This window comes from Mustela nivalis (assembly GCF_964662115.1).
Source record: "Mustela nivalis genome assembly, chromosome: 7".
In the NCBI taxonomy this organism is placed as follows: domain Eukaryota; kingdom Metazoa; phylum Chordata; class Mammalia; order Carnivora; family Mustelidae; genus Mustela; species Mustela nivalis.
Window position 1 is genome coordinate 53,420,423 of NC_139026.1, and position 144,179 is coordinate 53,564,601.

General features: G+C 36.1%; 2 protein-coding genes across 3 annotated transcripts; both read right to left on the minus strand.

The window, feature by feature from the left end:
* Positions 1 to 4,611: 4,611 nt before the first annotated feature.
* Positions 4,612 to 82,369, minus strand: LOC309870230 (NKG2-A/NKG2-B type II integral membrane protein-like; the record flags this gene model as incomplete). The annotated part of the gene is made up of 12 exons (XM_082742424.1): positions 4,612 to 5,083; positions 5,327 to 5,430; positions 24,575 to 24,726; positions 25,763 to 25,816; positions 26,308 to 26,385; positions 26,790 to 27,013; positions 65,811 to 65,917; positions 73,912 to 74,063; positions 75,007 to 75,060; positions 75,544 to 75,621; positions 78,688 to 78,780; positions 82,351 to 82,369. The coding sequence occupies 12 exons, from the start codon at positions 82,367 to 82,369 to the stop codon at positions 4,963 to 4,965; spliced, it is 1,236 nt and encodes a 411-aa protein (XP_082598550.1). The 3' UTR covers positions 4,612 to 4,962.
* Positions 82,370 to 121,721: 39,352 nt separating this feature from the next.
* Positions 121,722 to 135,534, minus strand: LOC309868482 (NKG2-A/NKG2-B type II integral membrane protein-like). Of its 2 annotated transcripts, XM_082738402.1 has the most exons (6): positions 134,935 to 135,534; positions 134,230 to 134,307; positions 133,712 to 133,765; positions 132,798 to 132,949; positions 123,252 to 123,358; positions 121,722 to 121,894 (listed from the first exon to the last, which is right to left on the minus strand). In XM_082738402.1, exons 1-6 carry the CDS (start codon positions 135,119 to 135,121, stop codon positions 121,777 to 121,779), a joined length of 696 nt encoding a protein of 231 aa, XP_082594528.1. In that variant the 5' UTR covers positions 135,122 to 135,534; the 3' UTR covers positions 121,722 to 121,776. The 2 variants fall into 2 exon arrangements, with proteins under 2 accessions (XP_082594528.1, XP_082594529.1); XM_082738403.1 differs by lacking the exon at positions 123,252 to 123,358.
* Positions 135,535 to 144,179: the final 8,645 nt, after the last annotated feature.

Sequence of the window (144,179 nt, forward strand, 5' to 3'; positions counted from 1 at the left end):
TCCATTTATTTCCTAATATTTTTCTTTCACAAACTTCTCTATCTCATGAAATAATAATGAAAAAAATAATCTTATAGCTATTATGGTAGATTAGGTTGTTCAATAAAACTATATTTCTACCATCTGATCACTTTCAAAAGAGTACACCTTGAAGAAATTCAATGACAGATTCAGCCATGTGACTTGTTTTCACAATATAATGTGAGTGGGAATGTGATAACTTATGAGTTCAGAGTCCAGGCATTAAGGAGCACATTTCTCCCAACTGCTAATCTCTACTATAAAATGCTATACCAGGTATCCTGATCTTCAAAGAAAAAAATATATCAAAAAGATCTGAGCTGAATTTGGAGTCTGGAGTCAAGCCCATGCCAAGCCTCGATCAACTAAAACCCACCAAAGCACAAACTGTTGATGAGAAATAAATGCTTATTTTTCAGAGAGTGTACAGTCTTGGGCTGTTTATAACACAACTTTACCAATTAGGTACAGCTCCCATTTACATATTGTATGAATTTGATTTTAAATATTCATATAATTGTTCTATCAGAGTATAAGAAATCAGTACAGAGAATATAAAGAATAAGTTCAGGGACACCTGTGTGACAGTCAGTTAAGCTTCTGCCTTCAGCTCAGGTCATGATCCCATCATCTCGAAATCCAGCCCCATATCAAGCTCTCAGCTCAGTGTGAAGACTGCTTCTTCTGTTCTCTCTAGTTGCTGCTCCCCCTGCTTGTTTTCTCTTTCTCTCTCTCTTCCAAATCAAATAATCTTTTAAAAAGAAAGTGTATTATTAGTTTTTGAGTGTTGAGTTTGAGAAGTTCTTTATAGATCTTGGATATTAGCCCTTTATTTGTAATGTCATTTGCAAATATTTTCTTCCATTCTGTGGGCTGCCTCTTAGTTTTGTTCATTGTTTCCTTTGTTGTGCATAAGCTTTTTATCTTGATGGAGTCCCAAAAGCTCATTTTTGCTTTTGTTTTACTTGCCTTTGGAGACATGTCTTGAAAGAAGTTACTGTGGCTATATCAAAGGGTAACTTCCTATTTTCTTCTCTAGGATTTTGATGGATTCCTGCCTCACATTGAGGTCTTTCATCCATTTTGAGTTTATCTTTTGTATGGTATAAAGGTACAGTCCAGTTTCATTCTTCTGTATAGAGCTGACTAATTTTCCCAGCACCATTTACTGAAGAGATTATCATTTTTCCATTGGATATTTTTTCCTGATTTGTCAAAAGTTATTTGACCATAGTATTGAAGGTCCATTTTTGGAGTTTCTATTCTATTCTGTTGGTCTATGTGTCTGTTTTGTGCCAATACCATGCTCTATTGGTGATGCCATCTTGGTGATCACAGCTTTGTAATATAGCTTGAAGTTAGGCAGGTGATGTCTCCATCACCTTTGTTTTTGAATTTCATCCTTCCCTTGGGAACTCAGGGTCTTTTCTGGTTCCATATAAATTTTAGGATGTTTTGTTCCAGCTTTTTAAAAAAACTGACAATGGTAGTTTAACAGGATGGCATTGAAAGCATCAGTAGTTCTGGGGAGGATAGACATTTTAACAATGTTTATTCTTCCAATCCATGAGCATGGAATATCTTTCCATCTTTTTGTGTCTTCCTCAATTTCTTTCATAATTGTTCTGTAGTTTCTAGAGTATAGGTCCTTAACCTCTTTAGTTAGGTTCATTCCCAGGTACCTTATTGTTTGTGTTGCTATTGTGACTGGAATTGATTCTTTATTTTCTCTTTCTATAGTTTCTGAATAAGAAAGCTACTGACTGTTGTGCATTGATTTTGTATGTTGCCACATTGCTAAATTGCAGTATGGGTTCTAGTAATTTGGGAGTGGAATCTTTTGGGTTTTCCATAAAGTATGATGTCTTCTGTGAGGAGGGAGAGTTTGACTTCTTCTTCGCCAATTTGGAGACTTTTATTTCCTTTTGTTTTCTGAATGTTGTTGCTAGGACTTCTAGTATGATGTTGAACAATAGTGGTGAAAGTGGGCATCCGGTCAAAAAATGAGAAGTCATGAACAGACACTTCTCAAAAAAGGCATACAAATGGCTAACAGACACATGAAAAAATATCCAACATTACTACCCATTAGGGAAATGCAAATCAAACCCACACTGAGATAACCACCTTATACCAGTTAGAATGGCAAAAATTAACAAAATAGGAAACAACAAAAGTTGGTGAGGATGAGAAGAAACAGAAACCGTCTTACACTATTGGTGAGAATGCAAGTTGGTACAACACTGGAAGACAGTATGGAAGTTCCTCAAGATGTTAAGAATAGAGCTACACTATGACCCATCAATTACACTACTGAGTATTTACCTCAAAGATACAGACATAGTGAAATGAAGGGGCATGTGCACCCCAATTTTCATAGCAGCAATGTCAACAATAGCCAAACTGTGGAAGGAGCTGAGATGTCCTTCAACAGATTAATGGATAAAGAAGATGTAATATATATACACAATGGAATATTATTCAGCCATCAGAAATTATGGATACCCACCTTTTGCATCTATCTACATGGATGGAACTGGAGGGGATTATGTTAAGTAAAGTGAGCCAAACAGAGAAGGACAATTATAGTTTCACTCATATGTGGAACATAAGCAATAGTATGGAGGCCTATAGGGGAAGGGAGGGAAATCCAAAGGAGGAGAAATCAGAGAGGGAGATGAACCATGAGAGACTATGGACCCTAAGAAAAAATCTGGAAGTTTCAGAGGGGAGGAAGGTGGGGGAAGGGATAACAGAGAGATGGGTATTGAGGAGGGCACATGCTGTCATGAGCACTGGGTGTTATACTTAACTAATGAATCACTGAAAACTGAATCAAGGACAAATTATGTACTATACACTGGCTAATTGAACATAATTGAGAAAAAGGGGGGAATCAATGACAACCAACTAATGAATCATTGAACACTACATCAAAAATTAATGATGTACTCACTATATGATACTTAATAAAAAAAATGACAAAAAAAAGAAAAAAAATCATCAAAACAGGGAAGTCTGAAAAACTGCCATAGAAAGAAAAGCCTAGGGAGACATGACAACTCAATGTAGTAATGTGGTATCCTGAATGGAATTCTGGTTCAGAGAAAGGACATAGGTAAAAACTACAGAAATCTAAATAAACTCTGGACTTTAGCAATTAAAAAAGAATATGTGTAAAAAGAATATGTCTATATTCAAAGAGATAAATATTTATAAAATATGGATTTATTTTGCAAGTAATAACTGTGTTCAATCTCTCTCCCTCTTGTAATTGAACTGAGGTAGAAATGTCTGAATCATTATCAAATTCCTAAGGTTTGTCATGAATTCTGGCAAGAACTAGCTATTTGACTCACACAGAATCTTTATACTTTTATTCTTGTTTTTGTCAACATTTAACATTTTATTTTTGCATCAAAGTATTTTCTAGCTTGGGTAAAGGCGACAGAAGTGGGGACTTGGGGAATTTAATAAAGCAGGATGTCTTTTAAAATATCTGAAATCCAGGTAAGGAAAATAACACACAAGAAAAAGTAGTGAAGGACATTGGTTATTAATGATTGAGAAGAAACCAATCTCTACCATAAATAAACCTAATTTGGTAGTGCTCCACTAAAAAAGATTCATAAAATACCCGTTCATTCCATTCTGTAAGGATGTGGGACAGATATGAATGGCTCTTATATAATAACCCTGTGGTTGTTGCCTGATAACCCTGAGTGCCTTTTAACAATTTAGTACTCTTGGCTTCAAATCTACCCATCCCTCTGTGCCCTATTCTCAGATAATGGAGCAGGATCCTATAAACTTCTCTCCCTTGTTAGCTCATATGAGGTTGAGTTTTGCTGGTAAAAGACAATTGAGAGACCTTGTAAGAGAAACGGCTCTTCTTCCTGGCTTCATGGTATTTCCAGGGTGTTTGGCCACTATGGCTTGGTTGTCAGCTGCATTCACGGGGAGGTCCTGTGTATTCACCCTCCAGCAAGTACTTGTGGCCAGTCCCAGTCAAAGCTTCCTGCCCTGTGCTCCATCCCTCCTAACAAAGGTTCTTCCTGACTGCCAGTCACAGCCTGAGATCCAGCCTCACCAATTTCAGCCTGTGGACTGTGGAGCTGCTCTGTCCCAGGTCAACACAGTGAGCATCTCTGCCATAAATGTGTGTATCCATCTTGTCTTCAATGATATCTAAATTCCATCTTCAGAGTAGACCTGGTATCACAGTGATCTCTCCTTGGGGTACTCTCCTTCAACATTAAGAAATTCTTTATGATTTCCTTTATCTTAGTAGCCTTTCTTCTTAATAGGCTTTCCCTTACAAATAGGTAATAGTTGTTTGCATCCATCTTTCCCTGATTCAATTCTGACTGATTACATTGCCACTCTTGTTGTTTAGCTCTCATTTGCAGTCCCTATAAGGGTGAGGACAAACCAATTTATTTGGAAATAGGAGTAAAATTCACTTTATTGGGAGCTTTACAATAATATTATGATTTGTAATATATATATATATATTTGTATATATATATATAATTTATTTTAGTGAATTGCAAAATCTTAAGAAATGTGTAATATGTACCTGAGTATATATATTTTTTTGCTTTAATATAAATAAATCTTGAAAAACAGTCCAACAACACCAAGGGTGAAACCTCATGTACAAAGTAAATTTTGTATGATTATAACACATCGATGGATATTCATTTTTGGTCACAAAAGAACCATTCTAGTGAGGGATGTTGATAATGGGGGAGAGGCAGGTGTGTGGACAGGGGCAATAGAAGAAAACTCTGTAACTCCCTCTTAATTTTGTTGTGAACATAAAACTTCTCTAAAAATATATCTGAAAAATATTCTGAGACAATAATTGCATGGCTTTTGGAGAAATGAGAAACATGTTCTTTATATATGGTAGCATAGCGTTATACCAAAATTAGGTAACTAAAATGCCTGGTACTTACAAATGTATGTTTTAATTTCTAAACAAGATGTAAAAAAAACTTTCTCCAGTCCAAAATTGAAATATGGACAAGCCCGGTCACTCTCTGATGATACTGCCAACCTGAAATATGAGAATTATACCTCATTAATCTTACCAATATATACCTTATATACCATAATATTTTGATGAATTAACAATTTATTTCAATTAATAGTTGTATACCTCAATCAGAATATTTCCCATATAATTTACTATGAAAACACTTCAACAATTGTGTTTATATAATTGTTCACATATTGCTGTTTTTCATTGTAAGATTAATTCTTTTAAGGTACAAAATACAAAAGTTCTTAAGAAACTTACGCTTTGGAAGAGAAGGTTGAGTGTTTTGGCCACACAGATGGATTATTATTGCTTTTCTGGGAGACTCCAAGCCATGAAGAAGAAATGAAGAGGCCTAACAAATGCTGTGAGAAAACAAATTTTATTAGACGTCAAATAGAAGCTCTTATATTCATTTGAATTCTGTAGTAACAAAGTTAATTCTTGCCTTATAGAATCTTTCAAATTTTAATGTTACACAGTAGACATGTTACAAAACTACCTTATATGTAGGAGTAAGAGAAAATAACAAAATTACAAAGATAACAATTTCAGGGTTCTGAAAATTGATAAAAGCTCAATAATTCATGAAATATTTACAGTGGAAAAAAACCCCTAGATATTCAAGTAAGAAGCATTTTATTTGTTGCTTAGGATTGTTATTGTCTGGGATTGCTTTGTGGCTCCCCACCTGCCCACCTCAGCTCAATGATCAAGACAAGTGGTAGTTTTTACAGTTTGGAGAAGCTGCAGAAAGCAGTGGTGTTGGTGCCACAGGAGACTTGATGAGCAGTGGGGAAGAGAGTGAGAGAGCCCATTGACTTTTCAGCTCAATGTGATTATTCTGCTTGGTAATGAATGAGAAAAATGTATACTTTTACATTCTTTTCTGCTTGGTAATGAATGAGAAAAATGTATACTTTTACTAGTCTGAGGTTGTGGTTTTGTGTCAAGAACTGTGACCCCCCCCCATAAATATAATTTTGTGTCAATCACTGTGCTCCCCCCCCCCCGTAAATATAATAGGAAGGTATGATGAAGTGTGACTGAAGAGATAACATGAGCTCTCTACACACTCCTGACTGATGGAAAATATGTGCTTGGGGAGAGGAGACCAAAAATTAAAAAGATCCTAGTAGAAAGTAAATGTGAAGAAGATTTAAGAACTGCTATAAAGTTATGAGGACTCTCCACACATGTGTGCGTGTGTGTGCACACACACATTCACATTCACACACACACACACACACACACACACACACACATCACCTGAGAGAGGGTGGAAGTCCTAGTGACTTGTGGCATTTGAACACAGTCTTTAAAAAAAAAAAATAGTGGTTGACATCTAAGCTAAAAAATCACAAGGATCATACCCAGGAAGATAGGTTAAAAAATAAAAATAAACAAGAGGATTATGGAAATACTAAACAAAAATATCAGGAGACCAACTTTAGATAAGTTGGTTTATGCAAGTTGGTTTATGCAAACTTGTAAGTTTATGCAACTTACAAGAAAATAATAAATCTAAGAAAAATGAAATTGAATGTTCACTAAGCTACATTATCAAAAATGTCTTTCAAAAAATTAAAAAATGGGGCAGCTGGGTGGCTTATTCAGTTAAGCAACTCTTTTTTTTTTTTTAAGTTAACATTTCTTTTTTTTTTATTTCTTTTCAGCGTAACCGTATTCATTGTTTTTGCACCACACCCAGTGCTCCATGCAATCCTCCGTGCCCTCTCTAATACCCACCACCTGGTTCCCCCAACCTCCCACCCTCTGCCCCTTCAAACCCCTCAGATTGTTTTTCAGAGTCCATAGTCTCTCATGGTTCACCTCCCCTTCCAATTTTCCTCAACTCCCTTCTCCTCTCCATCTCCCCTTGTCTTCCATGCTATTTGTTATGCTCCACAAATAAGTGAAACCATAGGATAACTGACTCTCTCTGCTTGACTTATTTCAGTCAGCAGTGAGACCCTTCCAGTCTCATCCATGTTGCTACAAAAGTTGGGTATTCATCCTTTCTGATGGAGTCATAATACTCCATAGTGTATATGGACCACATCTTCCTTATCTATTCGTCCATTGAAGAGCATTTTGGTTCTTTCCACAGTTTGGCGACCGTGGCCATTGCTGCTATAAACATTGGGGTACAGATGGCCCTTCTTTTCACTCCATCTGTATCTTTGGGGTAAATACCCAGGAGTGCAATGGCAGGGTCATAGGGAAGCTCTATTTTTAATTTCTTGAGGAGTCTCCGCACTGTTCTCCAAAGAGGCTGCACCAACTTGCATTGCCACCAACAGTGGAAGAGGGTTCTCCTTTCTCCACATCCTCTCCAACACATGGGGTTTCCTGTCTTGCTAATTTCGGCCATTCTAACTGGTGTAAGGTGATATCTCAATTTGAATCTCCCTGATGGCTAGTGATAATGTTCATCATCACTAGCGATTAAGCAACTAACTCTTGATTTTGGCTCAGGTCGTGATCTCAGGGTCCTGGGATCAATCCCCACATCAAGTTCCACGCTTAGCATGGAGTGTGCTGGGGTTTTTCTCTGTCCCTCTCCCTCTGCTCCTCCCCCTATTTGCACTCTCTTTATCTCTCTTGCTCTGTCTCTAAAATAAGATAAATATATCTTTAAAAAGAATTAATACATACAAAGTCCATGAAAATATCTTCCATGCTAAGAGAAAGCATATGCCAACAGAAATTTCTACTGGGATAAGATGTTACATTTATTAGAAAAAAAGTATTTTAGGGGTGCCTGGGTGGCTCAGTTGGTTAACCATTGCCTTCAGCTCAGGTCAGTATCCCAGAGTCCTGTGATTGAGTTCCATATCAGGCTTCCCCTGCTCTACAGGGAGCCTGCTTCTCCTTCTCCTTCTGCCTGCCACTCCCCCTGCTTGTGTTCTCTCTCTTTCTCTCTGTCAAATAAAAAAAATCTTGAAAAAATTATTTTAAAGTGATATTTACAAATATATGTAAATTATAAAGAAACAGTGTTCAAATAATTAAGTGAATATATGATGGCAGCAATATAAGAGTAAAAAGTATCAACAGAATAATAAAAATATATGAATAAACCCCAGAAAATTCTGAGTTTATGAATACATATTTGAAATGAAAAGTTCACTTATTAGCTTTACAGAATATGTGATATGCAGAAGAAAAAGTTGGTGAAATTGAGAAAGGTATAACAGAATTTATAGAATTCATCCTATAGAATGAGAGAAAAAAATTAATAGAGTTCATAGATCTTCAAAAGAGCTTCAGGAAATCCAGCATAGATCTGAGTACAAACTGAGAACCACAGAGACAGAAAAAAAGCAGAACAACAATATTAAGTCAAAATGAACAAAAAACTTATTAAATACCACTTTAAAAATATTTATGGAAACCACAGGCTAGAAAACTAATAGGATGATTACATACAAATCCACATCTCAAGATGTCATAATGATACCACCAAAAATCATTTTCAAACACAAAGTAATGCTCTTGAGGGAACAGGGTGGATTATGAGGTGACTTAAGTCAGTCTGAACATCAGTGAATGGGTGATAATATCCTCCACCTCTAGCAGCCTTAGACCACATCATCTACCACAGAATCCATATCTGCCCTCTGCCACTTCCAGCCGGTGATGGGAGAAGAATTAGGCACAAACAAGTCAGCTGCAAGAGACTGGGAGCAGGGGACAACAGTCGAAAAGGACTGCTGCCAGTCTCTTGCAGCTGACTTGTTTGTGCCTAATTTTTCTCTCGTCGCCGTCTGGAAGCGGCAAGTGGCGCCTGAACAGGGACCAGACCAGACCCGATCTGATCAGAAATAAAACAGGAGAAGAAGCCCCAACGTGAGTTTTGCATGGCCGTGCCTTTTTCCCGCTGGTGGGTTGTGGGCCATTATCGCAGGGTATGGGTAATCTAGAGAGCAGAAATGGTTATCGCCTTTATGTTTATTTATTGAGAAGGCTCCAGAAAGTGGGAGGAGCAAAAGTCAGCGAGGGCCAACTTATGGAGCTTTTAAAGGTAATTAAAGAACATTGCTCCTGGTTCCCTGTATTAGGGACTTTAGATTTACAAACATGGGAAAAAGTAGGTCAAAATTAAAACCTTTGTATACTAAAGGAAAGCAAATTCCAGTTACTATATGGCCTACTTGGACCCTCATTAGCTCCGTTTTGGAGCCTTTACAAACCCCTGATTCAGAGAGCGATAATGAATGTTCAGGAGAAAGTGAAAAAGAGGAACGTGAACATGCCATCCAGGAGGAGAAAGAAACTATTAAGGCCACCAGAAAGGAATATAGAAAGGAGGAAACTCCTCCTCCTCCTCCAATAACAGAACAAAAGGTGCCCATGGCACTGTCGCCATCGGCTCTGCTGTTCTATAAGAAGGCACCATTTAATGAAAAAGATGAAAAGTACATGCTATCGGCTGTTCAGAAAGGCCTCCTTGAAGCACAGTGAGCAGGAGACCTAGATGTCTTACATTTTAATTTCCCAGTTATTATTACAGAACATGTTGTTCCAGGACATGATCCTAACAACCCTAATGGTATATGTCCTAACAACCCTAATGGTATCTATGAGGCCAAGCATGAGCAATTTCCCTTCAAATTATTGAAGAAACTAAAACAGGCAGTACAAAACTATGGGGCTAATTTTTCATTTACAACGGGAATCATTCAAGGCATCGCAGAAGGCAATCGACTTATTCGACGGATTGGTCATTGCTAGCAAGAACAGTTCTATCTCCAAGTGAGTTCTTGCAGTTCAAAACATAGTGGCAAGATCAAGCAGAAATAGCAGCTGCCCATAATAGAGCTTATAACATTCCTATTTCCATAGAACAGATCATGGGTCTTGGACCATGGGCCCAGGTTCAAGAGACCAGTTATTAATGAATGATCAAGCTGTTGAGCAGCTCTGGCATTGCTGTTTGAGAGCATGGGAAAGAATAGAATCTCAGGAAGATAAATGCTCTTCTTTTCAAAAAGTGGTACAGGGTCCAAGAGAGCCCTATACTGATTTTATTGCAAGATTACAGAGGCTGTCAGAAGACAGATAAATAATCTTGAGGCTGAGGATACCATTATGCAACTGTTGGCTTATGAGAATGCTAATTCTGATTGTAAGAAGTTGCTAGCACCCTTTAAAGGCAAGGGAACATTGACAGATTATAATAAGCTATGCCAAGGAGTAGGAACAGAAACCTATAAAGCTGATTTGTTAGCTCAAGAAATGGCTGCTCTGACCACAGGAAAATTTAAAGGACAGTGTTTCAACTGTGGGCAAGCAGGGCATACTAAAGCTCAATGTAGGCAAAGAGGAAAATTCCCTCTGCAAAATGTAAAATAAAACACCTGGTCTCTGTATGTAATGTAAAAAGGGAAACCATTGGGCGAGTCAGTGTCGTTCTAGAGTTGGCAAGGATGGATACCCCTTTCAGGGAAACTTATTTCAGTGCAAGCCCTCAGCCCCGAAAAACAAGGGGGCCAATTCTCCCATAACACCCAGCTTTCAGACAAATGTATCATTTTAAATTTATTACATGCCCCACCTGGTAGTGCTGGATTAGATCTCCCCATCCCCAGAGATGATCTTTTAATGCCTACCAAGCTTCCCGTTAAAATTCTAATTAACATTTATGGCCCTCTATCAAAGGGGACCACTGGGTTACTTTTGGGAAGATAAAGCCTTACTTTAAAGTGAGTGCTAGTTCATACTGGTGTTATTGATTCAGATTATACTGGTGAAATTTCAGTGATGTTAACTACTGTGGCGCCATACCGTTTTCAAAAAGGAGACTGCATTGCTCAGTTGTTGCTTTTACCCTATCTCCGGGGTCAATCTAAAAATAAATAAAGAAACTCCGATGGGTTTGGGTGTACTGGAAAGGGAGGAGCATATTTGACTGAGAAAATGTATCAAGAAGACCGATTTGTCATCTTAAAATACAAGGAAAGAAATTTTCAGGTCTAATTGATACTGGGGCTGATGTGTCTATCATAAGCTCATTACACTGGCCTAAGAAATGGCCTTGTAATTCCTCTTCTGTTACTATTACAGGATTAGGACAGACTGGCAATGTGCATCAAAGCGCCAGTATTCTTTTCTGTGAAGGCCCCGAGGGTCAAAAGGGTTATCTACAGCCATATATTGTAGACTTACCCATTAACATTTGGGGGCGAGACTTACTAAGTCAATGGGAAGCCTCTCTGGTTTTACCTTCCCCTAAGCAGGATTCCCAGATTTTTTACTGAGGGCCACTGCTCCTGAACCCATTAAGTTAAATTGGAAGGATGACAAACCGGTTTGGGTGGAGCAGTGGCCCTTACCACAAGAGAAATTATTTATTTTGCAAGCCTTCGTGGAGGAACAGATAGAAAAAGGACATATTGAAGGATCTCATAGTCCTTGGAATTCGTCAGTTTTTGTTATTAGGAAAAAAATCAGGGAAATGAAGACTTTTAACAGACCTATGTGCAGTTAATTCTACTATCTAACCCATGGGGTCTCTCCAACCTGGATTGCCTTCGACTAATCTAGTCCCACATGAATGATCAATAGTAATCATAGATTTACAGGGTTGCTTTTATACTATACCACTTGCTAAGGAAGACTATTCCCAGTGTAAATTTAAAAGAACCAGCCAAACGATATCAGTGGAAAGTTCTTCCACAAGGAATGCTGAATAGCCCCACTATCTGTCAGGAGTATGACAAAACTTATACAGACAGTTAGAGATCAATTTCCACAAGTTTATCTTATCCATTGTATGGATGATATATTATGTGCAGCCTCTGATAACATGCAATTGCAGGATGCATTTAGAATGCTTCAAATGCAATTTGAGAAATACAAACTAATTATAGCTCCAGAAAAAATACAAGTTACCACACCTTTCTCGTATTTGGGGTTCATTATGGACAGGACGTCATTTAAACCCCAAAAAGTTCAAATCCGTAGAGATAAAATTACAACCTTGAATGATTTGCAAAAGTTATTGGGAAACATTAATTGGATAAGACCTAAAATTGGAATTTCCACATATGCTTTACAGCATCTTTTTGCCTCTTTAAAGGGGGATCCTAATTTAAACAGCCCCAGGACCCTATCAAAAGAGGCTTTAAAAGAATTATGGTTTGTTGAAAGCCAGATTCATTCAATGCAAACGGACAGAGTTCAACCTGGAATACTGATAAATCTTCTCATTTTTCATACCCCACATACACCCACTGGATTAATTATCCAGGAAAAATTAATTGTAGAATGGATCTTTCTCCCAAATAATACTGTTAAAACACTCATTATCTATATAGACCATATTGGCAGTATTATTCAATTAGGAAGGAAAAGAACTCGGCAAATACAGGGTTATGATCCACAGGTTATTGTTCTGCCTTTATATAAGGCACAAATTGAAATTGCATTCCAAAATAATTTAAACTGGCAAATTGTTCTTAGTGGCTTTACTGGAGACATTTCTTCTCATTATCCCTCTTTACCTATTGTTTCCTTTTTAGAATTACTTCTAAAATCCAATAACAGATGCCCCTACTTACTCTTCTGATGGCTCTGTTAAAGGTAAAGCTTGTTATTATGGTCCTACTTCGAAAGTCATATCTACTACTGGTCTTTCAGCGCAAAAATCAGAATTAATGGTGGTTATTGCATTGTTTCAAGATATTTCTTCTGCATTTAATCCGCCATCTGATCTGTTATATACAGTGTATGTTTTGCAGCTATTGAAACTGCTACTATTTCTACTTCTGATGTCTCCCTCCATTCATTATTTTATCATTTGCAATCCCTTATTCACCAGTGCTCTGCTCCTTTTTATGCTACTCATATCTGAAGTCACACTGGCCTTCCAGGGCCATTAGCTAGAGGTAATGAAATAGCTGATTCTCTCATTTGCTCAGCTTTTCAGGAAGCCTCCAATTTTCACTGTCTTATGCATGTTAATCAAAAAGGACTTCGGCATAAATTCCCTATTATTAAGGAGCAAGAAATTCTATTGTCCCCTCCTGCCCTTCTTGTGCTGCCATCAATCTGCCTACACAGCCAGCAGGTATCAACCCACGAGGCATAACAGCCAATGAGATATGTCAGATGGATGTTACTCACATCCCTTCATTTGGGAAACAATCTTTTGTTCGTGTCACTATAGACACATACTCCGCTTCATATGGGCTACAGCTCAAACAGGAGAAACTGCTGCACATGTTATCAGACATCTCCACTCTGCTTTTGCAGTCATGGGAATGCTTAAAGCCATAAAAACTGATAATGCACCTGCTTATGTTTCCTATAAGTTACAGTCCTTCTTTAAACTATGAAATATTAAACATTCCACTGGCATCCCATATAATCCTCAAGGTCAAGGAACTGTCAAACGGGCTAATCAAATATTAAAATTACAGCTTCACTCTAACTCCCCATGTCCTCCATGCTGTTATGCTGAAAATAAAAAATAAATTAAAAAAAAAATTACAGCTTCATAAACATAAGAAAATACATGGTTCTCCTCAAGCGGTATTAGCGCAACTTTTATTTACTCTTAATTTTTTGAATCGTGATGATAAAAACACTGCAGCAATAGAAAGACATAAAAATATATGTTTATAAAAAATAAAAAATTTAAAAAAAAGAAAGACATTTTAGTAAACTAAAACAAGATAAAATTTATCCTCCAATCTGGTGGAAAAATATTACTTCTAATCAATGGCTCCCTAGTAACTTAGTTACCTGGGGAAAGGGATATGCATGTGTATTACCCAATGAGGCTGTCGAGCCCATGTGGGTGCCCTCTCGTTTTATAAAGGTTCGTCATGAACAAGAAGTTCAAATTCAAACCGGTCTCACCTATCATCAACTTCGAGAGTCTCACCTTAAAGAACACTCAGGTCACGTTACCTGGGACAGACAGAGCAAAGATTCCAACTTGGGGCCAGATAAAGAAACTGACCAAGAAAGCAGAGGAAGTTCTGGAGAGTGAGCAACATCCTCTCACCCCTAACAACATGGTGGTAACTATTATGGCTCTCATCACGGTAGCCATAAGTCATCCTGGATGTTATGCACTTTACTTATTGGGCTTATATATCCAATCCTCTTCTGCTCCATCCAGTAGAGTGGGGAGAAGATACAATACCAATTTATTTGAATGCTTCAAAATGGGTACCTGGAATTTTGGATCCTAGATTGCCTCTATTGCCCTTAGAGGAGGGAACAAATATTAATCTTACTTTTGGATATCAGAATAGGCCAATATGTATTGGCAATCATTCCAGTTGTCTTGTCCCTGCACACTATTTCAGACAGGAGGGGGTAACCTCGGCCAAAGAAACACAAAGCCGCAGGTCCTACATCCTCTATGGAACCAAACTTCAAAATACACCCAGACACATAGTTCATGTATATTCCTTTTGATAAGGGTGCCAACCAAGTCCATTCAATAGGGAAAGGATGGAATCTTTCATAAATGATGCTGGGAAATTTACTATCCACATGCAAAAGAATGAAGGTGGAGGTTACCATTTACACTATGCACAAAAATTGACTCAAAATGGACTGAAGACTTAATCCTAAGATGTAAAACTATGACATTTCTTAAAGAGATCATGGAGAAAAGTAAACATCATATTAGGCAATGATTTCTTGGGTATATCACCAAAATCATAGACTGCAAAGGAAAAGCTCACTGTAGGCAAATGTAGAACATCAAAACATTTTTGTGCATCAAAGGGCATGACCAAAGCAATGAAAAGACATAATGGGGAAAAATGTTTGCAAATCATACATCAGACAGGGGTTCACATCCAAAATATATAAGGAATCCTACAGGTTAGTAACAAAAACAAAACCAAATAACCCAATTAAAAAATGGGTAAAAGAATTAAATAAGCATTTTGTCCATGAAAATAAAAAGTGAAAAGGCTTATGAAAAGATGCTCAGTATCCCTAATGATCAGATAAATGCAAATAAAAACCACAATGAGATATTTCTTCATACTCCGTAGGATGGAATCTATCAAAGAAAAAGTGTCAGTGAGAAGGTGGAAAAAGAGGACCCTTGTACACTGTTGGAAGTACAAACTGGTCAGCCATTATGAAGAAGAGTATGGAACTTCTTGAAGAAATTAAAATAGGATTACCATATGAATCAGCAATCCCACATGTAGGAAAATATCTAAAAGAATTGGAAGCAAGATCTCAAAAGAGCTCTCTGGGCACCCATGCTCACTGCTGCATTATTCATAAAAGCCAAGTGGTAGAAGCAGGCCACGTGCCCACTGAGGGAGGCAGAAATCAAGAAAACATAGGACACACATAACATAATAATATTCAACCTTAAAAAGGAAGGAAATCCTATCACATGGGTGAAACTGCAGGCTGTTATGCTCAGTGAAATAAGCCAGTCTCCCTCTCTCTCTCTCTTCCTCTCTCTCTCTCTCTCTCACACACACACACACACACACACACACACACACACACACACAATACATGATTCCACTTATATGAAGTATCTAAAGTAGTCAAGCTGAGAGAAACAGAAAGAAGAATGGTGGTTGAGGGTAAAGTACAGAAGGGAAATTATTGTTTAATGAGTAGAGAGTTCCAGTTTGAGAAGGCGAAAGTTCTAGGGATCTCTTGGGCAACAATGTGAATATACTTATCACTCCTAAACTGTGTGCTTAAAGTTGGTGAAAATGTGTGGTATATTTAAATGTAATGTAAGATGTGAGAGAGTGTATGGTTCCCACCATATGACAGCATGGAAAAAAACAAAACTCTGGAGACATTGAAAATCGGTTAATGGTGTTTTGTGGGGAAGGGAGGATGGATAGGTGGAGCACAGAGGATTTAAAGCAACAAAACTATTCTGTATAACTTCACAATGGTTGGTACTTGTCAGTACATATTTCTTCAAACTCATAAACTGCACAATATCAAGAAGATACCTCAAAGTACACTATGGCCTTTGCATGACAATGAGGTGTCAATATATTTTTATTAACTGTATTAAAAGAACCACTCCACTGAGGGATACTGAAAATGAGGAAGTCTACCCACTGTGGGTGTACAGACTCAAAGACAGTAGGAGAATACAAGAAATCTCTGTGCTTTGTCTCTGATTTCCTGTGAACCTAAAACTGCACTAAGAAAACAGCATATTTCTTAACATGAATAACGTGGTAAATTTTACATTATGTGGGTTTTTTTTTTTTTTTGCTACAACTTAAAAAATAAAATAAAAGGCAAATATGCAAAAAGGGTGATCTTGACAACAGGCGGAGAAAACTAATTCTTATATTTAGGAAAATAACACTATGATTAACAGGTGAATTCTCACCCTTAACAACGAGGAATAAGAGACAAGGCAGGTCAAATCAAGAGCTGAAATAGGAAAAGAAGAAGAAACAAAACAACTTCTCTCCCACACAAAACCCCCAAATAAACACACAAAAAGAAAAAGACTTTCAGATATGTATTGTAAATTCAGCAAAACCATCTTTCAAAAAAGAGGGTGCACAGAGGCACCTTGAGTGTGGGTCTCATGATTTTTGGCTCGAATTATGATATCAGGGTCCTGGTATTGAGTTCCATGATAAGCTCCTTGCTCAGTGGGAACTCTGCTTGAGGATTTTTCTCCCTCTCGCTCTGCCCTCCCACATTAACACTCGCTCCCTCTCCTTCTCTCTCAAATAAATAAACAAATCTCTAAAAAGGAATAGAGGGTGCATAAAGACCCCAGGACACAAAACTTAAGAAAATTTCTACTTAGTAGACCTGCTATCCAAAAATATTCTTCAAGTTAAATGCAAATGATGGCAGATGGTAATGCATATACATGAGAAGGAATAGATCAGCAGAAATAGTATGTTGGTAAATTTTAAAATATGTTTATGTATTTCAACTCTTAATTGCCTTAAAGGATAAGATTATTTAAAGCCATCATTATAACAATATATAGTTGGATGTATATCATATACCTTTTTATTTTTAGCATTTGTTAATTTTTTTTTGTGTAAAGTCACCTTAAATGCTTCATTTCAAATCATTAACAAAAAATCATGAACAGAGTGTAGGAAAACACATGCAAGATGGGTGTTCAGAAACCAGTACTAGCTGGCTTCAGTACAACATGGTTGGAAGTACATGTTTTCCAATCTTTCTGAAAGTAGAGTGTTCAATGAAACATTTCCAAATGTTGTAAATATTGTCTATGTTGAAATGGTGTAAATAGAAGAAGCAATTGCCATTATTATACATGGAAAATTTGTTCAGCATTCCCTGATCCAAAAAATAACTTCTCAGGTTTTTCTTATACTTTAAGACACATTTTGCTAATGCATGCATAAAATAAATTGAAATGAAGCATAGATGCTGAAAAACACCATTCAAAGTTATGCTTGATACTGAGATGCTGAGTATCGTTTCTTAGGAAGGAACCTGATGGGGTCCCTCTCACTACTTGGGGTGTGTGCTGCCTCTGTAACAGCAAACCCAGCACTGAACACAATTTTCATTTTTTGCCTTTTTCCCTAAAAACAAAAATCCCCTTCAGATTTCTGTTGCTCGGGAAAAACTGCCACTAACATAGGTCTTTCATAAAAGCAAAGTGACATTACACAAATTTTTGATAAGTTGAGGTATACCTGTAATAATTAGGGTCAGGAAATGGGTTATGTTACTGTTCATTTAATATATCTTATCAGAATTTAGTCAGAATTCATTTGAAGTAGATGGCGACCAGTTAATAACATGTGTGTAAAGAGTCCCATCAGTAAGATGGAGAACTAGAATGTCCCAATGTTTATCTGTCTCACAACAAACAATAAGAATAATTACTAAACAGCTTCAAACTAAATACAACTCAGGAAAATCTCTAAACCAAAAACCAGCAAGAAACCTGATAGAGTTCAAAAGTCCAGGATGACGCCATAGAGAGTAAAGCAAGAATTTTGACTGTATCACCGAACCCTTTAGCTGAGAGTGATTGAGCCCTGCAGGAATCCCCTCAGAGGAAGTCACCACATGGAGAGAAAGAGAGCGGGAGACTCCAGGAAGTTTCACCTTTAGGGACGTCTGTGGCTTTTGCATCAAAAGTGCCCACCAATGCTGATCCTGATTGATGGAACACCCCAGAGGGCCCTACACTGCATCTACCCCAGAGGCTGGAGCTGTTGCTACTGCGAGACCTGCCTTCAGGGACCCTAGTTGTTACTCTTGGGTTTGGGCAGATGCTGCTGCTGCGCTGAGTCCCATCCACTGGGTCCATGTCAAGCGTCTGGGTCTTCACTGTAAAGGTGCTCCTGCTGCTCTGAACCACACCCCTATCCCAGGCTTGGACTCTGAACTGCCATTGCTAATACCAGGTTGCTGCTACTTGGACATTTTCCTTCACCTAGTTTAAGGCAGTTTAAGTGACCCATCATTGCTAGTGCAAGCTCCGACTGTCTTGACCCCATCTTTTAGGTGCCCATAGCAGGGCTCTGAGTCCTTATTACTGATACCATACTGCCGCATCCCAAGACACTCAGTTCTCATTTCACAACCTAAACTACCATCCCAGCTCCATCCCAGCTCCCTCAGTCCTGACACATGGCTATGACTGGCCAGCACTCGGTCAAGGTGTAATCTAACATAATCATTGTGATCATACTGCAATACACAGTGTATCAAATGAACACAATGTATGTCTAAAATACATAGAATGCATTATGTAAGCTATATCTCAATAAAACCAGACATAAGCTATATTTGTGATACCTACACCAACTACCAAAGAAATAGCTTAAGAATATAGCTAAGACATTAATAGAAGAATTAAAATGGAACACTAAAATAATATATATTTAATTCAAAAGATATCACATAATGTGGAAGAAACCAAGAGATTAATACATAATAAATAACAAATGTCAGACTTAAGTCCAACTAACCCAATATTCACATTAATGTAAATTAAATAAATATTCTAATAAAAATATAGAAGTTGTCATCCCAAACAAAAAAGGAAGATCCATCTATATGCTTTCTGTAACAGACACACTTTATAATCAAAGGCACTAATAGGTGTAAGAAAAGATTAGAAAAATATACCCCTGACAAACAGTAACTGTGTATGTGAGCAAAGAGGGCTATCTTAATACCTAAGTAGCTGTTAAAATAAGAAATATTATTAGAAATTAAAAGAAAGATTTCAACATGTTAAGGCTCTCAATATAAGAGGAAGATATCCTTCATCAAGATGGGATTGGGAGGGAGACAAACCATAAGTGACTCTTAATCTCACAAAACAAACTGAGGGTTGCTGGGGGGAGGGGGTTTGGGAGAAGGGGGTGAGATTACGGACATTGGGGAGGGTATGTGCTTTGGTGAGTGCTGTGAAGTGTGTAAACCTGGTGATTCACAGACCTGTACCCCTGGGGATAAAAATATATGTTTATAAAAAATAAAAAATTAAAAAAAAAAGAGGAAGATAAAGCAATGATAAACATAGATTATTCACCTGACAACAGAATCCAAGCCTCAAACACATGAAATAGAAAGTGACAGATTTGGAAGGATAAATAATTCAATGAGCATAGTTGAAGATTTAAAAGCTCTTCTGTCAGTAGTGAGAGAACAGCTAGTCAGAAAATCAGGAACCCTATGGAAGTCTGTTCTGTAAGAACCGGTTTTACATAACTGACATATATAAAAAGGGGTCTAGGTCATAAACAGGGATGGAAATTTTCAAAGTATAGTGTCTGAAGACAAAGGAACATTAGAAGCAACAACAGAAGGAAATATGGGCTATTTTCAAATGTGGAAAAAGATACATTTCTGAAAAATCTCCAGTTCAAGGGTGAAATCTTTGAAAATACCCTTTACTGGATGATACTAACCTAAGAATACATTAAAACCTTATGTAGGATTGAATGTAGTGTTTAGAGACAATTTGTAGCTTTGTCATTTACACTCAAAAGGAAAAAATGTTATAAAATGCCTGGTCTGAAGAGTTCCCTTTCAAGAAAATATAAAGAAAAGAACCAATTAGAACTACAGAGGAAGAAATAATAACATACATTTAGCTGAAAGATGATTGTGAGGTATGTATAGTAGAATAACTCAGGGAAGCCTCGAATGGATCAATACCCAAATATCCAAGGGCATCAGCAATAGGATGGATAAATACTTTGTAGTAGAATCAGGCAATAGATCAGAAATGAGTTTGGACAATTTGGAAACTTCATGCAACTCTATGGATGAATTGCACAAGTTTAGCTTCTCCTGAAAATATCAAAAATAAACTCTGCATACTATATGGTTCCATTTATATAAGTGTCTTTTTTTAAATACAGGTAAGAACTTGAAAGGGACAATTTGCAGTGCTGCTAAAATTAATTTACACATTGCTGGTGATGGTGACACTTGAAAATGCAGCCATCAGGTGGCAAGTGTCCCATGGGCATCCATCTGTAAGTACATTATATCACAATAAAATTACCACAAGAGAATATTATGAAAACGTGCACAACTATTTAAAACGGGATTTTCATAAAATTGAAAAAATCCTAGAAATACAACTTGTGAAGACTGAAACAAAAAGAAATAAAAATATCGAGTGTCTTATAACTTCTAATACATTTTTATCTGTCATTCTGAAAGCTTTCCACACTCAGTGACAGAATATTGAGATGTTTATGAATGAAGAAAATGTAAGGCAATTAAAAACCAAAGACCCCTTGTAGGGTAGAAAAAGAAGCTAGTAGAATATGTGATATGTGCATTTTTTTTGGACTCCTATGGTTTTTTTTAATTTATTTTTTATTTTCAGCATAACAGTATTCATTATTTTTGATGGGAATATTTAAAAAATGAAATTATCTGTCAGTGGCAATAATAAATATATTCAGACAATATATAAAAATAATGGATTATGACATAAGTAGATTTATTAAAGCAATACCATCCTGGATTTACATTTACAATTCCATCAGCTTAGTCTGTCATATTAGCAGAGTAAACAAGGTCAAATAATGTGACATCTGTGGTGCAGAAGGCTACAGATAAAACTAATGTTCATTCTTAATTTTAAAATATCTTTACAAAGATAGAAATAAATATGAAATGATGCAATGATCCAGAATATATATGATAACTCTGAAAAAGAACTATTATAAACCCACTGTTTAAAAAAGAGGTTGTTTTTAAAGTGTGATATTGACATAAAAATACATAATGATATTAATAAAATAGATTATAAAGTGCAAAACTATACCCACATACAAATGGAATGCAGGTTTCAACAACATTGCAGTCATTCAGTGGAGAAAGTAAGTTTTTTCAGCATATGTTGTGAAAACAATGGAGTATCAATATTACTAATAAATATATACTTTATACTATGTACAAAAGTATTAAAAATTGATCATCCTTAAGTGTAAATGATAAAATTTCAAGAAGATGGATGAGAAAAAAGTGCCTGACCTAAAACTGGACAGACATTTCTCAGAACACCAAAAACATGATCCATGAAAGAATAAATTGATGAAGCGTGGCTCATCAGGATAATTTCTACTTTTTGAAGAGAAAAGAAAGACAAGTCATAGACTTGGAGGAAATATTTGTATATCATACATTTAGTAAAAAGCCTTGCTGTCAAGATATAAAAAGAATTCTCAAAATACAGTAACAGAAACTAAAAATATAATAAGCAAAATATTTCAAGAAATGACTTCATCAAAAAATGTGTATGGGTGGCAAATGAGTACAGTGAAAGAAGTCCAACAATATTAGTCTTAGGAAAATTCATATTAAAACATCTGTAGATCAGATGTCCTCTTCCTTCTACTGAATATTGCTAAAACCCCTGGACTTTACATACAGGACAACATACGAAGATTCAGAAAGATGATGAGAAAGCAGATAGACCTGCACACTTCAGACCCAAGGAATGACATGGCAATGAGCTCCCTAGAATTTCTCTTTCTTTTAGATGTCCCAGTCTGGTGCCAGAGAGGCTGACAACTCACAGACCCAAGGGGTACAGGCAACAGCCCTCAAAATGTTTTTTTCTCCCTAGCAAAATAATGGAAGAAATGCATGCTAGAAAGACAGAAAAGTTTTAGACTAGTGCATTATCTCAATCAAATGCTTCAACTGTCCAGGAAAAATACTGCTCAGGAATGCAGGTGAATTATAGCATTCTCTGAAAAAGGAAAACTAAGAAAATGTGTCACCACCAGACTCACTCTGAATGAATTGCTAAAGGGAAATATCTAAACAGAAATTAAACAATGAAAGAAGAAATCTTGGATCATCAGGAAGAAAGGGACAATAAATTAAAGAATAGAACTACCATTAGGGCTAATGGACTTTCCTTCACCTCCTGTGATGGCTAAATTGTTTGATATTTGAAGCAAAATCATCGATTGAAGCAAAATTATAACATCCATGATTCTCAGCATAAGTAGAGAAATATTTAAGACAATTGTAGTATAAATGGGACACAGTAAAGTACATAACAGAAAGTAAGGCTTTACATTTTACTGAGAGTGTTGTGGGTTGTGTAGACTGTGTAGACTGATATATGGGTATACAATTACCCATATAAACATATCTAATACCTATACTACTTATATAAAGTATGTTAGAGCATATATGGATGTATATTTATAACTTTATATGGATGTATAATTAAAACTTTTATAAATTTAAATTTTTAAGTTTTAAGTTTTAAAGATTTTTAAGTTTTAAGATAAAGTTTTAAAGTTTTTATCCACTTGGATCTTCTTAATTAGGTCATGACATAGAAAAGTATAACCTTCACTTTTATCTCATAGCATCGTAAATACATCACTAAAAATAAATTCCAATTGGATCATAAACCTTAAATACAGTTTAAAAAATAAAGAAATAAAGAAAAAGGTAAATCCAGGAAAGTCATGTAGGAAATTATATTCACGAACTTTGACTAACTTCTGAAATCAGTCCAAAGTACTCACTAACACCCAAATGATAAATTGGGTGATGGTAACATTATTTTTTTTTAAATTTAAATTTAATTGGCCAAGGTATAGTACATCATTAGTTTTTTTATTAAAATTCTGATCATAAAAAAACTTCAGTAAGAGTAAAAATGCAAGTCACAGTTATTTTCATCTCATAAACTCAAACAAGTGCTCATATCTAAAAGCATGATGAAAACTAATAAGGGAAAAGAAACACCATTTGGGAGAAATGGGCAAGGAATACACACAGGGATATAATGCTGTATTTCTACATTATTATTTTATTATGACAAAACATTTCTATTCCCTAATTATATTATATACTAAGTCATTATGTATAATAAATTATAAATATAATATATGGAAAAAATAGAAAAGGCTTTTCATAAAATAATTATTCATAGTGCTTTCATACTAAAGAGGAACTAAAATTCTGAGACTAGCTTTTAGAAGGTCCTATTCATATTAGACAGCAGTGAGCATTCATAAACTCTAGACAAATGCAATGGTATAGATGGATTACAAAATCATGTGAGAGTGAAAGGAGACACCCATAAAAATACATACTCCATTATCCCATTGATGTAAGGTCTGAAAATAAACAAAGTTATTTCACATTATTAAAATGGGGAGGGCTGAGGCACCTGGGTGGCTCAGTGGGTTAAGCCTTTGCCCTCAGCTCAGGTCATGATCTCAGGGTCCTGGGATCGAGCCCGGCATCGGGAATCTCTGCTCAGCAGGAAGCCTGCTTTTCTTTCTCTCTCTCTCTGCCTGCCTCTCTGTCTACTTGTGATCTCTCTGTTTGTCAAATAAATAAATAAAAATCTTTTTTAAAATGGGTAGGGCTGATAGAGGCTCTAAACTTCTAATTCATGCTCTGATTTATAATTGCATGGTTCTAACTACTTTGTGAACAAGTTGCACAATCATATGTTTAATTTCCTTGACATGTGATAAAATTAAACAATAAAGTTATTTCAGGAAAAAGAGCATTTATAGAAGCAGGGTTTTCTTTTTTTTTTTAATTTTTTATTTTTTATAAACATATATTTTTATCCCCAGGGGTACAGGTCTGTGAATCACCAGGTTTACACACTTCACAGCACTCACCAAAGCACATACCCTCCCCAATGTCCATAATCCCACCCCCTTCTCCCAAACCCCCTCCCCCCAGCAACCCTCAGTTTGTTTTGTGAGATTAAGAGTCACTTATGGTTTGTCTCCCTCCCAATCCCATCTTGTTTCATTTATTCTTCTCCTACCCACTTAAGCCTCCATGTTGCATCACCAGAAGCAGGGTTTTCTATGAAAAGCAAGAACTGGTAATTGTCAAGTGTACAATAAAAATTTAAAAATATAAATAAAATATCACAGAGTTAAACTATGGAATAGTAACAGACTTTAAATAAGCTAGAAATACATACACGAAGATGGATGAACTCTAAAATATAATATTAATTGATAAGCTTTTAATAAAATTTGGAAACATCTGAAATCTTACCAATTCTTCTTCATCCTCTATGGAGAACAGGGTAGAGTTCTCCAAAGCGCAGGCCGACAAACTCTCACTCCATGATTTTCTTTCGGTGCTAATGTAATAGCAATTGTTGGAATATGTCATCCACTCTTTTGGACAATGACCACAGTAATATGCTGGACAAAAATTATAAGATATTCTCCAAAAAGGTTCAAATATTAAAAAATGCAAATTGACAACTGACATATGTATACACATGTGTATATAACATATCCATGATCCCTCACAAGCCGGCAAAAATAAAACAAAATACACACGTGATACACTCAGAAGAGTGAGGCTTTTGCCCTAATATATGTGCTCATATAGAGCAAATACACACACACACACACACACACACACACACACACACAAAATCTCTAAATGTCTTTTGAGTACTGAATAAAACAACTGTTTTGGAATTGTAGAATGGTTTATCTTTTATCATGCTATAGCAGGAGGAAATTTAAGATAATCAATGACTATGGGTATGATGATTTTGTAATTTTTTAAAGGTTTTATTTATTTATTTTATATATTTTAGTTTTTTAAAAGATTTTATTTATTTGTCAGAGAGAGAGCAAACAGAAGCGGGGCAGTGGCATGAGGAGGAAGAGGCAGGTTCCCCATGAAGCAGGAAGCCTGATGCTGAACTGGATCCCAGGACCCTGAGATATGACCTGAGCAGATGTTAAGGCTGATACTTAACCAGCTGAGCCACCCAGGCATTCCATGGGTATGGTGATTTTAAATAGTATTTCATCATACTGTTTCATAAGTAATAGAAGTAATAATAATAAGTAATAATAAGTAACAATAAGTAATACTTTCCTATAATTATTATTTCTGAGAGTTTATTACATGATTTTCTAATTTGTTTTCCTCAAAAGAATCAATTATCAGGGGTGCCTGAGTGGCTCCGTGGGTTAAGCTCTGTCTTTGGCTCAGGTCATGATATCAGGGTCCTGGGATTAAGCCCACATCAGGCTCTTTGCTCAGCAGGGAGCCTGCCTCCCCCTCTCTGCCTGCCTCTCTGCCTACTTGTGATCTCTGTCTGTCAAATAAATAAATAAAATCTTTAAAAAAAAAAAGAATCAATTACCATCTTTTCCTAACCTAAGATAGAGATAAAATAGAAATTATACTAATAACAGAATTTTGAAAATTTTGTACCTTTCTGGATCCTAGTTTCCAGGGATGTTTTGTTCTGTTTCGGTCCTTCAGTAACTAGAAAAATTAAAGCAATACTCATACAAACTTAATATTAAACTAAATAAAACATAATGATTTGAGTTTCTTGGTTTGAAAGTTGGTATATTGTTTAGAATTAGAAAATTCTATAATAAAATTGATTTTACCAGTAAGTGGTTAATGAAGTAATGAACATGTTGGGGGAAAAAACTCAAAAGCTTAAAGAACCAAAGCTCACCACTTTTTACAGCATTTTGTTCAAACAATCTCAAGAAGTAATTTGTATGTCTCTATAAGTTGCCTCCTATAACTTGCTTTTGAGGTATGAAGTCTGAATATATGTATAATACTCCCTACAATTATTCTATTATTTCTACGTTTGGCAAATTCAGAGTAACCATTCCACACTGAAAGCACACATGCATTAAAATGAGATAAGACAATACCATAGTACTGTGCAATATTTCGAGGTACTGATGATCATTAAAGTGAAAAATTCTCTTTTAGACATTCCAACACTTACTTACCGGGAGTAACCGCTTTTGTGACCATAGTGGACATTAAGATAAGGCAAATGATCCCCAGGACCCCAGCAATGAGCTTCCCTGGATATAAAGGTAAACAGTTGGAAGAGAAATGAAAATAATGAGAAAGGATGGGCAGAAATAATCTTTTAGGAACTGTACATACAAGAGAACCAACAAGATGCGCAGAGAATCATATAAAAACTTTCACTCCAAACCCATTATAATCTTCTCAGAATGTAACATTTCAGTGGCAGTAAATTTATTACCTCAGGAGATGTTGGTAAAGATTACAAATTACAACAAAACTAGAACAAAGTTAGTCTTCAGATATCAATTACAACACTATATTGCAACTTCAAGCTCTGATCTTCAGAAATGAAAAATAGGTGTCATTCCCCACTCATTCTCTGCACTTCTACTGCCCAACTGCACATCATAGTACATATACTACAGTTATACTGTGTGTGTATTACATGTTTTACCTTTGCAATGGGAGTTCTCGCTGTTCCTTTGAGGATTCTGAGAAGCATTTTGAAGATTTGAAGCGTCTTGAAGAGTTAATTCTGCATATGTTATTTCCTGCTCAGTTTCTGAAATAGGACTTTTAGTGCCCTTAGCTTTCACTTGCTGTCTTTTTGAACCCTTAACCTGACTGAGTTCTGCATAGGTAACTCCTTGGTTATTCATCTCTGCAGCTGTGTGGTGTCAGGCACAGGGCTGAATGGGACTGTACTAAAGGACTTGATGAACAGTGTATGTGATGAAAAGATTGCTGAGATAGTCACAGTGGGTGGAGTGTGTGGTGACTGGTAGTACTCATTTGCTGTTGAACAATGTAAAATCTGGTACTAATTTCCTTAGAGCATTTCATGATATAATAAGTTATTTTTACAATGATATTCTATGCTTGACACAATAGTATTAGTTGGAAAAGTGTAAAGCAATAAATTAGTGAAGAGGAAAAGAATTCAGGAATAATATTGTCCTTATTAGTTTAAGGTCAGAATCCCCTAAAACATTTCAACATTATTAGAATAACTGGTTTAAAATTAAAATGCCAAATTAGAAAAAAAAAAGTGCTGCATCAATTTTGGGGGGCAATTTTTATATCAGGTGTTGGTTAAAAATTGGTATTCTGAGATTGGGAATACAAGTTTAGTACATATAGGAATTTCCTGGAGTAAATTACTTTTATTTCAACAATTACATTTCTTTACCTAAAAGGTAATGCAGCCCCATCAAGTGAACTCTTATTTTGAATAATTATGGAGTTCTGAGAAATCATTAAATTTTAAAAGAAAGATTTTATATGTCACATGACACATTAAACTTTTCCAAAACCTGAACCATATTGAAAACAAAACAAAACAAAAAAAACCCATATACATATTTAAAGATTATATTTATTTACTTGAGAGATAGAGAGTGTTTGTGTGAACATAGAAGAGAGGGAGAAGCAGACTCCTTGCAGAGCAGAAAGCCTGACACTGGACTCGCTCCCAGGACCCTGAGATCATGACCTGAGCCAAAGGCAGATGGTTAATCAGTTGACTGAGTCACACAGGTGCCCCCAAACCCGTATTTTTAAAAAGCACTTATTAACCCAGAAGTTGACAGTTGATTTAATGGCAAAGAGTGAAAGCTTAGAATGATAAATAAGAGTGTAGATTGTAGGGCACTTGGGTGGCTCAGTGGGTTAAGTCTCTGCCTTTGGCTGAAGTCATGACCTCAGGGTCCTGGGATCAAGCCCCACGTGGGGGGTGTGTCTCTGCTCAGCAGGGAGCCTTCTTCCCTCTTCTTTCTCTGCCTGCCTCTCTGCCTACTTGTGATCTCTGTCAAATAAGTAAATAAACAAACAAACAAATAAATAAATAATAAATCCTTTAAAAAATTAGTGTAGGTCATTTAAAGAAGAACACTGGTGGCACAAACTTCTAGAAATGTCTACGAATGTCAAAGGCAGTGAGGGTAGCTTTAGTTGTATAACTAATTCCACTATTTGAAATCAATGTAATTTCATAATTCAGTAATTTCAATGTAATTTCATAATTTCAATGTAATTTCATAATTCAGTCAATGAGCTCTGCAGTTAGTAAAAGCTGGAATTACTCCTGGCTCTCAGTCTTACAAAGTATGAGTTTTAAGAAGTTACTTCCTGTCTAGTTATTTAGTTTTTACTAATCTAAAATGGTAATTAAAATACGTAAAACATAGTGCAGATAAAACACTTAGTATTTCATCTGGCTCTTCTAAGCTCTCAAAAATATATCAGTTATTTTCATTATTTTTAACACAATGGCCACTTTATCATTACTGACTCATATCCTTTAGAGCATGTAACATTAGACAGGAGTGTCTTTCAATATCAAATAACTTTTTTTGCCAAGCTTTGACTTGAACATTTGTACCTAAGCTTAAATTAGCATTTTTACAGAAGGTACTTCATCTTCCTTTTTATGAAAAACCAAATTGTCTTAATTTATCAAAGCAAATGTTTGACCATTTGACCATTATGATTTGATTGATTCATTTTAAGAATTTATTTTTAAAGCCCAAGGTAAATATCAAATAATATAGTAACTATACCTATAATTGATCACAAATCCAGACTATTCCTTCTCATCATGCCTATAGGATTTCACTTAAAATTATATTGATTTACAAACACAATTTATGCCTGTGGATATATACTTAATTACTTCTCTACAGGCAAGAATTTGGATATTTTAAGTTCTCCAGTATATTTCAAATTAATTTTTGTTTGTCACCCCGAAATGTTGGAATAAAGGTACCGATGTTCTCTGTGATTTGTGTATTAGTTGTGCCTCAGGTGCCTCCCGTCCAGCATTTGTATCTCCCACTAAGTGAGGGGGGTAGGAGAGAGACAGCAGAGGAGTGACACATACCTTCTGCTGGCCAGAAAGTCAGGCATCTTCCAGTGGGAGACCAGGTTACTCTTGTAAACAGACAGAATCTGTGTGGTCTTCACAGACTGCCGGCCCTGTGAGAGAGCTCAGAGTGAGGCAATAATGGAAAAAGGTAGATTTCTCATCAATGTGTCACTTAAAATTTGAACAGGAAATCCTTACACTTGGGCTATTTTGAAGACACTTTATCTCATCACACACCTCCAGAATGTCTGAGACTTTCAGCTTATAGTGTGTCATTTAGTCTGTCCCTTGGCAAGTGCCTCTGAGAAATGCTTATGTTCCACAAGATATTGGGGTCAGAGACTTAACCATTAGGCTGTTAACTTCCTTCCATCTCAATCACAAATACTTGAGAACTTGGGCTTGTAAAAAATGTTTTAGATGTTTAAATTTTACTGTTAGGGTTTCTACATTTTTTTAAAAATATTTTATTTATTTATTTGACAGACAGAGATCACAAGTAGGAAGCGAGGCAGACAGAGAGAGAGAGGAAGGGAAGCAGGCTCCCCGCTGAGCAGGGAGCCTGATGTGGGGCTCCTGAGATCATGACCTGGGCTGGAAGGCAGAGGCTTAACCCACTGAGCCACCCAGGCGCCCCAGCATGACATCATGCTTGTCTTTCTTGCACCTTTGCTATGTCATATCTATTACACTGAAAATATTTTAAAATAATCATCCCTTTAACAGGTATTTAATGCTTTTGACACTAATTCTTAAGACTCACTACATTTTCATCCTTATTGTAACTGCCACAAGGACATAACTTCCAAACTTCCCTTCTCAATATTTCTACCTTCATTTTTAACATTCCTGAATTTTTATTTTTATTATTTTTAAATAAGTTATTTAGGTTTCTCCTGAAACAATTATGCTTGTGGGAGATAAAACATTAAAATTAAAAAAAAAACAGCATCCCAGAGATTTGAATATTAAATAATTATTCATATTATTCATTGATTCATCCCCCAATGATAACTATTTTAATGAGAATAGTTGTATTTTGATAAGAATAATGATTGTAAATGAAAAAACTATAGGTCTTACTATATAGCAGGAAAATGAAAGCAATACTTAAAAATTTCACTTAATTCAAAAAATTAAGATGGACAGAGAAGGTACTTTTATTATTTTTTTTTAAAGATTTTATTTATTTATTTGACAGAGAGAGATCACAAGTAGATGGAGAGGCAGGTAGAGAGAGAGAGAGAGGGAAGCAGGCTCCCTGCTGAGCAGAGAGCCCTATGCGGGACTCTATCCCAGGACCCTGAGATCATGACCTGAGCCGAAGGCAGCGGCTTAACCCGCTGAGCCACCCAGGCGCCCCGAGAAGGTACTTTTAAAACACAATTAAACATCATGTGCACATCACATAATTTTTTTGAACTTTTTTTTAAATTTCTTTTCAGCATAACAGAATTCATTGTTTTGGCACCACACCCAGTGCTCCATGCAATATGTGCCCTCCTTAATACCCACCACTGGGCTTCCCCAAACATCACATAATTTTTAAAGATATTTGCAAATATGTTTCTATTGCTCTGTAGTTCTTTTGTTTTGGTTTAGTTTTGCAAAGTAGTTGAGAATATTTTCTGCTTTTTAAAATATTTTTTTTTATTTAAAGATTTTATTTATTTATTTGACAGACAGAGATCACAATTAGGCAGAGAGGCAGGCAGAGAGAGAGAGGAAGGGAAACAGGCTCCCTGCTGAGCAGAGAGCCCGACACAGGGCTCAATCCCAGGACCCTGAGATCATGACCTGAGCCGAAGGCAGAGGCTTAACCCACTGAGCCACCCAGGCGCCCCTACTTTTTACTTTTTTAATTTATTTCTAATAATGTGTAGTTTACATACAATATCATATTACCTCCAGGTGTAGATACAGTGATTCAACGTTTATATACTTTTATGATCATTATAAAACTCATTACCATCTATCACCATATAAAATTAATACAGTGTTATTGACTGTAGTCCTTGTGCTATAATTTGTAGCCCTGTGACTTCTTTTGTAACTGAAATTTTGTATTTCTTACTTCCTTTTACCTATTTCAGCCATCCCTCCATGCACCTGCCCTATGGCAATCACAATTTTGCTCTCTCTTTATATGATTCTGTTTCACTTTTTTTGTTTGTTTTAGATTGCATATTGTTAGTCAAAACATATGGTATTAACTTCCTTTATCTGACTAACTTCATTTGGCATAAAATCCTCTAGTTCTATCAATTTTGTAAAAAATGACACACATTTGTTTTTATTGCTGAGTAATATTCCATTGTGTATATGTACTGTTTCTATTTACTCATTCGACCATAGATGGATACCTGGGTTGCTTCCATATCCTGGCTATTATAAGTAATGCTGAATAAACATAGGGGGCACCCATCTCAGCAAGTTAATGTTTTCATTGTCTTTTGATCCCCTGAAATGGATATTCTGGATCTATGGTATTTCTATTTTGAATTTTCTGAGGCATCTCTATACTGTTATTCATCATGATGGCACCAATTAAAAGTCCCACCAGAAGTATATAAGGTTCTCTTTTCTGCACATCCTCACCAGTATTTGTTATTGCTTATATTTTTAACTCTGAGAGCATTTTGCCGCTCACTGTGGTTTTGATTTTCTTTTTCCTGGCAAGTATAATGTTGAGCATCTTTTCAGGTGTTGGTTGGTCTGTATATTTTCTTTCAAAGAAATCTGTTTAGGTCCTCAGCCCATTTTTTAATGTTTGCATTTTTTTTGAGATGTAGGAATTCCTTATATATTTGGATATTAAGCTCTTGTCAGATATATTATTTACAAATACCATCTCCCATTATTTACGGCCTTTTTGTTTTGTTGATGGTTTCCTTGGCTGAGCAAAAGCCTTGTAGTTTTGTTTTGTTTTTTGTTTTTTGTTTTTATTTTTTTATTTTTTATAAACATATATTTTTATCCCCAGGGGTACAGGTCTGTGAATCACCAGGTTTACACACTTCACAGCACTCACCAAAGCACATACCCTCCTCAATGTCCATAGTCCCACCCCCTTCTCCCAACCCCCTTCCCCCCAGCAACCCTCAGTTTGTTTTGTGAGATTAAGAGTCACTTATGGTTTGTCTCCCTCCCAATCCCATCTTGTTTCATTTATTCTTCTCCTACCCACTTAAGCCCCCATGTTGCATCACCACTTCCTCATATCAGGGAGATCATATGATAGTTGTCTTTCTCTGCTTGACTTATTTTGCTAAGCATGATACGCTCTAGTTCCATCCATGTTGTCGCAAATGGCAAGATTTCATTTCTTTTGATGGCTGCATAGTATTCCATTGTGTATATATACCACCTCTTCTTGATCCATTCATCTAGGTTCTTTCCATAGTTTGGCTATTGTGGACATTGCTGCTATAAACATTCGGGTACACGTGCCCCTTTGGATCACTACGTTTGTATCTTTAGGGTAAATACCCAGTAGTGCAATTGCTGGGTCATAGGGCAGTTCTATTTTCAACATTTTGAGGAACCTCCATGCTGTTTTCCAGAGTGGCTGCACCAGCTTGCATTCCCACCAACAGTGGAGGAGGGTTCCCCTGCTAGAACTTGTACAGGAGTTCAGTAAAGTGTCAGGATATAAAATCAATGCACAGAAACCAGTTGCATTTCTCTACACCAACAACAAGACAGAAGAAAGAGAAATTAAGGAGTCAATCCCATTTACAATTGCACCCAAAACCATAAGATACCTAGGAATAAACCTAACCAAAGAGGTACAGAATCTATACTCAGAAAACTATAAAGTACTCCTGAAAGAAATTGAGGAAGACACAAAGAAATGGAAAAATGTTCCATGCTCCTGGATTGGAAGAATAAATATTGTTTTTTTTTTTTTAAAGCCGTATAGTTTGATGTACCTTTTATTTCTCATTTTGTTGCCCTTCCTATGGAATCAGACTCAAAAGAATAAAGTTAAGGCCTATCTCCAGAGTTTATTGCCTGTGCTTTCCTTAGGAGTTTTGTGGCTTCTGGTTTTACACCTACATCTTTAATTCATTTTAGTTTTATTTTTGCTTATGGTGTAAAAAGGAAGTCCAGTTTTATTCTTTAGCACATAGTTTTCCAGTTTTTTAAACACCATTTACTGAAGACTCTTTGTTCCCCATTCTCTATTCGTGCCTTCTTTGTCATATATAGTAGATCATATAAACAGGTTTATTTCTGAGCTTTGTATTCCATTCCTTTGATCTCTGTTTCTATTGTTGTGCCATACTGCTTTGATTGCTAAAGCTTTGTAGTATAGTTTGAAGTGTATGTGCATGTTACTTCCAGTCTTGTTCTAAAAGTTCCACACAAACTGTTAAGATAATTTATTCTTGTTCTGTGAAAAATGCTATTGGGTTTTCATAGGGATTACATTGAATCTTTATGTTTTTTATTTTGCAAAATATAGATATTTTCACAATATTAATTCTTCTACTCCATAAGCAAAGTATATATTCCCATCTATTTATTTGTGTCATATTCAAATTTCTTTATCAGTGAATTTTATTTTTCAGACTATAGGACTTTTACCTCCTTGGTTAAATTTATTCTTATGGAGTTTATTCTTATAAATAGAATTATAAAGGGGATTGTTTTCTTAAGTTCTATTTCTCCCAGCTTTTTACTAGTGTATAGAAATGCAACATATTACTGCATATTAATTTTATCCTGCCTTTTAACTAATTTCAGTATCAGTTGTAATAGTTTTCTGGTGGAGTCTTTAGGTTAATTATCTAGAGAATCATGTCATATGAAAATAGTGACAATTTCACAATTTCATTATCAATTTGGATGTATTTAATTTCTTTTTCTTTGCAGATTACAGTCTTTTCAGGACCTCCACTACTTTTTAAATAAAAGTGGTACAAGTGATCTTAAAAGAAAACCCTTTGATTCTTCTCCTACCCACTGGAGAAGAATCAATGAAACAAGATGGGATTGGGAGGGAGACAAACCATAAGTGACTCTTAATCTCACAAAACAAACTGAGGGTTGCTGGGGGGAGGGGGTTTGGGAGAAGGGGGTGGGATTATGGACATTGGGGAGGGTATGTGCTTTGGTGAGTGCTGTGAAGTGTGTAAACCTGGTGATTCACAGACCTGTACCCCTGGGGATAAAAATATCTGTCTTTTCACATTGAGAATGATGTTAGTTGTGGAGTTGTAATATATGACCTTTATTATATGGAGGTATGTTCCCTCTCTACACACTTTTGGGAGTTTTTATCATAAATGGTTGTTGAATTTTGTCAGTCTTTTTCTGCATCTATTGAGATTGCCATATGATTTTGATCTTTCAGTTAGTTAATGTGGTGTGTCAAGTTGCTTGATTTGCAGATATTGAACCATCCTTTCATACATGGAATAAATCCCTCTTGAACATGGTGTATGATCCTTTCATTGTGTTGTGGACTTCAGTTTGCTAAAACTTTAGTGAAGATTTTTGCATGTTCATCAGGAATTTTCGCTTATAATATTCTGTGTGTGTGTGTGTGTGTGTGTGTGTGTGTGTGTTGCATGCTTGTTTTGTTTTGATATCATGGTGATACTGTCCACACAGAATGAAGTTGGAAGCTTTCCTTTGTCTTCATTTTGGGAAAAATCTGAGAAGAAGAGGTATTATCTCTTATTTAAAAGTTTGTTAGAGGGGCTCCTGGGTGGCTCTGTGGGTTAAATCCTCTGCCTTCAACTCAGGTCATGATCCCAGGGTCTTGGGATTGAGCCCCGCATCAGGCTCTCTGCTCAGCAGGAAACCTGCTTCCTACTCTCTCTCTGCCTGCCTCTCTGCTTACTTGTAACCTCTGTCTGTCAAATAAATAAATAAAATCTTTAATAAAAAAGTAATAAAAGTTTGTTAGATTCATTCTTTGTGTAACACCCAGTGCTCCATGGAATCCATGTATTAAGTCCTCCTTAATATCCATCCTCAGGCTCGCCCATATCAAAAACTAAGGATGTACTATATGGTGACTAATATAACACAATAAAAAAAATGATGAAAAAATAAAATATGATAATAATTTGTTAGAATTCATCTGTGAAGCCAACTGGTCTTGGATACGTGTTTGTTGAGAGTGTTTTGACTATTGATTCAATTCTTTTACTATTAGTCTGTTTAGATTGTCTGTTTAGGCCTGATTTAATCTTGAAAATTTGTAGATTTGTAAGAATTGGTCCATTTCTTCTAGATTTCAGTTTGTTGGCATATGATTGGTCAGAGTAAGTCTATTACACTCTTCTGTATTTTTGAGGTGTTTGTTGTAACTTCTCTTCATTTCTGAATGTATTTTTTGGGTTGCCACTCTTTTTCCTGATAATTCTGCTTAAAGTCTTATCATTTTTTTTTTAATTTAAAGATTTTACTTATTTATTTATTTATTTATTTATTTCACAGACAGAGATCACAAGTAGGCACAGAGTCAGGCAAGAGAGGAGGGAGCAGGCTTCCTGCTAAGCAGAGAGCCCGACACGGGGCTAGATCCCAGCATCCTGAGATCCCGACCTGAGCCGAAGGCAGAGGCTTTAACCCACTGAGCCACCTAGGTCCCCCAAGTCTTATCAATTTTATATATTTTTTCAAGGAAACCATTCTTCATTTCATTGATTTTTTTCTATTTTTTTTACTCTCAATTTCATTTATTTCCACTCACATAGATTTTGAAGCATTGTGATTTTCATTTTTCTCCAGGGAGCTTTAATTTTCTTCTTCTTTTTTTTATTTAAATATAATTACCAACATATACTGCATCATTATTTTCAGATATAGATTTCAGTTATTCATTAGTCACTTATAACTTAGAACCCAGTTCTCATCACATCACATGCCCTCCTTAATCTCCATCACCCAGCTTCATCATCTCCCTACTACCTCATCTCCAGCAGCCCTCTGTTTGTTTCCTATAGTTAAGAGTATCTCATGGTTTGTCTCCCTCTCTGATTTCTTCCCATTCAGTTTTCCTTCCCTTCTCCCATGATCCTCTGTGATGTTTCTTATATTCGATAGATGAGTGAAACCATATAATGATTGGCTCTCTCTTATTGACTTATTTCATTCAGCAAGATGCTGTCTATTGCAATACACATCAATATAAATGTTAAGTATTCATCCTTTTTGATGGATGAGTAATATCCCATTGTATTTATATGCTGTATCTTCTTTATCCATTTATCTGTCGATGGATATCTAGGCCCTTTCCAAAGTTCTGCTACTCTGGACATTGCTGCTGTTTATGAATATTGGGGTGCAGGTGCCCCTTGGGATCTCTACATTTATATCTTTGGGAGAACCACCAGTACTGCAATTGCTGGGTTGTAGGATAGTTCTACTTTTAACTTCTTGAAGCACCTCTATACTGTTTTTCCCATTTGGTTGTGGTGAATGTACTGTTGGATCCTATTGGCTAGTATCTTGGTGAAAATTTTTGCATACATGTTCATTATGGATACTGGTCTGTAATTTCCCATTTTGGCTGGGACTTTGTCTGGTTTGGGGATCAAGGTAATGCTGACCACATAGAATGAGTTTGAAATTTTTCCTTCCATTTTTATTTTTTGAACAGCCTCAGAAGAACAAGTATTAATTCTTCTTTAAATGTTTTATAGAATAGGAAGATGCCACAATTCCATATACTGTCATACTTTATGGAAATTAAAAATGTTAGACAATTAAAAAATAAATACAAATTTAAAACATCAAAGCAAAAAATTAGGTGAAATTAAATCCAAATGAGGAAGATGAAAGAAAACAATGAATAGTAAAAAATCATGACAAAGAACAAAAGTGCAGTGGAGAGGATCAAAAAAGAGATTCTCTTTGAAAAGACAAAATGGACAAGACTGCCAAAAAACTAAAGACAGAAATCATTTATATCCAGATTAAATTTGAGAATACAGTATTGTTTTAAATAAAAACAATGTTAAAAGGCAGTAAATACATATTATTAATAGATTTTTAAATCCATAGGTAATAGAAAATTCCCAGAAAATGAAAATTACCAAAGTAAAGTATAATAAAAAGCAACCTGGGCAAATCTACCATGTGTTAAAGAATTCGGCTTGATTATATAAACTTTCTTACAAAATCATTCTACTCAGAAGTCAGATGGCATCAGTAGTGAATAACAACACTTCAAAAATATTGATCACATCCCCCAACCATTATGATACAGTTGTTTGTATTACAATCTAGAAACTTTGTAAACACTGGAAGACCCTGTTGCAAACTTTGCTGTGAATAGACATGCATACTTAAAGCAATTATAAAAGGTTGTCTTATATCTTTTTTCTTTTAAAGGTTTATTTATTTATTTATTTGACAGACAGAGATCACAAGTAGGCAGAAAGGAAGGCAGGTGGTGTGGGGAAGAAGGCTCCTTGCTGAGCAGAGAGCTGGATGCGGGGCTCGATCCCAAGACCCTGAGATCATGGCCTGAGCTGAAGGCAGAGGCTTTAACCCACTGAGCCACTCAGGCACCACTTGTCTTATATCTTTATACAGATATTTATAATATTTCATGCCCTTATTACCTTCCCAAATACTCAGTTTTCCATGTGGTACTATTACCCTTAGCCTGAAGAGTTCCCTTCCTGTAGCACCTCTTCCAATGCAGGCTTGCTGTTGGTGGATGAGTACTTAGTTGAGCATGACTTAATTTACATTTATTTTGGAAGGCTACTAGTGACAGCATTCTGCGTTGGCAGGTTCCTTCTCCTGAGATGAATATTCTATTATCTTCTGAATTTCATTGTTTGTAGTTAATTTTTGGGCATATGAATTGTTGTTATTCTCTCACTGCTTCAAGATTTTCTTTTTATCTTTTTCAGAAGCATAACTATAGTATGCCCACTTGTGACTTAGTTTTTATTTATCTTATTTGGGTTTTGCTGGGCTTCCTGAATTTAACACATTTTGCAAAAAATTTGAAATACATAGTTTTTTTTAAAAATTTTATTTATTTTTTAAATTTCTTTTCAGTGTTCCAGAATTCATTGTTTATGCACCACACCCAGTGCTCCATGCAATACATGCCCTCCTTAATAGCCACCACCAGGCTCACCCAACCTCCCACCCCCTGCCCCTCCAAAACTCTTAGATTGTTTTTCAGAATCCACAGTCTCTCATAGTTCATCTTCCCCTCCAACTTCCCCCAAATCTCTTCTCCTCTCCATCTCCCCATGTTATTTGTTATGCTCTACAAATAAGTGAAACCATAAGATAATTGACTCTCTCTGCTTGACTTATTTCACTCAGCATAATCTTTTCTTGTCCCTTCCATGTTGATACAAAAGTTGGGTATCCATCCTTTCTGATGGAAGCATAATACTCCATAGTGTATATGGACCACATCTTTCCTATCCATTTGTCCACTGAAGGGCATCTTGGTTCTTTCCACAGTTTGGCGACTGTGGCCATTGATGCTATGAACACGGGGATACAGATGGCCCTTCTTTTCACTACATCTGTATCTTTGGGGTAAGTAGTGCAATTGCAGGGTCATAGGGAAGCTCTATTTTTAATTTCTTGAGGAATTTCCACACTGTTCTCTAAAGTGGCTGCACCAACTTGCATTCCCACCAACAGTGTAAGAGGGTTCCCCTTTCTCCACATCCTCTCCAACACACGTTGTTTCCTGTCTTGTTAATTTTGGCTATTCTAATTGGTTTAAGGTGGTATCTTAATGTGGTTTTGATTTGAATCTCCCTGATGGCTAGTGATGATGAACATTTTTTCCTGTGTCTGATAGCTATTTGTATGTTGTCATTGGAGCAGTGTCTGTTCATGTCTTCTGCCCATTTTTTGACATGATTATCTGTTTTGTGTGTGTTGAGTTTGAGAAGTTCTTTATAGATCCTGGATATCAGCCGTTTGTCTGTATTGTCATTTGTGAATATCTTCTCTCATTCCATGGGTTGCCTCTTGGTTTTGTTGACTGTTTCCTTTGCTGTGCAGAAGTGTTTCAAAAAAAATTGAATAAGATGGAAAACTTCCAGACCCTTTTTATGAAGCCAGCATTACCCTGATACCCAAACCAGGGAGAGGCCCCACCAAAAAGGAGAATTTCAGACCAATATCCCTGATGAATACGGATGCCAAGATTCTCAAAAAGATCCTAGCTAATAGGATCCAACAGTACATTAAAAAGATTATCCACCATGACCAGGTGGTATTTATCCCTGGGTTGCAATGGTCATTCAACACTGATAAATCACTCAATGTGATAGAACAAATCAATAAGAGAAAAGAGAAGAGCCACATCATCCTCTCAGTTGATGCAGAACAAGCATTTGACAAAATCCAGCATCTGTTCCTGATTAAAATGCTTCAAAATATAGAGAAAGAGGGACCATTCCTCAACTTCATAGATCTATCTATGAAAAACTCACAGGGAATTTCATCCTCAATGGGAAAAAGCTGACAGCCTTCCCTTTGAGATCAGGAACACAATAAGGATTCTCACTCTCACCACTCCTGTTCAACTTAGTATTAGAAGTCCTAGCAACAACAATCAGACAACAAAGAGAAATAAAAGGTATTCAAATTGGCAATGGAGAAGTCAAACTCTCTCTCTTCACAGATGATGTGATACTTTTTATGGAAAACCCAAAAGATTCCACCCGCAAACTACTAGAACTCATACAGCAATTAAGTAATGTGGCAGGATACAAAATCAATGTACAGAAATCAGTTGCTTACTTATACACTAACAATAAAAATACAGAAAGGGAAATTAGAGAATCGATTCCATTTACTATAGCACCAAGAACCATAAGATACCTGGAAATAAACCTAACCAAAGAGGTAAAGGATCTGTACTCAAGGAACTACACAACACTCATGAAAGAAGTTGAAGAAAACATAAAAAGATGGAAGAGCATTCTATGCTCATAGATTGGAAGAATAAACATTGCTAAAATGTCTATACTGCCTAGAGCAATCTACACTTTCAATGCCATTCTGATAAAAATTCCACTGGTATTTTTCAAAGAGCTGGATCAAACAATCCAAAAATTTTTATGGAATCAGAAGAGACCCCAAATTGCTGAGGAAATGTTGAAAAAGAAAAACAGATCTGGGGGCATCACATTGCCCAATTTCAAGCTTTACCACAAAGCTGTGATCACCCAATACAGCTTGGTACTGGCACAAAAACAGACACATAGATCAGTGGAACAGAGTAGAGAGCCCAGATATGGATGAACCCTCAACCCTATTATCAAGTAATCTTTGACACAGCAGGAAAAAAACGTAGAGTGGAAAAAAGACAGTCTCTTCAATCAATGGTGCTGGGAAAATTGGACAGCTATGTGTAGAAGAATGAAACTCAACCATTCTCTTACATCATACACAAAGATAAACTTGAAATGGATAAAAGACCTCAACATGAGGCAGGAGTCCATCACAATCCTAGAGAAGAACATAGGCAATAACCTCTCTGACATCGGCCACAGCAACTTCTTTCAAGACATGTCTCCAAAGGCAAAGGAAACAAAAGTGAAAATGGATTTTTGAAGTACATAGTTTTCACCATCATTTCTTCAAATATTTTCCTGCTAAATATTTCCCTCTCCTTGTAAGATCCTAATTACACGTGTCAAACTTTTGATGTTATCACATTGATCTGCTTTAAAAATATTTTTGCTCCTCATCTCAGATTGGATTGTTACTCTATTCAGTCCAAAGCATTTGTGGGTACACAAGATATCATGTTGCCTTAGGAGGAGCCACAAAGTAATAATGGTTGTAGTTAAGGAGAAATGCTCCTAAACGTAGGGTAGAGCGACACTATTTAAATGTAATGACTTATCTTATTCATAAATTTACAACCATTAGTTACCCAGAAATAAAATTTTCTGATTAGTAAATTTGGTACAGAAGATTGGATCAACACAGCTCAGTCCTTCTTGCATTATCTCTGAAACCGAGTGCCTGGAAAGAATACATTTTCAGCTCTGCTGCAACAGTAAATTTTAAAAGGGCACCATGTTCCACTAAATTTAGTACTGAAGCGAATATTGTTAACTCAGGATCTAGAATCAAGCCTTTATGTTCAACACCTAAATGTATACTCTCAGAAAGTTAGACACAGAAAATGACCATTTTGATCATTTATTCCAGACTTCTGCATGATTCCTTCTATTCTGTATTCACTCTTGAATACAACATGCTCTTAGTATTGCTCCATATTTATATATATCTCCATTGCTTTTAGTGGAACCACTAGATCAAGCTCAATTCACAAAATAATTCCCATGGCTTTATGGGTACACATAAGACGTTAGGCACCTTTTTATGCACGTGTTTAGATAGATAAAAAATTGGGGGGAACTTTGGAAAGTGTTTCACATCAGAATGTATTAAGCAGCCTCTTATTTTTCTCCATTTACAAAAGCAAGAAATGCATGTGCTGATGGAATGCTCCAGAATTCAAAGGAAAAGGGCATGTCAGTGTTTTCATCCTCTAGGACCATGTAGGTTCCCCAAGTGTCAGTATCAAAAGGGCTACCTTATCAAACCTTGACAATTTGTTTCATATTTCTTCAATTTCAAAGAGATAGCCCTTACATATGTCCAACTAGAACACTGAATGTGAAGACTGGGGTTCTTGACCAATGAGAGAAAGAACAGAATTGATTTCCAAAATGGATATGCATGCCCAGAAAAAAATTACTCCCATTAATTCTCCATACATGACATACTGAATTTCTCAAAAACCTGTTTGAAAATACGAATATCGGGCACCTGGGTGGCTCAGTTGGTTAAGCCTCTGCCTTTGGCTTGGGTCATGATCTCAGGGTCCTGGGATAGAGCCCTGCATCAGGCTTCCTGCTTGGCAGGGAGCCTGCTTCCCCCTCTCTCTCCGCCTGCCTCTCTGCCTACTTATGATCTCCCTCTGTCAAATAAATAAATAAAATCTAAAAAAAAAAAATGCAAATATCTTTGATGTATATTACCAGACTGGTTAATTCAGATTATATTTCTAATGCCTGGCTATTTCTTTGAATGCAAAGAAGAACACAGTTATAGATCACTGGTTTTGTTGGAAAACAACCTTTATTGAATAGTTGGTAAAGCAAGGTATGAAGACATCACATATAACCAGAACATCATGTAGTTAAGCTGTATTTTAAGGATCTTCAGACATTATATTATTGATCCTCAGATCAGCCCTATGAGGTGGCTACAATTATCATCATCATGTCACAGGAGGTGAAACACAAAGATCAAGTTCTTAAGTCAAAATGACTGATCTAGTGAATATATAAGATAGTCTGTTCTTCTAAAAATAAAATATGGAAAAAACGATCTGGGCTGAATCTGTAGGCTGGAGCCAAATCTATATATGCCCAACCCCAATCAACTAAAACATAACTGAACCACAAACTGGTGAATGAGAAATAAATGCTTATTTTTAAAATGTCAATACAATTTTGGGCTGTTTGTAACGCAACGTTAGCAATTAGTTACAGCTGCCATTTACATAGTATATGAAATTGATTTAGAATATTCACATGATTTCTCTATCTAATCATGAGGAATAAGTACAAAGAATATGAACATATCTTCAAAGAGCTAAATGTATGTAAAATATGGATTTATTTTGTAAGTAACTATCAAGTTTAACCTCTCTCCCTGATGTATTTGAATTAGGGTAGAAATAGCTCTGAATCATGATCAAAGTAATAATGTTTGTCCTGAATTCTGGCAATCACTACCTGTTCAACACACACAAATATCTCTATATACTTAATTCTCCTTTTCTTTACTATTTAACGTTTATTTTTGGGACTTCTTGATGAAGTCCCAAAAGTTCATTTTCTCTTAGTTTCCTTTGCCTTTGGAGACATATCTTGAAAGAAGTTTTTGTGGCTGATATCAAAGAGATTACTGCCTATGTTCTCCTCTAGGATTCTGATGGATTCCTGTCTCACATTGAGGTCTTTTATCCATTTCGAGTTTATCTTTCTGTATGATGTAAGAGAATGGTTGAGTTTCATTCTTCTATATATAGCTGCCCAGTTTTCCCAGCACCATTTATTGAAGAGACTGTCTTTTTTCCACTGTATATTTTTTCCTGTTTTATCAAAGATTATTTGACCATAGAGTTGAGGTCCATATCTGGGCTCTCTACTCTGTTCCACTGGTCTATGTGTCTGTTTTTATGCCAGTACCATGCTGTCTTGGTGATCACAGCTTTATAGTAAAGCTTGAAATCAGGTAACGTGATGCCCCCCGTTTTATTTTTGTTTTTCAACATTTCCTTAGTGATTTGGGGTCTCTTCTGATTCCATACAAATTTTTGGATTATATGCTCCAGCTCTTTGAAAAATACCGGTAGAATTTTGATCCAAATGGCATTAAAAGTATAGATTGCTCTAGGCAGTATAGACATTTTTACAATGTTTATTCTTCCAATCCAAGAGCATAGAATGATCTTCCATCTTTTTGTGTCTTCAACTTCTTTCATAAGTGTTCCATAGTTCCTTGAGTACAGATCCTTTACCTCTTTGATTAGTTTTATTCCCAGGTATCTTATGGTTCTTGGTGCTATAGTAAATGGAATCGATTCTCTAATTTCCCTTTCTGTATTTTCATTGTTAGTGTATAAGAAAGCCACTGATTTCTGTACATTGACTTTGTATCCTGCCACATTACTTAATTGCTGTATGAGTTCTAGTAGTTTGCGGGTGGAATCTTTTGGGTTTTCCATATAAAGTATCATGTCATCTGCAAAGAGAGAGAGTTTGACTTCTCCATTGCTAATTTGAATACCTTTTATTTCTCTTTGTTGTCTGATTGTTGTTGCTAGGACTTCTAATACTAAGTTGAACAGGAGTGGTGAGAGTGGGCATCCTTGTCGTGTTCCTGATCTAAATGGGAAGACTGATATCCAGGATCTATAAAGAACTTCTCAAACTCAACACACACAAAACAGATAATCATATCACAAAATGGGCAGAAGATAGGAACAGACACTTCTCCGATGACAACATTACAAATAGCTATGAGAAACATGAAAAAATATTCATCATCACTAACCATCAGGGAGATTCAAATTAAAACATTGAGATACTACCTTACAACAATTAGAATGGCCAAAATTAACAAGACAGGAAACAACGTGTGTTGGAGAGGATGTGGAGAAAGGGGATCCCTCTTACACTGTTGGTGGGAATGCAAGTTGGTGCAGCCACTTTAGAGAACAGTGTGGAAATTCCTTAAGATATTAAAAATAGAACTTCCAAATAGCATGGAGGACATGGGGAGATAGAGAGGAGAAGGGAGTTGGGGGAATTTGGAAGGGGAGGTGAGCCATGAGAGACTATGGACTCTGAAAAACAATCTGAGGGTTTTGAAAGGGCAGTGGGTGGGAGATTGGGAGCCAGGTATTAAGGGGGGCATGTATTGCATGAAGCACTGGGTATGGTGCAAAAACAATGTCTGTTACGCTGAAAAGAAATTTAAAAAAAAAGGAGTATCAAAGGACAGTGGTTATTATTCAATGAAAAATCTATCTCTACTAAGTAATGAACATAATTTTGGTAGTGATGTACTAAAAGTAATTCAGAATATACGTTCCATTCTCTGAGGACCTGGGATGGATGGGAATTGTTCTTATATAGCTACCCTGTGATTGTTGCCTGATAACCCTGAGTGCCTGTTAATTATTTAGTACTCAGCTCCAAATGGATCCCTCAATGCCCTGTTCTCAGACAATGGAGCTAGATTCTATGAACTACTCTTGCATGTCAACTCAGAGGAGGTTGAGTTTTGTTGGTAAAGGCATTGTCAAGACACAGCAACAGAAAAGGCTCTTTTGGTTTCATGGTGTTTCAGGGTGTTTGGCCACTATGGCTTGGCTGCCAGGTACATGCAGGCAGAAGTCCCGTGTATTCAGCCTCCAGCAAGTTTGGCAGCCAGTCCCAGTCAATTTCCTGTCCTCTAAGCAGTGCCTCCTAACACTCTGGTGGGGAAATTCTTCCTGCTTGCTAGTCACAGCTGGGATCCATCCTCACCATGGACAGGTGTAGACTATGGAATTGCTCTGTCCCAGGCCAATCCCATGAGCATGTCTTCCATGAAGTTGTGTGTGGTTACATTGTCTTCAATGGTATCTAAATTCCATCTTCAGAGAGTAGACCTGGCTTCCCGGTGATCTCTCCTTTGACTACTCTCCTTCAATCCTAAGTTATTCTTATTTTATCTTAGTAGCCTTTTCTCTTAGTAGGCTTTCTTTTACAAATAGATAATAATTGTTTGCCCCAAAGTTCCCCTGGTTTTTTTGTGTCCTGACTTAATTCTGACTGATAACCTTGCCATCCAGGGCTGTTCAACACTCATTTATAGCCCCTTTAAGAACTAAGACAAATCAATTATTTTGGAATTATCAGTAGAATTATTCACCTTATTGAGGAGTTTACAAAAAGAGTGCTTGATATTATGATTTATAATTTAAATAGAATTCATTTTAATAAATAGCAAAAGCTTAAGAAATACATGAACTGTATATGAGTATTTATTTTTTATATTAGTATGACACCAACACCAAGGTTGAAACCCCCGGTACACTTTGGACTTTGGAAGAATATGATGCATCATTGCAATTTCATCCTTGTAAAAAATGACCATTCTACTGAGTGTTGCTGATGATGGGAGAATCTGTCACGTGTGCAGACATGGGCAATAGAGGAAATCTCTGTACTTTTCTCTTAATTTTGCTGCGAACCTAAATTTGCTCTTAAAATAAGATCTTAAAAATATTCTGAGAAAGCAACTGCATTGTTTTTGGAGGAATTAGATAGTTCTTTAGATGGTGACAGAGCATTATCCCCAAATTAGGTGACTAATTTCTGGTGCTTACAAACATATGGTCTTAATTCTAAGCAATATTCATTATATATTATCTTTGAACTGAAGATGAAAAATGTACAATTCTTGTCACTCTCTGAAGATACTGCTGGTCTGAAATACAGAGAATTACATTAATTTAGTGATAAATACCATAATATTTTGATGAATAAATAATTTATTTTGACTAATAGTTAAGTAACAAATCTAAATATTTCCCTTGTCATTGTTCTATGAAAACACTGCAACATTTGTGTTTTCTAGTTGCTCACATATTAACACTTTTTCTTGTAAGATTAATTCTTTTAAATCCTAAAATATAAACATTCTCAGGAAACTTACGTTTTGAAGAAGAAAGTTGTGCCTTTTTGGCCACACAGATGAGTTATTATTGATTCTCTGGGAGCTTCTAATCCATGAAGATGGAAGGAAGAAGTGCAACAAATACTGTGAGAAAGCAGATTTTATTAGAAATCAAATAGGAGCTCTCATACTCGTTTGAATTTTGTAGTAACAATAAAGTTAATTCTTTCCTTATAGTATCTGTCTATATCTATATTTTTTGTATCACACTGGACACACTAAAAAAAAATATCCTACTAGGACTAAGTAGGAGGAGAAACTGACAAAGATAACAATTTTGGGTTTCTGATAAGTGACAAAAAGTTTAAAAATACTTTGTGAAATGTGTACATTGGGAAAAATCCTAGAGATTCAAGTAAGAAGAAGCACCTGTGATTTTCTTGTGTAGGACAGCTCCTGTGCCTCCTTCCAACCCCCTATCACCCTAGCTCAGTGATCAAGAAGAATTGTAGTTTTTACAGTTGGAGAAGCTGCAAGTAGCAATGGTGCTGGTGCCACAGGGAGACTTGGTTAGCAGTTGGGAAGGGGGAATAGGAGTCCATTGGTTTTCTAGCTCAAAGTGTTAATTTTTCTCAGTCATGATGAGGAAAAATCTTACTTTTTTTTTTAGTCAGAGCTTGTGGTCTTTGGGTCAATCGCTCAGACTCCCATAAATATAATGGGAAGACACTAAGGCAAAGTATGACAGAATAGTTGACCTGAGCTCTCTACACATTCTTAGCAGATGGAAAAAAAAATCTGTGCACAGGGAGAGACCAAGATGAACCCTAGAAAGTAAAAGCCGAAGGATACTTGAGAACTGCTAGTGAAGTTATGAGCATTTTCCCCCAAACACACACACACTCACACACACACACATACTCACATGCACACATATCATATGGCAGAGGGTGAAGCCCTGATGACTTGAAGTGTTCAAACACAGACTTTTAAAAGAAGTAGTGGTTGATATTTAAGGTACAAAATCATAAGGATCGTACCCAGGAAGATAGGTTAAAAAAGAAAAAAATTAATGTGAACTTGGAAGAACTGAACAAAAATATCAGGAAGCCAACTTAAGAGGAGAAGATTCTACAGTAAAGTTTATGCAACTTACAAAAAATAATAAATCTATGAAAAATTAAAGAGAATGCAGGTTTATTGAACTCTATTGTCAAGAAAATCTATGTAAAAAATTGAACTGTATTGTCAATAACATCTACCTGAAAAGAAACTGGAAAATGTTTCCCACATTAAGGGGAAAAAAAGCCACATCAATAGAACTTTTACTGGGATAAGATATTACATTATTAGAAAGAAGTAATTAAAGTAATATATATATATAAATTAAATAAAACTTAGTTCAAATAATTAAATGAAAATATGATGGCAGCAATATAGCAAGTGTGATTTATCAATAAAGAAATCAAACTATATGCCTAGACCACAGAGAAACTCTTGCTTTATATGTACCTGAAATTAAAAATTTAATAAATTGGCTCTACAGAAAATTTGAGACACAGAGCAAAATGTTGATGAAATTGAAAAAGAAGTAAGAGTATTTTTCACCCCATAGTATGAGAGAGAAAAATTCACAGAGTTCAGAAATCTTCAAAACAGTATCAGGAAAACTAGCATAGTTCTAAATATAATATGGGAAAGAGAAGAGAGGCAGGAAAAAAAAAAAACAAGAAAATCAATCTTATGTCACAATGTATGAATAATTTCCAAATATTATTTAAAAATATTTATAGACCTCAGAGGTTTAGTAAACTGAGAGATGTGCACATGGAAATCCACATCTCTGGTGCCTCGGTGACTCAGTCGGTTAAGCAGCTGCCTTTGGGCCAGGGTCCTGGGATAGAGTCCCCTATCGGACTCCTGTCAGCAGGGAGTCTGCTTCTTCCTCTCCTTCTATGCATCCCCCTTTTCACACTTCCACGTGCTTTCTGTCTTTCTCTATTGCAAAAATATGTAGATTTAAACATCTTTAAAAAATAAGTTAAAAAAATAAATCAACATCTCAGGAAGATGGCTGGAGAACACAAAGAAATACTCTTGAGGGAACAGGGTGGATTAAGATGTGACTTAAGTATGAAAATCAGGCAATGGGTGATATATCTTCATCAGTGTTAGACCGTGTTATCTACCACAGAATCCATATCTGCCCTGGACACTATTTCAGACTATGGAGAAGAGGTAACCTTAGAAAGATAGAGCAATAGGAAGCCCCCAGCTTCTTTAAAAATAAGTAAATAAATAAAAGTTAAATAATAAAGAAAAAAGGTAAATTCAAGAAGTAATATAAGAAATTATAATCATGAACTTTGACTATCTTCTGAAATAGATAGAAAATAATCACTAACACCCCAAATTGATAAGTTGGATCATGATAACATTGAAATTCTGATCATTAAAGGACTCCAGTAGGGGAGTAAAAATGCAGGTCACAACTATTTCCATCTCATCAACTCACAAAAGCACTTCTATTTAATATATGACAATACTGGGGTGTGTGCATGGCTCAGCGGGTTAAGTATCTGCCTTGAGATCAGATGATCCCAAGGGTCTGAGGTGGATCCCACATCAGTCTCCCTGCTCCATGGGAAACCTGCTTCTCCCTCTCCTTCCTTCTTGTGCTCTCTCTCTCAAATAAATAAAATCTTAAAAAAAAAAAAATTACAAGGACTAAGAAGGGAGAGAATACACCATCTAGGCGAAATGGGCAAGAGACACACCTGAGTACTTCTCATTCTTATTGAAGAGAAAATCTTAATGTTTCACAGACCAGAAAAATGATACCGTTATATAATCAACATAATTTTTTTATTAGTTTCTCTGAGACAATTGAGTTTTGGATAGAGGGACTACATTGTATAATGTATATTTATACAAAACACTAGAAAAGTTTAGGGATAATTTAACATATCTATGTTCATACAATTTCATACTAATGCTTAGAAGAAAATGTATTATAATTATAAATAAAATTATAATATATTTATACAATAGTATTTTATTATTACAAATACAATATTTATATTCCATAAATATAATAGACTATTTTCTATGTAAAATAAAATTATTATAAATGCGATTTGTGGAAAAAAATATGTAGGGTTGGTTGGCTCATTGGTTAAGCAATGACTCTTGTTTTCACCACAGGTCATGAGTTCAGAGTGGTGAGATCCAGCCCCGCCATGGACTCTGAACTCAGCACAGAGCCTTTTTGAGATTCTGTCTCTCTCTTTCCATTTGACTCTTCCCACATTCTCTCTTTCTCACAAATAATAAATAAATAAATAAATAAATATTTTTAAAGGACATAGAAAAGGCTTTTCATAAAATAGTTATTCATAATACCCACTGACTAAAAAGGAATTACATTTCTGAGAATAGATTTTAAAAGGTCATATTCATATAAGACAGCAGTGAAAATTCACAAACTATAGACAAATGCAGTGGTATAGATGAACTACAATAGCACGTAAGACTGAAAGGAGATACACATAAAAATGCACACTGCATGATCCCATTGATGTAAGATCCAAAAATATGCAAAGATATTTTATAATATTAAAATGGGCAGGGCTGATAGAGACTCTAAACTTCTATTTCATGCTCTGATTTTTAATTACATGTTTCCAACTACTTTGTGATCTAGTTGCAGAATCATATGTTTAGTTGCCTTGATGATAATGGTAAAATTAAATAGTAAAGTTATTTCAAGCAAAAGAGCATCTATTGAAGCATGGTTTTCAATGAAAAGCACGACCTGGAAAATACCAAATGTATATTAAAGGTATAAAAATATAAATAAAATATTGTAGAGTCAAGCTATGGAATAGTAACAGACCTGGAGTGTACAAAAATATGGATGAATTCTACCAGTATAATATCAACTGATAAGCTTTCTTTTTTTTAAGATTTTATTTATTTATTTATCAGCAAGAGACTGAGGGGACAGAAGGTGTGGGAGTGGCAGGCAGAGGGAGAAGCAGGCTCCCGACTGAGCAAGGACCCTGGGATCATGACCTCAACTGAAGACAGATGCTTAATGGATTGGGATACCCAGGCATCCCTCAACTGATAAGTCATCCCTCAACTTTTAGTAAAATCCTGGAAACATTTGAAATCTTACCATGTCCTCTTCATCTATGGAGATCAGGGTAGAGTTTTTGGAAGCACAGAACATCAAACTCTCATTCCATGGTTTTCCTTCAGTGCTAATGTAATAGCAGTTGTTGGAGTGTGTAATCCACTCTTTTGGACAATGACCACATGGATCAGCTAAAGAAAGTTTATGAGATATTATCCAAACAGCTTTGACTATTAAAACACACAAATTTACAACTTGTATGTGTATGTATGCACATGTGTATATAGCATATCCATGCACCCTCACATGCTGGCAAAAATAAAACACAAGCACACTTCTGGAAAGTCAAGCTGTCTTCCCTAATTTATGCGCCCATATAAAGCAAATACATGAAAATGTCCATCTCTACATGTCCTTTGAGTCACTGAACAAAAGCACTTTTTGCCATTGTAAAATGATTTCTCTCTTATGTTATAGCAGGAGGAAACTTGAGGCAACTGGTAACAAAGGGTGTGGTGATTTTAAAATAGAATTTTTTTCATATTGTTGCATAAGAATGCTATCTTATAACATTACTTATTAACATCTATTATCTGTATTTTATAGTTTATGTCTCTCCCGAAACTGTTTTGATATTTCACAGCCTAGATGGAGACAAAATATAAACAGTACTACTATCAGAACTATGAAAATAATTGCATACCTTTTAGGATTCTTGTAACTGGGTATGAATTGTTCTGCTGTAGTGTTCCACTACCTAAAAATATAAATTAAGGAAATTACGAGGAAAAAATTCATTGTAGCCATTTATTTTTTCTGTTTGAAATTTGGCCTATTTCTTAAGATTAGAATACTCTGGAATAAAATAAAATTGATTTATTACAATCAGTTAATAATATCATGATGATTTGAAGAGAAATCAATTCAAAAACTTAAACAATTAACTTCAGGCTTTCTCTCTCTCTCTCTCTCTCGCTAAGAGATGCTGAAGTTAATTGTTTAAGTTTTTGAATTGATTTCTTTTCAAATCATCATGATATTATTAACTGATTGTAATAAATCAATTTTATTATATTCCAGAGTATTCTAATCTTAAGAAATAGACCAAATTTCAAAAAAAAAAAAAGAAAGAAATGGTTATAATGATTTTTTTTCCTCGTTATTTCCTTAATTTATATTTTTAGGTAGTGGAACACTACAGCATCTCTTACAGTATTTTGTTTGACCAATCTAAAGAGTTAATTTGTGTTTCTCAATTATATATATGTATATTTTCTATAATTTTTGTTATTTATACTTTTGATAAATTCAGAATAAGCATTCCACATTTAGTCTAAATGCATACATGAAAAGGAAAAGTTCCATCCCACAACACTTGAAATATTTACAGGCACTGCTGATTATTAAAATGAAAATATTTCTCATAATCATTCAAAGGTTTACTCACAGGGAAGAGAACTTATCATTCTTGCTACAACGTATATCAAGACAAGACATGTGATTCCCAAAATCCCAGCAAGGAGCTTCTCTAGAGATGATGGCAAATTTGTGGGGAGAGAAATGAAACAGTGAGAAAGGATGGATGGATAAAGACTAAAGTTTAGATGGTTTACATACAAGAGAACCAAAGATGCACAGGGAATCATAGGTATAAACATGGACCACAAACTCATATCTACCATTGTAATCTTCCTCGCAATATACCACTTAACTGTCAGTAAGCATCATGCTCCATGAGTTGTTGGTCATGGACTATGATTTACAACAATGCTGGAGTGAATTAGTCCTCAGATCTCAAAAACAATACTCTATTCCAGCTTCAACTTCTAATCCTCACAAATGAAAAATATATGAGATCAATCCCTACTCTTCCCCACACATCTACACCCCAAGTTCACATCCTAGAACAGTTGTACCTTGTCCCTTAACTGTGTGCTTTATTTTTGCAGTGGGAGTTCTTGTCATTCCCTTGCAGGTCTTCAGACACATTTTGAAGATTTAATTCTACACAGATGATTCCCTGCTCAGTTACTGAATTAGAGCTTTTAGTGCCCTTACCTTTCGACGGTTGTCTTCTTGAGTTCTTAACCAGATTTGGTTCTGAGAGGTTTTCTCTTTGGTTATTCATTTCAGCAGCTGAGAGATCTCAGGGCCTGTGCTGTATGGAAACTGGACTGATGTAGTTGACAAACAGTGTAGGTAATGACAAGAGCCCTGCTAGAGTCACACTGGGTGGAGTGTGAGGTAAGTGGTAACACTCCTTTGCAGTTGAATGATGAAAATTCTCGTTCTGATTTCCTCAGAGCTTGAAATAAGTGTTTCATCAGAGAATAAGTGATTTTTAAAGTGATATTTTATGTTTCTGCAATATCATTGATTGTAGCCATGAAAAGCAATAAATTAGTGAAGAATAAAGAAACACGAAGAATGATGCCCTTATTAACTTAAAGTCAATTTCCATAGAAACAGGGTTAGAATAACAGAGTTAAAACTAAAATGCTATTATTATAAAATAATTAAACTAATTTTTATGACAATTTTAAAAATCCATGAATGGTTAATGTTTGAAAGTTCTAAAGTAATTGGGGTAATAATGGTCTTAGAGTATACAGGAAATTCCTGCAGTAAATTAGTTTTATTTGGTGACTGAAGTATACTTAGTAAAAGGGGATAAGGTCTTATTAAATGACCTTTCATTTTGAATGATTGTGGAATTTGAGAAATTATTAAATTTTAAACAAATAATGTATATGGTGAAAAATGCTACATGACACATTAAACTTAACTAAAACCTAAACAATGGTATTAGCAGATACAGGAAATTCTTGCAGTAAATTAGTTTTATTTGGTGACTTTTGTATACTTAGTAAAATGTGTTGAGGTCTTATTAAATGACCTTTCATTTTGAATGATTGTAGAATTCTGGAAATCACTAAGTTTTAAAGAAATACTGTATATGGGTTGTATATGGTGAAAAATGCTACATGAAACACTAAACTTATCCAAAGTCTAGACAATACGGAAAACCAAGAAAAGACCATAAAAGAAAAGATTTCTAAAAATCCTTATTTGACACCAAGAAAGGGTAATTGATAATGGCCAACATATGCAAGTATAAAATTATAAAAAATTAGAGATCATTTATGGAAGAATAGTGTTGGTATGAACTCAGAAATAATCTATGGCTGTCAAGGGCAGTGAAGGCAGCTTTATTGTGCAAGCAAGTATAATAACTCAAATAAACATAATCTAATAATTCACATAATTAGCTCTACAATGGATGAGTTCTAGAATCCCTTCTGGCTCTCAAAGTTACAATGTCTGATCTTTTAAAAGTTACTTCGTGTCTAGCTATCCAGGTTACTAATCTATCATTGAGATGAAAATATGTAAGCTCTAATACATGTAAAACACTTAAGATTCAAGCAGGTCTTTATAAACTTTTAATAATATGTTAGTTATTTTATTTCTATTTTTACCACAATTGCCATATTATTGTTTCTGAATCATATCATACTATATACCATGATTCATAGAGGTGGTGTGATGAAATCTTTCATCAGTGTAGTGCAAACTTTTGCAAAGTTTTGTTTTTTTTTTCTTTTTAGAAATCTTATAATTATTTATAGGTAAATGTAAACTTAAATTAGCATATTAGGAAAGTTACTTCATCCTGCTATTAGGAAAAATTAAGCAGTTTTATTTAAGAAAGTATATGAAGAATTATATTTGACCTTCATGATTATATAATTTTATTTAAGAATTTATTTTTAAAGGCTGGGCTAAATATCAAGTAATATATGAAATTATTCCTATGTTGATGACAAATCCAAATTAACTGTTCCTTGTCATACATGATGTTTATGAGATTTCACGTGATGCTATATGGATTTATAAACCCTTATCATCAACATGTGTATACATTTTTTTTTAAAGATTTATTTATTTATTTATTTGACAGAGAGAAATCACAAGTAGATGGAGAGGCAGGCAGAGAGAGAGAGAGGGAAGCAGGCTCCCTGCCGAGCAGAGAGCCCGATGCGGAACTCGATCCCAGGACCCTGAGATCATGACCTGAGCCGAAGGCAGCGGCTTAACCCACTGAGCCACCCAGGCGCCCAGAGAGGAGGAAGCAGGCTCCCTGGTGAGCAGAGAGCCCGACGCGGGGCTCGATCCCAGGACCCTGGGATCACGACCCGAGCCGAAGGCAGCGGCTTAACCCACTGAGCCACCCAGGCGCCCAACATGTGTATACATTTGACTACTTCTCCACAGGCAAGAATATGAATATTTTAAGATATTCTCTGACATATATCATATTTATTCCTGTTACCCTGAGTTGTTGGAATAGAATTAACCAGTGTTCTCTGTGATTTCATTGTGTATTTGTTGTATTCCATCCAGCATCTGTATCTCCCACTAAGTGAGGTGGCTAGGAGAGAGACAGCAGAGGAGTGACACATACCTTCTGTTGGCCAGAGTCCTACATCTTCCACTGGGAGACGAGGTTACTCTTGTAAACAGACAGTATCTGTGGTCTTCACAGACTACCAGCCCTGTGAGCGCTCAGAGTGAGGCAATAGTGGAAAAAGTAGATTTCTCATCAACGTGTCACTGAAAATTTAAACAGGAAATCCTTACACTTGGTCAGTTTTGAAGACACTTTATCTCATCACATCTCCAGAATGTCCAAGACTTTCAGCTTGTAGTGTGTCAGTTAATTGCGACATGACTCTGAGAAATGTTTGTATTGGGGTCAGAAGCTTGACCACCTATGCTGTTAACTTGCTTTTTTCTCAGTCACAAATGCTGAGACCTGAAAATTCAGGTCTTTGAAGAGTACCTTAGGTGTGTATTTTAACCCAGGTTGCTAAATCTTGACATAACATGCTTCTTTCCCTTATACTCTCCTGATGTCATTTCTTTTTATAATGTGAAAAATCTGTAAACACCACTCCATTAACAACAGGGGTTTATTGATATTTATCTCCAAATATTTGGAATGTGCATTGTCATAATCTTTCTATACATCTCTTGAAAGCTTCATATGGTACTTATACTTTTTTATGAATATGGTGTATCACATTGTTTTCTTTGTGAATACTGACGAACACTTGCAGCCAAAAATTAAATTCCACTTGATTCTTTTAGTTCTTGTTGGATTTGATTTGCTAGTATTTTGTTGAGACTATTTGCACCCATGTTCATCAGGAATATTGGCATACAGTCCTCTTTTATAATGGAGTCTTGGTCTGGTTTTGCGATTGGGCTAATGCTGGTCTCATAGAATGAATTAGGAGGTTTTCCTTCCATTTCTATTTGTTTGGAATTTTTTGAGGAGAATAGGTATTAATTCTTCTTTAAATGTTTGGCAGAATCCCCTTGGGAACCATCTTGCCCTGGAGTTCTATTTGTTGGGAGATTTTTGATGACTGATTCAATTTCTTTGCTGGCTTTCCATGTTTTCCATTTCTTCCTGTTTTGGTTTTCATAGTTCATGTTTCTAGGAATTTATCCATTTCTTCCATGTTGTCTTCATTTGTTGCTCTAAATATTTTTTTTGAGTACTATTCTCTTAGGGCACCTGGGTGTCTCAGTTATTAAGTGTCTGCCTTTGGCTCAGGTCATGATCCCAAGGTCCTGGAATTGAGTCCTAGGACCTAGGCATTGGACTCTTGGCTCAGTGGGGTACCTGCTTTTCCCTTTGCCTCTGCACCACACTGCCTGCCTGTGCTCTCTCTCTCTCCCTCTTTTAAGGAAAATAATATTCTCTTATAACTGTATTTCTGTTGTGTTGGTAGCGAAAAAATTCTAGCCCATCTTATCTTAGCAGAGTTACACATATAGTACATGAAGAGAGACATAACATGTATTTGGCTTTGGATTTTCATGGAGATAATGTGTCTGTAAAGACTCCTTGGTCAGTTGAGTTTGGGGGAGATAATGAAGTAAAAATTGAGAAATGTTGTATTCTAAAGTAATATACATGAATATTTTTGATACATAAGTCTGTAATTTCTTTTCAAGAAGCAGGAACAGATGAGTAGCATACTCTAACTACATTATACTAGTCTCAATTTGGCAGATAAAAAGAAATAAAAAATTAAGAACAAAAACAGGGAGACTCAAAATACTACAGGGATGTGGTAGCTTGGGCTGAGGTAAAGAGTGGCAATGGCGATGAGAGACTGGACTCTGGAATACTTTGAAGTCAGTGTTAAGAAGCCTCTTAATGTTCTTTCCATAGTTTGGCTATTGAGAACCTAGATGTCCATCAACAGATGAATGGATCAAGAAGATGTGGTATATATACAAAATGGAATACTATGCAGCCATCAAAAGAAATGAAATCTTTCCATTTGCGACAACGTGGATGGACCTAGAGGGTATCATGCTTAGCAAAATAAGTCAAGTGGAGAAAGACAACTATCATATGATCTCCCTGATATGAGGCAGTGGAGATGCAACATGGGGGGTTAAGGGGTTAGGAGAAGAATAAATGAAACAAGATGGGGTTGGGAGGGAGACAAACCATAAGTGACTCTTAATCTCACAAAACAAATTGAGGTTTGCTGGGGGGAGAGGGTTTGGGGGAAGGGGGGTGGGGTTATGGACATTGGGGAGGGTATGTGCTATGATGAGTGCTGTGAAGTGTGTAAACCTAGTGATTCACATACCTGTACCCCGAGAGATAAAAATATATGTTTATTAAAAATAAAAAATTTAAAAAATTTTAAAAAAGAAGCCTCTTAATGTGAGAACGTGGCCTGAGAAGGAAGGAAAGGGGTGATGGATGAAGCATGTGCTTTACCTTGAGTATCTGAAAACAGACTGAATCTGTTTCCATTCAATGAGCTGGAAAGGATTATACATGAAGTAGGTGTGATTAAGAGTCTGTGTTTGGATTGGACATCTGAAGAGTGAATTTGTGTGAAACACACAAATGGAACAGTTGACTAAGGACTCAGATAGCAATGCCCTAAGGTGAACGGTGAGATATGGGCAAGAAAGTATAAAACTGGGCTTTTCAGCTTGCATGTGCTGCTTAAAACAAAGTAACAGAGATTGTCACCCAGAAACTTAAAGTGGATGGAAATAAGAGGAAGTTCTAGGATAAGCTCTGAGATTCTCTCATGTAAAGAGGAAGAGGGGAAGAGGTGAAATCAGCAAACAAGACCAAAAGCACAATGATGAGATAGGAGTCAAGCCCATAAAACTACGTTGCCATGGATTCCAAGTGAAAAAGTGTTTCCAGGAGGAATGAATGATCCACTCTGTTGAATGATGCTGCTAGTCAAGTAAGATGAGATTTTGTTATTTTGTGTACAGAACAGGGAATGGTTCCAGTGAGCTGTTGGAGCAAAAATCCAATTTGTCATAGATTCAACAGAAAATGGAAAGATGGGAATTAAAAATAGTTTTACTATGCAGTATGATGCAGCACGGTGTTCATTAAAGGTATCTTTTCCAAAAATGAGAAACTGTGTTTCTTGAATGGGATGATCCAATGTACAACCAGTCCTGACTACCATCACTTAGGCTCTCTTCCAGTATGGCTTGTCTGCATTTTCCCTATCAGTTTGATCCTCTCTGCAAATGTTGTCCCTCACACCTGTATCTTTTATAGTTTCTCCCTCTTTTTCTTTTGCCTTCAAGTGTTCTTTAAATTTACTTACTTCCTCCCTAATCTTTTCTAATTTGTTCTTTAATCACTCCATCTATTATTCATTTAAATGTTTTTGTTTTCATTTGTAGAATTCTTCTTTTTGATTTTTAAAAATTACTCTGGGTTTTTCCAAAGTCTAACCATCAGACACTAACCTCTTTTTTTGGCAGTCATTCTGTATCCATTATACTTTTATTCACTCTAAATATGTGTACTTCATAATCAATATTCAAGAATTTCGTCATTTGGGGTGTGTGTGTGTTTTTCTTTTGCTTTTTGCCCTTTTTCCTTTTTTTTTTTTTTTTCCTGGTTGATCTTCAATTTTGAGCAGAGTTTCCATATCCTAAATGGCCTGGGTTGAGAAAAATTGCAGAAGTTTTTCTTTAGCAACAATGATCATTAAAATCTGGGAAGTAGGGGCACCTGGGTGGCTCAGTGGGTTAAAGCCTCTGCCTTCAGCTCAGGTCATGATCTCAGGAACTTGGGATCGAGCCCCGCATCAGGCTCTCTGCTCAGCGGTGAACCTGCTTCCTCCTCTCTCCCTCTCTGCCTGCCTGTCTGCCTACTTGTGATCTCCGTCTGTCAAATAAATGAAAATAAATAAAATCTTTAAAAAAAAATATGGGAAATAATTTTGCCTGTGACAAAATATACACTTAGAGGATTTTAATATGAAAAAGATAATAGCAAAGATATGTGGGTGAAAGACTAGAACTTTATTTTTTATCTGTTAATATATATTTTGAAATTGAAAAATAAGGAATATAAGTATTTTTCAAAACCCATCTTTTGTAGTCTGGAAAACACTATATCAATTTTAAGGGAAAATAGCTTAAATTGAATCTACCAAAGGAATACTAACTGAAGCTAGGCCACACATACTCATGGGGAGGAATAATCAAAGTAAGAATTTGGGATAGAAGAATTCTTTTCTTAATTATGTCATCATATGTATATGATTCATATTATGGAACTGTTAATTCCCCAAGTTATATACTTCTGGATTTGTAATTTATTTTTACTATGTGCACTTTGTGCCTGCCTTCTCTGGGATTATTTGAATAATTTTTAGAACTCCATTTCAATTAATATATTGGCTTCTAGGCTCTCCCTGTTTAGAGTTTCTTCTTAGTGGCTATACTAAGATTACAGTGCACAGCCTTAACTTTTCATGGTCTAGGTAGAATTAGTTGTACAACAAAATCCTGTTGTTGTACAATCAGTTGTACAAAGAAATCCTGTATAGAACAGGTCTGTTAACACCCTTCCCTCCCATTATGGTAAATAGTTGTCATAGGTCTTACATATCACATACATTATAAACATGGAAGAAACTTGCAAACTTTGCTTTGAATGGTCGTGCATACTACAAGGAAATTAAGAAAGATCGTCTTTCATATTTACCCTGATAATTTATAACTTTATAGATGCTTATGCCTTCCCAAATAAAGTATTTCTCATGAAATTATTACACATAAACCAGATACATTTCCTTCCTTTAACACTTCTTGCATGGCAGGCCAAGTAGTTTTTGGAAAATGACTGAATTTACCTTCATTCTGGAAGACTACTAATGATATCATATTCTGAGTTGGCAGAGTTTTTTAATGAGTGATTATTTTCTCCTAAATTTATTGTTTATAAGGAATTTCTAGATATATAAAGTGTTGTTATTCTCTCATTGTTTTCAATATTTTTATGTTTCAGAAGTATGACTACAATGTGCTTACATGTGATCCAGTTTTTATTATTTTAATTTGGGTTTTGCCGGGCTTCCGGAATTTAACTTGGAGTTTTTCAACAAATTCGGATTAGCTTCAGCTATTATTTCTTCAAATCATCTTCTGCTAATTGTTTTCCTCTCCTTGTCAGATGCTAATTACATGTGTCATAACTTTTTGTTCTTATCACGTGGATCTCTCTTGTACAAATTATTTTTGATCCCCTCTCAGATTCCATTATTACTCTTATCCAATCCAGAGCATTTGAGGGGGACAAAGTTAAATACTTACATGTTTCCTTAGGAGGAGCTGCAAAGAACTAATGGCTGTAAATAAGAGCAGAAAAACAATTTTTAAACATTAAAGCCTTATTTTATTCATAACTTTACAATCATTAATTTTAGAAAATAAAAATTTCAGATTAATAGATTGGGTACAGGAGATTGGACAAACCCAACTTTGTCCTTTTTGTATTTTCTTTGGAACTGAGTGCCCGCAAAGAATACACTTTCTGCTCTGCTGCAAACACAGCAGATTATAAAAGGGCTGCATCTTCCTCTGAAATTAGTACTGAAATGAGGACTGCTTAACTCTGAGATCTAGAATAAGAAGCCCATAATGTTCAAAACCTAATGCATAGTCTTAGAAAGTTAGACACAGAGAAAACTACCACATTGATCTTTATATCTCTGACTTCTGACATTTTTTTAAAGGCTTAGGTGGTAGAATTTAGTGATTCATCAGTTGTATATAACATCCCACGGTCATTACATCAATGTCCTCCTTAATGAAGATCACCTAATTGTCCCTTCCTCCCATCTATTACCCTCCTGCAACCCTGTTTGTTCCCTATAGTTAATAGTCTCTTATGATTTGCCTCCATCTCAGTTTTCATCTTGCATTGTTTTTCCTCCCTTCCCCATGTTTATCTGTTTTCTTTCTTAAATTCCACATATGAATGAAAGCATACAATATTTGACTTTCTCTGACATAACTTATTTTGGTTAGCATAACACTTTCTAGTTCCATGCACATCATTGCAAATGGCAAGATTTCATTCTTTTTTATTCCTGGGTCATCCTTCAATGTATATATACCACATCTTCTTTATTCATTCATCTGCTGATGGACATGTGGGCTCTTTCCCTAGTTTGGATCTTGTGGACATTGCTGCTACAAACATTGGGGTGCATGTGCCCGTTTGGATCACAATGTTTGTACCTCTGGATAAATACCAAGTAGTGCACCTGCTGTGTCATAGGTTAGCTCTATTTTTAACTGTTTGAGGAACCTCCATACTGATTACAAGAGTTGCTGCCCCAGTTTGCATTCTCAACAGCATGAGAAGGTCAGGAACATGACAGGTGAGTCCATGCTCACCACTGTTGTTCAATGGTATTAGCCTCAGCAATCGGACAACAGAAAGGTCCTAGCCTCAGCGACCAGACAACGGAAAGAATTCAAAGACATCCAAATCATCAAAGAAGAATTCAGACCTTCATTCTTCATAGATGATATGATTGTCTATGTAGAAAATGCAAAGATTCCATCAAAAAATTACTAGAATTCATACAGGAATTCAGCAAAGGTGCAGGATAAAAATCTATGCACAGAAGTCAGTTGCATTCAATATATTAACACTGAGGCAGAAGAAATAGAAACCAAAGGATCAATCATATTTATAATTGCACCAAAAACCAGAAGGTACAGAGGAATAAACCTAACCAATGAGGTAAAGATAAACTAAAACTATAGAACACCTATGAAAGAAATTGAGGAAGACACAAAGAAAAATGGAAAAAATTCCATCCTCATGAATTGGAAAAACAAATATTGATAAATATGTATGCTACCAAAAGCAATCTATACATTCAATAGAGGTCCAATCAAAATATCATCAGCATTTTTCACAGAGGTAGAAAAAACAATCCTAAAATTTGCATGGAATAAGAAATGCCCCCCAAAAGACAAAATAATGTTGAAAACGAAAACCAAAGTTTGAGACATTACAATTCTGGACTTGAAACTGTATTACAAAGCTATTATCATCAAGACCATACGGTCTTCTCTTTCTTTCTTTCTTTTTTTTCTTTTTAAGATTTATTTATTTATTTGAAATGGGGTTGGGGGCAGAAGGCAAGGGAGAGAGTATCTTAAGCAGACGCTGCACTGAGCATGGAGCTGGACACAGGCTCAATTTCATGACCCTGAGGTCGTGACATGACCTGAAATCAAGAGTCAGTCACTTAACTGACTGAGCCCTCCCATGACTCTTTCTAGTCTGACTTTACACTTTCCTAACTCCCTTAAAATAGTATTCCATGCTTATATATCTCCAGTGAATTTGGTGGAACCTCCATTTAAGCTCACTCTACCAAAGTCTTCCCATGGCTTCTTAATGGGTACATGTAATATATTAGCATCTGTTTTAGAAGCATGTAGAGATGTAAAAAATAATTTAAGAAAAAACTGGGAGGGGTTCCACATCAGAATGTTAATTTTGGGAGGGAGACAAACCATAAGTGACTCTTAATCTCACAAAACAAACTGAGGGTTGCTGGGGGGAGGGGCATTGGGAGAAGGGGGGTGGGGTTATGGACATTGCGGAGGGTATGTGCTTTGGTGAGTGCTGTGCAGTGTGTAAACCTGGCGATTCACAGACCTGTACCCCTGGGGATAAAAATATATGTTTATGAAAAATAAAAAAATTAAAAAAAAAAGAATGTTAATATTAAAGAGCTTCTCTCTTACTTTTCTTTCTTCTCCATGGTAAGAAATACATATGGATTGATGGGATACTCAACACTGGTAGGAAAAGGGCATTTCAGTGTCTTCCACCCCTAAGCCCAGTAGCTTCACCAAATCTAGGAACCAAACAGACTATCTTGCTAACCTTGAAAATTCCTTTAAAAATGTCTTCTATTCCAAAAAAGACCATTATATATGTCCAAAGTAACACATTGGGTGAGGAGACTGGGTTTCTTGACCCATAAGAGAAAGAATAGTAACTTCATCTTGATTTCAAAAATCTGTTTACCGATATTTGTCTTTTACAAACAAGTTTCTCTCATGAAATACAATGAGAAAAAAAATTCCTATAGTTATTATGGTAGATTAGGTTTTTGCTCAAGAAAACTTCATTCCTTCCATCAGAGCACTTTGAAAGAAGTAAACCCTGTAGAAAATCAATGATAAGTTTGGCCAAGTGACTTGTTTTCACAATATAATGTGAGTAGGAGTGTGATAGCTTATGAGTTCAGAGTCCAGGCATTAAGAAGCATATTTCTCCTAGCCGCTAATCTCTGCTATAAGATGTCATGTATATCAGGTAGCTCCTCTTCTAAGAATAAAATATGTCCAAAAGATCTGAGCTGAATCTGTAGTTGTATTCTGGAGCCAAGCCCATGCATGCTGAGCCTTGATCAACCCAGCCAAAGCAGAAACTGGTGAATGAGAAGTAAATGCTTATTTTATAATTTAATTGCAAACTTCGGTTGTTTGAGTACAATGTCAGCTAACATTTACATATTATATGAATTTGATTTTGAATATTCATATAATTTCTCAATCGGAGTATAAGAAATCAATACAGAGAGTGTAAAGAATATGTGTAGGGTCATGATCCCAGGGTCCTGGGATTGAGTATTGCACCGTCCCATCTTGCTCTTTACAGTGGCAGCTTGCTTCTCCCTCTGACTGCTGCTCGCCCTTCTTGAACTCTCTCCCTCTGTGCAAAATAAACAAATAACAAACCTTTAAAAAATAATATGTGCAAAAAATGTGTCTATATTCAAGGAGATATATGTATGTGAAGTATGAATTTTTTTGCAATTAATAATCAAGCTCAATCTCTCTCCCTCTTGTCATTGAGCTAGGGTGGAAATATCTGAATCATTATCAAATTACTAAAGTTATTCCTGAATTATGGGAATAATAAACTGTTCGACTCACACAAATATCTTTAAATTTTATTCTTGTTTTCTTCGTTATTTAACATTTATTTTTTAGACCAAAGTAGTTTTGGGTCTGGGGAAGGGCAACAGAAGTGGGGACTTGGAGTAAAACAAGATGTCTTCTAAAATATCTGAACTCCAGGTAAGGAAAACATCACACCAGAAAATGTAGTGATTATTAATGACTGAGAAGAAGCCAATCTCTACCAAAAAATGAACGTAATTTTGTATAGTGCTGAACTAGAAGTGATTCAGAAGAAAAGTGTTTATTCCATTCTCTGGAGACATGGGGCAGATGGGAATGGGTCGTATATAACAATCCTGTGTTTGTTTCATTATAATCCTGAGTGCCTGTGAACAATTTAGTATTCTCAGCTCTAAATCTACCCATCCCTCTGTGCCCTGTTCTCGGACAATGGAGCAGGATCCTATAAAGTTCTGTTCTTTGTCAGCTCACATGAGGCTAAATTCTGTTAATAAAGGCAATGGAGAGAGACCCTGCAAGAGAAAGGGCTCTTCTTCCTGGCTTCATGGTGTTTTCAGGGTGTTTGGACACTCTGGCTTTGTTGCCAGCGGCATGCACGTAGGAAGTCCTGTGTATTCAGTCTCCAGCAGGTACTTGTGGCCAGTCCCAGTGAAAGCTTCCTGCCCTTCTGCTCTGTGCCTCCTAACAAGGGTTCTTCCTGCCTGTCAGTCACAGCCTGAGATCCATCCCCACCTTGTTCAGCCTATGGACTGTGGAGTTGCTATATACCAGGTCGATACAATGAGCATGTCTGCCATGAAGCTGTGTGTGGCCACATTGTCTTCAATGACATCTAAATCCCATCTTCAGGAAGCATATGGGGCTTCCCAGTGATCTCTCCCTTGGGTACTCTCCTTTAATCCTAAGAAATTCTTTATGATTTTCTTCATTTTAGTAGCCTTTCCTTCTAGTAAGCTTTCCCTTACAATTGGATAATAAATTTTATTTATTGACATCAATCTTCCTCTGGTTTCTGTTCCTGATTCAATTCTAGTGTGTAATCTTGCCACCCAGGGTCGTCAACCTTTATTTGCAGCTCCTTATTTGCAACCTTTATTTGCAGGACAAATCAATTCACTTGGTAATATGAGTGGATTGATGACCTTATTGAAGACTTCACAGTAACATTGCTCCATATTATAATTTGTACTTTTTTATTTAACATATAACAAAAGCTTAAGAAATGTATAATATGTACCTGAGGATATATTTTTTTCATTAATAAAATTAAGATGGAAAAAGTTTTTTGACACCAAGGGGGAAACCTCAGGTGCACTTTCTTGATTATGATGCAAACTGCAGGTTCCTCTTGGCTAAGAAATGAACCATTCTAGTGAATCATGCTGATAACGGGCAAGGCCATGCATGTGTGCATGCAGGGATGGTGGAGGATGGCTATGTACCTTCTTCTCAATTTTGTTGTGAACTAAAATTGTTCTAAAAATAGTATCTGAAAAATATCTAGGAAAATTGCATGCCTTTTGAAGAAATGAGAAATATCTTCTTTATAGATGGTGAAATATAGTTATACCAAAATTAGGTAACTAAAATGCCTAATGCTTACAAACATATATTTTTAGATCTAAACAGTTGTCAAAAGATCTCATGTTTGAGTCAAAGTTGAAAAATGAGCAATTCTTGTCAGTTGCTGAAAAAACTGATGACCTGAAATACAGAGAATTATATCTTATTACTCTTAAAAAATATAAATCACAATATTTTAAACAATAAACAGTTCATATAAAGTAATAGTTGTACATCCGAACGTGAGTATATCCCATATTATTCTGCTATGGAAACACTTTAACAGTTGTGTTGTAGGATTGTTCACATACTGTACAGATTCTTTGTAAGATTAGTCCTCTTAAGGCATAAAATACAAAAGTTGTTAAGCAACTTACGGTGTAGGAAAGAAGGCAGAGGCTTTTGGACACAAAGATGGATTAATATTGATATTCTGAGAAACTCTACTAATCCATGAAGAATGAATGAGGAAGCCGAACAAACACTATGAGAAAAGAATTTTTTAGAAGTCAAATAAAAGCTCTTATTTGAATTTGTAATAACCACAGTTATTTTTTCTATAGATTCTATAGAAACTTTCACATTTTAATATAGTGTTATACACTGAACATATAAAAATATCTTAGTACGAGTAAATGAAGAGGAAAAACTTATAAAGACAACAATTTCAGTGTTCTGATAATTTATCAAAGGTTAATAACACTTTAAGAAATATCCATTATTGAGAAACTCCTAGAGATTTTTTGTGAAAAGAAGCACGTCTGTAGTTTTTGAGCCCAGAACTGCTCCCATGCCTCCGCACCTGCCCATAGTAGCTCAGTGACCCAGAAGCTTGTATTTTCCTAATTTGGAGAAGCTACAGAAAGCAATGGTGCTGGTGCCACAGGGGAGACTCAATCAGCAGTGGGGGTGAGGAAGGGACTGAAAAAGCCCACTGACTTTTCAGCTCAGAGTGATGATTTTGCTTGTTAATGAATGAGGAAAAGCCATATGTTTACTAGTTAGAGGTTGTGGTTTTCTGTTAAGCACTGAGACCCCCGTAAATACAATGGCAAGATAGTTAGTGAGAGTACATACAACGGAAGAGTTGACATGAGCTTTCTATACACTCCTGACTGATGAAAAAAATTATGGGCACATGGAGAGGAGACCAAGATGAGCCAGTAGAAAGTGAAAGCAGAAGGAGACTTGAGAACTGATATTCAAGTTGTGAGCACTTCCCTCTCACACTCATACACACACACACACACACACACACACATATCACATGGCAGAGGGTACAAGCCCTACTGACTTGCAGTCTTTGAACACAGTTTTTAAAAAACTTGTGGGTTTCATCTAAGCTACAAAATCACCAGGGCATGAAGGCTAAAAAATAAAAAAGAATAAGAATTTGGAAACAGTGAACAAAAATATCAGCAGGCAGATTATAGGGGAGAAGATCCTTCCGTATATTGTATGCAACTTACAAAAAACATACATATAAGAATATGAAACAGACTGCGTGTTATTTACACGGTATTACTAAAAATATCTACCTAAAAAAACAATAACAAAAACAAGACAAAACATGGAAAGTTACTGACAAATGTCTTCTATGCTAAGAGATAGCATAGGTCAATATAAACTTTTACTGGAATAAGGTGTTACATTAATTAGAAGACAGTATTTTAGAGTACTGTTTATAAATATACAGAAATTATATGGGGCACCTGGGTGGCTCAGTTGGTTAAACTTCTGCCTTTGGCTCAAGTCATGATTCCAGGGTCCTGGGATCAAGCCCCACATTGGGCTCCCTGCTCAGTGGGGAGACATTTTTCCCTGTGCCCTTCCTCCCTGCTCATGCTTGTGCTTCTCTGTCTTTTGCTCTCTCTGAAATAAATAAATAAAATCTTAAAAAAAATAATTACATGGAAATGATAAAGAAAACAGTTCAGATAAGTAAATGAACATATAATGGCAGGAATACAGCAAATAGGAAATATCAATAGAGAGATAAAACTATATGAATAAACCATAGAGAATTAGTTTATCATTATACACCTGAATGAAAATTCACTTCATTGGCTCTCCAAAAAATTGGAGATTCAGTAGAAAAAATATATGAAATTGAGGAAGTAATAGTAGACTTTATTCATCTCATTAATGAGAAAGAAAAAGCAGAAAATTAACAGAGTACATTAAACTAAAGAGCACTTGCACAGCAAAGGAAAGAACAAAGAAGTTGAAAAATATTTGGAAGAACAATGTACAGAACAGGAGAAAATTATAAACCCTATATCAGATAAGGGACTGATATCCAAAATGAATAAATATCACAAACAAGGATAGGCACAAGGCCTGAGTAACATTTTTCTGAAGACATAGAAATGGCCAATAGGTACAAGAAAGAAAACCACTAATCGTCAGGGAAAGGCAAATCAAAATCACAATAAAATATCAAATCTCACTTGTTAGAATTGCTTTTTCCAAAAACATAAGAGAATAATGGTGAGGACCTGAAGAAAAGGAAATCCTTTGGAAGAAATATAAATTGGTGTTGCCACAATGGAAAAGAGTACAGCGTTTTTTCAAGCAATTACAAATAAAAATATCATATTATTCAGTGATGGCACTCCTACATATATATCAGAAAAGGGTTATACATCTGGCAGAAGAAGAAAATAAGACATAAACATAGAATGAATAGCAAAATGGGAGACCTAAATCCAACTATCAAAACAATACACTCATGCTAATTCATTAAATATTCCAATCAAAAGATATAAATTATGGGGGCACCTGGGTGGCTCAGTGGGTTAAAGCCTCTGCCTTCAGCTCAGGTCATGATCCCAGGGTTCTGGGATCGAGTCCCACATCAGGCTCTCTGCTCAGCGGGAATCCTGTTTCCCTCTCTCTCTGCCTGCCTTTCTGCCTACTTGTGATCTCTGTCTGTCAAATAAATAAATAAAATCTTAAAGAAAAAAAAAAATAAAGAAAAGAAACAGTAAGGAGTATGGACTATTTACAACTTCATGCAACTACGGATGAAAGGGACAAGTTTAGCTTCCCCTGAAAATACCATAAATAAAATATGATACTGTATCATTCTACTTATGTAAATGTTTGTAAATGGAGGTGAAAAAATGAAAGGGGCATTTTGAAGTGCTGGTAATATTCATTTTCTCCTTCCTATATGGTGACACTTGAAAATTCAGCCAGCTGTTGGCATGTATCACATGTGCAACTGCCTGTATGTACATTATAACACAGTAAAATTAACATAACAGAATACCATGAAAATATATAAATATGTTTAAAACTAGACATAAAATTGAAAACATCCTACCAAATATGACTTGGGAAAACCAAAACACAAAAGAAAATAAAATATCAGAAGTGTCTTAACCTCTAATATAATTTAATCTCTAATTCAGAAACTTTTCATACTCAGTTACAGAATATGCTTATGAGGAAAGAAAGATGAAATGTCAATTAAGAACCGAAAAGAAAATCTTACAAGGTAGAAAAAAAGGTATAATAAAGTGTGTGTTTTGTGCATTTTCTTGTAATACTAAAAAAAGGAAATTACATGTCAATGGCAATCTAAACTGATTCTGATAATATATAAAAATAATGAACTCTAAGATAAGTAGATTTATTGAAAAAATATCAATTGGATTTACATTTGTAATTCCATTAACGTAATCTGTCACATTCGCAGAATAAAGAAGGTCAAAAGTTGTGATTTCTCTGATGCAGAAGATAAAACTAATTTTTATTTTTAATTAAAAACACATTTATACTGACAGAAATAGAAAAGAAAACATCCATGTAAAGATCTAGAATAGATACGATAACTCTGAAAAAGAACTAATATAAAGCTACTGTTTGTAAAAGGACAATTTTTAAAGTATGTATTGACAAAAATATATACAAGATCAAAGAACCCAAGAAAGAAGTGAAAAGTTCACACCCACACATATATGGAATGCAGATTTCGCCAATGATACAAAATCATTTCTGGGAGAAAGTATGGTATCACAATAAATGTTGAGGAAGAAATCAGTTTCAAATGGAATTAATAATATATACTTTATACTATATACAAAAATGTTAAAAGATGGCCATCTGTAAGTGCAAATGATAAAATTTCAAGAAGATGTATTAGGAAAAACATCTGACCACAAGTTGGGCAGTGATTTCTCAGAGAGAAACAAAACATGATCCATAAAAGAACAAACTGATGAAGTGTGGTTCCTTAAGATAATGTCTGCACTTTGAAGTAAAGGAAAGACAAGTCATAGACTGAGGAAATATATACAAATCATACATCTACTAAAAAACTTGCTGCCAGGATACATAAAGAATTCTCAAAATATGATAACAAAAAAAATATTTCAAGATAGTTCACTGAAAAGCATTTATTGATGGCAAATACATAAAGAGAAAGTTGCTCAATACTATCAGTCTTAGGAACATTCACATTAGAACTACTACATATCAGAATTCCTATTCCAGCAAGAAAGAGAGGATATGCTACTGTTCCCTACTTCCTCCACCAAATACAGCTAAGATACCTGGATATTATACACAAAACAACATAACATTCAAACAGGCAATGAGAAAGCTGACAGAACTGTGCCCTCTAACCCCAAGGAATGACATGGTGGTCAGCGCCCTGGAATTTCTCTTTGCCTCATATATCCCAGAGTGGTGAGCAAACCACAGAGAGCAAAGTGCACAGACAAAAGGCCCCAAAATGTTTTTTTCTCTCTAGTCAACCTAATAGAAAAAAAGCATGCTAGAAAGATCCAAACAAACAAAAAAAATGTAGACAGCAATCAATCACTGACTATTCAAGGGGCACATCACTCAGGAATGCAGGGGAAATCAAGACATTCTGAGATAAAGGAAAACTAGGAAAAGTGTCACTTCCATACCCACTCTAAAAGAACTGCTAAAGGGAATTATCCAAACAGAAATTAAATGGTAACAGAAGGAATCTTGCAAGAATCATCAGGAAGAAGGGGAAAACAAAGAAGTATAAAGCTATCATTAGGTCTAAGGGGCTTTGCTTCAACTCTAGTGTCTAAATTATTCGATATTTGAATGAAAATCATCAGTTAAAACAAAGTGATAACATTCATGTAATTCTCAACGTAAGTAGAGAAACACTTAAAACAAAGTAGAAATGAGACACAGTAAAGGGACATCAAGTGAAGGGAAGGCTCTACATTTTACTCAAAGGGCTGTGGGTTGTGACAGACTGTGTAGACTGATATATGTGTTTATAATTATCTATATAAAGATATATGCTATCTACATAGCTTATATGAAGCAGATTGGAACATATGGGGACATGTATATGACTATATATGTATAAAGTTATTTATGAAGAAAAGATCGACTTTGCTTTACATTATGTTCCATCAATCAGGTTTATGATGTAGAAAACTATAACCTTCACATTTATCTCTCTGCATTGCAAATACAACATCACCAAAAATAAATTCCAATTGCATCAGAAACTCTAATTAAAGTGAAAAATTAATAAATAAATTAAAAATATAAAACTGATATGGGAAATTATATTTATGAGCTTTGACTAACTTCTGAAATAGGTTCAAAATAATCATTAACACCCAAATGATATATTGGACCATGGTAATATTAAAATTCAGATCATTAAAGAACTCTAATAGGGGAGTAAAAATGCAATATAGAGCTATTTCCATCTTGTAAACCCAAATAAGAGCTCATATTTAAAACATGGTAAGGAAAAAATATTCATCATCACTAGCCATCAGGGAGATTCAAATTAAAACCACATTGAGATATCACCTTACACCAGTTAGAATGGCCAAAATTAGCAAGACAGGAAACAACATGTGTTGGTGGGAATGCAAGTTAGTGCAGCCTCTTTGGAGAACAGTATGGAGATTCCTCAAGAACTTAAAAATAGAACTTCCCTATGACCCTGCCATTGCACTCCTGGGTATTTACCCCAAAGATACAGATGTAGTGAAAAGAAGGGCCATCTGTACCCCAAAGTTTATAGCAGCAATGGCCATGGTTGCCAAACTGTGGAAAGAACCAAGATGCCCTTCAATGGATGAATGGATAAAGAAGATGTGGTCCATAGACACTATGGAGTATTATGCCTCCATCAGAAAGGATGAATGCCCAACTTTTGTAGCAACATGAACGGGACTGGAAGAGATTATGCTGAGTGAAATAAGTCAAGCAGAGAGAGTCAACTATCATATGGTTTCACTTATTTGTGGAGCATAACAAATAGCATGGAGGACTTGGGGAGATAGAGAGAAGGGAGTTGGGGGAAATTGGAAGGGGAGGTGAACCATGAGAGACTATGGACTCTGAAAAACAATGAGGGTTTTGAAGGGGCGGGGGGGGTGGGAGGTCGGGGTACCAGGTAGTGGGTATTATAGAGGACATGGATTGCATGGAGCACTCGGTGTGGTGAAAAAATAATGAATACTGTTATGCTGAAAATAAAAAAATAAATTAAAAAACAACAACAACAAAAAAAAACATGGTAAGGACTTCCAAGAAGACCAAAGAAAGCACCATCTAGGAGAAATAAGCAAGGGACACACTTGTGTTCTTCTCACCGAAGAGAATATCCTAATAACTCACACCCCAGAAAAATGATACTGTTCTACAACCACCAGAAGTTTTTGTCATAATTTTTCTCAGATCTCTGAATTTTGAATCAAGGGAATATTTTGTACAATCTGTTTACACAATACATTAGATAAATGTAGGGATAATATAATATATTGAAAGATAGACATATCCATGGCTGGGCATTTTCATACTAATGCTTCGAAGAAAATGTATAATAATCATATATAAATACAATTATAACGTTACATTTATGCATTGCTATTTTTGACAAATGCACTATTTACCTTTCATAAATATACCATATATTATGTAGTTATGTATAATAAGCTTTTATAAATACAATACATGGAAACCACATAGAAAAAGCCTTTCATAAAATAATTATTCATAATACCCACATATTAAAAAGGAAGTAAATTTCTGAAAATTGATTTTAAAATGTCCTATTCATATAAGACAGCAGCAGTGAAAATTCACAAACTATAGACAAATGCAATAATATAGGTGGATTACAAATATTATACGAGATTAAAAGGAAACACATATAATAATTCATACTGCATGATTCCATCGATATAAATTCCAAAAATAAGCAAAGATATTTCACAGTATTAAAACTGGCAGGGGTAATAGAGGCTCTAAACTTCTCGCTCATGATCTGATCTGTATTTATGTTCTGACTATTTTGTGATGAATATGCACAATCATGTAGTTTTCTTTTTTTTTTTTTTTAAGATTTCTTTATTTATTTGACAGAGAGAGAGAAAGGAAGAGACATCACAAGTATGCAGAGAGGCAGTGAGAGAGGAGGGGGAAGCAGGCTCTCCGCCCAGCAGAGAGCCTGATGCGGGGCTCAGAGCCCTAAGATCATGACCAGAACCAAAGGCAGAGGCTTAACCCACAGAGCCACATTGATGCATTGTTATTTTGATAAATGCATTATTTACATTTCATAAATATACTATATATTATGTAGTTATGTATAATAAGTTATTATAAGTACAATACATGGAAACCACATAGAAAAAGTCTTTCATAAAATAATTATTCATAATACCCACATACTAAAAAGTATGTACGTTTCTGAGAAGAGCTTTTAAAATGTCCTATTTATATAAGACAGCAGCAGTGAAAATTCATAAACTATAGACAAATGGAATAATATAGATGGATTACAAATATCATACAAGAACAAAAGGAGACACACATAATAATGCATACTGCATGATTCCATCGATATAAATTCCAAAAGTAAGAAAGACATTTCACAGTATTAACATTGGCAGGGCTAATAGAGGCTCTAAACTTCTTGCTCATGATCAGATGTGTAGTTATATTCTATTTTGTGGTGAATGTGCCCTGTCACATAGTTTTCTTTTTTTTTTAAGATTTTATTTATTTATCTGACAAGGAGAAAGCAAGTAGGCACAGAGGCAGACAGAGAAAGAATGGGAAGGAGGCTCCCTGCTGAGCAAAGAACATGATGTGGGGCTCAATCCCAGGACCTTGAGATCATGACCCAAGCCAAAGGCAGAGGCTTAACCCACTGAGCCACCCTGGTGCCCCAATCACATAGTTTTTCTTGATGTGTGGTAAAAAATGTAGTAAGGTTTTTTCAGTCAAAAGAGCATGTATAGAATATGGCTTTCTATGAAAAGCAAGAACTAGAAATTATTAAATGTACATTAAAGGTATAAAAATGTAAAATATCATAGAGTCAAACTATGGAATAATAACAGACTTTAAAATAAATAAACAAGCAATGTGTATGACTATATGGATGAGATCTACAAATGTAATATTAAATGATAAGCTTTTAATAAAAGCTGAAAACATTTGAAACCTCACCATTTCCTCTTCATCCTCTATGGAGAGCAGGGTAGAGCTCTTAGAAGCACAGGACAACCGACTCTCATTCCATGATTTTCTTTCAGTGCTAATGTAGTAGCAAGTTTTGGAATATGTAATCCACTCTTTTGGACAGTGACCACAATGATAAGCTAAAGAAAGATTATGAGATATTATCCAAAAGGCTTTGAATATTAAAACTTACAAATGTGTATACAACACACCACTTTACCCTCACAAGCGGGCAAAAATAAAACAAAAACACATGCACATTCCCAGAAGAGTCGGGCTTTCATCCCTTACTTATGTGCCAGTATAAAACAAACAAACAAACAAAAATGTCCATCTTTACATGCATTCCAAAACAACTTATTTGGAATTGTATAACGGTTTATATTATATCATGTCATAGCAGGAGGAAATTTGAGGCCATTGGTTAACAATGGATGTAGTAATTTTATTTTATTTTAAGATCTATTAATTTATTTCACAGAGAGAGAGCGCATGAACCGGAGGGCAGAGGGAGAGGGAAAGAATATCTCAAACAGACACTGCATTGAGCATGGAGCTGACATGGGGCTCAGTCCCAGGACCCTGAGTTCATAACCTGAGTCAAAACCCAGGGTCAGACACTTTACTCACTGAACCATCCAGGTACCTCATCATGTATGCTGATTTTATTTATTTTTTTTTAAGATTTTATTTATTTATTTATTTGACAGAGAGAGAGTTCACAAGTAGGCAGAGAGGTCAGGCAGAGAGAGAGGGGGAAGTAGGCTCTCTGCTCAGCAGAGATGCTGAGGCAGATGCAGGGCTTGATCCTAGGACCCTGAGACCATGACCCTACGTGAAGGCAGCGGCTTAATCCACTGAGCCACCCAGGTGCCCCTGTAATGCTGATTTTAAATGAGTATTTCCTCATTACACTGTTGTGTAATAAGTAATACTCTCCTATTCTCATCAATTATGAAAATTTACTATGCAATTTTCTAATTCATTTTCCCCAAAAAACATCTATTATCATACTTGTCTAGCTTAAGATACAGAAAAAATATAAGCTCTCCTAATACCAGAGTTTTGGAAATTATTTTCTACCTTTCTGGATCGTTATTTCCATGGACGCCTTGTTCTGCACTGGTCCTGCAGCAACTAGAAAAATTAAAACAATGTTCATAAAACTTAATATTAAACTAAATAATTCATTATGATTTGAGTTTCTTAGTTTGAAGTTTGGTATAGTATTTAGAATGGGAAACCTCTGTGATAAAATTGATTTTACCCAAAAAATTAAATAAAATAGTGAACATATGGGAGAAGACAATTCAAAAGTTTAAAGAATCAAACCTCACAGTCTTTACAGTATTTGGTTTAACCAGTCTCAAGAACTAACTTGTATATCTCCATAAAGTCTCTGTCATAACCTGTATCTCAGGCATGAAATCTGAATATATGTGTAATACGCTTTATATAGATTCATTCTGTTATTTCTACTTTTGACAGATTCTGAGTAACCATTCCACACTTAGAACATGCATTAAAATGAGGTAATGCCATTCCATAATATTGTGCAACATTTCGAGCACCGATGATCATTAAAGTGAAAAATTCCCTTGTCATCATTGAAACACTTACAGGGAATAACAACTATTGTGACCACAGTGGACATCAAGACAAGGCAGATGATTCCCAGGATCCCAGCAATGACCTTCCCTGGACATGAAGGTAAATAGTGGGAAGAGAAATGAAAATGCTCAGAAAATATGGATGAAAAACAATCATTTAGGAAATTTACATACAAGAGAACCAACAAAGCACAGGGAGTCACATATAAAAATTTGGACCCCAAACTTGTATCGGTCATTGTAATCATCCCTCAGAATATATCATTACATTTGCAATAAATATATTACCCTCATGAGATTGGGTTAAGACCACGAATTACAACACTTGAACAAGGTTCATCCTCAGATTTCAATTACAATACCATATTCCAGCTCCAAGCTCTGAACCACACAAATGAAAAATATGAGATCATCCTCTACTCATTCCCTGCACCCCTGCTCCCCAAGTGCACATTCTAGAGCAGTTATACTATGTCTGAATTAAGTATTTTACCTTTCCATTGGTAGTTCTTGCCATTCCCTTGAAGATCCCGAGAAGCATCTTGAAGAGTTAATTCTGCATATGTTATTTCCTGCTCAGTTCCCGAAATGCCACTTTTAGTGCCCTTCACTTTCACTTGCTGTCTTCTTAAACCCTTAACCTGACTGAGTTCTGCATAGGTAACTCCTTGGTTATTCATCTTTGCAGCTGTGTGGTGTCAGGCACAGGACTGAATGGGACTGTGCTGAAGGACTTAATGAACAGTGGGTGGGACAGTCACAGTGGGTGGAGTGTGTGGTGAGTGCTAGTACTCATCTGCTGTTGAACAATGTAAAATCTGGTACTAATTTTCTTGGAGCTTTAAAGAAGTGCTTCATGAAGATATAAGTGGTTTTTATAATGATATTCGCTGTTTGACACAATAGTATTGGTTGGAAACATGTAAAGCAACAAATGAGTGAAGAAGGAAAAGAATTCAGGAATTATATTGTCCTCATTAATGTAAGGCCAGATTCCATAGAACAGGTCAACACTACTGGAATAATATTAAAATAGTTAATATTAAAATGCTACATTAGAAAGAAAATGCTGCACCATTTTTTTTTTTGGCAAGTTTTAAATACATTATTGGTTAAAAAAATTGAGTCCCCCAGATTAGGGAATATTAGTTTTAGCACATACAGGAGTATGTGGAGTAAATTGGAGTATATTACATTTATTTAAGACTCAGGTTTCTTTACTAAAATGTCATGCAGTACTATCAAGTGGTCTCTTACTTTGAGTAATTGTGGAGTTCGAAGAAATCATTAAGTTTTAAAAGAAATCTTTTATGTGCTGAAAATGTTACATGACACAATAAACTTATCCCAACCCTGAACAATAATGAAATAAAAAACACCAAAAAGTATTTTTTAAAGTACTTATTTAACACCAGAAATTGACAACCAATTTAACAGTAAAGGTGTAAAACCATAAAATGATAAATAAAAGTGTAGTTCATTTATGGAAGAAAACTGTTGGTACAAACTTCCAGAAAAACCTAAGAATGTCAAAAGCAGTAGGGAAACTTCAGTTGTATAAGGAATTCTAATAAATGAAATAAATGTGATTTCATAATTCAGTCAATGAGCTCAAAATCAGTAAAATATGGAATTACTTCTAGGTCTCAAATTTACAGACTATGACCTTTAAGAAATTACTTCCTGGGGTGCCTGGGTGGCTTGTGGGTTAAAGCCTCTGCCTTCAGCTCAGGTCATGATCCCAGGGTCCTGGGATCAAGCCTCACAATGGGCTCTCTGCTCAGTGGGGAGCCTGCTTTCTCCTCTCTCTCTCTCTCTCTGCCTCCCTCTCTGCCTACTTGTGATCTCTTTCTGTCAAATAAATAAATAAAATTTTAAAAAAAAGAAGTTATTTCCTATCTAACTACCTAGTTTATACTAATCTAAACGGGGAATTAAAATATATAAAATATAACGCATTTAAACTACTTATTCCATTCAGCTTTTCTAAGTTCTCAGTAGTATGGTAGTTATCATAAGCATTTTTAAAAATTTTTTTTAAAGATTTTATTTATTTATTTGACAGAGAGATCACAAGTAGGCAGAGAGGCAGGCAGAGAGAGAGGAGGAAGCAGGCTCCCTGCTGAGCAGAGAGCCCGATGTGGGGCTCGATTCCAGGACCCTGAGATCATGACCTGAGCCGAAGTCAGAGGCTTTTACACAGTGAGCCACCCAGGTCCCCGCTTAAGTATTTTTAATACGAGTCACAGTATCATTGCTGATTCATATCCTTTAGATCATGTAACATAATCCATTAGACAGAAATCTCTTTCAGTATTAAATATCTTTTTTTGTCAAGTTTTGGTCAATTTTTTAAAAAAGTTTTTGATTATTTCATACTTAAGTTTAAATTAACATTTTCCAGAAGGTACCTCATCTGCTGTCCATGAACAATCAAACTTTCATTTAACAAAACAAGTATATGAGGAATTACATTTGACTTTTATGATTGAAGGTTTCATCTTAAAATATTTTTTCAAATATTTATGTAATTCTAGTTAGTTGACATATAGTATTATATTCGATACGGGAAAACAATTTAGTGATTCAACATTTACATATAACCTCCAATGCTCATCACTACAAAAGCCCTCCTTAATACCCATCTCATGTTTAGCCCATCCCCTACCTACCTGCCCTTCAGCAACCTTCAATTTGTTCTCTATAGTTACAAATGTCTTATTGTTTGCCTCCTCTCTTTTTTTCCCCTTCATCTATGTTTGTCTGTTTTAAGAATCTATTTTCAAAGACTGGGCTAAAAATAAAATAATATATATAATTATATCTATATTGATGATAATTCCAAAATTAAACATCCCTTCTCATGATGCTTATGAGATTTCACTTGAAATTATACTGATCTGCAAACACAATTATGTGCATGTGTATGTACCTAATTATTTCTCCACAGGCAAAAATTTGAATACTTTAAGAAATTATCCAATGTTTTCCATATTCATTCTTGTCAGTTACCCTGAATTGTTGGAATAAATATACCAATGTTCTCTGTGATTTGATTGCATATTAACTGTACCTCATGTACATCCCATCCAGCATCTGTATATTCCACTAAGTGAGGCAGCTAGGAGAGAGACAGCAGAGGAGTGACACATACCTTCTGTTGGCCAGAGAATCCTACATCTTCCACTGGGAGACCAGGTTACTCTTGTAAACAGACAGTATCTGTGGTCTTCACAGACTGCCAGTCCTGTGAAAGCTCAGAGAGAGGTAATAGTGGAAAAAGTAGATTTCTCTTCAATGTGTCACTTAAAATTTGAACAGGAAATCCTTACACTTGGGCTTTTTTGAAGACACTATCTCATCACACACCCCCAGAATGTCTAAGACTTTCAGCTTGTAGTGTGTCAGCTAATTGTGACATGACTCTGAGAAATGTTTATATTCCACAAGATATTGGGGTCAGAAGCTTGACCACCCATGCTCTTAACTTGCTTTTTTCTTGGTCACAAATGCTGAGACCTGATTATCTTAGATGTGACAGTTCTACTTTTATACAGGATTCTAAATCTTGGCATTACACACTTCTTTCCATTATACTCTCCTTATGTCATTTCTATTATAATGGGAAATATCTGTAAACACCACCCCATTAACAACAGGGGTTTATTGATATTTATCTCCACTTATTTTGAATGTGCACTGTCAAATTCTTTCCATAGATCTCTTGAAAGCTTTATACGGTACTTATACTTTTTTTATGAATATGGTGTATCACTTTGTTTCCTTTGTGAATATCGACCGACCCTTGCCGCCAAAAATTAAATCCCACTTGATTCTTTGAATTACTGTTGGATTTGATTTGTTAATATTTTGCTGAGAATATTTGCACCCATGTTCATCAGGAATATTGGCCTGCAGTCCTCTTTTAGAGTGAAGTCTTTGTCTGGTTTTGCGATTGGGCTAATGCTGGCCTCATAGAATGAATTAGGAGGTTTTCCTTCCAATTCTATTTGTTTGGAATTTTTTAAGGAGAATAGGTTTTAATTCTTTAAATGTTTGGCAGAATCCCCTTGGGAACATCTGGCCCTGGAGTTCTCTTTGTTGGGAGATTTTTGATGACTGATTCAATTTCTTTGCTGATTTTCCATGTGCTCAAATTTTCCATTTCTTCCTGTTTTGGTATTGGTAGTTCATGTTTCTAGGAATTTATCCATTTCTTCCAGGTTGTCCCCATTTGTTGGTTTAAATATTTATTTATTTATTTATTTATTTATTTAAATTTATTTTTTATTTTCAGCATAACAGTATTCATTATTTTTTAATTAAATTTATTTATTTTCAGCATAACAGTATTTATTATTTTTTCACCACACCCAGTGCTCCATGTAATCCATGCCCTCTCTAATACCCACCACCTGGTACCCCAACCTCCCAGCCCCCGCCACTTCAAACCCCTCAGATTGTTTTTCAGAGTCCATAGTCTCTCATGATTCACCTCCCCTTCCAATTTCTCCCAACTCCCTTCTCCTTTCTAACTCCACATGTCCTCCATGCTATTTGTTATGCTCCACAAATATGTGAAACCATATGGTAATTGACTCTCTCTGCTTGACTTATTTCACTCAGCATAATCTCTTCCAGTCCTGTCCATGTTGCTATAAAAGTTGGGTATTCGTCCTTTCTGATGGAGGCATAATACTCCATAGTATATGGACCACATTTTCCTTATGACCCTGCCATTGCACTCCTGGGTATTTACCCCAAAGATACAGATGTAGTGAAAAGAAGGGCCATCTGTACCCCCATGCTTATAGCAGCAATGGCCACGGTCGCCAAACTATGGAAAGAACCAAGATGCCCTTCAACGGACGAATGGATAAGGAAAATGTGGTTTAAATATTTTTTAAATACTATTCTTTTAGGGCACCTGGGTGGCTCAGTCATTAAGTGTATGCCTTTGGCTCAAGTCATGATCCCAGGGTCCTGTACTGGGCTCCTTGCTCAGCGGGGAACCTGCCTCTCTCTTTGCGTTTATCTGCCACATTGCCTGCCTGGGCTCTCTCTTCGACAAATGAATAAATAAAATCTTAAGGAAAATAATATTCTCTTATAATTGTATTTCTGTTGTGTTGGTAGTGAAAAAAATCTAGCCTATTTTATTTAAGTGCAGATACACATACAGTACATGAAGAGAGACATAACATGTTCTTGGTTTTGAATTTTCATGACAATAATGTATCTGTAAAACTCCTTGGCGGGTTGAGTTTGGGGGATATAATGAAGTAAAGATTGAAAAATGCTATATTATAAAGTAATATGCATGAATTGAAAAGATCAGATCTCCCAGGATTTTGCTAGGTAAGTCTGTAACTTCTTTTTCAAGAAGCAGGGACAGATGAGTAGCATGCTCTGACTACATTATAGTAGTCTCAACTGGTCAGATAAAAAGAAATTTAGGGGTACCCAGGTGGCTCAGTGGGTTAAAGCCTCTGCCTTTGGCTCAGGTCATGATCCCAGGGTTCTGGGATCAAGCCCCGCATTGGGCTCTCTGCTCCGCGGGGAGCCTGCTTCCTCCTCTGTCTCTGCCTGCCTCTCTACTTGTGATCTCTGTCAAATAAATTTTAAAAAATTAAAAAAAAGAAATGTAAAAATTAAGAACAAAAACAGGGAGATTCAAAATACTATAGGGATATGGTGGCTTGAGCTAAGGTAAAACGGGCAATGGCGATAAGAGATTGAACACTGGAATACATTGAAGTCAATGTTAAGAAGCCTCTAATGTGAGAACATGGCCTGAGAAAAATGGAAAAGTGTCATGGATGAAACATGTGCTTTACCTTGAGGATCTGAAAACAGATTGAATCTGTTTCCATTCAATGAGCTGGAAAGGATTATACATGAAGCAAGTGTGATTAAGAGTCTGTGTTTGGATTGGACATCTGAAGAGTGAATTTTTCATGAAACAAACAAATGGAACAGTTGACTAAGGATTCAGATATCATGCCCTAAGGTGAATGGTGAGATATGGGCAGGAAAGTATAAAACTGGGCTTTTCAGCTTGCATGTGTTGCTTAAAATGAAGTAACCGAGATTGTCACCCAGGAACTTAAAGTGGATGTAAATAAGAGGAAGTTCTAGGATAAGCTCTGGGACTCTCTCATGTAAAGAGGAAGAGGAGAAGAGGTAAAATGATGAGATAGGAGTTAAGTCCATGAAACTATGTTGCCATGGATACCAAGTGAAAAAGTGTTTCCAGGAGGAATGAATGATCCACTCTGTTGAATTCTGCTGCTAATCAAGTAAGATGAGATTTTGTTATTTTGTGTACAGAACAGGGAATGGTTCCAGTGAGCTGTTGGGGCAAAAATCCAATTTGTCATAGATTCAACAGAAAATGGAAAGATGGGAATTAGAAATAGTTTTACTATGTTTACAGTGTTCATTAAGGGTATCTTTTCTAAAATGAAGAACTGTGTTTCTTCAATGGGACGATCCAGTGGCCAGTCCTGATACCATCCCATATGCTCTCTTCCAATATGGCATATCCACATTCTCTCAATGATTCTGATCCTCTCTGCAAATGTTATCCCTCATGCCTGAGTAGCTTTTATAGTTTCTCCCTCCTTTTCTCTTGTCTTCAAGTGTTCTTTCAATTCACTTACATACTCCCTAAACTTTTCTAACTTGTTCTTTAATCACTCCACGGATTATTCATTTAAATGTTTTTGTTTTCATTTCTAGACTTCTTCTTTTTGATTTTTAAAAATTACTCTGAATTACAATGGATTTTTCCATTGCCAAACCCTCAGATACTAACCTCTTTTTTGGTAGTCCATCTGTATGCTTTATACTTTTATTCACTCTAAATATTTGTACTTTATAATCAATATTAAAGAATTCCATTTTTTTGTGTGGTGTAAGGAAATGGTCCAATTTCATTTTTCTGCATGTGGCTGTCCAATTTTCCCAGCACCATTTATTGAAAAGGCTGTCTTTTTTCCATTGGACATTCTTTCCTGCTTTGTCGAAGATTAGTTGACTGTAGAGTTGAGGGTCTATTTCTGGGCTCTCTATTCTGTTCCATTGATCTATGTGTCTGTTTTTGTGCCAGAACCATGCTGTCTTGATGATGACGGCTTTGTAATAGAGCTTGAAGTCCGGAATTGTGATGCCACCAACGTTGGCTTTCTTTTTCAATTTCCTTTGGCTATTCGAGGTCTTTTCTGGTTCCATATAAATTTTAGAATTATTTGTTCCATTTCTTTGAAAAAGATGGATGGTACTTTGATAGGAATTGCATTAAATGTGTAGATTGCTTTAGGTAGCATAGACATTTTAACAATATTTATTCTTCCAATCCAGGAGCGGGGAACATTTTTCCATTTCTTTGTGTCTTCCTCAATTTCTTTCATGAGTACTTTATAGTTTTCTGAGTACGGATTCTTTGCCTCTTTTGTTAGGTTTATTCCTAGGTATCTTATGGTTTTGGATGCAAATAATGGAATTCTTTTTTTTTTTTTTATTGAAGAGTTTACTGCAGTCAGATAAACAAAAAACTTATTTTGTGGGTCGTCTGCCAGGATGTAGACATGGCTTTTTTTTTTTAATTTTTTATTTTTTATAGACATATATTTTTATCCCCAGGGGTACAGGTCTGTGAATCACCAGGTTTACACACTTCACAGCACTCACCAAAGCAAATACCCTCCCCAATGTCCATAATCCCACCCCCTTCTCCCAAAACCCCTCCCCCCAGCAACCCTCAGTTTGTTTTGTGAGATTAAGAGTCACTTATGGTTTGTCTCCCTCCCAATCCCATCTTGTTTCATTTATTCTTCTCCTACCCACTTAAGCCCCCATGTTGCATCACCACTTCCTCATATCAGGGAGATCATATGATAGTTGTCTTTCTCTGCTTGACTTATTTCGCTAAGCATGATACGCTCTAGTTCCATCCATGTTGTCGCAAATGGCAAGATTTCATTTCTTTTGATGGCTGCATAGTATTCCATTGTGTATATATACCACTTCTTCTTGATCCATTCATCTGTTGATAGACATCTAGGTTCTTTCCATAGTTTGGCTATTGTGGACATTGCTGCTATAAACATTTGGGTGCACGTGCCCCTTTGGATCACTATGTTTGTATCTTTAGGGTAAATACCCAATAGTGCAGTTGCTGGGTCATAGGGCAGTTCTATTTTCATCATTTTGAGGCACCTCCATGCTGTTTTCCAGAGTGGCTGCACCAGCTTGCATTCCCACCAACAGTGTAGGAGGGTTCCCCTTTCTCCGCATCCTCGCCAGCATCTGTCATTTCCTGACTTGTGGATTTTAGCCATTCTGACTGGTGTGAGGTGATATCTCATTGTGGTTTTGATTTGTATTTCCCTGATGCCGAGTGATATGGAGCACTTTTTCATGTGTCTGTTGGCCATCTGGATGTCTTCTTTGCAGAAATGTCTGTTCATGTCCTCTGCCCATTTCTTGATTGGATTATTTGTTCTTTGGGTGTTGAGTTTGCTAAGTTCTTTATAGATTTTGGACACTAGTCCTTTATCTGATATGTCGTTTGCAAATATCTTCTCCCATTCTGTCAGTTGTCATTTGATTTTGCTAACTGTTTCATTTGCTGTGCAAAAGCTTTTGATTTTGATGAAATCCCAATAGTTCATTTTTGCCCTTGCTTCCCTTCCCTTTGGCGTTGTTCCTAGGAAGATGTTGCTGCGGCCGAGGTCGAAGAGGTTGCTGCCTGTGTTCTCTTCAAGGATTTTGATGGATTCCTTTCGCACATTGAGGTCCTTGATCCATTTTGAGTCTATCATAAAGATCAGAGCAGAAATCAATGAAATAGAAACCAAAAAAACAATAGAACAAATCAACGAAACTAGGAGCTGGTTCTTTGAAAGAATTAATAAAATTGATAAACCCCTGGCCTGACTTATCAAAAAGAAAAGGGAAAGGGCCCAAATAAATAAAATCATGAATGAAAGAGGAGAGATCACAACTAACACCAAAGAGATACAAACTATTATAAGAACATACTATAAGCAACTCTACACCAACAAATTTGAAAATCTGGAAGTAATGGATGCATTCCTAGAAACATATAAACTACCACAACTGAACCAGGAAGAAATAGAAAGCCTGAACAGACCCATAACCAGTAAGGAGATTGAAACAGTCATTAAAAATCTCCAAACAAACAAAAGCCCAGGGCCAGACGGCTTCCTTGGGGAATTCTACCAAACATTTAATGAAGAACTAATTCCTATTCTCCTGAAACTGTTCCAAAAAATAGAAATGGAAGGAAAACTTCCAAACTCATTTTATGAGGCCAGCATCACCTTGATCCCAAAACCAGACAAGGATCCCATCAAAAAAGAGAGCTATAGACCAATATCCTTGATGAACACAGATGCCAAAATACTCAACAAAATACTAGCCAATAGGATTCAATAGTACATTAAAAGGATTATTCACCACGACCAAGTGGGATTTATTCCAGGGCTGCAAGGTTGGTTCAACATCTGCAAATCAGTCAATGTAATACAACACATCAATAAAGCAAAGAATAAGAACCATATGATACTCTCAATAGATGCTGAAAAAGCATTTGACAAAGTACAGCACCCCTTCATGATCAAAACTCTTCAAAGTGTAGGGATAGAGGGCACATACCTCAATACCATCAAAGCCATCTATAAAAAAAACACCGCAAATATCATTCTCAATGGAGAAAAACTGAAAGCTTTTCCGCTAAGGTCAGGAACATGGCAGGGATGTCCATTATCACCACTGCTATTCAACATAGTACTAGAGGTCCTGGCCTCAGCAATCAGACAATAAAAGCAAATTAAAGGCATCCAAATCAGCAAAGAAGAAGTCAAACTATCACTCTTCGCAGATGATATGATACTGTATGTGGAAAACCCAAAAGACTCCACTCCAAAACTCCTAGAACTTGTACAGGAATTCAGGAAAGTGTCAGGATATAAAATCAATGCACAGAAATCAGTTGCATTTCTGTATACCAACAACAAGACAGAAGAAAGAGAAATTAAGGAGTCAATCCCATTTACAATTGCATCCAAAACCATAAGATACCTAGGAATAAACCTAACCAAAGAGGCACAGAATCTATACTCAGAAAACTATAAAGTACTCATGAAAGAAATTGAGGAAGACACAAAGAAATGGAAAAATATTCCATGCTCCTGGATTGGAAGAATAAATATTGTGAGAATGCTACCTAAAGCAATCTACACATTTAATGCAATTCCTATCAAAGTACCATCCATCTTTTTCAAAGAAATGGAACAAATAATTCTAAAATTTATATGGAACCAGAAAAGACCTCGAATAGCCAAAGGGATATTGAAAATAAAAGTCAAAGTGATGACATCACAATTCTCGACTTCGAGTTCTATTACAAAGCTGTCATCATCAAGACAGCATGGTACTGGCACAAAAATAGACACATAGATCAATGGAACAGAATAGAGAGCCCAGAAATAGACCCTCAACTCTATGGTCAACTAATCTTTGACAAAGCAAGAAAGAATGTCCAATGGAAAAAAGACAGCCTCTTCAATAAATGGTGTTGGGAAAATTGGACAGCCACATGCAGAAAAATGAAATTGGACCATTTCCTTACACCACACATGAAAAGAGACTCAAAATAGATGAAGGACCTCAATGTGCGAAAGGAATCCATCAAAATCCTTGAGGAGAACACAGGCAGCAACCTCTTCGACCTCGGCCGCAGCAACATCTTCCTAGGAACAACGCCAAAGGGAAGGGAAGCAAGGGCAAAAATGAACTATTGGGATTTCATCAAAATCAAAAGCTTTTGCACAGCAAATGAAACAGTTAGCAAAATCAAATGACAACTGACAGAATGGGAGAAGATATTTGCAAATGACATATCAGATAAAGGACTAGTGTCCAAAATCTATAAAGAACTTAGCAAACTCAACACCCAAAGAACAAATAATCCAATCAAGAAATGGGCAGAGGACATGAACAGACATTTATGCAAAGAAGACTTCCAGATGGCCAACAGACACATGAAAAAGTGCTCCATATCACTCGGCATCAGGGAAATACAAATCAAAACCACAATGAGATATCACCTCACACCAGTCAGAATGGATAAAATAAACAAGTCAGTAAATGACAGATGCTGGCGAGGATGCGGAGAAAGGAGAACCCTCCTACACTGTTGGTGGGAATGCAAGCTGGTGCAACCACTCTGGAAAACAGCATGGAGGTTCCTCAAAATGTTGAAAATAGAACTGCCCTATGACTCAGCAATTGCACTACTGTGTATTTACCCTAAAGATACAAACGTCGTGATCCAAAGGGGCATGTGCACCCGAATGTTTATAGCAGCAATGTCCACAATAGCCAAACTATGGAAAGAACCTAGATGTCCATCAACAGATGAATGGATCAAGAAGAGGTGGTATATATACACAATGGAATACTATGCAGCCATCAAAAGAAATGAAATCTTGCCATTTGCGACAACTTGGATGGATCTAGAGCGTATCATGCTTAGCGAAATAAGTCAAGCAGAGAAAGACAACTATCATATGATCTTCCTGATATGAGGAAGTGGTGATGCAACAAGGGGCTTAAGTGGGTAGAAGAAGAATCAATGAAACAAGATGGAATTGGGAGGGAGACAAACCATAAGTAACTCTTAATCTCACAAAACAAACTGAAGGTTGCTGGGGGGAGGGGTGTTGGGAGAAGGGGGTGGGATTATGGACATTGGGGAGGGTATGTGCTTTGGTGAGTGCTTTGAAGTGTGTAAACCTGGTGATTCACAGACCTGTACCCCTGGGGATAAAAATATATGTTTATAAAAAATAAAAAATTTAAAAAAATGAATGCACAGATGTCAATTGCATCTGTATATTAACAATGAGACAAAAGAAATCAAGGACTCAATCTTATTTATAGTTGCACCAAAACCATGTGGTACAGACTTATCAAAAAGAAAAGAGAAATAAATAAATAAATAAATCATGAATGAAAGAGGAGAGATCACAACCAACACCAATAAATACATACAATTATAAGAACATATTATTAGCAACTAAACACCAGCAAATTTGACAATCTGGAAGAAATGGATGCATTTCTAGAGACATATAAACTACCAAACCTGAACCAAGAAGAAATACAAAACTTGAACAGACCCATAACTAGTAAGGAGAGGGAAGCAGTCATCAAAAATATTCCATAAAACAAGAGCCCAGGGCCAGATGGCTTCACAGGGGAATTCTACTAGACATTTAAAGAAGAATTAATTCCTATTCTCCTGAAACTGTTCCAAAATATAGAAATGGAAGGAAACCGTCCAAACTCATTTTATGAGGCATTACCTTGATGCCAAAACCAGACAAAGACCCCATCAAAAAAGAAAATTACAGACCCATATCCTTGATGAACACAGATGCAAAAATTCTCACCAAAATACTAGTCAATAGGATCCAGCAGTACATTAAAAGGATTATTCACCACGACCAAGTGGGATTTATTCCAGGGCTGCAGGTTTGGTTCAACACCCACAAATCAATCAGTGTGATACAATACATTAATAAAAGAAAGGATAAAAAATACAGGATACTCTCCATAGATGCTGAAAAGCATTTGACAAAGTACAGCATCCTTTCTTGATCAAAACTCTTCAAAGTGTAGGGATAGAGGGCACATACCTCAATATCATCAAAGCCATCTATGAAAAGAACACCACAAATATTGTTCTCAATGGAAAAAAAACTGAGAGATTTTCCACTGAGGTCAGGAACATGGCAGGGATGTCCATTATCACCACTGCTATTCAACATAGTACTAGAAGTCCTAGCCTGGCAATCAGACAACAAAAAGAAATTAAAGGCACCCAAATCGGCAAAGAAGTGCAACTCTCACTCTTTGCAGATGATATGATACTTTATGTGAAAACCCAAAAGACCCCTCTCCCAATCTGCTGGAACTTGTACAGGAATTCAGTAAAGTATCAGAATATAAAATTCATGCACAGAACTCAGTTGCATTTTTATACACCAAAAGCAAGACAGAAGAAAGAAAAATTAAGGAGTCATTCCCATTTAAAATTGTACCAGGAACCATAAGATACCTAAGAATAAACCTAACCAAAGAGGCAAAGAATCTATACTCAGAAAACTATAAAGTACTCATGAAAGAAATTGAGGAAGACAGAAATGGAAAAACGCTCCATGCTGATGGATTGGAAGAACAAATATTGTGAATATGTCTATGCTACCTAAAGCAATCAATATGTTTAATGCAATACCTATCAAAATACCATCATTTTTTTTTTCAAAGAAATGAAACAAATAATCCTAAAATTCATATGTAACCAGAAAAGACCTCGAATAGCCAGAGGAATATTGAAAAAGAAAGTCAAAGTTGGTGGCATCACAATTCCAGACTTTAAGCTCTATTACAAAGCTGTCATCATCAAGACAGCATGGAACTGGCACAAAAACAGGCACATAGATCAATGGAACAGAATAGTGATTCCAGAAACAGACCCTTAACACTATGGTCAACTAATCTTCAACAAAACAGGAAAGAATGTCCAATGGAAAAAAGACAGTCTCTTCAACAAATGGCGTTAGGAAAATTGGACAGCCATCGCAGAAAAATGAAACTGGACCGTTTCCTTACATGACACATGAAAATAGACTCAAAATGGACGAAGAATCTCAATGTGAGACAGGAATCCATTCAAATCCTTGAGGAAAACACAGGCAGCAACCTCTTTGACCTCAGCTGCAGCAACTTCTTCCTAGAAACATAGCCAAAAAGGGAAGCAAGGGCAAAAATGAACTCTTGGGACTTCATCAAGATCAAAAGCTTTTGCACAGCAAAGGAAAGAGTCAGAGAAACCAAAAAACAACCCACACAGTGGGAGGAAATATTTGCACATACATATTAGATAAAGGGCTAGTATCTGAAATCAAGAAAGAAGTTATCAAACTTAACACCCAAAGATCAAATAATCCAATCAAGAAATGGGCAGAGGATATGAACAGACATTTCTGCAATGAAGACACCCAGGTGGCCAACAGATACATAAAAAAGTGGTTCACATCACTCAGGATCAAGGAGATACAAATTAAAACCACAGTGAGATGCCACCTTGCACCAGTCCTAATGACTAAAATTAACAAGTCAGGAAATGACAGATGCTAGTGAAGATAGGGAGAAAGGAGAACCCTCCTACACTATTGGTGGGAATGCAAACTGGTGCATCCACTCTGGAAAACAGCATGAAAGTTCCTCAAAAATTTGAAAGTAGAGCTACCTTACCCTACAACCCAGCAATCTCACTACTCAGTATTTACCCTAAGGATACAAACGTAGTGATCTGAAGGGGACATGCACCCAAATGTTTAGAGCAGCAATGTCCACAATAGCCAAACTATCGAAAGAACCTAGATGTCCATCAACAGATGAATGGGTTAAGAAGATGTGGTATATATATAAAATGGAATACTAAGCAGGCATCAAAACAAATGAAATCTTGTCATTTGCAATGACATGTATGGAACTAGAGGGTGTTATGCTGAGTGAAATAAGTCAATCCAAGAAAGACAATTATCATATGATATCCCTGATATGAGGAATTTGAAAGGCAAAGTGGGGGGTTTGAGGGGTAGGGAAGAAAAAAAAATGAAACAAGATGGGTTCAGGAGGGAGAAAAACTATGAGACTCTTAATCTCAAAAAAGTAACTGAGGGTTGCTGGGGGAGGGGGTGTGGAGAGAGTGGTTGGGTTATGGACATTAGGGAGAGTATGTGCTATGGTGAGTGCTGTGAATTATGTAAGCCTGATGATACACAGACCTGTACCTATGGGCAAATAATACATTATATGTTAATTAAAAAAAATATATATATAGTACAGAGGAATAAACCTAACCAAAGAGGTAAAGGAAAACTGTAGAATAGTTATAAAAGAAATTGAGGAAGACACAAAAAATGGGGAAAAATTCCATTTTTATAGATTGGAAAAACAAATATTGTTAAAATGCCTGTATTCTCCCAAGAAATCTATACATATTCAATGTAATCCCTATCAAATACCATCAGCATTTTTCACAGAGGTAGAACAAACAATCCTGAAATTTGTGTGGAATAAGAAAAGCCCCCAAAGAGCCAAAATAATGTTTAAAAAGAAAACCAAAGCCTGAGGTGTCACAATTCTGGACCTGATACTGTATTACAAAGCTATTATCATCAAGACTATATGAGTCTCTTCTTCTTATTTTCTTTTTTTTAAAGGTTTATTTTTTTCATTTGAAAGGGGGATAGGGGAAGAAAACAAGGATAGCTAATCTTAAGCAGACTCTGTGCCCCTCAAGAAGGAGGATACAGACTAAATTTCATGACCCTGAGGTCATGACCTGACCAGAAATCATGGGTCAGTCACTTAACTGACTGAGCCACCAAGACGCCCCTCCATGACTCTTTCTACTCTGACTTCACACCTGATTAACTCTCTTAAAATTGTGTTCCATGCTTATATATCTCCAGTGCATTTGGTGGATCCTCCACTTAAGCTCACTCCACCAAAGTCTTCTCATGTCTTCTTATGGGTACATCTAAGACATTAAACATCTTTTTTAGAAGTATGTAGATACGTAAAAAATTATTTAAGAGAAAATTGGGAGGTGTTCCACATCAGAATGTTAATATTAAAAAGCCTCTCTCTTTTCCTTTTTCTCCATGGAAAGAAATACATCTGTGTAGATGGGATACTCAACACTAGAAAGAAAAGGGCATTTCAGCGTCTTCTTCCCTTAGGCTCCAATAGGTTCCCCAAACCTAGAAAACAAGCAGACTATCTTGCCGAACTTTGAAAATTCCTTTAAAAATGTCTTCAAATCCAAAAGAGACCATTATGTATGTCCAAAGTAACACATTGGGTGAGGAGACTGGGGTTCTTGACCAATAAGAGAAAGAATAGTAACTGCAACTTGATTTCAAAAATGGAAATTCATGTCTAGAAAAATTTACTCTTGTTTAGTGTTCATACATGATATGTATTGAATTTTCAAAATCCTGTTTTGAAATCTAAATATCTTTTTGCACAACAAAGGAAACACTCCACAAAACCAAAGACAATGAATAGAATGGCAGAAGATATTTGCAAATGTCTTATCAGATAAAGGGCTAGTATCTAAAATCTATAAAGAATTTATCAAATTCCACACCTGAAGAACAAATAATACAGTAATAAATGGGCAGAGGACATGAACAGACTTTTCTCCAAGGTTGACATATAAATGGTTAACAGATAGATGAAAAAATATTCAACATCACTTGGCATCAGGGGAAATACAAATCAAAATCAGAATGAGACACAAACCCCACGCCAGTCAGAATGGCTAAAATTAACATCTCAGGAAACAACAAATGTTTGCGAAGATGCGGGGAAAGGGGAACCCTCCTACACAGTTGGTGGGAATGCAAGCTGGTACAGATACTCTGGGAAACAGTATGGATGTTCCTTACAACGTTGAAAATAGAGTTACCATATGACCTAGCAATTGCAGTCCTGGATATTTACCCCAAAGATACAAATGTAGTAATCCAAAGGGGTGCCTGCACCCCAATGTTTATAGCAGCAAAGTCCACAATTGCCAAACTATGGAAAGAGCCCAGATGTACATCAACAGATGAGTGGATAAAGAAGATGTGGTATTTATACACAACAGAATTTTACTCAGCCTTGAAAAAAAAAAAAGAAAGAAATCCTGCCATTTGCAATGACGTGGATGGAACCAGAGTGTGTTATGTCAAGCAAAATAAGTCAATCAGAGAAAGAAAATTAAATGATCTCACTCATATGTGGAATTAAAAAAAAATCAGGATTATAGGGGAAGGAAGGGAAAAATAAAGATGAAATCAGAGAGGGAGACAAATTATAATAAGAGATTCATAACCATAGGAAACAAACTATGGGTTGCTGGAGGGGAAAGGTGTTTGGAGATGGAGTAACTGGGTGATGGACATCAGGGAGGTCATGTGATATAAAGGGCACTGGGTATTATATAAGAAAAATGAATCAATGAACTCTATCTCTGAAACTAATAATACACTGTATGTTGATTGAATTTAAATAATTTAAAGAGTTAAATATATTGACACAAAAAAAGAATGGCAGAGGAAACTAAAAGAAATTGATAAAAGCTGATCAAGATTGGAAAAATGCAAATATATTTGATGTGTATGATGAAGTAGGTTAAGTCAGATTATATTTATTGTTTTTTTTTTCATAAAGCTTTTATTTATTTATTTGACAGAAAGAGAGAGAGACAGAAGGAGAAACAGAGAGAGAGGAGAGCAAGATCACAAGCAGTTGAAGTGGCAGAGGGAGACGGAGAGGTAGGTTTCCCACTGAGCAGGGAGCCTGATGCAGGACTCAATCCCAAGACCCTGGAGTCATGTCCTGAGCCTAAGGCAGAGGCTTCGCTGACTGAGACACCCAGTTTCTCCAGTCAGATGATATTTCTGATGCCCAGTTAAACTTCTATATTGTAACAAAAGAGACTAGATGGGTGGAAGGAAGAAGACCATTTCAGAGCTTCAGTTTTCTTGGAAATCAGTTTTTATCGGATATTTGGAAAAATAAAATATGAAGATATCACATATAGCAAGAAATTCATGTGGCTAGGCTGCATTTTAAGGATGTTCAGATGTTACATTATAATTTCTTAGATCAGCCCTGTGATGTGGCTACTATTATGGTCACCATGTCACAGGTGATAGAAACGAAGCATCAAGTTCTTAAGTCAAAATGACTAATCTAGTGAATACTTGTGTGTCAAGAGTTACTGTTCAAATAATCTATGTAACTCTGTGAATAAGATGCTGTATCTATTATATTTTACAGGACACAGGATACTGACCTAGAGCAATCATGAAACTGACTCACAGACCCAGAGTGTGCATTTAGAAATTACATTGAAGAGGCCTGGTTTCATTGCCAATGTCCTTAAACTTTACCCCATACTACTTATTCCCATTTATAAACTGATTAAGGTTCCTGGTGCAAGCATCTACATTATGATGTTTACCACCATAGAGAAGTACGAGCATTTTGGCACAGAGGAAGCAAAAACTAGATTGGAAGTTAAGAAAGTACTCAATTTTCCATCTATTTTCCGATATTTTTCTTTTACAAGCAAGCTTTGCTATCTCATGAAATATAATGAGAAAATATCCCTATAGTTATTATGATAGATTAGGTTCTTGTTCAATGAAACTACATGTCTTCCACCTGAGCACTTTGAAAGGCATAAACCCTGCAGAAAATCAATGATAATTTTGGCCATGTGACTTGTTTTCACAATCTAATGTGAGTGTGAATGTGATATTTTTGAGGTCAGAGTCCAGGCGTTAAGAAGCACATTTCTCCTAGCTGCTAATCTCTGCTATAAGATGTCATATATCAGGTTTCCTGTTCTTCTAAGAATAAAATACACCCAAAAGATCTGATCTGAATCTGTAGTTGTAGTCTAGAGCCATGTCCATGCATGCCAAGCCTTGATCAACTAAAACCCAGCGAAAGCACAAACCGGTGAATGAGAAATAAATGCTTATTTTACAATGTCATTGCAATCTTGGTTTGTTTGAGCATAATGTCAGCGAATAGTTACAGATAGCATTTACATATTATATGATTTTGATTTTGAATATTCATATAATTTCTCAATAGGAGTAAAAGGAAAGAGTACAGAGAGTGTAAAGAATATGTGTAGCCACCGATTATTGGTTCAGTCAGATAAGCATTTGTCTTACGCTCAGGTCATGATCCCAGTCTGGCTCTCTTTTCAGTGTGGAGCTTGCTTCTCCCTCTGACTGCTGCCAAATAAATTAATAAATAGATCTCAAAAAAAAAAAAAAAACAATATGTGTAAAAATATTTGTCTATATTCAAATTAATAAATGTATAAGAAGCATGAATTTTTTGCAAGTAATAATCAAGACCAATCTCTCTCCCTCTTGTAATTGAATGAGGGTAGAAATATTTGATTCATTACCAAATTACTAAAGTGTTTCGGGAATTCTGGCATTAACTAGCTGTTTGACCCATACAGTATCTTTATACTTTTATTCTTGTTTTCTTCATTATTAAACATTTTATTTTTTACATCAAAATTTTTTCTAGCCTGGGTAAGGATGACAGAAGTGGGGATTGGAATATTTAATAATACAAGATGTCTTCTAAAATATCTGAAATTCAGGTAAGAAGGAAAACATCACACAAGAAAAAGTAGTGAAGGACACTGGTTATTAATGATTGAGAAAACACCAATCTCTACCAAAAAATGAACCTAATTTTGATGATGCAGGCCTAAAAGAGATTCAGAAGATAGCTGTTTATTCCATTCTCTGAGGACGTGGGGCAGGTGGGAATGGCTCTTATACAGCAATCCTGTGGTTGTTGCATGATCACCCTGAGTGCCTGTTAACAATCTGGTACTCTTAGCTCTAAATCTACCCATCCCTCTGTGCCCTGTTCTCAGAAAATGGAGTTCTCTTCCTTGTCAGCTCACATGAGTTTGAGTTCTGTTGATAAAGGCAATGGAGAGACACAGCAGGAAGGGCTTGTCTAGTTTCATGGTGTTTTCAGGGTGTTTGGCCTCTGTGGCTTGGTTACCTGCTGCTTGCAGGTTACCTGTGCCTCCAGCAAGTACTTGTGGCCAGTCCCAATCAAAGATTCCTGGCCTTTGCTCTCTGCCTCCTAACAGGGGTTCTTCCTGCCTGCCAGTCACAGCCTGAGATCCAGCCTCACCAATTTCAGCCTGTGGACTGTGGAGCTACTCTGTCCCAGGTCAACGCAGTGAGCATGCCTGCCATGAAGCTGTGTGTGGCCACATTGTCTTCAATGACATCTAAATCCCCTAAATCCAGAGAGTAGATGTGGTTTCCCAGTGATCTCTCCCTTGGGTACTCTCCTTTAACCCTACGAAATTCTTTATAATTTTCTTCATTTTAGAACTTTCCCTCTTAGTACTCTTTCCCTTACAAATAGATAATAATTGTTTACATCAGTCTTCCTCTAGTTTCTGTTCTGGTGGGTAATCTTGGCACCCAGGGTTGTTCAACCCTTACTTGCAGCCCATTTAAGGGCTAGGACAAATCAATTCATTTGGAAATATGAATCCAATTCATTTGGATTGATAACCTTATGGAAGACTTTACAATAACAGTGCTTGATATTATAATTTGTACTTTATTATTCAACAAATAACTAAAGCATACAAAATGTAGAATATGTACATAAGCATATATATTATTTACATTAATAAAATTAAGATGGAAAAACAGTTCTATGACACCAAGGGGGAAACCTCAGGTACACTTTGGGCTTTGTGTGATTATGCAAACTGCAGGTTCCTTCGTGGTAACAAACGAACCATTCTAGTGAATGATGCTGATAACAGGCCAGGCCATTCACATGTGTGTACGGGGACAATGGAGGATAGCTCTGTACCTTCTTCTCAATTTTGTTGTGAACCTAAAATTGTTCTAAAAATAGTATCTGAAAAATATCTAGGAAAATTGTATGCCTTTTGAAGAAATGAGAAATATCTTCTTTATAGTTGGTGAGGTAGTGTTATATCAAAATTAGGTAACTAAAATGCCCAATGCTTACAAACATATATCTTTAGATCTAAGCAGTTTTCAAAAGATCTTATGTTTGAGTCAAAGCTGAAAAATGAACAATTCTTGTCACTTGCTGAAAAAACTGATGACCTGAAATACAGAGAATTATATCTTATTACTCTTTAAAATATAAATCTCAATGTTTTAAACAATAAACAGCTTATGTAAACTAATAGTTGTACATCTGAATCTGAATATTTCCCATATCATTCTGCTATGGAAACACTTTAACAATTGTGTTATAGAATTGTTCATGTACTGTACTGATGCTTTGTAAGATTAGTCCTCTTAAGGCATAAAATACAAAAGTTGTCAAGAATCTTATGGTTTAGGAAAGAAGGTCAAGGCTTTTGGACACAGAGGTGAATTAATATTGATATTCTGAGAAACTCTACTAATCCATGAAGAATGAGTGAAGAGGCTGAGCAAACACTAAGACAAAACAATTTTTTAAGAAGTCAAATAAAATCTCTTACTTGAATTTGTAATAACAACCACAGTTATTTTTTTCTTAATTTATAAAATCTTTCACATTTTCATATAGTGTTATATACTGAACATGTTATAAAAATATCTTAGTAGGAGTTAGTGAGGAGGACAACCATATAAAAATAACAATTTCAGGTTTCTGATAATTTATCAAGAGTTATAATATTTTGTGAAATATCTATTATGAAAATCTCCTAGAGATTCAAGTAAGAAGAAGCACAGCTCTAGTCTTCTTGCCTAGCACTGCTCCCATGCCTCCCTACCCACCCACCATAGCTCAGTCGTCCAGAAGCTTGTGAGTCCACAATTTGGAGAAGTTGCAGAAAGCAATGGCGCTGGTCCCACAGGGGAGACTCTGTTAACAGCGGGGAAGGGACTGAAATACTGACTTTTCAGCTCATGATTTTGCTTGGTATGAATGAGTAAAACCCATACTTTTACTAGCCAGAGGTTGTAGTTTTTTGTCAAGCATTGTGACCCCCATAAGTATAATGAGAAGGTACTCTAAGGGAAAGTAGAACTGAAGAGATGACATTAGCTCTCTACACACTCCTGGCTGATGGAAAAAATATGGGAATGGGGAGAGGAGACCAAGAGGCACCTAGAAGAAAGTAAAAGCTGAAGAAGACTTGAGAACTGTTGGAAAGTTATGAGGACTCCCTACACTCTCTCTCTCTCTCACACACACACACACACTCACACACACACATATCACATGGCAGAGGGTGAAAGCCCTGCTGACTTGTGTGCAGTATTTGAGCACAGTCTTTAAAAATTTGGTGGTTCATTTCTAAACTAAAAAAATCACAAGGATCATACCCAGGAAGATAGGCTAAAAATATGGTACGCAATACAAATTTAGAAAAACTAAGCTAAAAATATCAGGAGGCCAACTTTAGAGAAGATTGTGCAGTAAAGTTTAGGCAACTTATAAGAAAATAATAAATCTAAGAAAAATGAAATAGGATGCATGTCCAGTAAACTATGTTATCAAACATGTCTACCAAGTAAATTAAGAAATGGGGCACCTGAGTGACTCTTTTGGTTAAGCAGCCAACCCTTGATTTTGGCTCAGGTCTTGATTTTAGGGTCCTGGAGTTGAGCACCACATCAGGCTCCATGGCAGCGTGCAGTCGGCTTGGGATTCCCTCTGTCCCTCTCCTCTACTCCTCCCCCAACTTGCATGCTCTCTCTCTCTCTCTCTCTCTCTCACTCTGTCTCTAAAATAAAGCAAATTTATTTTTAAAAAGAATTAAGACACTTAAAGTGTGTCACTATAAAAAAAAACTGTCAGTGACAAGGTGGAAAAAGAGGACACTTGTACACTGTTGTTAGAAGTATTAATTGATCAACCATTGTGAAGAAGTGTATGGAACTTCTTTAAGAAATTAAATGAATCAGCAATCCCACATGTAGGAAAATACCTAAAAGAATTGGAAGCAAGATCTCAAAGAGCTCTCTGGGCACCCATGCTCACTGCAGCATTATTCACAAGGCCAAGTGGTAGAAGCAGCCCATGTGTCCACTGAGGGAGGCATGGATCTAGAAAACATAAGACACACATGACAACATAATAATATTCAGCCTCAAAAAGGAAGAAAATCCTATCACATGAGTGAAACTTCAGGACTTTGTGTTAAATGAAATAAGCCACCCACCCACACAAACACACAGACACACACACAAGATACATGGTTCCACTTATATGAAGTACCCAAAGTAGTCAAACTGAGAGAAACAGAAAGAAGAATAGTGATTGAGGGGAAAGTATAGAAGGGAAATTATTGTTCAATGAGTAGAGAGTCCCAATTTGACAAGGTGAAAGTTCTAGAGATCTGTTGGACAACAACATGAATATACTTATTGCTCCCAAACTGTGTGCTTAAAGTTGGTGAAGATGTGTGATATAGCTAAATGTAGTGTAAAATGTGAGATAGTGTGTGATTCCCACTAGATGACAGTCTGGAAAAAACTAACTCTGGATACAGTTGAAAAGATCAGTGTTTAACAGGGTTTAGCCGGAAGGAAGGATGGATAAGTGAAGTACAGAGAATTTTAAGGCAACAAAACTATTCTGCATAACTTCATAATGGTTGCTACTTGTCATTACATATTTCTCCAAAATCATAAAATGCACAAAAAAATCCACTATAGTCTTCGAGTGATAAAGATGTGTCAATATGTTATATTAACTGTAGCAAATGAACCACTCCATTGAGGAATATTGAAAATGAGAGTTAGCCACTATGCATGCAGCAGCAAAAGAAAAACTAGTCATTACATTTTGGAAAATAACAATATGGCTAATGGATGAATTCTCACCAGTAACAATGAAGAATAAGAGACAAGAAAGGTCATTCAGAGCTGGAAGTACTGAAAAAAAAAAAATAACAAGAAACAAAACAACTTTTCCCATATACAAAAGCCTCAAACAACCAAACAAACAAAAGTAAAAAGACTTGTCAAACAAGAATTATAAATTCAACAAAACCATCTTTCCAAAAATAGGGTTCATAGAAGTACCTGGGGGGCTCAATAGGTTGAGTGTCCAACTCTTGATTTCAGCTCAGATCATGATATCAGGGTCCTGGGATTGAGTTCTGTGATAGCCTCCACGCTCAGCATGAACTTTGCTTTGAGACTTTTTCTCCCTCCTCCTCTACTCCCCGCATTCACCCTAGATCTCTCTCAATAAATAAAGAAATCTTAAAAAAAAAAAAAGAAGGTACATAAAGACCCCAAGACAAACACAAAACTTAAGAGAATTTCTACTTAGTAGAAAAATGTTCTTCACGTTAAATGTAAATGATGCTAGATATTATTAACCCATATACGCAAGAAAGAATAAATCAGTGGAAATGGTAAATATGTCAGTAAATTTTTAAATCTGTGTATATTCACTTTTATTTGCCTTAAAGGATAAGATTATTTAAAGCCATCATTATAAGACTATATAGTTGGATGTATACCAGATACCTTATTATTTTTAGTATTTGTTATTTTTTGTGTGAAATGTTACTGTGAATGCTTCAAGTAACTAATATGAAATCATGAACACAGGGTAGGAAAAGACATGTAATTGGTGTTCAGAAACCAGTGTCAGCTGGCTTCAGTACAACATGGTTAGAAGTACAGATTTCTGGCTCTATATGAAAGTAGAGTGTTCCTATGAAAGTTTTCCTTAGTTGAAATTATGTAAATTGAAGAAAAAATCACCATTAATTTATATGGAAAAATTGTTGAGCATTCTCTGATCCAAACATAACTTCTTGGGTTTTTGTGACGCCTTAAGACACATCTTGCTTATGTTTACACAAAATAAACTAAGATGAAACACAGGCACTCAAAACATCATTCCAAGTTATGCTTGTTACGGAGATGCTGAGTATAGTTTCTGAGGAAGGATCCTGACAGGGTTACTCTCAGTGCTTGGGGTGTGAGCTGCCTCTATAACAGAAAACCTAGCACTAAGCACAATTTTCACTTTTTGTTTTTTGCCTAAAAGCAAAAATCCCCTTCAGATTTCTGTTGCTCAGCAAAAACTAGTATTACTCTAGGTTTTTCATAAAAGTAAAATAACATAATGCAAATGTTTGGAAAAGTTGAGGCATACCTGTAATAATTAGGGTCAGAAAATGGGTTATGTTACTGTTCATTTAATATATCTTATCAGAATTTAGTCAGAATTCATTTGAAGGGGACCAGTTAATAATATATGTGTGAAGAGTCCCATCAGCAAGATGGAGAACTAGGAGGTCCCAAAGCTAATCTGCCTCACAACAAGCAATAAGAACAATCACTAAACAACATACTAAAAACAGCTCAGGAAAAGCTCTAAACAAAGAAGCAGCAAAAACCTGATAGAGTTCAAAAGTCCAGGATGGCACCATAGAGAGTAAAAGCAAGCATTTTGCTTGTATTCCCCAACCCTCCATTTGGGAGTGATTGACCCCTGCAGAAATCCCCTCAGAGGAAGTCACCACATGGAGGGAAGGAGAGCAGGAGAGTCCAGGAAGATTCATCTTCGGGGATGTCTGCAGCTTTTGCATCAGAAGTGCCCACCAATGCTGATCCTGATTGATGGAACACCCCAGAGGTTCCCCACGTTGCATCTACTCCCAGAGGCTGGAGCTGTTGCTACTCTGAGACCTGCCTTCAGGGACCCCAATTGTTACTCTTAGGTTTGGGCAGATGCTGCTGCTGCGCTGAGTCCCACCCACTGAGTCCATGTCAAGCGTCTGGGTCTTCACTGTAAAGGTGCTCCTGCTGCACTGAACCACTCCCCCATCCCGGGCCTGGACTCCAAACTGCCATTGCTAACACCAGGTTGCTGCTACTTGGACCCTTTCCTTTACCTATGGAAGTTCAATACTGACCTATCATTGCCAGGGCCAAGCAGCCATTTCACAGCTTAAACTGCCTTTGGAGGCTATGCTGGTAGAGCCCGTAACCAGCTCTCTGGGTCCTGACACATGGCTATGACCAGCCAGCACTCAGTGAAAGTATGATCTAACATAATTACAGTGATCATACTGCAATACATAATGTATCAAATGAACACAACGTATGCCTTAAATTTATAGACTACTATATGTCAATTGTATTTCAATAAAAACAAACAGAAGATATATTTGTGATACCTACACTTACTACCAAGGAAATAGTTTAAGAATATAGGTAAGTAAAATAAGTCAAGCAGAGGAAAACAATTTTCATATGGTTTTATTCATATGTGGAACGTAAGGAATAACTCAGAGGACCACAGAGGAAAGAAGGGAAAAAATTGAATGGGAAGAAATTGGAGGAGACAAACCATGAGAGATTCTGGACTCTGGGAAACAAACTGGGGTTACAAGGGGATGGTGGGGGGATGGGGTAACCAGATGATGCATATTAAGGAGGTATTGTGATGAGAGCACTGAGTGCTATAGGCAAATAATGAATTGTTGAACTGTTGGGGTTAATGTAGAACATGAAATCAGCCATAATACCTGGCTTAGTAAAATGTTAACACAGAGGCCGCTGAGGGTGAAAGAAAGTTTAGGGGAAGGGTGTGGGCCTTTGGAATGGCAAGGCCTGTGTGACCACTCTGATGTTGGAATGCCTGGGGAGTTGCCTTCTGGAAGCTTTCTTAGCCCAAACAGCTGTTCTGCGATGTATGCATTGTCCCTTAGGCTATGTTTAGCAGAATTCCTAGAACATGCAGAAGAGCATATCTCATCTTTACTGTAAACAGATCCTCCTACTTTCAGTAAGACCCCTTGTCACACATCCTGTGCCTAAGAAACAGTGATATGGATTTGTGATTATACTGAAGGACCAATAAAAGTGGGAGCAAAGAAGAGCAAAGGATCTTCATCTCTGAGCATTGACCCTTTTGCCTTCTCCTCTCTTTCACAGCAAAATTTGAGTAATTTTTCATCCACTGGTACAGGGATTGCTGGCCATTCCCAGCATTGAACACTACATCAAAAATTAACGGTGTACTGTATGTTGGCTAATTGAACATTTAAAAAAAAAGAATAGAACTAAGACATTAATAGAGGAATTAAAATGGAACACTAAAATAATATATACTTACTACAAAAGATGTCAGATAACTTGGGAGGTGAAGCCAAGATATAATAAATAACAAAATGGCAGGTCTAAATCCAACTATCCCAATAATCACACTCATGTGAATAAAATAAATATTTTAGTCAAAAGATAGAATTGTCATCATGAATATAAAAGTAAGATCCATCTACATGCTTTCTGTAACAGACACACTTTAGAGTCAAAGGCAAAAATAGATGTAAGAAAAGATTAGCAACAGATAAACCTGACAAACAATAACCTTGTAAATGAACAAAAATGGCTATTCTAATACCAAAGTAGCTGTTAAAACAAGAACTATTATTAGAAATTAAAAGAAACATTTCAGCATGTTAAGGCTCTCAATATAAGAGGAAGATAAAGCAATGATAAACGTAGATTATTCATCTGACAACGGAATCCAGGCCTCAAACACATGCAATATAAACTGACAGATTTGGAAGGATAAATAATTCAATGAGCATAGTTGAAGATTTAAAAGTTCTTCCAGCCAAGCACCAAACCAGGAGCCCTATGGAAGACTGTCAAAGTATAGGAACCAGCTTGACATAACTGACATATATAGAAAGGAGTCTAGGCCATAAATAGGGATCAAACAGGTGTAAAGATGTAAAATTTCAAAGTACAGCCTCTGAAGAAGAAGGAACACATTAGAAGCAGCAACAGAAAGAAATGTGGGAAATTTCCAAATATGTGGAAAGTAAACCATTTCTGAAAATTTTCCAATTCAAGGATGAAAACTTTGAAAATATCTTGTACTGGATAATACTAAACTGAGAACATACCAAAACTCTTATGAGGGAACAAAAGTAGTATGCAGACACAATTCGTAGCTTTGTCATTTATACTCAAAAGGAAGAAACTTATAAAATGCATGATCTGAGTAACTCCCTCTCAAGAAACTATAAAGAAAAGAGCCAAATAAAATTAGAGAAAGAAGATACGATAAAACATGTACTTAGCTGAAAGGTCATTGTGAGATATGTGTATTAGAAAGACTCATGGTAGCCCCAAATAGATCAAATACCCAAATATCCAAGGGAATCAACAATAGAATGGATTCTGATTGTAGTAGAATCCAACAATGGAATAGCAAGGAGTTTGGACAGTTTGCATTTCATGCAACTATATGGATGAAGCACACAAGTTTAGCTTCCCCTGAAAATTCCAAAAATAAAATATGTATACTGTATGATTCCATTTATATAAATACTTTATAAAATGCAGAGAAGAACACAGAAGGGGCATTTTGCAATACTGGTAAAATTCATTTTCACATTCCAGGAGATGGTGACACTTGAAAATGCAGCCATCAGTTGGCAAGTATTCTATGGGCATCCATCTGTACATACATTATACCACAACAAATGTATAAGAGAATATTATGAAAATATGCAAATATATTTAAAACTAGATGTAAAATTGAAAAATAACCTACCAAATACAACTTGTGTCAACCAAGTCCAAAAGAAATAAAAATATCAGAAGTATCTTACAACATCTAATACATTTTTTTTATTTTCAGCGTAATAATATTCAACATAATAATTTATTTTCTGTTAGACGGAAAATAAAAAAGGGGTGCCTGGGTGGCTCAGCAGGTTAAAGCATCTAAATACATTTTTTTAATTTATTTTTTATTTATTTTCAGCATAACAGTTTTCATTACTTTTGCACCACACCCAGTGCTCCATGCAATCCGTGCCCTCTATAATACCCACCACCTGGTACCTCGACCTCCCACCCCCCACCCCTTCAAACCCCTCAGATTGTTTTTAAGAGTCCATAGTCTCTCATGGTTCACCTCCCTTTCCAATTTCCCCCAACTCCCTTCTCCTCTCTAACTCCCCATGTCCTCCATGCTATTTGTTATGCTCCACAAATAAGTGAAACCATTTGATAATTGACTCTCTCTGCTTGACTGATTTCACTCAGCATAATCTCTTCCAGTCCCGTCCATGTTACTACAAAAGTATCTAATACATTTTTATCTGTCACTCAGAAAGCTTTTTGCACCCAGTTACAGAATATTTATTTAGGTGCTTATGAATGAAGAAAATGTCTGCCAATTAAAAACCAAATGACCCTTGTATGGTGTAAGAAGAAGCTAAAACATATATGACATGTGCATTTTGATGGGAATATTAAATGAAAGGAAATTACAAGTTATGCAATTGCAAATACATTCAGACAGTATGTAAAAATAATGGGCTATGATATAAATACATTTATTGAAGCAATACCATCCTGAATTTACATTTGAAATGCCATAAACTTGGGACACCTGGGCGGCTCAGTGGGTTAAACCTCTGCCTTTGGCTCAGGTCATGATCTCAGGATCCTGGGATCGAGCCAATCAGGCTCTCTGCTCAGCAATGAGCCTGTTTCCCCCTCTCTCTGCCTGCCTCTCTGCCTACTTGTGATCTCTCTCTCTCTCTCTGTCAAATAAATAAATAAAATATTTTTAAAAAAAAGAAATGCCATAAATTTAATCTGTCACATTAGCAGAGTAAAGAAAGTCAAATGATGTGATATCTCTGTTGCAGAAGGCAACTGATAAAATACATAATGAGTTTAGTAAAATAGATTATAAAGTGCAAAAATTATAGCAGCATACATATGGAATACAGATTTCAAAATAATGCAAAGTCATTTGGTGTAAAAGTAAGGTTTTTCAGCAATGTTGTATGAACAATGGAGTATTAACAGCATTAATAAATATATAGTTTATACTGTGTACAAAATGTTAAAAATTGATCATCTTTAAGTGTAAATTATAAAATTTGAAAAAGATATATGAGAAAATATGCATGGCCTAAAGTTGGGCAAACATTTCTTAGAACACCAAACACATGATCCATAAAAGAACAAATTAATGAAGTATAGTTGATCAGGATAATTTCTACTTTTTGAAGAGAAAAGAAAGAGAAGTCATAACCTTGGGAAGAAATATTTGCAAAACATACATCTAATAAAAGCCTTACTTCCAAAAATAAGGGATTATTCTCAAAATACAATAACAGAAACTAAAAATATAAAGCAATATAAGCAAAATATTTCAATAGATAACTTCATTAAAAAGCATATATGGGAGGCAAATGAATACAGTAAAAGATGCCCAACACTATTAGTCTTAGGAAAATTCAAATTAAAAAAAAAAAAAAAACTATAGACCAGATGTCCCTATTTTTCCCACCAAATAGAGCTACCCCACCCCAGGCATTAAATACAAGACAACACAAGAAGATTCAGACAGGTGATGAGAAAACTAACAGAATCAGGCACTCCAGACCCGAGGAATGACATGGTGGTGAGTTCCCTAGAATTTTTCTTTCCCTCACATGTCCCAGACTGGCTCCCAGAGAGGCTGGCAACTTATAGACAACTGCCTCCAAAATATTTTTTTCTCTTACTGAAAGTAATGGAAAAAAATGATAGAAAGATAGAAAATTTTAGATACTAAGTGCATTATTCCAATAAAAAAACATTGACTATCCAACAACAATATCACTCAGGAATGCAGGGGAAATCAAGACATTCTGAGATCAGGGAAAACTAAGAAGATGTGTCAACACCAGACTGTTTCTGAAAGAACTGCTAAAGGGAATTATTTAAACAAAAATTAAATGATAAAAGAAGGAATCTAGAATCATCAGGAAGAAGGAGACAACAAAAGAATAAAACGACCATTCTTAAGTCTATTGGACTTTGCTTCACCTCTTGTATTATCTAAATTCTTTGATATTTGAAGCAAAATCATCAGTTGAAGCAAAATTATAACATCCATGTGATTCTCAATGTAACTAGAGAAACATTTAAGATGATTATAGTAGAAATGAGACACAGTAAAGGGACATAAAGGAAGGAAAGGCTCTACATTTTACTCAAAGTACTGTGGGTTGTGAAAAACTGTGTAGACTGATATATGTGTATATAGTTATCTATACAGGGATATCTAATATTTATACTATTTACAGAAAGCAGATTAGAACATATATGACATATATAAAAATTTATATGTATAAAGTTATGTATGAAGAAAAGATCTACAGTACTGTAAATTATGCTCTATCAATAGATCATGATGTAGAAAAGTGTAATCTTCACTTTTATCTCAGAGCATCATAAACACAGCATCACAAAAAATAAATAAACCTTAATTAAAAGTTAAAAAATAAACAAAGAAAAAGGTAAACCCAGGGGCACCTGGGTGGATCTGTGGGTTAAAGTCTCTACCTTTAGCTCAGGTCATGATCCCAGGTACCTGGGATTGAGCCCCACATTGGACTCTCTGCTCAGTCAGGAGCCTGCTTCCCCGCTCTCTGCCTGCCTGTGCCTACTTGTTATCTCTGCCTGTAAAATGAATAAATAAAATCTTAAAAAAAAAAAAAAGAAAAAGGTAAATCCAGGAGGTAATATAGGAAATTATATTCAAGAACTTTGACCAACTTCTGAAATAGGTCCAAAATAATCACTAACACCCAGAATAATCAATTGGAACATGGTAACATTAAAATTTTGGTTATTAAAAGACTTCAATAGGGCAATAAAAATGCAAGTCACAGCTATTTCCACCTCATAAACTCAAAAAAGCTCTCATATCTAAAATACGACAAGGTCTTAGAAGGGAAAAGAAAACACCATCTAGGAGAAATGAACAAGAGACACACTTGAGTACTTCTCATCCTCACTGAGGAGAATGTCCAAATGATTCACGGCCCACAAAAATGATACTGTTATATGACCACCAGAACTTACTGTATTAATTTTTCTGAGACTATTGAGTTTTGGATAAAAGAACTCTTCTGTACAATGTGTATTTATGCAATAAACTAGAAAAGTGTAAGGATAATTAGATATGCTGACAACACAAAAAACTTTGAGCATGGAATTTCATACTAATGAAGAAGAAAATGTATTATAAATATATGTTAATACAATTATCATGTATATTATACATAAATTTTTGTTATGACAAATGCAATATTTATAATCCATAAATATACTATATTCTATGTGGTTAGGTATAATAAATTATTATAAATACAATTTGTAAGGAAAAAAGATATAAAGGCTGGGGTGAGTGGGTGGCTCAGTTGGCTAAGGGTCTGACTCTTGTTTTTAGCTCAGGTCATGAGCTCAGGGTCTCTGTGCTCAGCACAGAGTCTGCTTGAGATTCTCTGCCTCTCCCTCTCCATCTGCCCTTCCCAACACACTCTCTCACTCAAATAAATAAACTAATATTTTTTAAAAGACATAGAAAAGACTTTTCATAAAATAATTTTTCATAATGCCCACATTCTAAAAAGGAACTAAATTTCTGAGGATAGATCCTCAGAAGGTCCTATTCATACAAGACAGAAGCAGTAAAAATTCACGAACTACAGACAAATGCAATGGATTACAAATATCAGACGAGTGAAAGGAGACACACATGAAAATGCATACTGCATGATTTCATTGCTGAAGTCCAAAAATAATAAAAATATTTCATAATATTAAAGTGGAAAGAGCTCCTAGAGGTTCTAAACTTCTCTTTCATGCTCTGATTTGTAATTACATGGTTGTAGCTACTTTCAGATCAATTGCACAATCATATATTTAGTTTCCTTGATAATAATGGTAAAATTAAATAGTAAAGTTATTTCAGGCAAAAGAGCATCTTTGGAAGCACGGTTTTCTATGAAAAATAAGACCGGGAAAATATCAAATGTATCTTAAAGGTATAAAAATATACATAAAATATCATAGACTCAAACTGTGGAATACTAACAGATGTTAAAATAAATAAACTAGAAATATGTATGAAATATGGATGATCTCTCTCTCTCTCTCTCTCTATATATATATATATATATATTTAAAGATTTTATTTATCCATTTGAGAGAAAGATAGTGAGAGAGAGCATGAGAGGGGCGGTCAGAAGGAGAAGCAGACTCCCTGTGGAGCTGGGAGCCTGATGTGGTTCTAGATCCCAGGACTCTGGGATCATGACCTTAGCTGAAGGCAGGTGTTTAACCAGCTGAGCGACCCAGTACCCTCTACAAATATATTAACTGATAGGCTTTCAATAAAACCTGGAAACATTTGAAATCTTACCATTTCTTCTTCATTCTCTATGTAGAGCAGGGTAGAGTTCTTAGAAACAGAGAACAGGGGTGTCTGGGTAGCTCGGTGGGTTAAAGCCTCTGCCTTTGGCTCAGGTCATGATCTCAGAGTCCTGGGATTGAGCCCCACATCGGGCTCTCTGCTCAGCAGGGAGCCTGCTTCCCCCCCTCTCTCTGCCTGCCTCTCTGCATACTTGTGATCTGTCTCTGTCAAAAAAATAAATAAAATTAAAAAAAAAAAAGAAACACCGGACAACAAACTCTCATTCCATCATTTTCTTTCAGTGCTAATGTAATAGCAATTGTTGGAATACGTAATCCACTCTTTTGGACAATGACCACATGGATCTACTAAAGAAAGATTATGAGATATTATCCAAAAAGTTTCACATTTTAAAAATTGCAAATTTACAAATTGCATATGTATACACATATGTATATGACACCCATGTACCCTCACAGCTGGAAAAAATAAAACACACACACACTCCCAAAAAAGTCAGGCTTCCCTCCCCTAATTTATGTACCCATAAAAGGCAATCACACAAAAAGTCTGTATCTACATGTCATTGAGCAAAACCACTTTTTTGGAATTACATAATGATTGATCTCTTGTCATAGCAGGAGGAAATTTGAAGCAATTGGTAACAATGGGTATGGTAATTTTAAAGATTTTTTTTTAATTTATTTGAGAGAGAGACAGTGAGAGAGAGCATGAGAGAGGAGTAGGATAGAGGGAGAAGCAGACTCCCTTTGGATCTGGGGGCCTGATGTGGGACTAGATTCCAGGACTCTGGGATCATGACCTGGGCCGAAGGCAGGTGCTTAACCAACTGAGCCACCCAGATGCCCAATGGGTATGGTAATTTTAAATGAGGATTTCTTCATATTGTTGCATAAGAAGGAATACTCTCTTATAATCATTATTTATTAACATCTACTTTCTGCATTTTATAATATATGTTTCCCCTCAATCTCTATGATGATTTTGTACAGCCTAGATGGAGACAAAATATAAACTGTATTACTATCAGAAGTAGTACATACATTTCTGGATTCTTGTAACTGGGTATGAATTGTTGTGCTGTGGTGTTCCACTACCTAAAAATAAAAATTAATCCTAGTAATAATTCTAGTTTTTCCGTTTGAAACTTGGTGTATGTTTTAAGATTAGAATATTCTAGAAAAAAAAGAATATTCTAGAATAAAATTGATTTACTACAATTAATAATATCATTAATATTTGAGGCTAAATCAATCCAAAACCTTAAACAACCAAACATCAGCATCTCTTAGAGTATTTCATTTAGCCAGTCTCAAGAATTAACTTGTGTTTTTCAATTATGTATATATGTATATTTTCTACAATCACTGTTATTTCTACTTTTGAAAAATCAGAAAAAGCATTCCACATTTAGTCTGAACGCATACATGAAAAGCAAAGTTCCACTCTCTTATGCTTGTAATGCTTAGAGGCACTGATGATCATTAAAATGAAAAGATTTCTCATAATCATTCAAAGATTTACTCACAGGGAAGAGAACTTATCATTCTTGCTACAATATAGGTCACGACAAGGCAGGTGGTTCCCAAAATCCCAGCAATGAGCTTCTCTAGAGATGACAGAAAATCTGTGGGGAAAGAAATGAAACAGTGATAGGATGGATGGATGAAGACTAAAGTTTAGACAGTTAACATACAAGACAACCAAAGATGCACAGGGAATCATAGGTATAAACATGGACCACAAACCCATATCTACCATTGTAATCTTTCTAGTCATATGCCCTTTAATTTTCATTAAACACAATGCTCCATGAGTTGTTGGTCAAAGACTGAATTACAAAAATGACTGAGTAGCGAAATAAGTCAAGCAGAGAAAGACAACTATCATATGATCTCCCTGATATGAGGAAGTGGTGATGCAACATGGAGGCTTAAGTGGGTAGGAGAAGAATAAATGAAACAAGATGGGATTGGGAGGGAAACAAACCATAAGTGACTCTTAATCTCACAAAACAAACTGAGGGTTGCTGGGGGGAGGGGGTTTGGGAGAAGGGGGTGGGATTATGGACATTGCGGAGGGTATGTGCTTTGGTGAGTGCTGTGAAGTGTGTAAACCTGGTGATTCACAGACCTGTACCCCTGGGGATAAAAATATATGTTTATAAAAAAAAAAAAAAAAGAAAGGACCAATACCCAACTTTTGTAGCAACATGGACGGGACTGGAAGAGATTATTATGCTGAGTGAAATAAGTCAAGCAGAGAGAGTCAATTATCATATGGTTTCACTTATTTGTGGAGCATAACAAATAGCATGGAGGACATGGGGAGTTAGAGAGGAGAAGGGAGTTGGGGGAAATTGGAAGGGGAGGTGAACCATGAGAGACTATGGACTCTGAAAAACAATCTGAGGGTTTTGAAGGGGTGGGGGTGGGAGGTTGGGGTACTAGGTGGTGGGTATTATAAAGGGCACGAATTGCATGGAGCACTGGGTGTGGTGAAAAATAATGAATACTGTTATGCTGAAAATAAAAAATAAATTAAAAAAAAAAAAAAAATGACTGAGTAAAGTTAGTCCTCAGATATCAATGAAAACACCCTATCCCAACTTCAAGCAGTGGGATTGCAGTGGGATTTGCAGTGGTAGTTCTTGTCATTCCCTTGCAGGTCTTCAGACACATTTTGAAGATTTAATTCTGCACAGATGACTCCCTGATCAGTTACTGAATTAGGGCTTTTAGTGCCCTTACCTTTCAACTGTTGTCTTCTTGAGTTCTTAACTAGATTTGGTTCTGAGGGGTTTTCTCTTTGGTTATTCATTTCAGCAGCTGAGAGATCTCAGGGCCTGTGCTGTATGGAAACTGGACTGATGTAGTTGACAAACGGTACAGGTAATGACAAGAGCCCTGCTGGAGTCACACTGGGTGGAGTGTTAGATAAGTGGTAACACTCCTTTGCAGTTGAATGATGTAAAATTCTTGTTCTGATTCCTCAGAGCTTGAAATAAGTGTTTCATCAGAGAATAAGTGATTTTTAAAGTGATATTTTATGTTTCTGCAATATTATTGATTGTAGCCATGAAAAGCAATAAATTAGTGAGGAATAAAGAAACTCACAAAGAATGATGCCCTCATTGGCTTAAAGTCAATTTCCATAGACACACTGTTTAGAAAAACAGGGTTAAAACTAAAATGCTGTTATTAGGAAATAAGGAGATTAATTTGTATGACAATTTTTAAAATCCATGAATGGTTAATGATTGAATGTTCTAAAGTAATTGGGGTAATAATGGTATTAGAATATGCAGGAAATACCTACAGTAAATTAGTTTTATTTGGTGACTTATGTATACTTAGTAAAAGGGGATAAGGTCTTATTAAATGACCTTTCAAATTGAATGATTATAGGATTCTGGAAATCATTAAATTTTAGAGAAGTAATGTACATTGTAAAAAATGCTACATGGCACACTGAACTTACCCAAAATCTAAACAATGGTGTTAGCATACACAGGAAATTCTTGCAGTAAATTAGTTTTATTTGGTGACTTCTGTATACTTAGTAAAATGTGGTGAGGTCTTATTAAATGACCGTACATTTTGAATGACTATAGAATTCTGGAAATAATTAAATTTTAAGGAAATACTGTGTATAGTGAAAAATAATACATGACACATTGGGGCGCTTGGGTGGCTCAGTGGGTTAAAGCCTCTGCCTTCGGCTCAGGTCATGATCCCAGGGTCCTGGGATCGAGCCCTGCGTCAGGCTCTCTGCTCAGCAGGGAACCTGCTTCCCCCTCTCTCTTTGCCTGCCTCTCTGCCTACTTGTGATCTCTGTCAAATAAATAAATAAATCTTAAAAAAAAAAACATACTACATGACACACTAAACTTATCCAAAACCTAAATAATACTGCTGAAAACCAAAAGAAGACAATAACAGAAAAGATTTCTGTAAATCCTTATTTGACACCAGAAAAGGGTAAATGAAATGACCAACATATGCAGGTATAAAATGATAAACAGAAGTAGAGATCATTTGTGGAAGAATAGTGTTGGTATGAACTCAGAAACAACCTATGGCTGTCAAAGGCAGTGAAGGTGGTTTTATTGTGCAAGCAATTGTTATAACTAATATAATCTAATAATTCACATAATTAGCTCTGCAGTCAGTGAGCTCTAGAATCCCTCCCGGCTCTCAAAGTTACAATATGTGATCTTTTAAAAGTCACTTCGTGTCTAGCTATCTAGCTTACTAATCTATCATTGAGATAAAAATTTGTATGCTCTAATACATGTAAACCACTTAAGATTCAAGCAGACTTTTATAAACTCTTAATAATATATTATTTTATTTCTATTTTTAACCCATTGCCATATTATTGTTTCTGATTCATATCATACTATATACCATGATTCACAGGGCTGTCTTCATCAGTGTGGTAAAATCTTTTGCAATGTTTTGTTCATATATTTTAGAAATCTTGTCTTTATTTAAGGTAAGCTTAAATTAGCATATTAGGAAACTTACCTCCTCCTAATATTAGGAAAAATTAAATGGTTTTATTTAAGAAAGTATATGAAGAATTATATTTGGCCTTCATGATTGCATTGCATGATTTTATTTCAAGAATGTATTTTTTTTTTTTTTTTTTTAAAGGCTGGGCTAAATATCAAGTAATACATGAAATTATTTCTATGTTGATGGCAAATCCAAATTAACTGTTCCTTGTCATGCATGATGTTTATGAGATTTCACGTGAAGTTATATGCATTTATAAACCTTTATCATCTTTGTATGTATACACTTGACTACTTCTCCACAGGCAAGAATATGAATATTTTAAGATATTCTCTGACATGTATCATGTCTATTCCTATTTGTTACCCGAGTTGTTGGAATAGTGTTAACCAGTGTTCTCTGTGATTTCCTTGTGTATTAGTTGTATCCCATGCAGCATCTGTATCTCCCACTAGGTAAGGCGGCTAGGAGACGGACAGCAGAGGAGTGACACATACCTTCTGTTGACCAGAGAGTCGGGCATCTTCCAGTGGGAGACCAGGTTACTCTTGTAAACGGACAGTATCTGTGGTCTTCACAGACTGCTGGCCCTGTGAGCGCTCAGAGTGAGGCAATAGTGGAAAAAGTAGATTTCTCATCAATGTGTCGCTTAAAATTTGAACAGGAAACCCTTACACTTGGGTCATTTTGAAGACACTATCTCATCACACACCCCCAGAATGTCTGAGATTTTCAGCTTGTAGTGTGTTAGTTAATTGCAACGTGACTCTGAGAAATGTTCATGTTCCACAAGATATTGGGGTCAGAGGCTTGACCACCCATGCTGTTAACTTGCTTCTTTCTCAGTCACAGGTGCTGAAACTTGAAAATTTAGGTTTTTAAAGAGTATCTTGGATCTGTCTGTTCTATTTTTACACATTGCTAAGTCTTGGCATAATGTGCTTCTTTCCCTTACACTCTCCTTATGTCATTTCTATTATAATGGGAAAAGTCTGAAAACATCATCCCATTAGAATAGGAAATTACTGATATTTATCTCCAACTATTTTGAGTAACTACTACATTTTCAACTTCATGGTAACTGTGGCTATTATTAATTCCCAACTGTTCTCAATTTCTCAGCCCTAGTTCTTTAGATTCCTACCTTCAATTTTGTTATTTGTAAATAAGTTATTTAAATTTCACATGATAAAAATAAATGTCTCTGGGAAGGGTTAAAACATTAGACAATATTCACTATATTACCATGGCAGAGGTTACAATTTTAAGTAACTACTCATGACATTATTCATTGATTCATCCTTCAATCATAGCCAGTTATCTCTTTTAAAAGGGACATTTGTCAATTAATGACAAAAAAATTCTAAGAATGTAGGGGGAAACAAAGCTAATTTTTAAGCATTACTCTTAACCAAAAAATAAGACTGCAGAAAATGTAGACTTTTAAAACACAGATATATGACTATGAACTCAAAAAGAAATAAGGGTGCCTGTGTGTCTCCGTAGGTTAAGGTCTGCCTTTGGGTCAGGTCTTGATCTCAGGGTCCTAGGATTGAGCCCCATTTTGGGCTTCCTGCTCAGCAGGGATCCTGCTTTTCCCTCTCCCCTTCCCCTGCTTCTGCTCCCTCTCTCTTGTGCTCTCTTTCTCAAGTAAATAAATAAAATCTTAAAGAAAAAGGAAATAAAACTTCGTATTATCTAGTTTGCATCAAATGTAATTCTTTTCATAATTCCTCCTCTTGTATCATGAATTGGGTTAATGTGTACCTATCATTCCTAAAGAACTTAAAAACAGAAGTGTCATATCCAGCAATTCCACTTCTGGGAATGACATCCCCCCGTTTATTGCCTTCTGTTTATTGCACTTAGGAGATGTTATGTGTTTTACACATTGAAGGGTTGTGGTAACTCTGTGTGGAGCAAGAGTATTGCCACCGTTTTTCCAAGAGCACTTTCTCACTTCATGTGACAGTCACATCTTGATAATTCTTACATGTTTGTAACTTTCCCATTATTACTAAATTTTTATTGTGATCTGTGACTTGTGATTACACCTTGCTCAAAACTCAGGTGATTATTAGCATTTTTCATGGATAATATATTTTTTAGATAAAACATATACTTCATTTTCTTAGACATAATTCTCCTGCACACTGAATAGAATACATTATAGTGTAAACATGACTTTCATATGCACAGGGAAATCAAAAATCCATATGACTGGGTTATTGTGACATTTGCTTTATTGCACTAGTCTGGAACCAAACCCACAGTATTTCCAAAGTACGCAGCATATATCCAAAAGAAAGGACACCACTATCTGAAAGAAAGCTCTCTAGCCCCATGCCCATTTCAGCATCATTCATATTAGCTCCAGTAGAGAATCACCCTAAGTGTCTACAAAAGAAGGATAAATATAGACAATGAGGCATTTGTGCAGTAGGTTATTATTCAGACATGAAAAAAAGAAATCTTATCATTGGCTTTTTTGTTTGTTTGTTTCATTTTTATTTTTTTTTTCCATACAGGTGTAGAATTTAGGGAATAATCACTTACATAAAACACATAGTGGTAACCATGACAAGTGCACTCCTTAATACCCCTCACCTATTTAACCCTTCCACAGTCCCTCTTCCCTCCAGTAACCCTCAGATGGTTTGCCTCTCCTTTTTTCCCCCATGTTCAATCATTTTATTTCTTAAATACCACATACAAGTGAAATCATATGGTATTTGACTTTCTCTTACGGATCTTTTTTGCTTATCATAATACTCTCTAGCTATATTCAAGTCATTGCAAAGTCAATATTTCACTCTTTTTGATGGATAAGTAATATTCCATGGTAGATATGTAAAACCTTGTCTTTATGCATTCTCCATTTGATGAACATTTGGCTCTTTGGTAATTTTCTTATTGTGGATAATGCTGCTATAAACATTGGTTGTATGAATCTATTCAAATCTGTATTTTTGTATCCTTTGGGTAAATATCAACAAGTGCAATTGCTGGAGTATAGGGAAGTTCTATTTTTAACTTTTAGAGGAGCCTCTGTACTGTATTTCAGAGTGACCACACCAGTGTCCATTCCCACCAACCTTGTGGGAGATCTCCCTTCTCTGCTTCCTCTCCAGTACCTGTTGTTTACTGTGCTGTTGATTTTAGCTATTCTGACAGGTGTGAGATCATGTCTCAGTGTACTTTTGATTTGTATTTCCTTGGCGATGAATGTTGCTCAGCATCTTTTCATGTGTCACTGGCCATCAGGAAATCATCTTTGGAAAATGTCTCTTCATGTCTTCTACCCATTTTTTAAACGGATTGTTTTCTGGGTGTTGAGTTTTATAACTTCTTTACATATTTTGGATGCTATTGCTTTAACAGAGATGTCATTTACAAATAACTTTTCCCATTTCAAAGACTGTGTTTTAATTTTATTGATTGCTTCCTTTGCCATGCAGAGGCCTTTTGACTATAGCTTTTTAATACAGCTTGAAGTAAGTAATTGGGGTGCCTCCAGCTTTGCTTTTTCTTTTAAGGGTTGTTTCGCTATTGCATGCCTTTTGGGAACCAAACAAATTTTAGGATTGTTTGTTCTAACTCTGTGAAAAAGGTTGTTGGTATTTTGATAAGATCTGCATTAAGTATGGAGATTTCTTTTGGGTACTATAGACATTTTAATAAAGTTTGTTCTTCTGATCCATGAGGATGGAATGTTTTTACATTCTTTGTGTCTTCTTCAATTTCTTTCATTAGAATTTTATAGTTTTCTGAGTGTGGACCTTTCACCTCTTTGGTTAGTGTTATTCCTTGTTAACTCATGAATTTGGTGCAGTTAAAAATGGGATTGATTCTTTCATTTCTCTTTCTGCTGCTTCAGTACTGGAGTATAGAAATGGAACAGATTTCTGTACATTGATTTTATACTCTATGACTCTACTGAATTACTGCCTCAGTTCTAGCAATTTTTTGTTGCAGTCTTTTGAATTTACTCTATACAGTATCATGTCATCTACAAATAGTGAAAGTTTAACTTCTTCTCTGCTGTCATAGTTCATATGTGGTCTGCTTTACTTTGAAGTATGTTCTCTTTATCCCTCTTTTATTGTGGGAATTTTTTTTAAAAGATTTTATTTATTTATTTGACAGAGAAAGCACAAATAGGAAGAGAAGCAGGCAGAGAGAGAGGAGGAAGCAGGCTCCCCGCTGAGCAGAGGACTGCCCCCCCCCCCATGCAGGGCTGGATCCCAGGACCCTGGGGTCATGACCTGAGCCAAAGACAGAGGCTTTAACCTACTGAGCCACCCAGGTGCCCCTATTGAGGGAGTTTTAATCATGAGTGGTTGTTGTATATTATCAAATGCTTTTTCTACATCTATTGAAATGATCAAATTGTTCTTAACCTATTTTTTTCAATGTAGTGTATGACATTGTTTGCTTTGTGAACATTGAACCACCCTTGTAGCCAAAAATTAAATCTCACTTGATTCTTTTAATTGTTGTTGCATTTGATTTGCTAGTATTTTCTTGAGAATATTTGCATCCATGTTCATTCTGCATATTGGCTTATCGTCGTCTTTAACAGTAGAGTCTTTGTCTCGTCCTGTTATTAAGGTAATGCTGGCCTCACAGAGTGATTTTTGAAGTTTTACTGATATTTCTTCCTTTTTTTTTTTTTGGAATGTTTTGAGTAGTTGTTGGAAAATGTTTTAATTTACCTGCATTTTGGAAGACAATTAATGAAATCAAATTCTGGATGGCAGTGTCTTTTACTTGAGATGAATATTCTATTATCTCCTAAATTTCATTAACTTGAATGAATTTCTAGGCATATAAACTGTTGTTATTCTCTCATTGCTTTTAATATTTATTTATCTGTTTCAGAAGTATGACTACAGTGTGCCCACATGTGATCTAATTATTATTATTAATTTTTATATTTGGTTTTGCTGGGCTTCTTGAATTTAACCTGGTGTTTTTCAAGATAACTGAAATAGCTTCAGCCATTATTTCTTCAAGTAATCTGCTAATTGTTTCCCTCACCTTGTACTATCCTAGTTATACATATCATAACTTTTGGTATTATCACATTGATTTCCCTTGCAAAATTGACTTCTCATCACCTCTCAGATTGCACTATTATTCTTATTCAATCCAGAGTATTTGAGGGGGACAAAAGATAGAATGTTTCATTGTGTTGGGGTCCATTATAAAAGGAATGAGACTGAGACAAAGTTAAAGTTATGCAAAGCTTTATTCTATGCCACGCATTAGAAGTCAGAGTGACTGAAGAGAGCCATGACTCCCAATTTTACAGGCTCAAGAATAGACTGACCAGTCAGGGCCAACTCTAAAGGGAGTGACCCTTTCCAGCCTCACAGACTAACTTTAATAGAGCAAAGGCCATGTGGTTAAGCCTGGCCACACATAGGTGGCCAATGAGATTGTAATATACACAGAAAGTTTCATAGTCATGTTAGGCCACATGCAGGTGCCAATTGAATTACAATTTACCCTATAGTAGCTGTTTGAACTAGCCTTTAAATCTGGTCAGAATTGGCACCCACGTTTGGTGCCCAAAAGGTGAGGTTTACATTCTTTGGTGGTTAGGGAGATAGTATGTGTGCTTTTTACTGATTGGATGTCTCCACCTGGCCTGACTTGTCCTTGTATTCTGGGCTCTGTTATTAGGAACTGGCCGACCATATTTTACTGGTTTTCTTGGTCTTGTTTCTAAGCAAGTTCCTCTGCAGAGGAGGGTCAATTTAATTTTACTGCACAAACAACAAAATGGCTGTTTAACCGAGATGGAGTCACTCTAGCTAAGTAGGCCCTTACACATGGCACCATTTATTTCTCTAATTCTGTTTTCACAGAACTTAAACTCTTTGTTCCAGGACTCCTTCTGGTCCTTCCTTTCTATCAGTTTGTCTTCAAGATCACAAATTCCTTCTTCTGCTTCATTTACCCTAACTGTTAAAGTATCTAGATTAGACTGTATCTCATTGATAGCATTTTTAAGTTCTGCCAAATCTGGTCTCATTTATGCCCTTAATGAATCTATGTTGCCATTAATAGGTTTTTCTGGCTTGGTAATTGTCTTCATATCTACTACCCTGAAGTCTATTTCTTTTTTTTTTTTTTTTAATTTTTTATAAACATATATTTTTGTTCCCAGGGGTACAGGTCTGTGAATCACCAGGTTTACACACTTCACAGCACTCACCAAAGCACACACCCTCCCCAATGTCCATAATCCCACCCCCTTCTCCCAACCCCCCTCCCCCCAGCAACCCTCAGTTTGTTTTGTGAGATTAAGAGGCACTTATGGTTTGTCTCCCTCCCAATTCCATCTTGTTTCATTGATTCTTCTTCTACCCACTTAAGCCCCCATGTTGCATCACCACTTCCTCATATCAGGGAGATCATATGATAGTTGTCTTTCTCTGCTTGACTTATTTCGCTAAGCATGATACGCTCTAGTTCCATCCATGTTGTCGCAAATGGCAAGATTTCATTTCTTTTGATGGCTGCAAGAAGATGTGGTATATATACACAATGGAATACTGAAGTCTATTTCTGACCTCTTATTTGGATCCATATCCATTAGGTCTGTGGAAGAGGCCATTGTCACTGGATCTTTTCTTTGTTGGGAGTTCTTCCTCCTCCTCGTTCTGTTGAATTGTGGTTGAGAGGATGTACAGCCAAAAATATCAACCACTATCCAGGCAAGGAGTACCCTGGGAAGGTTTGGAGTAAACAGATGTCCCCACCAAAAAGAAGGAAAAAAAAGTTCCAGCCAAAATGAGCCCCAAGAGTAAAATGTATATAGCACAAAAACAAAAACAAGCAAACAAATAAAAAGACAAATAAATAAATAAATAAAAGGGGGGCTGATAGGAAGGTGGTTATAATCCCTCAGCGTGGGCAAGGAATGCCCATTTCTGTTCTTCCTGGGTGTATTTTGTTAAAGGATTCAATTTTCCAGACATACAGAGAAATTAAAACTGGTATGTATATAAAGGTACTGTTAAATAGGGAAAAAAGGACTACATTGAAGTTTATCTCTCTCTCTCTCTCTATATATATATATATAAAAGAAAAATAAACAAGTATACATATAAAACATTCAAGTTAAAACATTACAGTATTTCATATTAATTAAACACCTAGTTGAAACAGTAAGTAGGTTAGAACAAAACAAAACAATAGCAAAGAGCAGGAATCATGAGAAAGAATTAAAGAGAGATAAAAGCTATATGTCAGAAATATACAGGCTGTGAAGCAATATCAGGAGCTTTATATACTATTTTCCCCTGGTGTTGGGGTTTTTGTAGTTTTATGGAGAGTCTGTGGTTGTTGCCCTCCTGTTCTTTCAGCTTGTTTTCTGGTGGAGGGGTCTGCTGTGTTGTTTTTCTATTAATCCTGCTTGAGTGGAGTAGACCTGGCCCCTATCATGGGATTGGGCTCTAGGGAAACTGGTTTTTCAGGCTTTTGTTCAAGGAGGCTTTTCTTCTCTGGTGTCAGGGTCAGAGCAAAGTAAACTGTCCACACCCAGACCTCTGCCTCAGGGAGAAATTACCCTCTGTTCCTCTCTGAATCGTCTGGAACATAGACACCCCTCTGCAAACCCCACTGAATACTGCAGCCTCCCACAGGTGGTGTGCATTCCCAGCAACCCTCTCAGTGGTTTCCTTGATATCCCCACTTGTCTCTGTATCCCCGTGCCACCAAAACCATGAGTAATACCGGTTCGGGTGAGCCCAACCCTGGTGGCTGCTACTCCCAGACCATGGTCTCCAGACCAAGTTGGGTCCTCTCAGCTGCAGAGGCATCAGTTGTGGTGGAGGTGACTCTGGGGGCAGCAGTAGCTGCCAAGTCCCAGGGACCGCTGACTCAAATCCCCAGTGAGTCCTCTCAGGCACAGGTGAGCAGTGGTTGTGGCTGGTCCATGTGTCCACACGTATGGCGACCTGGTCCCTGCAATTGTCCCTTACGCCCCTTTGTTCTTTTTAAACACTGTTATCAGTCACTTCCTGTCTTGCAGCCACCCATCTCCAAGGTTTCCCTGGTCCATGAGCACAGGGCTTTTCACCTGGGGTATTAATTTCCAATGGTTGGTTTCTTTTGGCTCTCTCCCCTTTCTGTTTGTCCTGCAACATCTGTCTGTGCAAACCCAACTCCATCTTTTGTACGTCTCCCTGGATAATCTTCAGTCCCCACAGAAATACAGATGTGTATAATCTTACATCTCAGACTGATTTTATGGGTGTCCAGAGTGGCTTGGCAGATTCCTAGCTAAATTTAGGAGACTGGTTGAATTGGAGTCCCCCACTCTTTAGCCAACTTGGTGGGACCTTCAGTAACAGACCATTCTAGTAAGTGATGCTGATAACTGGTACAGCCATGTACTTGTGTATTCAGGGGTAATAGAGGAAATTTCTGTACCTTCTTCTTGATTTGTTGTGAACCTAAAATTGCTCTAAAAGTTATATCTGAAATATATTATGAGATAATAATTATATGGCTTTTGGGGTGCCTGCGTGGCTCAGTGGGTTAAATCCTCTGTCTTCAGCTCAGGTGATGATCCCAGAGTCCCAGGATTAAGCCCTGTATTGGGCTCTTGGCTCAGCAGGGAGCCTGCTTCCCTTCCTCTCTCTCTGTCCCTCTGCCTACTTGTGTTCTCTGTCTGTCAAATAAATAAATAAAATCCTTAAAAAATAATTTTATGACTTTTGAAGAAATGACAAATACATTCTTTACAGATGTGAGATAGCTTTATAGCTGGTGAAATAGATACCAATATTAGGTAACTAAAATGCCCGGGTCTTACAAACATATATTTTTTGATACAAGCAGGAGCCAAAAAGAATTTTCTTTGAGACAGAGTTGAAAAAGGGACACTTGTCACTCTCTGAAGAAATTGATGACCTGAAATAGAGAGAATTAGATCTCATTACTCTTAAAAATATGAATCACAATATTGTGAAGAATAAATAGTTGATTTGGACTAATAGTTGTACATCTAAATCTGAATATTTCCCATATCATTTTTATGGGAACATTTTCACAATTGTGTTACATAATTGTTCACACATTGCATTTATTCTTTGTAAGATTAATTCTCTTGAGGCATAAAAAAGTTGTCAAGACATACAAATTCTCAGACACATGAAAAATGTTCATCATCACTAGCCGTCAGGGAGATTCAAATTAAAACCACATTGAGATATCACCTTACACCAGTTAGAATGGCCAAAATTAACAAGACAGGAAACAATATGTGTTGGAGAAGATGTGGAGAAAAGGGAACTCTCTTACTCTGTTGGTGGGAATGCAAGTTGGTGCAGCCTCTTTGGAGAACAGTGTGGAGATGCCTCAAGAAATTAAAAATAGAACTTCCGGGGCGCCTGGGTGGCTCAGTGGGTTAAGCCGCTGCCTTCGGCTCAGGTCATGATCTCAGAGTCCTGGGATCGAGTCCCGCATCGGGCCCTCTGCTCGGCAGGGAGCCTGCTTCCCTTCCTCTCTCCTGCCTCTCTGCCTACTTGTGATCTCTCTCTGTCAAATAAATAAAATCTTTAAAAAAAAAAATAGAACTTCCCTATGACCCTGCCATTGCACTCCTGGGTATTTACCCCAAAGATACAGATGTAGTGAAAAGAAGGGCCATCTGTACCCCAATGTTTATAGCAGCGATGGCCACGGTCGCCAAACTGTGGAAAGTACCAAGATGCCCTTCAACGGATGAATGGATAAGGAAGATGTGGTCCATAGACACTATGGAGTATTATCCCTCCATCAGAAAGGATGAATACCCAACTTTTGTAGCAACATGGATGGGACTGGAAGAGATTATGCTGAGTGAGATAAGTCAAGCAGAGAGAGTCAATTATCATATGGTTTCACTTATTTGTGGAGCATAACAAATAGCATGGAGAATATGGGGAGTTAGAGAGGAGAAGAGAGTTGGGGGAAATTGGAAGGGGAGGTGAACCATGAGAGACTATGGACTCTAAAAAACAATCTGAGGGGTTTGAGTTGGCGAGTGGGTGGGAGGTTGAGGTACCAGGTGGTGGGTATTATAGAGGGCACGGATTGCATGGAGCACTGGCTGTGGTGAAAAAATAATGAATACTGTTATGCCAAAAATAAATAAAAAATAAATTTAAAAAATTAAAAAATAAACAAATTCAAGCTTGAATGGAACTGATGTTAATACTGAAACATTTACTTGATAGGTGGAAATAAACAAGGATGCTCAAAAAAAAAAAGTTGTCAAGAAACTTACACTTTAGGAAAGGAGGTGGAAACTTTTGGCCACACAGATGAATTAATACTGATGTTCTGGGAATCTCTACTAATCCATAAAGAATGAATGAGGAGGCTGAACAAATACTATGAGAAAAAAACATTTTTTTAGAAGTCAAACAAGCTTTTATTTGTATTTTGCAAAAACAGACATAGGTAATTATTTCTGACTCTATAGACTCTTTAAGATTTTCAAGTAATGTTATACACAGGACATGTTATAAAAATATCTTAGTAAAGGGGCACTTGGGTGGCTCAGTGGGTTGAAGCCTCTGTCTTCGGCTCAGGTCATGATTCCAGGGTCCTGGAATCAAGCCCTGAATCTAGCTCTCTGCTCAGCAGGGATCCTGCCTCCCTATCTCTCTCTGCCTGCTTCTCTGCCTACTTGTGGTCTCTGTCTGTCAAATAAAAAAAAAAAATCTTTTAAAAGAAACTTAGTAGAAATAAATGAAGAGGACAAACTGACAAAGGCAACAATTTCAGAGTTCTGATAACTGATCAAGGGCTAATAATATTTTATGAAATAGCTATTATTGAAAATCTCCTAGAGATTCAAGTGAAAAGAAGTGCATCTGTAATCTTCTTGCCCAGCACTGCTCCCTTGCCTCCCCACCTTCCCACCATATCCCAGTGATCCAGAAGCTTGTAGTTCCACAATTTGGAGAAGCTGCAGAAAGCAATTGTGCTGGTGCGACAAGGGAGACCCAATCAGCAGTGGGGAAGGGACTGAAATAGTCCATTGACTTTTCAGCTCAGAGTGATGATTTTGCTTGTCAATGAATGATGAGAACCCATACGTGTGTCAGGAGAAGATGACAGCCCTGCTTGCTAGAAACAAGGAGGTTGGAAGGAGTTGTTTTTCATTGGAATTGGGGCTGTGACCCAAGAGACTCTAGGTCTTGATCAGCATGTCTTCCTTGCTGACCCTGCCCTGCCCTCAGGAACCCTCACTGCACATGCTGTCTCTCCAGACTCTGGCTGCATACTTCCCCAGCCTTTTGGTATTCATCGGTTGGGACCCTGCTCAAAAGCAGGATGAGAGAAGTCTTGGGGCCAATCTAACCCAAGGGGCAGGCTACATGGTCGGTAGGAATGTTTTTCCTGCTCTTTTTCTCAGGTATCAATAAAATTCTTTCTACTCCAGAAAAAAAAAACAAAATGTTGGAGGTTGCATTTTTTTCTGTCAAGCACTGTGGCTCCCATAAATATAATAGGGATATGCTATTAATGAAGGAAAAACAGAAGAGTTGACATGAGCTCTCTGTACACTCTTGATTGATGGAAAATAATTATTCATACATGGAGAGGAGATCAGTAGAAAGTCAAAGCAGGTGACTTCTCACACTCATATGCATGCACACACACAATCACACACACACACACACACACACACACACACACACACATCTCATGGTAGAGCATGGAAGTCCTATTCACCTGCAGACTTTGAACACAGTTTTTAAGAGTACTTGTAGGTAACATCTAAGCTACAAAGTCACAAGGACAATCCCTAGGAATGCAGGCTAAAATATAAGAATTTGGTAACACTGAAAAAAAATATTAGCAGGCAGATCTGAGGGAAGAAGATCCTGCAATAAAATTTGTGCAACTTACAAAAAAATACAAATCTAAGAATATGAAATAGACTACATGATGACTAAATTATATTATCAAAACTATCTACCTAAAAATTTAAAAAAAACATGAAAAGAAACTGGCAATGTCTTCCATACTTGGAGAATGCATAAGTCAATATACACTTCTACTGAGATAAGAATATTATGTTTATTAGATTAAAAGTGTTTTAGTCTAGGGCCATACCACCCTGAACACGTGTGATCTTGTCTGATCTCGGAAGATAAGCAGGGTCGGGCCTGGTTAGTACTTGGATGAGAGAAAAAAAGCATTTTATAGTGCTATTTATAAATATATGGAAATTACAAAGAAACAGTTCAGATAATTAAATGAACATATGATGGCAGCAATATAGGATGTAAGAAATATCAATAGAGAAGTAAAAGTACATGAATAAATCACAGAGAAATTCTTGGTTTATCATCATACACCTATATGAAAATTCACTAAATTGGCTCTCCAGAAAATTTGGGATACATTAGAAAAAACTGATGACATTGAAGAGGGAATCATGGATTTACTCATCCAACAGAAAGAGAGCAAAAAAACAGAAACATTAACACAGTCAGAAACCTTCAACACAGTACCAGGAAAACCAGCATAGGTCTAAATACAATCTAAGAAGGAAAAGAGAAGCAGGGGGAAGAAGCAGTGCAGAAAAATAATCATAAGCCACAAAGAGTGAACAACTTCTTAAGTATCATTTAAAAAATATATGCACCCCAGAGGCTCAACAAACTAATTATAGAAGTATGTCTATAACTCAAAACACAATGAAATGACTGAAGAACACATGCCAACACAGAAAAGAAATACTCCTGAAGGAAGAGGGTGGAACATGAGGTGACTGAATTTGTGTGAAAACCATGGAATGGGTGATACATCTTCCATCTTCAGCAGCCTGCGACCACATTATCTACCATAGAATCCATACATGCCATGGACACAAGTTAGATTGGAGTGGGGTCACACCAGTAAGATAAATGTATAAGAAGCCCCAGGCCATAAGTCCTCCATGGAAACAATAACTTAAAAATACATCCTGGGACTCATGGGTGGCTTAGCTGGATAAGTTTTTGCTTTGGCTCAGGTCATGATCCCAGGGTCCTGGGATCAAGTCCAGCATAGGGCTCCTGCTCAGCAGGAGGCCTGCTTCTCCCTGTGCTAGTCACTCCCTCCTGCTTGTGCTTTCTCTCTCTCTGACAAATAAATAAATAAATATTTTAAAAAACAAAAATAAAAATATACCCAAACACAAACCAATGTATATTCAGTCTAATCATTTTGATCAGGGTGCCAAGACATTCAATAGGGAAGGAACAGTACCTTTCACAAAAGGTGTTCAGAAATTGACTTTCACAAATGGTTGGGAATTTGACAATTTCTTTGCAAAAGAATGAAATCCAATGCTTACGTTTACACCATATACTAATGTTAACTCAAAATGAACCAAAGGCCTAAACATAAGAAGCAATAAAACTATGAAATTCCTTGAGGAGAACGTGGGGGGAAGTAGACAGCATTGTAGCTCCAATATTGCTTTGAGGACTCTGAGGTCTACATGCCATATCAGACATCAAAAAAGATTCTCTCGGCAAGACTTTCTTCTCACAGATAAGACAGGAGAGAGAGGGATGATATTTTTAATGCAATCAAAGGGAAAAACAACTGTCAACCAAGAATACCTTACTCAGTAAAGCTGTCATTCAGAAACAAAGAAGAGGGGCACCTGGGTGGCTCAGTGGGTTAAGCCGCTGCCTTCGGCTCAGGTCATGATCTCAGGGTCCTGGGATCGAGTCCCGTATCGGGCTCTCTGCTCAGCAGGGAGCCTGCTTCCTCTTCTCTCTCTCTCTCTGCCTGCCTCTCTGCCTACTTGTAATCTCTCTCTGTCAAATAAATAAATAAAATCTTTAAAAAAAAAAAAAAAAAAGAAGAGTTAAAGACTTTCCCAGTATCCCAGGGGATGGTGTGTCAAAGTTTCAACTCTTTCCCCAGATGGCAGTCAGAGGAAAGTGGCATGACTCTAGTGGTGGTTGGTTAAAGCCACATTTCAGAAGAAATTTGAACCATTAGACCTGCCCAACAGAAATGCTAAAGATAATTCTTCAAGCTGGAAAAATAGACAAAAATAAGCAAGGTAAAAACACATAAAAATATAAAATCACTGGTAGAGACCCAAACGAAAAGATCCTTCGTATGATTTCTTGGATAAGTCACCAAAAGATAGGCAACAGAAATTAAAATAGAAAAGTGAGACTGCATTAAATTAAGAGTATATGCACAGCAAAGGAAAGAACAAAAAAGTTGAAGAAAAGTTTGGAAGAATGATGTACAGAAGAGGAGAAATATTGTAAACAGATCAGATAAGGGACTGAGATCCAAATCTATAAATAGCTCCACCAATTCAATAAAAACAAAGGAAATAATCGAATTACAAAAATGGGAACAGGGCCTGTTTTTATGGTTTTTTTTTTTTTTTATGAAGACAGAAAAATGGCCAATAGGTACAAGAAAGATACCCCAAATCACTAACATCAGTGAAATGCATATCAAAACCATAATTAATTATCACCTCACACCTGTTAAAATTGTTTTTTTCCCAAAACTTAAGAGAATATTCGTGAAGATCTGAAGAAAAGGAAATCCTTTGAAGAAAATATAAATTGGTGATCGAACAATTTTTTTCAACCAATTACAAATAAAAATACCATATATTATGCATTTTTTCCAAGCAATTACAAATAAAAATACAATATTATGTACTAATGTTACTCCTACATATATATTAAAAACTCAAATCAGTATCTCAAAGGTTACTGCACACCATGCTCATTGCAACATTATTCTCAATAACCAAATTATTAAAGGAACCTAGGTATCTGCCAACAGATAAAGAGGTAAAGAAGATGTGGTATATATATGTATCCACACACATACATACATATATGCACAATGAAATATTATTCAGTCATGAGAAAGAAGAAACTCTTGCCATTTGTGACAAATGGATGTATCTTAAAAGGATTATGTACGTGACAAAAATCAGACAGAAATAGACAAATACTGTATGGCCTTGCTTAAATGTAGAATTTAAAACACTGAATTTGAAAAAGTAATAAATATAATATAAAATTTACCAGGGATAGCAAGGCAGGGCAATTGATGAGATGTTCAAGAAAACAAAGTTACAGCTAGCTACTACATAATAAGCTCTGGAATCTAATGTACAACATAGTGATTATAGTCATCATTACTGTATTATAAACTTCAAACTTGGAAAGGCTAAATCTTTGCTGTTCTCAACACCCACAATAGTGGTAAGAATGTGATGTGAGAGAGGAGTTATCTACCTTACCATAGTAATCAATCAGTAATACATCAAAGTAGCAAATGAGCACATTGCACGCCTTTAATTTACACAGTTATCTCAATTATATCTCAGTAAAAACAAATAAAAGATGTAATTGTTAACACCCAGCTACTACAAAGAACTAACTTAAGAATATAGCTAAGAGATCAAAGGGGAATTAAAATAGGAATCTAAAAGATGTCAGATAAGGTGGAAGAAGTAAACAACATAAACATAAAATGAATAGAAAAATGGGAGACCCAAATACAACTATCCCAATAACGACATTCATGTTAATTCAGTAAATATTCCAATCGAAAGATAAAAATTGTCATCCTGAATAAAAAAGAAAAATTTCAGATCCATCATTATGCTTTCCATAACACACACACTTTAGATTCAAAGGCATAAAGATGTGAAAGTAAAACGATAGCAAAAGATCCACTCTCCAAGCAGTAACTCTGTAAGTGAGGACAAATGGCTACAACAATATCAGACAAAGTAGCTGTTAAAACAAGAAATATTGGAGCACCTTGGTGGCTCAGTGGGTTAAAGCCTCTGCATTCGGCTCAGGTCATGATCCCAGGGTCCTGGGATCGAGCCCTGCATCGGGCTCTCTGATCAGCAGGGAGACTGCTTCCTCCCTCTCTCTTTCTGCCTGCCTCTCTGCGTACTTGTGATCTCTGTCAAATAAATAAATAAAATCTTATAAAAAATAAGTAAATAAAACAAGAAATATTATTAGAACTTAAAAGAAACACTTTACCATGGTAAGCCTGTCAATATGAGAAGATAAAATAATTACAAATATGTATTATTCACCTAACAATAGAACCTTCAAACACATGATAGAAACTAACAGATTTGGGAAGATAAATAAACAACTTAATGAGCACAGCTGAAGATTTAAAAGCTCTTCCATCAGTAAATGAGAGACCATCCAGTCACAAAATCAGGAGCCCCACTGAAGACTGTCAGAGCTCTAGGAATCAGCTTGACAAAACTGACATATATAGAAATTATTCTTCTATGCCATAAATAGAGATCAAACATTGACAGGATGGAAATTTTCCAAAGTATATTCTCTTAAGACTAATCAATTTTTGTCTAAAGGAATAAATTAGAAGTCACAACAAAAAAAATTTGGTGGATTTCCAAACATGTGGAAAAGTGACACAGTTCTGAAATATTTATAGTTCAAAAATGAAATCTGTGAAAATACCTTGTACTGGGTGATACAAAACTGAGAATATATCAAAAGTTTTAAGGTGGAACAAAAGTAGTGTTTAGAGACAATTCATAGCTCTGTCACTTAAACCCAAAAGGAAGAATGTTATAAAATGGATGATCTGAGTAGTTTCCCTCTCAATACACTGTACAGAGAAGAACCTATTAAAGTTAGAGAAGAAAGAAGTGATAAACATATACTAGACTGAAGTTGACTGTGAAATACAAAAAGTAGAGTAAATCATGGCAGCCTAAGTGGATCAATACCCAAATATCCAAGAGCATTAGCAATAGCATGGATAAATGCACTGTAGTAGAACCAGACAATGAGAAGCAAGAAGTTTGGATGATTTACAACTTCATGCAACTATATGGATGAAAAGCACAAGTTTATCTTCCCCTGAAAATGCCAAAAATAAAATATGCATACTGTATGATTCTACTTATGTAAATGTTTATAAATGGAGGTGGAAACATGAAAGGGGCATTTTGCAGTACTGGTAATATTCATTTTCTCCTTCATATGATGGTGACACTTGAAAATTCAGCCAGCTGTTGGCATGTATTGCTTGTGCAACCATCTGTATGTACATTATACCACAGTAAAATTAACATACCATGAATACTATGAAAATAAGTAAATATGTTTAAAACTAGACATAAAATTGAAAACATCCTACCAAATACAACTTGTGAAAACCAAAACAAAAGGAAATAAAAATATCAGAATTGTCTCAACTTCTAATATAATTTAATCTATAATCCAGAAGCTTTTCATACTCAGTTACAGAATATTTAGATACTTATGAGTAAAGAAAGATGAAATATTAATTAGAAACCAAAAAGACAATCTTACAAGGTAGAAAAAAAGGGTCTAATAAAATATGTGTTGTGTGCATTTTCTTGGAATACTAAGAAAAGGAAATTACATGTCAGTGGCAATCTAAACTGGTTCTGATAATACACAAAAATAATGGACTATGATGTAAGTAGATTTATTGAAGCAATACCAAATTGGATTTACATTTGAAATTCCATTAACTTAATCTGCACTTGATCTTAGCCAAAAGATCAAGAAGTGATTCATTAACTTAATCTGTCACATTCGCAGAGTAAAGAAGGCCAAATGATGTGATTTCTCTGATGCAGAATATAAAACTAATTTTCATTCTTAACTTAAAAATAATCATTTAGACTTATAGAAATAAAAAAGTAAACAGCCATGCAAAGATCTAGAATAGATATGATAACTCTGAAAAAGAACTAATATAAACCTATTGTTTATAAAAAGACATTTTTAAAAGTATGGATTGATAAAAATATATACAAGATTAAAGAAACTGAAGAGAAAGTGAAAAGTTTATACCCACACATATATGGAATGCAGATTTCAGCAATGATGCTAAGTCATTCTGTGGAGACTATATATGTATAATTATTTATGAAGAAAAGATGGACTTTGCTTTACATTACGCTCCATCAGTTAGGTTCGTGATGTAGAAAACTATAACCTTCATATATATCTCACTGCATTGCAAATACAACATCACCAAAAGTAATTCCAACTGGATAAGATACTCTAATTCAAGTGAAAAATTAATAAAGAAAGAAAAAAAGATAGAGGCAATATAGGAAATTATGTTTATGAACTTTGATGAACTTCTGAAATAGGTTCAAAATAAACACTAACACCCAAATGATATATGGGACCATGGTAATACTAAAATTCTGATTATTAAAGGACTCCAATAGGGGAGGAAAAATGCAATACACAGCTATTTCCATCTTGTAAACTCAAAAAAGAACTCATATTTAAAACATGATAAGGACTTCCGAGAAGACAAAAGAAAACATCTAGGAGAAATGAGCAAGGGACATACTCGAGTCCTTCTCACCGAAGAGAATACCCCAATAACTCACACCCCAGGATAATGACACTGTTGTATAACCACCAGAACTTTTTGTCATAATTTTCCACAGACCTCTGAATTTTGGATCAATTGACTATTTTGTAAAATGTATTTACACAATACATTAGATAAATGTAGGGAAAATGTAATATATTGAAAGACACACATATCTATGACTGAGCAATTTCATACTAATGCTTTGAAGAAAATGTATAATAATCATATATAAATACAATTATAATGTTGCATTTATGCATTGTTATTTTGACAAATGCATTATTCACATTTCATAAATATACTATATACTATGTAGCTATGTCTAATAGTTATTATAAATACAATACATGGAAAACACATAGAAAAGGCCTTTCATAAAATTATTATTCATAACACCCACATACAAAAAGGAAGTAAATTTCTGAGAATTGATTTTAAAATGTCCTATTCATAAAAGACAGCAGCAGTGAAAATTCACAAACTACAGACAAATGCAGTAATAAAGATGGATTACAAATATCATATGAGAGCAAAAAGGAGACACATATAATAATGCATACTTCATGATTCCATCGATATAAATTCTAAAAATGAGCAAAGATATTTCATAGTATTAAAACTGGCAGGGGTAATAGGGGCTCTAAACTTCTCACTCATGATCTGATTTGTAATTATCTTCCGACTATTTTGTGATGAATATGCACAATCATGTAGGTTTTTTTTTAAGATTTCTTTATTTATTTGACAGAGAAAGAGAGAGAGAGAAAGATCAAGAGTAGGCAGAGAGGCAGGGAGAGAGGAGAGGGAAGCAGGATCCCACCCAGCAGAGAGCCCGATGCGGGGCTCAATCCCAGGACTCTGAGACCATGACCAGAGACAAAGGCAGAGGTTTAGCCCACTGGTTAAGGTACCTCAATCATACAGTCTTCATGATGGGTGGTAAAAAATATAGTAAGGATGGGGTGCCTGGGTGGCTCAGTGGGTTAAGCCACTGCCTTGGGCTCAGGTCATGATCTCAGGGTCCTGGGATCGAGTCCCGCATCGGGCTCTCTGCTTGGCAGGGAGCTTGCTTCCCCCCCCCTCTCTCTCTGCCTGCCTCTCCATCTACTTGTGATTTCTCTCTGTCAAATAAATAAATAAAATCTTTAAAAAATATATAGTAAGGTTATTTCAGGCAAAAGAGCATTTATAGAAGTATGGCTTTCTAAGAAAAGCAAGAACTACAAATTATTAAATATACATTAAAGGTATAAAATTAGCGAAATATAGAATCAAACTATGGAATAGTAAAAGACTTTAAAACAAATAAACACGAAATATAAATATGTATGACTATATGGATGAGATCTACAAATGTAATATTAAATGATAAGTTTTTAATAAAAGCTGCAAACATGTGAAACCTCACCATTTCCTCTTCATCCTCTATGGAGAGCAGGGTAGAGTTCTTAGAAGCACAGGACAACCGACTCTCATTCCATGGTTTTCTTTCAGTGCTAATGTAGTAGCAAGTTTTGGAATATGTAATCCACTCTTTTGGACAGTCACCACAATGATAAGCTAAAGAAAGATTATGAGATATTATCCAAAAGGCTTTGAATATTAAAACTTGCAAGTCTGCAAGTTACATATGTATACACAAATGTGTATACAACACATCACTTCACCCTCACAAGTGGGCAAAAATAAAACACATGCACATTCCCAGAAGAGTCAGGCTTTCATCCCTTACATATGTGCCAGTATAAAACAAACAAAAATGTCCATCTCTACATGTACTTCGAGTCCCTGGACAAAACAATTTATTTGGAATTGTATAATGGTTTATATTATATCATGTTAAAGCAGGAGGAAATTTGAGGTCATTGTTATCAATGACAATGGGTGTAGTAACTTTATTTTAAGATCTATTTATTTATTTATTTGAGAGAGAGAGAGAACAAGAGAGAGCATGAACCAGAGAGTTAGAGGTTAGAGGGCAGAGGGAGAGGGAGAGAGAATTTAAAACAGACTGCACTGAGCGTGGAGCGGACATGGGGCTCAGTCCCAGGACCCTGAGTTCATAAACTGAGCCAAAGCCCAGAGTCAGACGCTTCACTCACTGAGCCAACCAAGTACCTCATGTATGCTGATTTTAATGAGTATTTCCTCATACTGTTGTGTAAGAAGTAATACTCTCCTATACTCATCAATTATGAAAATTTACTACACAATTTTCTAATTTGTTTTCCCCAAAACCATCTATTATCATCCTTGTCTAGTTTAAGATACAGATAAAATACAAGCTCTCCTAATATCAAAGTTTTGGAAATGACTTTCTACCTTTCTGGGTCGTTATTTCCACAGACGCCTTGTTCTGCACTGGTCCTGCAGTAACTAGAAAAATTAAAACAATGCTCATAAAACTTAATATTAAACTAAATAAATGATTATGATTTGAGTTCCTTAGTTTGAAGTTTGGTATATTATTTAGAATGAGAAATCTCTGTAATAAAATTGATTTTACCCATAAAAATTAAATAAAATAGTGAACATGTGGGGGAAGACAATTCAAAAGTTTAAAGAATCAAAATTCACAGTATTTTGCAGTATTTGGTTTAACCAGTCTCAAGAAGTAACTTGTATATTTCCATAAAGTCTCTCCCATAACTTGTATTTCAGTTATGAAATCTTAATATATGTGTAATACTCTCTATATAGAGTTATTCCATTATTTCTACTTTTGACATTCCACATTTAGAGCATGCATGCATTAAAATAAGGTAATACAATTCCATAATAGTGTGCAACATTTTGAGCACCGATGATCATTAATGTCGTCATCGAAAACACTTACTTACAATGAATAACAGCTATTGTGACCACAGTGGACATCAAGACAAGGCAGGTGATTCCCAGAATGTCAGCAATGAGCTTCCCTGGACATGAAGGTAAATAGTTGGGGGGAAAAAAAAATGAAAATGCTGAGAAAACACAGATGGAAAATAATAATTTAGGAAATTTATGTACAAGAAAGCCAACAATGGGGCACCTGGGTGGCTCAGTGGGTTAAAGCTTCTGCCTTTGGCTCAGATCATGGTCCCAGGGTCCTGGGATCGAGCCCCACATTGGGCTCTCCACTCAGCAGGATGCCTGCTTCCTCCTATCTCTTTGCCTGCCTCTCTGCCTACTTGTGATCTCTGTCAGTGAAATAAATAAATAAATCTTTAAAAAAAAAAAGAAAAGAAAAGAAAGCCAACAATGCACAGGGAGTCACATATAAAAATTTGGACCCCAAACTTGCCTCTGTCATTGGATTCTTCTTTCAGAATATGCCATTATATTTGCAGTAAATATATTACCTCCATGAGATTGAGTCAAGACCACGAATTACAACACTTGGACAAGATCCGTCCTCAGATTTCAATTACAATACCATATTCCAGCCCCAAGCTCTGATCCACACAAATGAAAAATATGGGAGATCATTCCCTACTCGTTCCCTGCACCCCTGCTCCCCAAGTGCATATGCTAGAACAGTTGTATGTCTGTATTAAGTGTTTTACCTTTCCACTGGCAGTTCTTGCCACTCCCTTGAAGATCCCGAGAAACATCTTGAAGATTTAATTCTACGTAGGTTATTTCCTCCTCAGTTCCTGAAATGGGATTTTTAGTGCCCTTAGCTTTCACTTGCTGTCTTCTTGAACCCTTAACCTGACTGAGTTCTGCATAGGTAACTCCTTGGTTATTCATCTCTGCAGCTGCGTCCTGTCAGGCACAGGGCTGGGACTGTACTGAAGGTCTTGATGAAGAGTGTATGCAATGACAAGATTGCTGGGACAGTCACAGTGGGTGGAGTGTGGGGTGAGTGAGAGTACTCATTTGCAATTGAACAATGTAAAATCTGGTACTACCTTCCTTATAGCTTTAAAGAAGTGCTTTATGATAGAGTAAGTGGTTTTTATAATGATATTCTCTGTTTGACACCATAGTATTGATGGGAAACATGTAAAGCATCAAATTAGTGAAGAAGAAAAGAGGTCAGGAATATTGTCCTTATTAATGTAAGGCCAGATTCCACAGAACATGTCAATACTATTAGATAACTGGGTTAATATTAAAATGCTGTAGTAGAAAGAAAATGCTGCACCAATTTTTTTTGACAAGTTTTAAATGCATTATTGGTTTAAAAAATTAGGTCCCCAGATTAGGGAATATTAGTTTTAACACATATAGGAATTTCCTGGAGTAAATTATTTTTATTTAAGGCTCGGGTTTCTTTATTAAAATGTCATGTAGTGCTATCAAGTGGTCTTTTACTTTGAGTAATTGTGGAGTTTGGAGGAATCATTAATATCTAATGAATCTTTTATAAGTTGAAAAATGTTACATGACACAATAAATTTATTCAAACCCTGAACAATAATGAAATCAAAAACACCAAAAACTATTTTTTAAAAGTACTTATTTAACACCAGAAAATGATAACTGAGTTTATGATAAAGATGTGAAAACTATAAAATGATAGATAAAAGTGTAGTTCATTTATGGAAGAACACTGTTGGTACACTTCCAGAAAAACCTAAGAATGTGAAAGGCAGTAGGGAAACTTTAGTTGTATAAGGAATTCTAATAAATGAAATAAATGTAATTTCATAATTCAGTCAATGTGCTCAAAGTCACTGAAATATGAAATTACTCCTGGCTCTCAAATTTACAAACTATGACCTTTAAGAAGTTACTTCCTATCTGGCTACCTAGTTTATACTAATCTGAACTGGGAATTAAAATATATAAAATATAATGCATTTAAAGCACTTAATATTTCATCCAGCTTTGCTAAGCTCTCAATAATAAATTAGTTATCTTAAGTATTCTTAACAGAATAGTCACAGTATCATTGCTGATTCATATCCTTTAGAGCATGTAACATAATCCATTAGACAGGCATCTCTTTCAGTATTAAATATCATTTTTCACCAATTTTTGATCAAATTTTTAAAAAGTTTGTTGATTATTTCATACCTAAGTATAAGTTAGCATTTTCCAGAAGATACCTCATCTTCTTTCCATGAACAATCAAACTGCTTTCATTTAGCAAAGCAAGTATATGAAGAATTAAGTTTTTTTGTTGTTTTGTTTTGTTTTGTTTTTTTATTTATCAGAGAGAGAGAGAGAGAGCGAGCACAGGCAGACAGAATGGCAGGCAGAAGCAGAGGGAGAAGCAGGCTCCCTGCTGAGCAAGGAGCCCGATGTGGGACTCGATCCCAGGACACTAGGATCATGACCTGAGCCGAAGGCAGCTGCTTAACCAACTGAGCCACCCAGGCGTCCCATGAAGAATTAAGTTTTTGATATTCGATTTGGTAGTAGAACTTAATGATTCATCATTTACATATAACTCCTAATACTCATCACTACAAATGCCCTCCTTAATAACCCATCTCACGTTTAGCCCATCCCCTGCCTACGTGCCTTTCAGCAACCTTCAATTTGTTCTCTACAGTTAAGAATGTCTTATTATTTGCTTCCTCTCATTTTTTCCCCTTCACCTATGTTCATCTGTTTTAAGAATCTATTTCCAAAGACTAGGCTAAAAGATCAAGTAGTATTTTATCTATATTGATGAAAATCCAAAATTAACTGTCCCTTCTCATGATGCTTATGGGAGTTCACATGAAATTATACTGATCTGCAGACACAATTATGTGGTCGTATATGCACCTAATTACTTCTCCACAGGCAAGAATTTGAATACGTTAAGAAATTCTCCAGTGTTTTTCATATTCATTCTTATCTGTTACCCTGAATTGTTGGAATAAATATAACAATGTTTTCTGTGATTTGACTGCATATTAACTGTACCTCATGTGCATCCCATCTAGCATCTATATCTCCCACTAAGTGAGGCAGCTAGGAGAGAGACAGCAGAGGAGTGACACATACCTTCTGTTGGCCAGAGAGTCCTACATCTTCCACTGGGAGACCAGGTTACTCTTATAAACAGACAGTATCTGTGGTCTTCACAGACTGCCGGCCCTGTGAGCGCTCAGAGTGAGACAATAGTGGAAAAAGTAGATTTCTCATTAACGTGTCACTTAAAATTTGAACAGGAAATCCTTACACTTGGTCAATTTTGAAGACACTTTATCTCATCACACACCTCCAGAATGTCCAAGGCTTACAGCTTGTAGTGTGTCAGTTAATTGCGATGTGACTCTAAGAAATGTTAATGTTCCACAAGATATTGGGGTCAGAAGCTTGACCACCCATGCTGTTAACTTGCTTTTTTTTCAGTCACAAATGCTGAGACCTGGAAATTCAGGTCTTTGAAGAGTATCTTAGATGTGTTCATTCTATTTTTACACAGTTTGCTAAATCTTGGCATAACGTGCTTCTTTCCCTTAAACTCTCCTGATGCTATTTCTATTATAATGGGAAATATCTGTTATAATGGGAAATATCTGTAAACATCACCCCATTAACAACAGGAGTTTAGTGATGTTTATCTCCAACTATTTAGAATGTGCATTGTCAAAATCTTTCTATACATCTCTTGAAAGCTTCATATGGTACTTATACTTTTTTATGAATATGGTGTATCACATTGTTTCCTTTGTGAATACTGACCAACCCTTGCAGCCAAAAATTAAGTCCCACTTGACTTTTTCAGTTATTGTTGGATTTTATTTGCTAGTATTTTGTTTAGACGATTTGCACCCATGTTCATCAGGAGTACTGGAGTGCAGTCCTCTTTTAGAGTGCAGTCTTTTTCTGGTTTTGTAATGAGGCTAATGCTGACCTCATAGAATGAATTAGGAGGTTTTCCTGCCATTTCTATTTGTTTGGAATTTTTTGAGGAGAATAGGTATTAACTCTTCTTTAAATATTTGGCAGAATCCCCTTGGGAACCATCTGGCCCTGGAGTTCTGTTTGTTGGGAGATTTTCTATACTGATTGAATTTTCTTGCTGGTTTTCCATGTTCTCAAGTTTTCCATTTCTTCTTGTTTTGGTTTTAGTAGTTCATGTTTCTAGGAATTTATCCATTTCTTCCATGTTGTCCCCATTTGTTGCTCTAAATATTTTTTTGAGTACTATTCTCTTAGGGCACCTGGGTGTCTCAGTCATGAGACATTGATTATTCATTTAAATGTTTTTTTTTTTTTCATTTCTAGGATTCTTCTTTTTGATTTTTAAAAATTATCCTGGGTTCTTCCAAAGTCTAACCATCAGACACTAACCTCTTTTTTGGTAGCCATTCTGTATCCCTTATACTTTTATTCACTCTAAATATTTGTACTTTATAATCAATATTCAACAATTCTATTATTTGGGCGGGGGGTGTGCACGCTCGCTTGCGCGCGTGCGCTCCCACGCGCACCGCTTTCAGTCCGTGAACGGGAGAAGAATGAGGCACAAACAAGTCAGCTGCAAGAGAAAGGGAGCAGGGGACAACAGTAGAAAAGACTGCTGCCCCAAACAACTCCTCAGTCCTGCTTTTATTAGATAGAAACAGCCAACAGAAGAGCCAAAGAAGGCCAAACATTAGTCATATGCCTTGTAGATAAACAAGAAGGAGGGCAAAATATGTCTGGACAAGCAGTATAAAGTTTATAATTGAACAAGCACATTCAAAGGACTTATCTATGTAGACAAAGGTGCTCTCCAGAGGGAAAAGGGGAGATAATGGAAAGATGAAGCAGGGGCATTCCACCCTGAGCAGGCCAGGCGTTCCCAGCTGCTTGGCTTCCATGAAGCAGGTGGCATTCTGCCCTGAGCAATCCCGGCATCCCCAGCTGCTCAGCTTCAATGACGCATATAGTCCTCTCCCCCAGAGGCCTGTTGCCAGTATGTGTTTTTCTTAAGGCTATATCTAAATGTACTTGGTAACTAGTAAAATTCCCCAGGGGTTATATTTTAAGTAATACAGTTGCATTTCCCCCCTTTTTGTTTGTGAAGAAGTTAGAAAAGTCGATTTTGCAGTTACTTGATTCTTCAGTCGTTGGAGGGATTTTCGCATGCATTTGAGGACTAAGCATAAAACAAAATTATAGAAATAAAAAGAATAATCATTCCACCTATAATGCCGAGATCAGTTTGTTTGATCCAAGTAAAAGGGTTTAGATTAGACAGAATATCGTTAATTCATTGAGTAAAACTCACTTTTGGAACTGATGGTAATGGTGCTCGCTTCGGAAGCACATATACTAAAAATTGGAACTGATGGTAATGTAATGATGAGTGAGTAATGCTTTGAATAGTATCTTGAAGTTGTCTAATATCTAAAGTTAGATTATCACCATAATGATTAGTAATATGCTGGCGAATTTTGCTCCAAGATATTTCTGAATCATTATAGGCATTGGGAGTAACACAGAAAGAAGAAACATTCCAGTCATATAAAATATGAAGTCTAAGCTTTATATTTTGAAGATCATCTCCTATATATATCATGACTGCTTTTAAATCAGAAATACTTTCATCTAATTTTTGATCCATGATCATTTGTTGATTCCAAGCTTTGCTAGCATTCTCATGGCACTTCTATACAAATTTTGTGGTTTGTACAGTTTGATGCAAGGCTATTCCTTCAGCGGTAGCTGTAGCAGTAATGGCTATAATTCCTAAAATAGCTGTTATAAGCAACCCAAGAAATCTTTTTGTTCTATGGACCCAGTCCTTCAAAACTCATAAAAGTACATGTATATCTGGAGAGCTTTCCCAAACACAGTGGTGTTTCACTGGTAACCAAATGCCTATTCTTCTTCTAGCTATGAGAATGATAGAATTGTCTGTATAGACATTCTTATCCACACAGGTGAACATTTTACATCTGAGACAATTTATTTCTCTATTATTATGATCAAAAGTCATTTTTTTAAAACAAAAACATAGGGATTTTTAAAATTTATTTTTTATTTATTTTCAGCATAACAGTATTCATTGTTTTTGTAACACACCCAGTGCTCCATGCAATCTGTGCCCTCTCTAATACCCACCACCAGGTTCACCCAACCTCCCACCTCCCCACCACTTAAAACCCCTCAGATTGTTTTTCAGAGTCCCTAGTCTCTCATGGTTCACCTCCCCTTCCAATTTCCCCCAACTCCCTTCTCCTAAATCCCCATGTCCACCATGCTATTTGTTATGCTCCACAAATAAGTGAAACCATGTGAAACATAGGGATTTTTAACACAAGGTTTTACCCATTCTTCATCATTAGGAAAAAAGAGAATGCATAGTCATTAGACTGATGAATATAAGAGCCATTCCAGACTCATGTGATTTAAAGCGGTGGTAACCTTCCATAAATTCTTTTGTTTTTTATGATAATTAACAAAAGGGGATGGCATAGAAAGTCCTTGTCCAAGCCAGACCAGAGGTGCATCTCCTGAGGTTAAGATTTGTAGTGAAATGAGATCATCAAAAACTTGTCATTTTATATTTTGATGAGAAGAGCAGGTGGCTTTCATCCCCTTAGGGGACCAATCCCATACAATTCCATAGGAATCATTAATAACAATACTGGGGTGAGAAGCTCAACAATCCTCCCATAAAGGGTGAATACCCTCATCAGACCACACTTGTGTTAGTTTGCATTTGGGAATAGGGGGTGCTGCTGTGTTATAGCTAGGACCCCGATATTTATTGGCTACGAATCCTTTAGTGGAGAGTAAATGTAACTAAACTTTAGTCAGATAATTATCAGTAGGAAAGTCCACCAACCATCTTTGATCATCAGGGATAAGACAAATGGAATGATTGCCAATACTGGTCTATTTTGATATCCTAAGGTAAGATTAATATTTGTGCCCTCCTCTAAGGGCAATAGCAGCAATCTAGGATCCAAAATTCCAGGTACCCATTTTGAGGCATTCAAATAAATTGGTATTATATCTTCTCCCCATTCTACTGGACAGAGCAGGGGAGGATTGGGTATATAAGCCCAGTAAGTAAAGTTATTTATTTGTGCATAACATCCAGGATGACTTACGACTACCGTGATGAGAGCCATCATAGTTACCGCCATGTTGTTAGGGGTGAAAGGACGCTATTCATTCTCCAGAACTTCCTCTGCTTTCTTGGTCAGTTTCTTTATCTGGCCCCAAGTTGGAATCTTTGCTCTGTCTGTCCCAGATATTGTGATTTGAGTGTTCTTTAAGGTGAGACTCTCAAAGCTGATGATCGGTAGGACTGGTTTGAATCCAAATCTCTTCTTCTTGCTCATGACGAACCTTGATGAAATGAGAGGGCACCCATACAGGCTCGATGGCCTCGTTGGGTAATATATATGTATATCCCTTTCCCCAGGTAACTAAGTTACCAGGGGACCATTGATTAGAAGTAATATTTTTCCACCAGATTGGAGGATAGATTTTGTCTTGTTTTTGTTTGCTAAAATGTCTTTCTATTACTGCAGTGTTTTTATCATCACAATTCAAAAAATTAAGAGTAAATAAAAGTTGTGCTAATTTCTCTTTTATTTTCGCTTTTTGTTTGCGAAGCTGTAATTTTAATACTTGATTAGCCTGTCCTACAATTCCTTGTCCTTGAGGATTATATGGGATGCCTGTGGAATGTTTACTATTCCATAGGTTAAAGAAGGATTGTAACTTAGTGGAAACATAAGCAGGTGCATTATCAGTTTTTATGGCTTTAGGCATTCCCATGACTGCAGAAGCAGAGTGGAAATGTCTAATAACATGTGCAACAGTTTCTCCTGTTTGAGCTGTAGCCCAGATGAAGCAAGAATATGTGTCTATAGTGACATGAACAAAAGATTGTTTCCCAAATGAAGGGATGTGAGTAACATCCATCCGTCATATCTTATTGGCTGTTATGCCTCGTGGGTTGATACCCACTGGCTGTGTAGGCAGATTGATGGCAGCACAAGAAGGGCAGGAGTGGACAATAGAATTTGCTTGCTCCTGGTAATAGGGAATTTGTGCTGAAGTCAATTTTGGTTAACATGTGTAAGAGAGTGAAAACCGGAGGCTTCCTGAAAAGCTGAGAAAACAAGAGAATTGGCTATTTCATTACCTTTGGTTAATGGCCCAGGAAGGCCGGTGTGATTTTGGATATGAGTACCATAGAAAGGAGCAGAGCATTGATAAATGAGGGATTGTAAGTGAAGAAATAATGAGTGGAGGAAGACATCAGATGTAGAAATAGTAGCAGTTTCAATATGCTGTAAAACATACACTGTATACGAAGAATCAGATAACAGATTAAATGCAGAAGAAACATCTTGAAACTGCAATAACTACCATTAATTTTGATTTTTGTGCTGAGAGACCAGTAGTAGATGTGACCTTCGAAGTAGGACTATAATAACAAGGTTTACCTTTGACAGAGCCATAAGAAAAATAAGTAGGGGCATCTGTTACTGGATTTTTAGAAGTAATTTTAGGAAGGACAAAAGCAGTGTATTTTAAAAAAAGGAAACAACAGGTAAAGAGGCATAATGAGAAGAAGTATTTCCAGTAAAGCCATTAAGGGCAATTTGCCAACTTAAATTATTTTGGAATGCTGTTTCAATTTGTGTCTTTTTTAAAGGCAGAACAATAACCTGCAGATCATATCCCTGTATTTGGCGAGTTCTTTTTCTTCCTAATTGAATAATACTGCCAGTATGTTCTATATAGGTAGTGAGTGTTTTAACAGTGTTATTTGGGAGAAAAATCCATTTTATTATTAGTTTTTCCTGAATAATTAACCCAGTGGGTGTATGTGAAGTATGAAAAATGAGAAGATCTAATGGTATCTCAGGTTGGACTCTATCCATTTCCATTGAGTGAATCTGGATTTCAACAAATTATAATTCTTTTAAGGCCTCTTTTGATAGGGTCCTAGGGCTGTTTAAGTTAGGATCTTCCTTTAAAGAGGCAAGTAGATGCTGTAAAGCATAAGTGGGAATTCCAAGTTTAGGTCTTATCCAGTTAATTTCTCCCAATAATCTTTGAAAATCATTCAAGGTTGTAATTTTATCTCTATGGATTTGAACTTTCTGTGGTTTAACTGAGGTCCTATTCATAATGAACCCCAAGTATGAAAAAGGTGTGGTGACTTGTATCTTTTCTTGGAGCTATAATTAGTTTGTATTTTTCAAATTGCAATTGAAGCATTCTGAATGCATTTTGCAATTGCATGTTGTCAGAGGCAGCACATAACACATCATCCATATAATGGATAAGATAAACTTGTGGAAATTGATTTCTAACTGGCTGTATAACTTTTGCCACATACTTCTGACAGTGGGGCTATTCAACATCCCTTGTGGAAGAACTTTCCATTGATATGGTTTGCCTGGTTCTTTTAAATTTACACTGGGAATAGTGAAAGTAAAATGGGGACTGCCTTCCTTAGCAAGTGGTATAGTGTAAAAGCAATCCTGTAAATCTGTGATAATTATTGGCCATTTGCGTGGGACTAGATTAGGAGAAGACAATCCAGGTTGGAGAGACCCCATGGGTTAGATAGCAGAATTAACCACACATAGGTCTGTTAAAAGTCTCCATTTTCCTGATTTTTTTTTTTTTAATAACAAAAACTGGTGAATTCCAAGGACTTTGAGATTCTTCAATATGTCTTTTTTTTTTTTTTTAATCTGTTCCTCTACTAGGGCTTGCAAAGTAATTTCTGTTGTGTTAAGGGCCACTGCTCCACCCAAATAGGTTTGTCATTTTTCCAGTTTAACTTAATGGGTTTAGGAGCAGTGGCCCTCAGTGAAAAATCTGGGAATCCTCCTTAGGGGAAAGTATAACCAGAGAGGCTTCCCATTGACTTAGTAAATTTTACCCCCAAAGGTTA

Bases quoted from the DNA above. Each gene is read 5' to 3' on its own strand.
- LOC309868482 (XM_082738402.1), bottom strand. From the start codon at position 135,121: ATGAATAACCAAGGAGTTACCTATGCAGAACTCAGTCAGGTTAAGGGT. The intron at 133,766-134,229 runs GTAAGTAAGTGT...TAATTTTTCTAG, and splicing joins CACAATAGCTGTTATTCATT to TTACTGCAGGACCAGTGCAG. The intron at 121,895-123,251 runs GTAAGTTTCTTG...TCTCTATTTCAG, and splicing joins TCCACCTCCTTTCCTAAAGT to GTCATCAATTTCTTCAGAGA.